This window comes from Erythrolamprus reginae, chromosome 4, assembly GCF_031021105.1.
Source record: "Erythrolamprus reginae isolate rEryReg1 chromosome 4, rEryReg1.hap1, whole genome shotgun sequence".
NCBI lineage: Eukaryota > Metazoa > Chordata > Lepidosauria > Squamata > Dipsadidae > Erythrolamprus > Erythrolamprus reginae.
In genome coordinates this window covers 61,806,381-61,932,282 of record NC_091953.1, presented here as the reverse complement: position 1 = coordinate 61,932,282, position 125,902 = coordinate 61,806,381, and the positions used below count along the sequence as shown (strand labels likewise).

Here is a 125,902-nt window from a genome sequence, read left to right as displayed (position 1 = left end):
TCAACCTTTGTACATTCAACTCTGTACATTAATTTTTATATAATTAATTGTATGTATTTTTTGGCATGATTATTTGTTCAAAGCAAAAACAATTCAGGTACTTCCAAGCCTTGACTAGTCACTTGACTGAAACATTGACTCTTTGCACTTAACCAAGCCTAATAGTTAAAATGTAATAAAATCTATCTTAAATTTTGCTATGCAAAAAAGTGCAGAACTTACAATGTGCAGAGCCATCAATAAAGTAGATTTACCCCTACTCAGCCCAATGTATTTGGTTCCCTGCAAGAGAGCAAACTGTCTACATATCTATCTGGCAGCAAGTTTCTTCATCTTGCTAGATGGCAGGGTCAGGTCTGAGCTGAATTTAATCTAGAGCTGAGCCATCAGTCAGTTGTTGAGCGAAAAAAGAGACAGTAAAAAAAAAAATTACAATGAAATGATATTTAAAAAATGCACCCGTCAGGAAGTAGAGGAAATTGATATTCTCTTTGTAGTCAGGTGTTTCCTGTACGAAGAGGTACTCTCAGGTTATTGGATAGGATGGAATGTGAATTAAATCCAAGTATTCTGGATCACAGGTTAGGCTGTCTATATTATTAGGCTTGCCAGAAGTTGAAACTGGATAGTATTAGATACAATAAAAAACTCCTATAAAATTCGAACAAATACCTAATTCAAATGTAGGAGTTCTAAAATTACATCATACATATTAAAGTCATTTCAAATTTTCACTCCTACATTGAATGCATGCCCTAAATGTATTAATTGGCTTCATATTCTTCAATCCAGATAATGAGCTATTAATATCTGAACTTTGATCTTTTCAGTTTTTCATTCTGGGAACTTTGTTCCTTCAATTTCATATCTCTATTTTTTAAGACACTCTTTTAAGCCATTCTTTCTCTCTGCAGTTGGGTGATTACAAACATGATCTTTAAAATTGTATTTTTCTTTTAGAATAAAAGTGTTACTGTTACAAAATGTTTGGTGTAACTACTTCCTTGGTGTAAGATCCAAAATATAATTAAATGGTGAGTAGATATAGAACAATCAATTTTGGCTTTTTATCACACTTCTTGTATTCTTAGCATGCATTTAAGAAAGGAGATTTTTTTGGTCATTTCTTGTTGTAACACAGTGTTGCTGGCAATGAAATGATAGAACCGAGCCAGGGAAAGTACATTATATACTTATCACTAACATTGATTTTGTAGTTATTATTAAATCAACTTACATACAATTCCGATTCAACTGCAAAAAACTGTAAACTTACTATAGCATGGATGCCAAGTTTCATTTCCAGGACCCCTTACCCCTGATTTTATTGTTCCTCTGTTTCAGGATTTTTTTGTATTATTCCTGACTTCTTAAAATAAATGGAGAGCTTGTTCCTGTTGGCATATTGTGCTATTCAGGCAGCTAATTGTCCACTGTTCCATGGAAATTTAATGTTTTAGTACGGATCTGCACTGTATCAAAATGGTGATCATTTTCAGAAACCAAGTTCCTGGTTATTGATGTTCGTAATCTTTTTTTACATTTCAAAATTTGAAACTGAAATTTCATTTATCATCCCCGAAGTAATTTCAGGTTTGTTGGGGTTTTCTTTTTAAGATATATACAGAGGGACATTTTGTTAGCTTAATTTTAATGCATGCAAATCAGTTCAAAAGGATAGTTTTCTCTTTTGGGGGAGGGGGATATTAAGGACCACACTACTTGTCACATTTTCCCCTGCTAAAATAATATTTTAAAAGTCTTCAGTAAAATTTATGTTTGCATTCCCCAAGCCTTCAATATACAAGCAGGAATAACTTTATTTATTAGCTATTTACTTATTTATTAAACATATGTAGATGCAAAAATATCTCCGAGGTTGCACAAAATCATGAGTTGCAATTCATTTCATATGAAATTCACCCTTGTTGCATTTCTGTGCTTGAAAATTGTAATCTTGTAAAAATTCCTGCTGCTGTCTAGCACACGCCCACCACAGACTTCTTACTGGAGAAATATTATGGCAAGCAGTCATTTTCTATTTTGAATTTGGTTTTGAAGGGTTCTGCATAATTGGCTTTAGCTTGGCAAACTCTCTTCAAATAATTCCATAATACTTTCACATACTCCTATTGTACATATAAGCCATTGTAGACAATGCTAAGTAAGACAACAAACTAACAAAAAAGAATGTTCTTTTTGCACCAACTCAGAAACCTCAAACTGCCCAAGGAGCTGCTGATACAGTTCTACAAAGTAATTATTGAGCCTGTCATCTGGAACTCTATAACTTATCTGCAACAAGACCGACACAGACTTCAGCACATAATTAGAACTGCAGGAAAAACAATTGCTACCAGCCTGCCTTCCATTGAGGACCTGTATACAGCACAAGTAAAAAAGAGGGCCGTAAAACTATTTACAGACCCCTCACATCCTGGACATAAACTGTTTCAACTCCTGTCCTCAAAACAACACTAAAGAACACTGCACACCAGAACAACTAGACACAAGAACAGTTTCTCCCCAAACGTCATCACTCTGCTAAACAAATAATTCCCTCAACGCTGTCAAACTGTGCAAGACATTATTCTCTAGTGTTGGCTCCTGACAAGACTGAATCTAACCCTGGCTGCTGCTACGGATGAAGCCAGGGCAGCTAAATCTTCAACAGAAGCCACAGATTCACTGCACACGGGGTTCATGAGGCCTGCTGAAGCCTTTAATCCAGCCTGCACAGAAGCACAGGGCTGCCTCACTGACATTGTCCCTCCCACCCTTTGACTTACCTTCACAAGCTCTGGGGGCTAGAACTGAAAGGTAAGGCCAACAATTGTGGCCTGCAGAGACCTTCTGAAGGTGAGGGAGGTGAAAAACAGGGCACACAGATGTCCCAGGAGGTCAAAAATTGGAGAAAATGGCCTGTTTTTCACCTCCCTTGCCTCCAGAAAATAGATGGATGGATGGATGGTGTTGTGGTTAGCTCTGGCCCAGTTCCTGCCCCAAGGACTGTGAATGCGGGGGAGACATCCACATGCTGCAGGCCGGTTTTGCCCCCGGTGGAATCTGCTGATGAAGGCTCCTCTGACCAAGAAGAGATGAGTGACAGGGAGGAGGAGATTGTGGCAGACAGCTCAGAAGGAGATCAATTATCTAGCTCCTCCTTAGATTCAGAACAAGAGTTAATGATACAGCCACGCATGCGGAGAGTGATGCATAGGCAACAACAACTGAGAGATTATTATCAAAGAAAATGAGGCCACCTGTGGTTGGGTGGGGCTGTGGTGATGAGTGAGGCTGCTATAAATAGCAGCCTGTGGGTTTGGCCATTGTGGAGGATTATCTGATCGTTGTTTCGTGACTGCTTTACTGACTTTGACCTTTTGTGTGCTGCTTTTTCCCCACTTTGAAACTAAACCAGAGCAAAGTGTGTTTCATTTTGTGCAAGAAGAAGGACTGTGAATTGCCTCACAGCTGCAAGCTAAATATCACAGAACTGATAAGGGACTTGTACAAATTACCAGTTTGTTTGGAGATGAGTGCTCTTTGCTATACCAAAAGAGGCTTAGGTTAAGTGCATTTTCCTTATAAAGAACATTGTTTTGAATTGTCAAATGTGTGTGTGTCTGCAATTTGTACCTGTGAATTTTTGGGAGGAGTCTACCAGAGAGCCCGACAGAACAGATGGATGGATGGATGGATGGATGGATGGATGGATGGATGGATGGATGGATGGTTAGATGGATGGATGGATGGATGGATGTTTGGATGGAGTGAGTGAGTGAGAGGGACAGAAAGAGAAGAAGACTGAAAGAGGGAGAGAAAAGAGAGAGACAGAGAGATTTTTAACTGTTTTGCTTTTTTAATCATTGGATTTGTATTTTGTATTTCTGTTGTGAGTCCAGCCCTCCAATAAACTGAGGGACCGTGAATTGGCCCCATGTTTAAAAACTTGAGGACCCCTGGTATAGGGTTTCCTGATTGAGCAGGAGGTTGGACTAGAAGATCTCCAAGGTCTCTTCCAAATCTGCTAGTCAGTGATTTTGACTTGCTGCAAGTAACAGAAATATGCTGCTTCCCCCCCACCCATAGTGAAAATACCCTTTCAATCTTTGAGAAAATACTGCTTTCATCTTTTGAATAGTGGTTGGATTTTATCTAGTATACAGACAGGCTTCTCCTTCTAGAGATTCTTTCATATATGAAGGTTGACTGAAGAGCTATTTCCCCACAAATGTGTGATTTTAGGAAGAGGTGCAACATGGCCTCCATCACATCAGGAGGTCTCTGTATTTGTTGCCATGCACAATGGAATTGCTTGGTGCTATCAGTGTTCTGCTGACTCAAGAGTATGTAAATGCACTTTAATTGACAAGGGGAGAGATGCTTCGCAAAAGATACAGTACAGATATATTATTTTTGCCAATAGATGGCGATAGAATTCATTGGGAAAAAGGTTGATTTTATTATACAAAAATGTTTGGTAAGAAATAATTCATTCAAGACCTCAAGCTCCTGCAAGTAAGATAGCCAAATTGCTCTCTTCAGTTCGATTTATTTACTTAAATCATAGCTAACTGAAAATGTTCTTCACCCTTTAAAATATTACTGTAGTTGAATATTTTAAGAATGTCTAAAAGCGAAATTCTCATAAGAGCTAGCAGAAACAGGATACGGCATATGTGACATGAATAAAGTATATTGTGAAAAGAATTATTTCTAGTAGTGTATGTTAAAAGTAGATAAATATTTTAAGGCCAATGCCATATTTGGAACTTTTTTCATTATCTAACATGGGTTTTAATATGACACGGCTGCCGTGGGAATATTGCAGACTGGGAAAACTGTTCTCTAAGCACTCTTAGCTCACTTCCCTTCATCTCTTTGTCAGCAGATGAGAATACTAAGCTAAGCCCATTTTTATTTGCTAAGAATAACTCTGGACACCTATGATGCCAGCGGGCATGGCTAGAAATTGCTGTGAGCTGCCCCGAGTCTATGGAGGGGGTGGCATACAAATCTAAATAATAATAATAATAATAATAATAATAATAATGATAATGATGATAATGATAATGATAATGATAATAATAATAATAATAATATAAATAAATAATAATATAAATAAATAAATAAATAAATAAATAAATATATATATATCCTGCTCGGAGACACTGCCTTATTTTGCAGCATTCTGGCAACCCAGATTACTTAAACTGAAAAATTTCAACCGAGCAAAATGTGATAAACAAAAAGGAAAGGGGTAAGGATAAGGGGAGTAAAGAATACAGAGATATAACTCACACAACCCCAGGGCCTTAAAAGTTTTCATGACATAAAACCTTATATGTTTTTCCTCTTCAATCATGGACTTTTTCATTAAAGTATATAAGATGTGCTGGAAAAGCTGGTTGAATATTTAAATAGTGATGAGCAAAGGCAGTGGCATATTGTTATCAATCAGAAAAACATCATTTATTTTATTTATTTATTTTATTCGACTTCTACCTCGCCCAATCCTGAAGGATTCAGTGCCCTTTGTGAGAAAAAAAAGAAAAATATAATTCTTGGATCAGTAGCTTCTGAATTGTTACCGGTCATGATAATATCATTCAACAATTCAAACAGATGACCTGAAACTTTCAACTATCGTAGCTTATTATCCCCCATTAGTCTAATGAGATGTTTTTAAAATGTTCTTACTTTTTTCTTAGACCTCCTGGACAGATTAGACTTTGTTTCAGCTTCAAATTGTGCATCTACTGTGGACATCGGACTTAGCACTACTTTACTTTGTTGAACAGTAACATTAAGTTTTATTAAGTAGGATTTTGAATGAACAGAATAGAAAGAACTGGAAAAAAACCATAAAATATAAAGACCAGCAAATAGAAATAAAATGACTATGGCAAAAAAAAGAGGCAAATACCGTATCAATAGTACCACCTTGGGTGCAATCACAAAACATCTGGAGCACCACTTGAATACAATTGCATTGGCAAAATTGCCATCAGTCAAATGTTTCAAAATGCAGATTGTGAATAGAAACAGAAGAAACAATAGATCATATACTCAGCTCATGCAAAAAGATCACAAAAACTGATTATAATCTATGACATCACCGTTGCCAAAATGATTCACGGTTACTGAGAAAAATGTTCATGTGCCAGTAATGGAGTACAGATCCTGTCTTGATAAGCAAAGCCTGCGTTTGAGACCTGAGTGCTGCCACGGAGCACAATTTATTCATTTTATTTTATTTATTTATTTTGTCAAACAAGTATAGTGTTATAGTATGTATTAACATAAGATAAGTAGAAAGTAGTGATAGAAAGGATAAAAAGACAGTAGGACAGGGACAGTAGGCACAAAAGTGCACTTATACACGCCCTTTACAGACCTCTTAGAATAGAAGGAAACAATATATAGAAATTATAGAATATATTATAGAAGGCACAATGATGAGCTCCTGTCATTCACGGTGGCGCACTGGTTAGAGTACCATAGTGCAGGCTACTTCTGCTGATCATCAGTTGCCAGCAGTTTGGCAGCTCAAATCTTATCAGGCTCAAGGTTGACTCAGCCTTCCATCCTTCTGAGATGGGTAAGATGAGGACCCAGATTGTTGGGGACAACATATGCTAACTCTGTAAACTGCTTAGAGAGGGCTGTAAAGCACTGTGAAGCAGTACAGTGATACCTCATCTTACGAACTTAATTGGTTCTGGGACGAGGTTTGTAAGGGGAAATGTTTGTAAGACGAAACAATGTTTCCCATAGGAATCAATGGAAAAGCAATTAATGCGTGCAAGCCCAAAACTCACCCCTTTCGCCAGCCGAAGCGCCTGTTTTAGCACTGCGAGGATTCCCCTGAGGCTCCCCTCCATGGGAAACCCCACCTCTGGACTTCCATGTTTTTGTGATGCTGACATTTTGCCACCCCTCGCTGGGAAACCCCAACTCCGGACTTCCGTTGCCCCTGCAGCATTGCAAAAACACAGAAGTCCGGAGGTGGTGTTTCCCATGGAGGGGAGCCTTAGTGGAATCCCAACAGCGCAAAAACAAGCACTTCGCTGGCAACAGAAGTCTGGAGGCGGGACATCCCAGTGGCGGCGGCTTGGGTTTGTAAGATGAAAATAGTTTGGAAGAAGAGGCAAAAAAAATCTTAAACCTCGGGTTTGCATCTCAAAAAGTTTGTATGATGAGGGGTATGTAAGATGAGGTATCACTGTATATAAATGCTAGTTCTATTGCTACTTCAGCTTTTGTTGGGGTCATGAAAGGAGCCTGCAGTGGGCATCTCCTGAACAATGGTGATATCAGCCACGGTAAAGACCAGGCCAAGTAATTTTTTTCAAAATCGGATTTAGAGTAGATCCTGGACCATGACAGTATTGATGAAGTGCTAATCCAGACAATGTGTTTCTTTCTAGTCTAGGTTTAATTCCAGGTTTGATATTTGAATTATTGTAGTTATTATCTGAAACTGCTAAGAAGGGGGAGGGTGTTCCTTTTGTTTTTCTGATATTTAATTAAATGGAATGATTTTAATGAGTCGAAACTTTGAGTAGTAGTTGTTTTTTGTATCCCTATCTTCACTGTCATCTGTAATAGTCTCAAAAGTCAATCATTAGTTTAAAGAAAAAATATTAAGCATTGTTGAATACTTGCCAACATTTCTTCTGCTTTATGAAGCTGACTCTCAATTTGAGTCTTCCCTCCTCTATGTAACAAATATTTCAGGAAAATATAACATCTAATAGCACTGGCTATTTTTCTTCTTCAGGGGAAGATGATTGGTCTTTATTAATAAAGCTCATGACAAAAAAGTGTCAGATCACAGAGACCTTTTGGTAGTTACTGAAAGTTCTTTTATCCATTCAGAATACTTTTGTAGTTGCGCTAGATGTTAAGTGAAGGAACTGCACAAACATAACCAAAGAAGTAAGTTTATGAAAGTTGTCTTTTTTGAGACATATTTATTATTTAATCCAAGCCTTTTTCCTATTAAATCAGGAATGTATCCATTTGGAAATGCTGATTCTTCAACCTTTTGCAAGTTGGGGCCTACATCATTGGTAGGAGATTAAAAATATGACTCCTCCCCTCATAATTTCTCATCAAATTAATAATAATTTAATTTAATAATTTATTGAATTTGTATGCTGCCCCTCTCTGTAGACTCGGGGCGGCTAACAACAATAATAAAAACAACATGTACAATCCAATAATAAGAAACAACTAAAACCCCTATTATAAAACCAAACATACACACAAACATACCATGCATAACTTGTAATGGCCTAGGGGGAAGGGCTATCTCAACTCCCCCATGCCTGGCGGTATAAATGAGTCTTGAGTAGTTTACAAAAGACAGGGAGGGTGGGGGCAGTTCTAATCTCTGGGCGGAGTTGGTTCAAGAGGGCCGTGGCCACCACAGAGAAGGCTCTTCACCTGGGGGCCGCCAAATGACATTGTTTAGTCGACGGGACCTGGAGAAGGCCAACTCTGTGGGACCTTATTGGTCGCTGGGATTCATGCGGTAGCAGGCGGTTCCGGAGGTAATCTGGTCCAATGCCAAGTAGGGCTTTAAAGGTCATGACCAACTCTTTGAATTGTGACCGGAACCTGATCGGCAGCCAATGCAAGCCACGGAGTGTTGAAGAAACGTGGGCGAATCTTGGAAGCCCCACGATGGCTCTCGCGGCTGCAATCTGCATGATCTGAAGCTTCCGAACACTTTTCAGAGGTAGCCCCATGTAGAGAGCGTTGCAGTAATTGAACCTCGGGGCGATGAGGGCATGAGTGACTGTGAGCAATGACTCCCTGTCCAAATAGGGCCGCAACTGGTGCACCAGGCGAACCTGGGCAAACGCCCTCCTCGCCACAGCCGAAAGATGATGTTCCAATGTCAGCTGTGGATCGAGGAGGATGCCCAAGTTGCAAACCCTCTCTGAAGGGGTCAGTAGTTCCCCCTCCAGGGTAATGGACGAACAGATGGAATTGTCCTTGGAAGGCAAGACCCACAGCCGCTCCATCTTGTCTGGGTTGAGTTTGAGTTTGTTGACACCCATCCAGTTCCCAACAGCCTCCAAGCACCGGCACATCACTTCCACTGCTTTGTTGACTGGACATGGGGTGGAGATGTATAACTGGGTATCATCAGCGTATTAATGATACCTCACCCCATGTCCTTGGATGATCTCACCCAGCGGTTTCATGTAGATATTAAATAGCAGGGGGGAGAGGACCGACCCCTGAGACACCCCATAAGGGAGGGACCTAGAGGTCGACCTCTGACCCCCCACTAACACCGACTGCAACCGACCAGAGAGGTAGGAGGAGAACCACTGGAGAACAGTGCCTCCCACTCCCAACCCCTCCAGCCGGCGCAGAAGGATACTAGCATAATATTATGAATAAACCAGTGGGGGGGGGGGAGGGGATTCTAATTCACAATCAGCTACAGAGATACAAATAAATTGGCTGGGGATCAGAATGGCTTTTTCTTCCAGAGCAATGTAAATGACTGTTCAGGTGTATGTGTGACTATAACAACTTAATGAATACATCCTATAAAATGCTAGTCAGCCCTGAGTGCTAATGGTTTGAATGGACAGGATTTGTTCTCTGATTGTAGATTATAACATCTGACCTTTGCTTCTGAGAGTTCAAAAGAAAGGATAGATAGGGAATTTAAACAAACAGAGGAAAGTTACCTGAAACACCTAGCTGATAACACCACAGTAGAAATGTATATGATTTGTCTGCCCAGATATCAAAGGCTTACAAAGATCAAAGAAAAGTGTACTTGCTAAGACAGCCGTTGTGAAAACTGAGGTCAATATATTAGTCAAATGGCTTCTTTAGCCCTGACAGCATCAGATGTTAACAATGTGTAACACACAGCCTGTTTCTGTACAATGGGCTATCATAGTTCCATTCACGAATGCATTTGTATTCCTTTATAGAACCTCAGTGTTCCTGCCCAAAAAGCATCCCTTATGCCTTGTATTTAGTCAAAAAGAATGATTGCTTCCAAAGACCAATATACAAAGAGAAACAGTCCTGTGATTCAAGAATAAAATAAAGAATACAATACAAAGGAAGAAATTTCCTCTGTTCAAATAAAGAATTCCTTTCTGTAATGTGGGCCAACATTTTGAAATTATACATATATCATCATAAAATAAAATTTTTCATTGACATTGATCATTTCCTCTCAATTAAATATTCCTGGAATATTTAAATATATTTAAATATATATAACCCTGGTACAGAGCTGAAGGGATTGGATACTGTAGCCTAGAGGATAATTCTCTGCCTTACAAGGCAAAGGTTGCAGGTTCAAGTCCCAGTGGGTATGGCTAGCTGATGAGGCCAAAATAAGGCCGAAATAGATCTATCCTAGTCTCCCTTAATTTTCAAATTCAGCTTAAACATGTGACATATATATATATATATATATATATATATATATATATATATATATATATATATATATATATACAGTGATCCCCCGATCATTGCGAGGGTTCCGTTCCAGGACACCTCGCAATGATCGGGTTTTCGCGAAGTAGCGCTGCGGAAGTAAAAACACCATCTGCGTATGCGCAGATGGTGTTTTTACTTCCGCCGCAGCAGCGAGGAGCCGAAGATTGGGGTTTTAAAACACCCGCGCGGCTTACAAACTGAGCCCTAAAGCCAAGCGCCAAAGGCGAACTTCTGCGCTTGGCTTCAGGACTCAGTTTGGAAGCCGCGCGAGTGTTTTAAAAGGTCTCCGCCAACAATGGGATCTTCCTAGCACCCCCCAAACCCGGGTTGGGGGCTCGGGGGGGTGCTAGGAAGCTCCCCATGTTGGCGGAGACCTGTTAAAACACTCGCGCGGCTTCCAAACTGAGTCCTGAAGCCAAGCGCAGAAGTTCGCCTTTGGCGCTTGGCTTCAGGACTCAGTTTGGAAGCCGCGCGAGTGTTTTAAAAGGTCTCCGCCAACAATGGGATCTTCCTAGCACCCCCCAAACCCGGGTTGGGGGCTCAGGGGGGGGTGCTAGGAAGCTCCCCATGTTGGCGGAGACCTTTTAAAACACTCGCGCGGCTTCCAAACTGAGTCCTGAAGCCAAGCGCCAAAGGCGAACTTCTGCGCTTGGCTTCAGGACTCAGTTTGGAAGCCGCGCGAGTGTTTTAACAGGTCTCCGCCAACATGGGGAGCTTCCTAGCACCCCCCCCCCGAGCCCCCAACCCGGGTTTGGGGGGTGCTAGGAAGCTCCCATTGTTGGCGGAGACCTTTTAAAACACTCGCGCGGCTTCCAAACTGAGTCCTGAAGCCAAGCGCCAAAGGCGAACTTCTGCGCTTGGCTTCAGGACTCAGTTTGGAAGCCGCGCGAGTGTTTTAACAGGTCTCCGCCAACATGGGGAGCTTCCTAGCACCCACCCCCGAGCCCCCAACCCGGGTTTGGGGGGTGCTAGGAAGATCCCATTGTTGGCGGAGACCTTTTAAAACACTCGCGCGGCTTCCAAACTGAGTCCTGAAGCCAAGCGCCAAAGGCGAACTTCTGCGCTTGGCTTCAGGACTCAGTTTGGAAGCCGCGCGAGTGTTTTAACAGGTCTCCGCCAACATGGGGAGCTTCCTAGCACCCCCCCCGAGCCCCCAACCCGGGTTTGGGGGGTGCTAGGAAGCCCCCCATGCCGGCGGGAAGACCCAGAGAACGTTCCTTCGGCCGCCCAGCAGCTGATCTGCCGGAACGCAAACTCCACCATCTACGCATGCGTGCAGATGGTGTTACTTCCGGGTTGAAAACTCGCGATATAGCCGTTTCGCAATGATCGGGGTCGCGATACCCGGGGGATCACTGTGTATATATATATATATATATATATATATATATATATATATATATATATATATATATGTTTTCATAAATTTTCACGGGTATATGTATGTAGATTGTTCTGAGTTCGGGTTTTGCCCTGTGTAATATTTTGCATGTCTATGCGACGTTTCGGTGAAATCACATTCACCATCATCAGGCTGAAGTTCCAAGCTTCGTGCTGTTGTAAAATGGAATGTTTGCAACTGTCATTTCTTCCTAGTATATAGTGTGGGGGTGGAGATTTGGTTTGAATGTAGCAAATAGATTGGGTGATTATGTTTTAGTGATCTGATTGGTTGGTGTAATCATAATTTTTAGAAGGATTGACATGGTGATTTTTATGAAGTGTTTTTTTTGGTTTAAGGCTGGTTTCCAAATTTCAAAATTCCAAAATCATAATTATTAGAAGGATTGACATGGTGATTTTTATGAAGTGTTTTTTTTGTTTAAGGCTGGTTTCCAAATTTCTGGTAGGCGGGACGTGTCATCTCTTTTATTTATGCAAAGGGGGCTCCTCTCAATTTCTATGGCTTCCAGAGCAATTCTTCTATATAAATTCTCTGTTTTGTGAAGTAATTTAGTTTTTTCAAAGTCAATTTCATGCCCTGTTTTTTTAATGTGCTGGACAAGGGAGGAAGTCTTTTCTTCTTTTTTAACTGCATTCACATGTTCTGCAATGCGTTGGCTCACTCTTCGGTTGGTTTGTCCAATGTATGTGGCTGCACATGTTTTGCAAGGGATTTCATAGATTCCTTGGTATTCCAATTGGATTTTATCTTTGGGGCTCCTTAGGATATTAGATATTTTTTGGTTAGTGCAAAATGAAGTTTTGATGTTATGTTTGTGCAGAATTTTACTAATTTTGTCTGTGGTGCCCTTGATGTAAGGGAGGATGGTGGTACCATTGTCCTGTTCTTGATCTTGTTTTTTGGGGAGTGTCTCTTTTTTTATTAGGTTTGTGATTGTTTTCCCTTTGAATCCATTAGAAATTAATACATCTTTGAGTTTGTTCAATTCAGTTTTTAAGTGCTCATGGTCAGCTAAGCGTTTGGTTCTGGTGATGAGAGTTTTGGCCACTGAGGTGATTTGTGCAGGGTGGTGGTGTGAGTGTGCATTTAGATAATTGTTGGTATGGGTTTTCTTTTGGTAGATAGTGTGTCCTAGGCTGCCATTGGGTTTTTTATAGACCAGTACATCTAGAAAGGGAAGTTGATCATTGATTTCTGTTTCCATAGTAAACTGTATTTTGGGGTGTAGGCTGTTGAGATGTGTGAGGAAATTGTCTAGTTTTTCCTTACCATGTGGCCAAATTACAAAGGTATCATCAACATATCTCAGCCAAAGTTTAGGTTTGTATTTGGATTGCTCTAATGCATTATTTTCGAAATATTCCATATAGAGGTTGGCGATGACAGGTGAGAGGGGTGATCCCATGGGGGCTCCCTCTATCTGTTTATATCTTTGTTCGTTATAGATGAAGTATGTATTGGTCAGGCAGTGGTTGGTAAGGTCTAGGATATATTTGGGGGGTTTGTGTTTGTCCTGGATAGCTGTCAAGGCTTCTTTCATAGGTATTTGTGTGAAAAGGGACACAACATCAAAACTCACAAGTAGGTCATCGGGTTGTAAAACAAAAACAAAACCTCATCACCTCGAGATTCAACTACTGTAACTCTCTCTACATGGGGCTACCTTTGAAAAGTGTTTGGAAACTTCAGATCGTGCAGAATGCAGCTGCGAGAGCAATCATGGGATTCCCCAGGTATTCCCATGTCACACCAACACTCCACAGTCTGCATTGGTTGCCGATCAATTTCCGGTCACAATTCAAAGTGTTGGTTATGACCTATAAAGCCCTTCATGGCATTGGACCAGAATATCTCTTGGTCGCACGAATCCCAGCGTCCAATTAGGTCCCACAGAGTTGGCTCTTCTCCGGGTCCCGTCGACTAAACAATGTCATTTGGCGGGTCCCAGGGGAAGAGCCTTCTCTGGAACCAGCTCCCCCCGGAGATTAGAACTGTCCCCACTCTCCTTGCCTTCCGTAAAATCCTTAAAACCCACCTTTGCCACCAGGCATGGGGGAATTGAGATATCTCCCCCGGGCCTATACAATTTATGTATGGTATGTTTGTATGTATGTTTGATTAATAATTGGGTTTTTAAAATGTTTCTTAAATTATTAGATTTGTTATGAATTGTTGTATTGTTGTTGTGAGCTGCCCTGAGTCTACGGAGAGAGGCAGCATACAAATCTAATAAATAAATAAAATAAATAAATATTGTTAAATCCACAACCGTGCTGGCTGCTAGTCAAGCCTGACTGGATATAATGCAAGCATCTGGTGAGCGGGAAACTGGAGCTCTGTTATTGGTTGAGAGTTTGACAGCTCCAACATAAAAGGAGCTGTCAAGCCACTTGTTATCTGTTCCATTACTATGGTGCTGAAATAAAGGTTTGCTGTTCATCTATGAATCGGCCTCTCTCAGACCTGAACATCGATCTAATATATATAATTTTTGTTTCATTTTGTTTACAGTATCCCTAAAAGTCAGGTATACTATGGAAGGATGAAGACAACATTTGAAATTGTAAATCCTGTGGCAACTGATTATGTAGCTTCTGGATTGTTTGATACTGTTTCTGCTGTGGTTGGCTCTGGCCCAGCTCCTGCCCCAAGGAATGTGGAGGTGGATGCAGGGAAAACATCAACATGTCATATTACTCTGTCGGTTTTATTGCCGACAGAGTCAGGTAGTGAAGTTTCCTCGGAAAAAGAAGGTGGGGGTGACATGGAAGAGGGGGGCTTGGCAGACAACTCAGGAAGTCAATCTCCATTATCTTTGGTAGATTTGGATGAGGAATTTTTGGACCCACGCATGCGTAGAGTTATGCATAGAAGAGAACAATTGAAGAAATATTACAGGTGATAGAGAATCTACCTGTGGCTGAGTAGGGCTCACGTAATTATAGCAGCTGTTAAATTGGCAACGTGGAGGCTAAGCAGCGTGGAGATTATCTGATCGTAGTTGTTGGGAGTCACGGAGTTTGAGAAAAGAAATCCTTGTAAGTTTTTGCCATGACTGGAACAAAGGGTATTTGTGCCGAACTTCACAGTACTGGCTTATTGGACTGTAATCCATTACTGCCTTGTTTATACAAGAAATCCCTTTGAATTCTAAAGGGGAGTTGTGCTTCTCTTTTGTTGAGATAAAAAACATTTACTGGACTTCTACTGCGTTTGTGTGTCCGTTTTAAACCAATTTCTTTTTCATTGGAAGCTTGTACTACAAGCCGGCAGAACATGTTTCCATCCATGAAAGTGCTTCCATAGCTTTCTCAATATTCAGCAGTTCATACAAAATGATTATGCCATATTGACAAGTTTAACAAATGTTGAAAAGTTCAACAAATTTTTCTTTTGCATGCCATGTTGACAAGTTCAATAAAATCTCTCTTTTGTCACTGATGAACAAGAAGTTCTAAGGACAAAATATGAGGTGGGGTGTTGTTGTTGTTTTCTATTGACACTTGAAGTTTTATTTTCCAATAGACAATTTTTAAAAATTAAATGTTATTTAAGAAACTATGGTATGTTATTAATATATCACCATTTTTATGTTGTATTTCTTTCCATTGTTTATACATGTAGATTAAGATCGTGCGGAATGCATCTGCAAGAGCAATCATGGGCTTCCCTAGGTATGCCCATATTTCACTAACACTCCGCAGTCTGCATTGGTTGCCGATCAGTTTCCGGTCACAATTCAAAGTGTTGGTTATGACCTATAAAGCCCTTCATGGCATCGGACCAGAATATCTCTGGGACCACCTTCTGCTGCACAAATCCCAGCGACCAGTTAAGTCCCACAGAGTTGGCCTTCTTCAGGTCCTGTCGACTAAACAATGTCATTTGGCGGGACCCAGGGGAAGAGCCTTCTCTATGGCGGCCCTGACCCTCTGGAACCAGCTCCCCCCAGAGATTAGGATTCCCACCGGAGATTAGGATTGTAAACTTCTTAAAACCCACCTCCGCTGTCAGGCATGGGGGAACTGAGATAGCTTCCCCAGGCCTATATTGTTTATGTATGGTATGTTGTGTGCATGTTTTTTAAATTATGGGTTTTTAGTTTTTAATATTAGATTTGTATTGTATATTGTTTTCTATTACTGCTGTGAGCCGCCCCGAGTCTACGGAGAGGGGTGGCATACAAATTTAATTAATTAATTAATTAATTAATTAATTAATTAATTAATTAATAATAATAATAATAATAATAATAATAATAATAATAAAGGTTTAAGTACTTTGCTGGATGTGAACACAATTAGAATAATACATACAATGAAAATAACATATTTTTGTTGCAAATAAAGTAATTTATTTAAATCTGCAAAACAAATAATTACAGGAAAGCAATGCAATAAAATAATTATTAATGTTTTCAATGAGTAATCTGCAACTCTGAATAAAAAGCATTAATCATTAATCAGTGGAAGTTGAAAATTTCCTTGGGGGTTCAAAGATTAGATAACAACTCATAAGGGAGAAATAACTTTGTTAGCTACAACATAAAATTACAATAAAATAATTATTCTGATAAGTGAAAAAATAAGCAGTAAATAACTAAATTATTCTTAGAGAGGCAGGATGGTGCAGTGGTTAGAGTGCAGCACTGTAGGCTACTTCAGTTAACTGCTAGCTGTAGTTCAGCAATTCAAATCTCACCAGTGGCTCAAGGTTGACTCAACCTTCCATCCTTCCGAGGTGGGTAAAATAAGGACCCAAATTGTTGGGGGCAATATGCTGATTCTTGTAAACCCCTTAGAGAGGGCTGTAAGGGCACTATGAAGTGGTATATAAGTCTAAATGCTATTGCTAAATTAAAATTAACAGATATTGAATGCACAGATGTAGGATGGGAAATACTATACAGTACCTAGTTGGATGCTTCTGCCTATGAAAAAAGATCTTAGAATGGTAACTTTTTACAAATTGAATATCAATCTATAATATAAGGTATCCATAAACTTTAAAGAAGATTTCTTTAAGAAAAAAGGCAAGAGTAATTATAGCCATTACTAGGCTGGATTTTTTTTTATCCTGAGAAGTAGTAGTTTCAGTTTACCCTGTGTTAGAAAGACTCCATCACCAGTTCTGACACAAGTATTTAGAAAGAATTCTAAGGTCTCAGAATAGGAAAATCTAGATTTTCATCTTTCCTTAGGTCTAAAACTATCTGGACAGCTTAAATCATGTTTTAACTCAAGGAAGGATCTCTCTTTTAGCCCTTAGCTCTTAGCTCTCTCTTAGAGTATGTCAAACCACCTCCAAAATGGTGTTGTGGTTAGCTCTTGCCCAGCTCCTGCCCCAAGGACTGTGGATGTGGGGGAGACATCCACATGCTGCAGGCCTGTTTTGCCCCTGGTAGAATCTGCTGATGAAGGCTCCTCTGACCAAGAAGACATGAGTGACAGGGAGGAGGAGAGTGTGGCAGACAGCTCAGAAGGAGATCAATTATCTAGCTCCTCCATGGAATCAGAACAAGAGTTAATGATACAGGCACGCATGCGGAGAGCGATGCATAGGCAGCAACAACTGAGAGATTATTATCAAAGAAAATGAGGCCACCTGTGGTTGGGTGGGGCTGTGGTAATTAGTGAGGCTGCTATAAATAGCAGCCTGTGGGTTTGGCCATTGTGGAGGATTATCTGATCATTGTGTTTCGTGACTGCTTTACTGACTTTGACCTTTTGTGTGCTGATTTTTTCCTGCTTTGAAACTAAACCAGAGCAAAGTGTGTTTCACTTTGTGATAGAAGAAGGACTGTGAATTGCCTCACAGCTGCAATCTAAGTATCACAGAACTGATAAGGGACTTGTACAAATTACCAGTTTGTTTGGAGACGAGTGCTCTTTGCTATACAAGAAGAGGGCTTAGTTTAAGTGAATTTTCATTATAAAGAACATTGTTTTGAATTTTCAAACGTGTGTGTGTGTGAAATTTGTACCTGTGAATTTTTGGGAGGAGTCTACCAGAGAGCCCGACTGAACAAATGGTAGCCAAAAAGACTTTATTGATCAGTCCATATCATCATTGAAAGACAGAGTTGTTTGATTCAAAAGACCAAAATGAAAACACAACAGGACAGAGGAGGGTAATAGGGGCAATCAAAGGACTAAAGTTTTGTGAGGACAAATGGAAGAGTTTAAAATTGTTTTTCCTCAAGAAAGGAAGACTAAAAATGGATATTATAGAATAGAATAGAATAGAATAGAATAGAATAGAATTTTATTGGCCAAGTGTGATTGGACACACAAGGAATTTGTCTTGGTGCGTATGCTCTCAGCGTACGTAAAAGAAAAAGATATATTTGTCAAGAATCATGTGGTACAACACTTAATGATTGTCTTAGGGGTCAAATAAGCAATGAAGAAACAATCAATATTAATAAACATCTTAGGATATTATAGCACTCTTATACTACTTAAACGTGTATCACAAAAAAAAAAGGACAAGATCTGATATATATCATTCCAGAATGCAGGGTAGAAAGACTTATTTCTATTTTCACACGAAAGCAGGGATAATGGATTTAATATGTAAAAAGAGAAATCTGTGTCCAAAAAAATGTTCTTAAAAGTTAGAACAGTTGAATAGTAAAATTATTGAAGGCAATGGCGAGTTCCCATTGAATGTGTTAAGGGAGAAGTTGGATAACCATATCTTGAAGGTAATTTTAATTTGTACGGGTCTGATTTTATGATACACGCACATCTTCTTTTCTTCTATCAGATAAAGAAGAAAAATATTTGATAGAGTGAACAAAAGACATATTTGTACAGGAAGGAGAGAACAGAAAAAGAAGTGAAACAAAAGCAGGATGCAAATTTGGCAAGCAGAAGGTGATTTGACAGATAAGGAAAGGAAGACAAAGTCTTTTCATTCCTTACCCTTATATAGAAAGGATGAGTATCTCCAATGAAGCAGAAGCTATTTTCATTTTTGTGGCCTCATCAATGTCTCCTCCACAGTGCTACAAGTTTCACTGTCCAGATGAATAAACAGTTTTTTGACAGTCACCCTCATCATTGTCTATCTCGAAGCATTGGGAGCAAGAGACAAAGAAGGTCATTGACCCACTCCTTATCTCCAATCCACAGAAGAGGAAAATAACATAAATTGTCAATCCCATCAACAAATTAGTTGAGCCTGTGGGTTATTGTCAGTTCAGGATAGTTGGGTTTTCACTACTTGCTCTTCTTATTTGCTTTTTTGTTTGTTATGTTTACATTTCTCACTTTTATATTTCTCACTTTTTATTATACTGGTATATTAACTGTCCAAAACCCCTTCACATGTATAGCCATGTAAATTGAATGAAGCAATCGAAACCCATTCATATCATATCCCTTCTTGTGTACATTGGGTTCAAGAAAAAAGAAAGCTGAGCAATTTGAGTTGCAAAGCTGGCATCCTTTCCTATGAAGAGCCTTCATAAGATAGCCAAAGTCCAGGAACCGGTAGGTGGAGTAAGACCAGTGTGCTATAGTATTATCAGCTACTGTTTAATAGATAAATCAGGTAGATGAAATCAACTCCACAGAAAGCCTAAAAATGCTTTTATTGACATTGTCTATAATAACAATCAGTTGTTAGAAAGATTCAAATCAGAGAAGAATTATTTTGATTTTACAAATGAGATGCTTTGCATGGCAATGATTTACAATGGTTTTTGTATATGTATTTAATACCAGTTCTGGCGAACCGCTCTAAACCGGGAGGAAATATGGAAATTTCATATTTGCCTTGTCTTGCAAAGCTGGGGTTTTGGGGTCTTTCCCATTTTTTAAAAAAAATAATCTTTATTAATTTTTCCATTAGAAAACAATATATATACAGTGGTACCTCAGTTCTCGACCACAATTTGTTCCAGAAGTGTGGTCAAGAACTGATTTGGTCGAGTACCGAATTAATTTATCCCATAGGAAATAATGGAAATGGATTTAATTGGTTCCCAACCCCTGTTGATTCGCTGGGAACCAATTAAATCTATTTTCTTTATTTCCTATGGGATAAAAAATCTGAGGAGCTCTATAGTGTAAGCGCTCCAAGCTGCAGGAAGGGTGGGGGCAACTGCAATCCCGGCAGCTTCAGGGGGCTCCTTTCCCCAGTGCTTCTTCTTGTTACCTATAGGCAGCTGCACCAACTTTCTCCTTCCCTTCGAGTAGCAACAGCGCCAGGAACGTCACGTAATGAAGGGAAGCTTCTGGAGCGGCAGCAACTGCTGAGATGGCTCCGGCAGCTTCCCTTCATCACGTGATGTTCCCGGCGCTGTTGCTCCTTGAAGGGAAGCCACCGCCATTGCCGCCGCCGGGAAGGAGAAAGTTGGTGCAGCTGCCTACAGGTAACAAGATGAAGCATTGAGGAAAGGAGCCCCCCGAAGCTGCTGGAATTGCAGCTGCCCCTGACGGTAACATTTCGGATAATTAACAAAATTTTCTGGCTGTTCGGTATCCGAATTTTTGTTTGGATACCGAAGGAAATTTTTGCTGAAAATTTTGTTCGGTATCTTGCTATATTCTGGTTTCTTCCCGTATAAGTTTCAGAAATTTCTGCCAACATTTTGATGAGGTTCTACTCATCATCTTCAGGCTGGTGCTTTTGTCCTTGTGCTAGGACAAACACAGTGAGACCTGAGCTGCCTTCCCTCTATAAATACTGGTGGGTGGGTGTGGAGTGCTTCCTCAGCAGCTGTAAGCTGTGTTGAAACTTCCTGGTGAGTCAGTTTCAACACAGCTTGCAGCTGCTGAGTCAACACTCCACACCCACCCGCCAGTATTTATAGAGAGAAGGCAGCTCAGGTCTCACTGTGTTCACCTTAGCACAAGGACAAAAGCACCAGCCTAAAGATGACGAGTGGAGTATTGTTGTTAAGTGGATCACTTAAATTAGTAACATGGCCATTAAGGGACTCTGGCTTCCTCATTGACTTTGCTTGTCAGAAGATCGTAAAATATTATCACATGACCCCAAGGTACTGGAAACATCATAAATACATGCCAATTGCCAAGTATCTGAATTTTAATAATGGGACCATGAGGATGGCGCACTAGTCATAAGTGTAAAAAATGTTTATAAGTCACTTTTAATTAGTGCCACTGTAGCTTTGAATGGTCACTAAATGAATGGCTGTAAGTTGCAGACTACCTATAATGATATCGGAAACACCAGTCAAACACCAGTCAAAGCCATAAAAAGAATTCATTGAGGACAAAATGTAATATTCAATAATGCAGTCTCCTCCAACTATTTGCTTTCCAGATGTGCAAGGGTTATGGCTCCTATAAAATCTTAGCAGATCATTTTTTTTCTGAATAAGTAGCTGCTTTTTCTTAAATATTAGAAGTAAATTATCCCACTAGATTTTTAGTTTTCTGTTGTTGGGCTTTCTTCTTCAATAAATGTTAGGATTCTTCCTATCTTGTTGACATCTCCGTTTTGTGTGGAAATGGTACCATTTTGGCAAGATTAAGGTCCTACCCTGGAATATTTGTATTTCCATAAAAGCATTCACTAACAAATAGCAAAAGAAAAAAAATTAAAAGGAGAAGTATAGCCAAATCAAAAATAGACAAAATCCTGATCAATATCTAATAAATCAGTTAGAATTTTCCAAATTTTAATAGTGTTACACTGTTACTTCTCTCATCTGATGTATAGCTTTATTGCATGATACACACCCAGTGAACATGAACATTACTCAATACAAATGTCTCTATTTTCCATATTTTGATCTTCTTTCCTTCAAGTTTATTTAAACTAGGCTTTAGTGGTACAGTGTACACATCCTGTATTCATTATAAGCCATTCTATGAGTGATGTTCTATGGAATTTTTGGAGGAGTGAATAAAGGCTTTTAAAATGTTTCAGACTTTCAGACACTCCTACAGACCGCAGGCTATTTGTGTAGCAAATAGGAATACAATATTTAAAGGACATTAAAGAGGAAGGGTGGAGAAATACCTTCCTTCTTCTAGGAAGTTATTAAGCAACTAAGGGCTAGGGAGCCAACTGGCTCTGTTTCCCTGACCTTTGTTTTTCCAACACAGCACTTTGAGTGCAACATGGACTACAAAGAGCAACCCTGCAAAGGGTTGACAGAAATAAATGTAGGTGCAGAAGCCAGCAGCAAAATGTAAGAATTTCAATTTCAAAAAGCGTTTTGTGATACAGACATTTTGTCAAACATGAAAAGAGCTGTAAAACATTTGCAGGCACCTAGTTCAGCCTGGACATACAAATTAGATTTCTGAACCCTCTATATTCAGTCGGGCTCTTATTAAAGCTATAATTTCTTTTCGCCATTTCCATCTTTCTTTCCAAATTCAACTTGTACATCTACATTTTGTGTCATAATAGCTAGGAGGAAGGGATTTACCCATGGGGACATTCGTTATACAGGTAGTCCTCAACTTACAACAGTTCATTTACTTACGGTTTGAAGTTACAATGTCATTGAAAAAAATAAGACATGATCAGTTGTTTTCCTCAAGTTTTAGCTTTGAGTCCATTTTGCTAGCATATTTACCTGGAAACAATCTTCCTCTTTTCCTTACATATATTCATTCCTGTTGTGCTATGGAATTCTCAGAAACACAGAATGGAACATACATTTGATGTGCCGGTGCCTGGAGGCTGTTGGAGCCTGGATGGGTGTCAACAAACTCAAACTCAACCCAGACAAGACGGAGTGGCTGTGGGTTTTGCCTCCCAAGGACAACTCCATCTGTCCATCCATCACCCTGGGGGGGGGAGTCACTAACCCCCTCAGAGAGGGTACACAACTTGGGCGTCCTCCTCGATCCACAGCTCACATTAGAGAAACATCTTTCAGCTGTGGCGAGGGGGGCGTTTGCCCAGGTTCGCCTGGTGCACCAGTTGCGGCCCTATTTGGACCGGGAGTCACTGCTCATAGTCACTCATGCCCTCATCACCTCGAGGCTCGACTACTGTAATGCTCTCTACATGGGGCTACCTTTGAAAAAGTGTTCGGAAACTTCAGATCATGCAGAATGCAGCTGCGAGAGCTATCATGGGCTTTCCTAAATATGCCCATGTTACACCAACACTCCCAGTCTGCATTGGTTGCCGATCGGTTTCTGGCCACAATTCAAAGTGTTGATTATGACCTATTAAGCCCTTCATGGCATCGGACCAGAATCTCCGGGACCGCCTTCTGCCACACGAATCCAGCGACCAGTTAGGTCTCACAGAGTTGGTCTTCTCCGGATCCTGTCGACTAAACAACGTCGTTTGGCGGGACCCAGGGGAAGAGCCTTCTCTGTGGCGGCCCCGACCCTCTGGAACCAACTCCCCGCAGATATCAGAGTTGCCCCCACCCTCCTTGCCTTTCGTAAGCTCCTTAAAACCCACCTCTGTCGTCAGGTATGGGGGAATTGAGATTTTCCCTTCCCCCTAGGCTTATAAAATTTATGCATGGTATGTCTGTATGTGTGATTGGTTTCTTAAATTAGGATTTTTAAATTAACTTAAATATTAGATTTGTTTATATTGTCTTATTATTGTTGTTAGCCTCCCCGAGTCTACGGAGAGGAGCGGCATACAAATCTAATAAATAAATAAACAAACAAACAAACAAACAAACAAACAAATAAATAAATAAAAAAAATAAAGCTATAATTTCTTTTTGCCATCTTTCTTTCCAAATTCAACTTGTACATCTACATTTTGTGTCATAATAGCGAGGAAGAAGGGATTTACCCACGGGGACATTCATTATACAGGTAGTCCTCAGCTTACAACAGTTCATTGTAACTGTTTGAAGTTACAATGGCATTGAAAAATATAAGACATGATCAGTGAAGGGCTTCCAAAATTTTTACTACCACACTGTGGGCGTGGTTTATGCAGGACGTCCTGCATTTTCTTTCAACATCTTTCAGTGCAAATTAGGTGCTTTGGGGTGGCACTCCATTTTCGCTACCCCACTGCGTTCCCCCCTATCCGGGCAGCAACCAACCCCTGGGCATGATCATTTTTCACATGTATGATCATTGCAGATTCACCATGGTCACATTATTAAAAATTCAGATGCTTGGCAACTGACTCATAATTAAGACGATTGCACTATCCCAGGGTCATGTCGTCTCCTTTTGCAACCTTCTGACAAGCAAAGTCAATGGGGAAGCCTGACTCCTTTAAAACAGCTGTGTTACTCTGATTTGGGGGCAGAATAGCATTTGGGGAATGCTTACCTGAAGTAACTCTTACAACATAAACTCAAATCTTTTCACATAATCTATAAATATTAATTCACTTCACAATGAGAACTTATCGCAATAAATGTGATCCTTTAACTTGACCTTGATAGTCTGTTTTTAGCTATCCTATTTTATCCATCTATTTAATCTTTTATTATGCCAATGGCTCAAGAAAAGCACATGGAGAATATGCAGCTGCCCTGGGCCATTCTCAATTTTTTCCCGCACAAAGGGAGGATACCATGTCTCTGCTTTTTGTGGCCAAGTTGCTAGCTCAGCTCCTTTGCTTGGACGGCCAGCTTCTGCTTCACACTTTACATCACTAGAAATAGTTCAATCCAAATTTATTAGATCAATTCTCCAGGTGCCACATTGCGTTTCAAAAGCACTTCTGCACTTGGAGACAGGATTGATAAAAGTCGAAGCAAGAATCTGTATAGCATTTCTAAATATCTGGTTACAGCTTAACTTTTTTCCACAAGGTCTTGCTCTGTTAATCCTTCAAGACAAATTTTCTTCCTCGTGGATCAAGGCTGTCGAGTCCAATCTTGACAAATTAGGTTTCTCCCCAGCTTCAATACTCAAGATGGACTATGATCAAGCAAGACAAAGCTTGCGACAAAGGGTGGACGACATAGAGAGGCAGGCGGACTTAGCGAAATCTCCACTGTTTCTGGCTCCAGATGCCACTAGATGTGTTGTGGCTCCTTAGTGTTCTGTCTGGGTCACTCCAGAAGCCAATACCAACCCAAAAAGAGAAGCCAGACACACTGGTAAAAGGCAAAGGCAGTTTTATAAAATTCAAGAAAAACACAGGTAACAGAAAATGTCCTTACAAACAGGAAAATGCTGTATCTTCAGATATATTCACAAAGGCCAAAAGTCCATGCAGCAATACAGAATTCTTGCTGCCAAGCCAAGGCTGTAGATAGCAGACCTATACCTCCCGCGGATCTTCCAAAGCTGCTGGGCCACAAGCCAGGAACAGAGATGCCGAGAAACAAGACAGGATAACGCCACGCCAAGCTGATAACACTCCACATGGCTTAAAGGGATTGCCTGCCTTTTAACCCCTGCTGATGAGTACCACAACCAAACCCAGCTGTTTCTACTTCAATGGTGAAAATATCTCTTTAACTGCTCCTTTCGTTGCTCTGAACATCGCTGTCTCATGTCAATGACAGCTTGTGCGTCATCACCTAATGACTCCAAGCTACTGGCTGGGGAGAGCGCCCCCCCCCCCCCCCGGGGCTCTCATGCTGTTCTCCATCCCATTCCTGATTTTCCTCTCCCCCGTCCGACTGTTCAGCCCCCTCCTCTGCGCTGTCATCCTCTTCCGGGCATGGAGCCAGCAGAGACACAGCTGGTCCCTGAGCAGCCTCAGGCTGAATCACAACACTTACAAAGCTGGAATCAGCAAACCACTGAAAAGCATTTGCTCTTACACGGTGCCATGCACTTCCACCGGCCGTTTTGTATGGCAAGTATAAAAGAATACCATTTACTGAAAGACTTTTCCCCTGCAGTTCAGGAGAGATGGGGACTATGGGACACATGCTCCTGAGATGTTCCTTTTATACGGAGATTAGGAAAAAACATATTCTGCCATTAATTGCAAGGTATCCTGGCCACTCAGACACTACCTATTTCCAGTGGCTGCTTAAGGATGAACAGGCCATAATTACAGCACAGGTGGCCAGATTCTGCACAGCAGTAGTGGGGATTCATCACAAATATGTGTCTTCTTCACCATAGCGATTTATATACCAGCTGTGGCTAACCTTTAATGTCTAATCCACCATAGTTAATTTATACGACAAATGTGGCAAGCCTGTTTATTCCTTTCCCTATTAGTATTAAATTGTCTATAGACCTCACAGCTTATGGGTTGTAATTTTAGTAGCATTGACCATGTATAATTGATAGACCAGATATTATAATGGATTTTATCTGTTATTTATCATTTTATCTCAGAGCTTTTTGATGTGTATTTATTTGTTTTGGTATATGACTGTAATAAATTTGAACTGAATTGAATCTTTTATTGAATAAACTGCAGCTTTTTTTCAATTAAAGAACAATTACTTAAGCATGTGATGAGATCAATGAGAAATGAAGAATAATTCATTAATAATAATTAGTGTTTAAATTTTCTCATTTATATTGCCTTAATGAAATTCATCTCTTTATAAGCTTAAGACATTCAATTCACATCTCAAACTAAACATGGGCTGGGCTAATTTTCTATAATGGTACATGGAAATGATCTTAGCTAACAGAAGGGAGAAACCAGAGCATATAAAATATAGCTCACAGAATGAGGGAACGCATTAAAAATAATGTTTATTCCTTTCATGGGTCAAGGTACTTTTTACATACAGTTTTCCAGTCTATGATTCTACCTACTGTCTCCCAAGTTCATTCTCAAATACCATTACATCTTCTCTGAAATTTCGTTTACATGCAACACATATTCTAATTATTTTTCCATAAATTTGCATTGTCTCAATCAAGGGCTAATCAATAGGAACTACTTGGGTCAAATCAGCTCTTTTAAAAAGTTATTTTTGTAATATAACCCCCACACGTCTTACTCAAATAATAATCAGGATAGGCAGGATTTCAGCACCTTCACCATTACCATTGGATGTGCCACAACTATAAGTAAGCTACTGAGACACTATTACTAAATTATTTTTGAGCAACAAAGGTTCTCAGTTGTTGTAAGTAATCATTTAACTTTAGGAATCATAGTGGTTGAACATGTCCATGTTAAAATTCTAAACAATGAATTATTGTTCATTGTTTCCTCTCCTAATTATTTAACTGAAAGGATTAAAGAAGGGCAAGATACATTTTATTATATTTTCACACAAAACCTGTACATTTAATGCAAGGATATTATCTAGTATGGTTATGGCTAGTAATGTCAAATAATTAAAAAGGAAATATTTTAATCTAACTTAAACCTTATATATTATGATACAATAAATAAATAATCTAAACATGTTTGTGGTCTGCCTGACAGGCCATTTGAGCAGCAAGGAAAGATGAAAACATACATAGACTGGAGGTTTTCGAAACACAAAATATATTGCTTTACCAATTGGCTGAGAGCTGCAATGATGGCAGAAGAATGTCTGTTTATGACCAAAAGGTTGAGATTATCTGCCAAGCCAATAACGAATGTCTCACCACCCCCACCCCCCAAAGTTTATAAAGAATGCTTCCAAACTGGGCTGCAGCAAAAATACTCATTTTATTGTTCAAGAGCTACAGTCTTTCGAAACACAAGTGCCCCAAAACTGGGTTGTTTTCCAAGGATGCAAGATGTTGGTTGAGAGACGGAACTCCAGATCTGTTTTTTTGTCTCTGTTAAACCACAAACGATAACTTCTGCAAAGAATTCTCTCACAAAATCTCCCCTTTTAAGCCTGCTGCAGGATTCCCTAATTACTCCCAGCTGTGATTAAGATCGTCTTCTGCATCTGCGCAGCTGATCCTGTCATCCCATAATCATGTGAACCCAGATAGTAAGAATGGGGTACTTTGAATCCAGATATTAAGAATGGGGTCATTAATCACCCCATCCTCATCCAATCCAGACGAGGCTCTAACTGGAGGTTCCACAGGCACTGCAGGGGCCTCCACTTCTATCTCTCCAACACCTTCAGCTTCCATCTCTCCTTCCCCCTCACTGTCTGAACCCTCTGAGAGCCACACAGGTCTCTAATGGTCCGATGGACCCGGCTCGTCCGGTTCAAAATCTGTTACCAGAGGAGCTGGCTGTGAGCCAATCACAACAGTTTACAAAATATTCAGAAGGGGGAAATAAACCTCTGCAGCAATTTTTATGTTAGAAATCAAAGACTCTCTGCAAATTCTTTATGACTTTACTAGGTCTAGTAAATAATTATTCCATATTTTTTTCTTTTATCTATAAAAATGAATATTTGTATCTTCTGCTATATACCAGGGGTGGGCTAGGGGGGTAGCGAAAATAGAGCTCCACCACAGAGCACCCAATTTGTACTGAAAAATGTTGAAAGAAAATGCATAAGCCATGCCCACAGTGTGGTAGTAAATATTTTGGTAGCGCTTCACTGCTATATACCCACACTACATATCAGATATTAATACAACAGAGCATGTCCAGAGATACTTTATAAGAAGAGTTCTCCACTCTGCTCTCAACAGAATACCATACACCACCAGACTTAAAATCCTGGGCTTAGAAAACTTAGAACTACATTGCCTTTGGCATGACCTAAACGTAGCTCATAAAATTATCTGCTATAACGTCCTTCCTGCTGTTATGCCGGGCTTCACGTTATGAGCCCCCAATTAAGTCCAAAGTAGAAATTCAAACACACACAGTTGTAAAGTAAACAAAGTTGGTTTATCAAAAGGAAAATAGTGTCCAAACACACTTTAAATCAGCCAAAGTGCTCCCCCACAAACCCACAAGCCATGAATGCTGTGAAAAACATAAAACAAAAGCAAAGCAGATAAAAGGCAGCTGTGAAGACGTCACAGCCACCCTCCTTTAAGAATCCTCACCCTGTGCTTAACTGGAATTGTTCCACAAAGTCCTTCGAAACCTCTGATAATGTTAGGATTCTCCTACATCAACCTCCACAGTCCTTGGACCAGGAGCTGGCCCAGAGCCAACCACAACACCTGCCAACCACTACTTCAGCTTCAACCACAACAATACACAAGCACACAACAGATACAAACTCAAAGTGAACCGCTCCAAATTCAATTGCAGAAAATACGATTTCAGCAACAGAATGATTAATGCCTGGAACTCATTATCTTACTCTGTAGTTTCCTCCCCAAATTCCCAAAATTTTACTCTTAGACTGTCTACTGTTGACCTCACCACATTCCTACGGTAAGAGGTTACTAAGGGGCATGCATAAACACGCCAGCATGCCTACCATCCCTGTCCAAATGTTCCCTTGTATTTGTACTTATCTTATGTATTCAAATAATGTATATTATCAAATATGTGCTTGACAAAATAAAATAAATAAAAATGAATATATAAGACTGATGCTGAATTCTGAATCCATAGAATAAACTAACCACAAGAAAATACACTTCATTATAAATTCTGTCAGAAACTTTTTTTTTCTTTTCAGAAAAGTAGTAATCAAAGAGCAAAGACAGTCAATGTCATTTTAATGTTTAAAGTTAAAAGAAAAACTGGTTATAAAATAAGCCCAAGGGCAGATCTGAATGTCAGAAGGACGGCAGATCTAGGAACAATGACCTTGGGATGATTTGCCACAATGTGGTATTACCAGGAGCAGGACAATACGCAACTGGGGAAATGGTTTTTCTTATACTTTGAAAATGCAAGCAGACAGTAACTAAAGATATGTGACACAGTTGTCTACAAAAACTAATTGCTGACAGTACCATTTATACATGTCCTATTAATAGCACAGCAGGCATTTACAGACAACATGTTCAAACAAATATTGCCAGTAACTATTTTGGAATCCTTTATTTAAGATCATTAAATAGTTTTCTAAAGCAAAGCTAAACAGCTTTTAAAAAGTGATTATTTCATAAAAGCAAAATATTGTTACTAGCATGGCCCCTATATGATTGTTGTTTTCAATACCATCCTTATATGTTTTTAAATCTGTCCTTCAAAGTATGGGAGGGAGGAGGGCAGGAGGGAGGGAGGAGAGGGGGGGAGAGAATTGAAAATTGAGTAAATTGAAAATTGGGTAAAGATTGTCTGGGCAAAAAAGAGTTTGCACTCAAGAAAAAGGTTGTGGAGCCATTTATTTTGTTCTTTCTTGCTCATCTAAAATGACCACAAAAAGGATGTGTTCAGGCACTTTCCTTAAACCATTGTTTACATAAGAACCAGTTTGGTCTAGTCTAGTGGTTAAGGCACAGGGCTAGAAAGCGGGAAGACTGTGAATTCAAGTCATCCCTTAGTTATGAAAGCCAGTTGGGTGACTTTGGGCCAGTCATTCTCTCTCAGCCCAACCCACCTCACAAGCTGGTTATTCTGGAGACAATAGGAGAAGGCAGGTTTATTGGATAGGGTTGTACCTTGATCTACTTATAAAAATAATAAGGGTGGGGTACAAATAAAAATGTGAGAGGCTATTAAGCTTCTGATCAGTAATGTGCTGATGAGAGAACTCAGAGCAAAGCTGGGTCTCCCTCTATATTTCCATTCTGATTTTGATCTTATGCATTATCAATAATATACAAATTTAAACTGGACAAGGAGAAAAAAAAATCAGTTTAGAAAAAATAGCAATTAAGATCCACACAAAAGACATTTGGCGGAATCTGACAAACTGTCTTTATCATATCATGGTGTCACTGTACAAGGTACCAGTGTTCATAATACTTCCTTTGAATAAACTTTTAAAATTGCTATCTATATCTAACACAAACGCCTATGTCGATTTTTATTTCTGGAGAAATATGTTCAAAAAAATCAAATTTTTGTATCTGGAAAAATATGTTCAACAAATCAAACTTCAGACACAACAATTAAAAATCAGTTGTCATATATCAAACACTAAGCAACAGGAAGATGATATAGCTCTGGAGATCAACATGCTAACCACATCCTGTCTCTAATAGCAAGAAGGAAGGGAGGAGTTAAAAAGTAGAGCCATTGACTCTACTGACTTTCTACTCTGTGTTATAGTGGACAAAATGCCATAGCTCATCACCAGTGATGCAGATCACAAAGTCATTGGCAGCATAATGTCAATGTGCTAACCATTCTACTTCATTTCAGCACTGGAGAAAGATGCCAGTAGATGTCATGGATCCAGTTCCAGATACTGCTAGTGAAATTTCCTATCTGGAACACCAGGCGTGCCACTGCTAGTCATAATCATAATTTTGTTCATATTAAGGCAGGTTTCTATACTCCCCAAGTATACTTCCATTTTACATTGTTGTGGCATGCAAAATGGCACTTCCATTTTACATTGTTGTGGTATACAAAAATTGAAAACAATTAATAATGCGTTCTGATAAAATCATAGTGTTTGAATAAACAACTTTCAGATAGAAATGTTATATACAGTATAATTGGTTATAGATAAGCCATCAAACATTACTTTGTTGTAACAACATGGTTCTGCGTTCTCTCTCCCTCTGATCTTCCTTTCTATATTGCTCTTCCAATTTTTGCTTTTCAGGGTCCGTGCTGTATAATGTACAGTCGACGCTTCTTCTGATCAGCTCAAATTGACTAAAATCTGCAACATATTTTCCATTCTGTGAAAGAGAAATCACAGGCAGAAATTCAAAACCCCAGAAGATCTCCTCTGGAATATATGAAGTTCGGCTCTGGCATACGGCACTCGTGGATTCTACTGTGGCATTCAAAAGGATAATGAGCTCAAAATCCTTTTCCTTTAGATTTTGGGGTGTCAGGTCGTTTAAAGGGCTGCTCTCATCCAAAATGTGGTAAAAAGTCAGAGGTAGAATCAAGAAAGGGCTTTCTGATGATGAATCCACATGGAATTTGACACTAGCTTGGTTTAGCAGAATCCTTTCTCCTTCTTTGGTTTCATAGGTCTGAAGAAGCTTTCCAGTTAGCTGGCACTGAATCAGGAGGCTCTTTCTCATATTTGCTACACGGATTACAAGGCAGAGCTGTCCATTGTGTTTGGTTATGACAGCACAATGACTAAACTTAATTGTCTCAGCCCTTTTTTTAGGTCTAGCAATTTTGGCCAGGAAAGTTCCAGTAATGAAAATCTCAATCAGGGTAGTGAGAACTAACTGAGCCACCAAGAGAAAAATGGCATGAGGACATTCCTCAGTGATAACCCGAAAGCCATAACCGATGGTTGTCTGGGATTCCAAAGAAAAGAGAAATGCCCCTGTTAGTGAATCTACATTCATGACACAAGGGATATGTTTCCGAGGGTGTCTGGTGTCTTCCAGATCTCCATGTAGAAATGCAATGACAAAGTAAATGACTCCAAACAGAAACCAAGTCATGATGAAAGTAGCAGCAAACAATGTAAGTTTGTATCTCCATTTCATGTCAATAACTGTGGTCCACAGGTCTTGAAGATAAAGGAGGTAAATACCATCGACCTTGTCAATTCTGATATTGCTGTGACCACTTTTAGACATCACACGGGGCTTGTTTCTCTTCATTTTAGCACTGATGCTGCCATTGACTAGTGAGGCTTGGGACATACTGATCTGCGTTGCTTCCATTACCTGCTCTTCAGACCTAAAGGGGCAGAGGGGAAGGGGGGGGCGAGAGGGGATAAACGTTACTGTCTAAAAAGCACTCCAAGACATTCTGATAATAGATACCAAAACTAAACAATGGAAATCGCATACCATTCACATAGATAAAAATGATTATATAATAAAAATATTATACATGAAATTCATCACTGGCAACATGCAACGAAGTGAACAGAAAGACATGGCATTATTTCCTTCTTCTGTATCAATATAAGTGATAAGACTTTGCTTTAACAAATCAGTTCCATTTATTATTTAGAATTTTCTCATATTTATTAAGCAAGACAAGAAAGTAATTTATTAATGAACCTAACTTGATCCAAACACTCAGGAGATCTATTTCTCATTACTGTATTTTCATTTCCCAACCACACTTTCCCCTAATATGTTCTGCATTTTTCTGAAAAATTTAAATAAGCATTTTGATCATGATTTTCATAAATTGTACTTTGCACATAGTAGGGTGAAAAGGAAAAGAAAAGCTAGCAGTTTTGTACGGGCATAGAAAGAAATCTTTGCACCTGAAAATTCTTCAAGGCTGTTTATATCATGAGGCTCTCCAATTTCAAAGACTCAGCGGAAAACAGGAGGTCATTCACAAATTCAGCTTTCTGAATAGCACTTGGGCCCATCCCTTAGCAAATAGAGAAGACATTAAATGGGACCAAAAAAGGACACAATATCCAGAACCAGACAGTGGTTACGTAGTACAAAGCAACAGCAAGTTAAGAGGAGTTTCCAATAACAAAACTTCCTGAACTTTTTTTTTTTTTTTTTAAACCCACCCATTCTCTAAACTCGCATCCTTTGTACTCTGGCAGTTGTTGCTGATAGTATTATTTTGTTCCATTGTTTTGCTTCAGGAGAGAGCTTTTAATAAGTAGTTCATTTTTATGAAGCACAAAGAGGGTGGGGGAAACATGCTTGTCCCTGGTGTAACTACTTAAAAGAACATTTCTGGAAACCAAAAATGAGTTTGTAGTAGATATTTCTGCCAGTCCAGGATAACAGTGCAATTATTCATTAGTGCAACTTTCCTGTTTTGTCAGTAAAATATTTATGTCCGTACCCATAACTGAATAACTGCTGGCAGGCTGAAAATAAATTAGCATTTATTTTTATTTCCTTGAACAGCTTACATACAACTCCCGTACCTCAAAACAACTAAAGGAATTGAGGTTCTCTGTAAGCTTGACTGCAGAATCAATATGCCCACCCAAACATGCATACTGTGCGAGATATCCAGATAATAACAGGAAAAGGAGATTCAAAGCGTCAATGCTGCAGGCAAGAACAATAAAGAAAGGGAGAAGGCAACTCATTAGAAATACCTTTTGGAGAAACTAATATTGCAGAGATAAAAAGGGAAATGCATTTGAGAGAATGACGTGAAAATCCTCACAAACCAAATATTTTAAAAAGGAATGCATGGCACAGAAAACCAAGAGGATTAACTGTGTTTGTCAGATTTTGGGCAGGCAAAAATATCCTGGGAAAGTTTCAAGGATGAACTCCTCTCTCTTCTACCTACCGTATGTCTTGTTCTCCTCAGCTGATCATGGATAATTCTCTATTAATAAGATCAGAAATAACAGTTGGGGATGGTGGTAGGGGCTGTTGTTTCTTATATGACTATAATTCATAAATGTCTTCATCGGTGGAAGGCCAAAACATGAAAATGATACAATATGAACCTGAAGAAAACTTAGAACATTTTGGTCTGAACAATTGTGTAACTTTCTCAAAGCTACATAATACTGTATATACTAGGAATAGCTACAGCTATAGAATTTCACCCATGTAAATTGATTAAGAATTCAATTAATATATTTCAAGAGGAAAGAATATTTACAAAAACTGCATTTTTGGTAAAAGGGGGTGTTGATTATTATGGAGAAATTGATAATTTTTCCCTTAATGGACAAAGGCTATAGATATCCCTGCTTTACATGCAAAATATGATGGGTTCAAATTCCTGGCTTTTCAAAATAGGCCTGGAACTGATTGGAGTGCAATGCCTAGAGATCTTCTGCCAGTCTGTAGATAATCTAGAACTAGATGAATAAAAGTAAATGTCAATGTTCATTATGTCCTTGGTACATGACAATTGAGGTGTTAATAGAAACACCTGTATTTCAATTTCTCAACGGCTTGTTGGCACAACAATATCACGAAACAAGAAAATACACATTAAAAAAAAAGCTCCTCTCCTTTCAATGTTATTATTAAACATGCCTAATTTTATAAATCTTACATTGCCTTAGGAAGTGATGTCTGTCAAGCAGAAAAAAGTTGCCCTCATTTCTTGAACTCTGATTCCAGATGTTGTCAGGCTGAGCTTCAAAGAAGATTTGTTGAGTCTGGGGCCCTTGAGGGCTACAAATCAGACCACGTTAATATTTTGAGGTATGTGACAGGTTGGCTGAAGATTTGTGAATTTCCAAGACAAGGCAAAGCAGTTTCCCTGGATAGCACTTTGAGTGCTATAGCTCCAAGCTCTCTTAAAAATTAAAAAAACCCTCCCAAGCACCACCACTAGCCTGTCCCTGCAAGACCTACAAAGATAACTGCCTTATTCTCTCTGTCAATCTTTCTCACTTGCAGGTCCAGAGGCTTTTTTTTCTCACCGTATTTCAAAGCAGCCTCTTTTCTATTACCAGTGTTCTCAACCTATGCCGTTCTGGATTTTGACCTATAAACATTTAAGTATTAGAATAGCATCTCACCAGTCCTTGGTGTCTTCCTCTCTCCATTTGTGTTTCTTTATTAGGTAACATTCATGTATCAGTTTAGTCACTTCCTTTCAATGTCCTGGAATGGATCCCATCCGATCCTGGCCTCTTGTATTCCCCTGACTTCCTGCATTCTGTTTCTTTCATCATCTCTCTTCTCACATGATCCTGAATTCCTGTTGTTTATAGCTTAAAACCCAAAGAAATGCATATAACGAATTCCCCCTCTTCTCTCTGTCACGTTTATCAGATTAAAGAAAGGTTGCAGGGAATGCCGTCCTGTCATGATTATTGGATGTTCACTTCCAGTGCAATGACGGTTGCCTATACTAGCTGTACAAGAGGAAAAGACCCTGAAGCACGCAGTAAGTGTCTCCTCAGAAACAATCTCTCTCCCCCCCACCTCCTTCCTCCCAATTTTGACTGACTTAACGCCTGGAAGCATGAACGATCGCATTCTTTCCAAACATCTGCTTTGTTTATTCCAATTTCTCTGTCGTAACACTGGGTATTCCAGCTACTTCTATAAATGTGAGTCCATTTCAGAATCTTTTCAATGCCACTGACACATGAAGGGTCTATATATTCTCCCATCTAATTCTGAGGTAAGATTAAAAAAAATACTTTTAAAAATAAAATTCTCCTGTCATGAATCGTCAGATGCTCCCCCTTTCTGGGATTGTGAGGTACAGAAAAAAGAGGGGATGGGTCTGGCTTTCTGCCTCTAGCCATGTCCTATGGTTCATGTGATATAAATAATGCATGTCTACGTGGGAAATATTTCCTGAAACTCACAAAGCTGAGGAATGAGAATGTTTGGAATGAAGTTGACATAGTTCCTATATAACTTCTAAAGGGAGGACTGGGGCATTGGTAAAAATGAAAAGTTTTAGATGAGTAAATGTTATATGAGGCTACACCTCCACGTGCATTCGTGTATTTGCAGGAAGGGGACATGAAAATGTTATTCATTGTGGGGTTTTCTATGACAGTTTTCTTTCCTATTGAACTAGTATGACCCATAAATTATAAGTTGTAACAGCTCAATGACTTGTTAGAAGCCCCAACATTCTTCCCATTCATTCCCTGCTCTCACACAAAAAAGAAAAACAATTCCCAGAGAAGACAAATAATCAAGATAGATTGTTACACATCAGGAAATGAATTCCACGTTCTTGTGTTACTTAGTGGTAGGCTTAACAACTTGTGTTTCAGATACTTGCAATTAACTTTTGGCAGGTTTATGCTTCAAGAATATTCTTATTATATTGGTTTCAATGTTTTATATCTTCCTCATTTAAAAATAATCTAGGCTTCATACAGCTCTAGGAATATGTCCTAACCTTTCCTTATTGAAGGTAAAGGTTCCCTTCATACATATATGCTAGTCATTCCCAACTCTAGGGGGCAGTACTCATCTCCATTTCAATGCTGAAGAGCCAGCACTGTCTGAAGACGTCTCCATGGTCATGTGGCTGGCATGAATAAATGCCAAAGGAGCACAGAATGCTGTTACCTTCCCACCAAAGGTAATCCCTATTTTTCTACTTGCATTTTTTACATGCTTTCAAACTGCTAGGTTGACAGAAGCTGAGACAAGTAACGGAAGCTCACCCCATTACCTGGCACTAGGGATTCAAACCACTGAACTGCCAACCTTTCGATCAATAAACTCTTAGCCACTACTGACCTACTGTGTCCTAAGATGGACTTTGAATACTGTAGGTACGTTTTTCTGTCAAGTCATCTGGTATACCCAAATATGGGAGGGAGCACATTGCTTCCCTTTACCTTTCAGCCCCATTCCAAAGGCCATCCAGGCTACAAACTATATTTTCAAACTATACATGTATATATGTATGCATGTATGTATGTATTTTATATACATACTTGTTCTGTCTGGGTTCCCCCAGACGTCAATACCAACTAAAAAGGGTAGCCAGACACGCTGGTAAAAAGCAAAGTCATTTAATATCTTTGAAAACAAACACAGATAACAAAAACTGTTCTTACAAACTGGAATGCTATGAAGCTTCACAGAATAGTCACGACGGCCAGACAATACAACAAGCTTCTTGCTGGCACACACACCACTGTAGATAATAAAACCCATGCCTCCCCCAAGTTTTCAGCCTTCGAGGCCCCAAGCCAGATTCAGAAACACCAAGGATCGAAGCAAGGTCACAGGACTCCCAAAAGATAACTCTCCACAATACAGGAAGGGCGGGCCTGCTTTTTCAACCTTTCTGAGGAGAACCACGCCCAAACCCAGCTGTTGCCTATTAGGGATGGAAATACCTGGCTAATTGTCCCCTTCGTTGTGCTGCCCTTCTCTGCCTCATATCTATGATGGCTTGTGCGTTCTCATCTAATGACTCCAGGCTGCTTGCTGGGGAGAGCTCCCCCCCGGGGGTCTCAGACTGTTCCCCCTCCTCCTCGTCCTGACATTCCTGTTCCCCGTCTGCCTGGTTCTCCCCCTCCTCCTGTTCCTCGTCCTCCCCCTCTGAGCATGGAGCCGGCAGAGTTCCAGCCGTTCCCTGAGGAGCCTCAGACTGAATCACAACACATACTATGGAATTAAATGGGATTCTACTAAATGGGATTCTAGGCACAAAGTATTTAGTTAGCAAATCATTTAATGTTTATATTGCACAGTCTGTCATCATCATTTTTTTTTTTAATGAATAGTCTTGAGTTAGATATACAATTGGGTTAAACTTTTGGAAATATAGTTACAGCCAGACTCAGGCCAAAAAAAGCTTACATATAGGTACAATTGTTTGTCGACCATAAAAGGAAACCTCACCTACAAAAAGATATTGACAAAATCGATCAGGTCCAAAGACGGGCTACAAGAATGGTGGAAGGTCTTAAGCATAAAACCTATCAGGAAAGACTTAATGAACTCAATCTGTATAGTCTGGAGGACAGAAGGAAAAGGGGGGAAATGATCGAAACATTTAAATATGTTAAAGGGTTAAATAAGGTTCAGGAGGGAAGTGTTTTTAATAGGAAAGTGAACACAAGAACAAGGGGACACAATCTGAAGTTAGTTGGGGGAAAGATCAAAAGCAACATGAGAAAATATTATTTTACTGAAAGAGTAGTAGATCCTTGGAACAAACTTCCAGCAGATGTGGTTGGTAAATCCATAGTAATTGAATTTAAACATGCCTGGGATAAACATATATCCATTGTAAGATAAAATACAGGAAATAGTATAAGGGCAGACTAGATGGACCATGAGGTCTTTTTCTGCCGTCAGTCTTCTATGTTTCTAAAAGTTTGGTATGTTTTTCTATTTTTGTTTGTCTGAAATTTTTTTGCTCTCTTTATTGGTTTGGGATCCACAATCATTTTTAAATAAAAATTGCATCAAATCTTACAGCAGTTATTTTATTTAACAATAATTTTAACAAAGAGAATGGAATAAAAAATATTTTATGCAAAGAATCCCCATGACCTATTGTATTTTTTTTTTAAATGACAGACATTTCCTGAGGTACAAAATGCTAAGAAGTTTTGCATCTCTCCTGCCAGGAACTGATTCCTAACTTCCTTGAATTCAAACATCATCACAGTGGATCTTCATTAACACAACTAGCTTCCAAAAGAAAAATTGGTATTTTCCATCTCTTTCTCTCTCACCTTTGATCCTATTCGTGCTGCGTAACTATTATCTGCCTTCTTAAGACAGCAATTTTTGGCAGGGTTTAGTTTGCCAAGGAGCTAAACTTTCCACTCCATTAAATCAGAACTATGTGCCAGGTTAAAAGCAGGTTACAGAGATCTTATCACCCACATGTACTTTAAAAGTACAATATTGAGCATTAAATGCTACCTAGACACTAATCTGAACCCCATAGTTTCATGGAAAAGCAAGTATCCCTGTCTCACTTGACTTACACAGAAAGAAAGAAACCTACTATGATTACCGCCATGTATGAATGAGTAATACTGCCAAGAACAGAATCATGAAAAAACAACAGGATTTATTCACTTTCTTTATTAACTTTAATAAACAGAATTTATTCACAAGCTTTATTTTCTCCTTACTTTTAATGAATCTCAGCATTTGTAATCTCTCTTTTCTGTTTACCAGATGGACGTGTTAAACATGGTTATCTATTTCTTAAACCTTAAGTGCTTTGTCTTCTAAAGTAGAAAACTATTCCATTAATCTTTTATTTTTATTATATTGCTAATCCATTCACTTCAATCTTCAATTAAAGAGAATAAATTGTTGATCAGGATTAGAGTACAATAGAAGCAGTCTTTTAAATTTTTAATTGTTTCTATACTGTTGCATATTCATCAGTTAATTCCTTTTTCCCCAATCTTTACAATGCATACACACATAAGCAATTAAAGATATTTTTCCCCCAAACCCCAAATGATCTTATCCTAAGTCAGTGCTTCTCAACTATTTTCTGTAACGCCCCTGCCCCCCAGGAAGATGTAAACATTTTGCGCCTCCCCAACTCTCTGATCTGGGCCCCACTGGAATTTTAGTGTTTTGACATGGGGCCAGGCCAGATTAATCAAGCTGATGTTTTGGGGTCACCGGCCTGGCCCATAAGCGCCACCTCTGCCGGGCACCCACAGCAAATGGTGTAGACGGAAGCTTTAGGGTGCCATTTGAAGTTCTCACCCAGCTACAAATGATGGTCCTCCTTATCCAGCAGCAGGTTTGCCACACCGTTCATGGTTACTACAGCACCCACCAAGAGCACAAGAACCCAAACACCTGCCCCACTCCTCCTGGCCCCCTTCTCTGCACACTCGGACAGTGTGCAACTGGGAAAACAACCCCCATTTGTGGGAATCAATCGAGAGGGACCATGTATGTTCCCTGAGTCACACACGCCCCCTGGCATTGCTCCATGCTCCCAAAGGGGGCATGCCCCATGATTTGAGACGCATTGTCCTAAGTATAGAGTTGAACACTGTTTTGAAAATTTGAAGAATTGCAAAATCAAAATCATAAGCATGTGAGATATAGACTGAGTCAGTTTGCTTCAAAATGCAGGCTAAACAAAATCCTTGAGCATATCTGCTACTTTTATGTTTATTCACTGATGAACTGACCGAATATCATGAAGCTCTTAAAAAACAGGAAGACAAAATCGGCAATTTACTTTAATTCATTCCTATTTAAAAGGACAGTTGGGGAAATTTAGGAAAGCTGGTGAACTAAGAATTGATGCCTTTGAATTGTAATGCTGGAGAAGCCTCTTGAGAATCCTTTAGACTGCAAGGAGATCAAATCAGTCAATCCTAAAGGAATTTTTTTCCTGACTGGCCTTTGGAAGAACAGGTACTTAAACTGAAGCTCAAATACTTTGCCTATCAAATGAGGGGAGGGGATGCATTGAAAAAGTTCTTATGTTGGGGAGGATTGAAGGCAAAAGGAGAAGGGACAGCAGAGGATGAGATGATTGGATAGTGTCATCAACACTGTTGGCATGCGTTTGAGCAGACTCGGGGAGCTGGTGGAGGAGGAGAAGTGGGATCTGGCATGCTATGGTCCATGGGGTCATAAAAAGTTAAACATGACAGTGATTTAATAACAACAAATAGTAAAAGCCATTTTTTCCCACTAAGAAGCATATAAAAATGTTTGGCATGGATAATAACAAAAAATCCTTTTTTGAAAGACTGGAAACTGCACATGGACTTTTTGTTGAAGGAAGAAAATAATGAATTGATGATCAATCGATTTAGGGATTTTAAAAAGTTAGAAACAAGAGTGGGAGTGAACGTATTGTATTTTTCTTTGCCTTTCATCCTCTTTTTTGTTCTATATTTTGTTTTTTATTTCCCTTTATTGTTTTATAATTTTATTGTATTTAAATTCTTAAATAAAATGATATAAACATATTTTAAAAGATAGCCCCTTTTATCAATATGAAAAGATTAAATTATCCAAGTGCTAGATTTCTGTCTCTAACTTTCTTTTAGTATATAGCTGATAGTTTTATGAGTAACACTCCACAGACAGGAGATGATTATCCCCACCATTTTCTGATTGGTCATACATCTTTGATGTGTATCTATAAAATGTCAGAGCATTCAGATCAATCTACTATGGTTTTATTATTGTCTTGCTAGCTTCACATTTCATCCCATTCCACATCATCTTTTGGTTACTTCATTTATCTTACATCCTTTACATTATGAAACAGCTTTTTCATCTACCATTCTGCAATTCAAAAAAGCTCACACATTCCCTAAAGTAATTACTAGCGCTTTCACTAGTAAGTTATTACTGATGTGATGGTAATGCTCTTGTTTTCCACCTCTCAATAAAATGAAGCTGGCTGTGGAGACATTCACCCCCAAAACAGAAAAGCAATAGCGAGTAGATAATGAAGACAAAACAGAAAATAAACTCCATTTCTATCATTTTGAGAAAGAACTGGAGAAAATCACAAAATACAAAGACCTGAAAATAGAATGACTGGCAAAAGAAAGCAAAGCTAGTATCAATAGATTAACAGATTAACAGAGTTGAATATGGCCTTGTAGATCATCTAGTCCAACCCGCAGGTTGACCCTACGCCATTTCTGACAAATGGCTGTCCAATCTCTTCTTGAAAGTCTCAAGTGATGAGGTTTCCATGACTTCCAAAGGCAGGCTGTTCCGTTGATTGATTCTTCTCACTGTCAGAAAGTTCCTCCTTGTTTCTAGGTTGAATTTCTCCTTGATCAATTTCCATCCAGTATTCCTTGTCTGTCCTTCAGGTGCTTTGGAGAATAGCTTGACTTTAATGTCATCTGCAAATTTAGTAAGTTCCCCTTCTATTCCCTCATCTAAGTCATCAATTGCTGCCAACCTGCCTTCCATTGAGGACCTGTATACTGCACGAGTCAAAAAAAGGGCGGGGAAAATATTTACTGACCCCTCACATCCTGGACACAAATTGTTTCAACTCCTACCCTCAAAACGTCGCACACCAAGACAACTAGACACAAGAACAGTTTTTTTCCGAACGCCATCACTCTGCTAAACAAATAATTCCCTCAACACTGTCAGACTTTCTACTAAATCTGCACTTCTATTCTACTAGTTTTTCTCATCATTCCTTTCACCCATTTCCTCCCATATTGACTGTATGACTGTAACTTGTTGCTTATATCCTAAGATTTTTATTAATATTGCTTCTTCATTGCTTATTTGACCCCTATGACAATCATTAAGTGTTGTACCACATGATTCTTGACAAATGTATATTTTATTTTATGTACGCTGAGAGCATATGCACCAAGACAAATTCCTTGTGTGTCCAATCACACTTGGCAAATAAAAATTCTATTCTATTCTATTCTATAAAAATATTGATGAGTACTGGTCCTAAGACAGAACTTTGCGGTACCCCACTGCTTACTTCTCTCCATGTGGACCTGAACTCATTAAGGACTAAAAGAAAATAGTAATATACACCTTGAAAGCAATTCCAAATCAATGGAGCATCACTGGAAAACCTTTTATCATTTATGGTAGACATGTGGTAAAGCAAATAAATTTTGGAGTAAGATTTATATTGTGTTACAGAAAATTCTTAAAATGAGGATAAAGATGGAACCCGAAGCCTTTCTTTTGGATTTAATGGGAAAAGATTTGGAAACTTTTTTTGGAACTCTGATCTTATATATGTTGACAGCAGCAAAATGATAGTATGTACAAAAATGGAAGGACATTTCTATTACCACCATGGACAAATGGCTACAGAAGTTGATAGAGTTGGCAGACAGGATTAAATTAACTGTTTTGATAAAAGAAAAGAACATAAGCACTTTTATTGCTACGTGAAGACCACTTCCGGACTTTGTGCTTGAGGTAGGAAAAATGAAATTTTGGGTTTTACTGATTAGATTGATTCATTGTTATAGAAATGGCTAGCTTATATTATGGAAAAACACAAAGTTGAGGCTTGATGTTAATGCTTTATTCTACTGCAACAGAGACAGTTGAAGTCAACAATTGTTTTTTTCTTTTCTCCCTCCTCTCCCCATTTTCCCTTCCTCTTCTCCTCCCCACTGTGTCCTCCTTTTTGCTTTTATATTTTTGCTTTTTGTTCTATAATCTAATAAAATGTTTTAAAAATATAATTTTTTTAAAAAAAATAATGCTTAGTATTGGCATTGCCTGAGGACTTTCTGTCATATCACGTATATTATGTTACTAAATTTTAAGTTTGGCAGGAATTGCAGATGAAAAGCACACATTAATCTAAAACTCAGTCTGAGGTGAGAACAGAGTTCTCATTGAGTAGTTCATTCTCTGGTACATCCATTTTGAACCTGTTGTAGGGACTGCTATAATTCTTATAAAGATTAAAGGCTAAAGATTATGGGGGGGAAACTCCACTATATTTTAGTAGGATTAGTAAATTGCTAACCCTTCCTTTCTTTCTTCCTTCCTTCCCATTGTCATTTTGTTCCACTTACAATCAAACTAGAGACATACAGTATGTCATTTTTCATCATCTTTATAATTTTATTAATTTACATCACCTGTCATTTCCCAATAATTTTAAGCAGGTTGCTTTCACCAGACTTCAGGGAAGGCTGGTTATCTTTAGCTAACCACCCAAGCAGGATACTGTTTCACAGTAAGTAGCTGTGTCCATAGAAAATTCCATCCATCTGCAAAGTTAAGATCTAAATCAGATGATCAGTGATCAAATGCCAGAGTATGTTCCCAGTGCCAAATCCCTGCTCTGGGACACAGAAAGAAGTAGTAGTAAAATCTACATGCGAAGAATGTTGATGATAATTGAGTCCATTTGATAAAGATTGCATTGAATCATTTGTTTGCAGCTACAGGTTTTAACAAAAGTTTGATGAGAATTTAGCTGAAGCTGAGGTTGATAACTAAATTGTACTTTAGGCAATTAATATCGTTTACTTAAAACAAGTAACATAATGTGCAGCTTCAGCACACTTTCCAAATGTGTGTGTGTGTGTTCTTTTCATTTATTGTATATTCAAAACACTATACAATGAGCCATGATGGTGCAATGGCTAGAGTGCAGTACTGCAGTTGCCTGCAATTTGGCAGCTTCTCTCACTGACAACTACAGACCAATATCACTATGCTGCGTCTCATGTAACGTCATGGAATCCATTATAAATCAATAAATTACCCTTTACTTAGAATCTAATAACCTACTCTCTAACAAACAATTTGGATTCAGAAATAAATTATCCTGCAACCTACAACTACTTCACTGCAAAAACATATGGACTAGATCAAGGAAAATCCATTGATACAATTTATATTGGCTTTTGCAAAGTTTTCGATGCAATGATCCATGACAAACTACTCCTAAAACTCAAATCCTATGGCATCTCTGGATTCCCCCACAGCTGTATTACTGCATTCCTGTCAAACAGACAACAAGTTGTCAAAATTGGAAGCACCATTTCCACCCCCGTCCCTGTTAAAAATGGCATTCCCCAAGGCAGCGTACTGGGACCTACTCTTTTCATTCTCTACATCAATGACCTCTGCGATCATATCAGAAGCGACTGTGTTCTTTTCGCCAATGATGTAAAACTCTTCAACACCATGGACAACACATCTACTCTCCATAAAGACCTCGACTTTGTCTCAGATTGGTCTAATACATGGCAACTTTAAATATCAACCAACAAATGCTCTACCCTCCACATCGGCAAAAAGAATCTGAACCTCATATATAAACTGAATAAACAAAATCTCACAGCCAATCCCCACTCAGTAAAAGAGCTTGGAATACTAATATCAAATGACCTAAGTGCCAAAGCCCACTGCAACAATATCACCAAAAAGGCTTCTAGAGTTGTTAACCTGCTCCTACGTAGCTTCTGCTCCGGCAATCTCACGCTACTCACCAGAGCCTACAAAACTTTTGCCAGACCCAGCCTTGAATACAGCTTATCTGTCTGGAACCCATACCACATCTCAGACATCAACACCCTCGAAAATGTCCAAAGATACTTCACCAGAAGAGCCCTTCATTCCTCCACTCGAAACAGAATACCCTACAAAAGTAGACTAACAATCCTGGGTCTAGAAAGCTTAGAACTACGATGCCTAAAACACAATCTAAATATTGCCCACAAGATCATATGCTGCAACAGCCTGCCTGTCAATGACTACTTCAGCTTCAACTGCAACAACACAAGAGCACGCAAAGATTCAAACTTAATATTAACCGCTCCAAACTTGACTGTAAAAAATATGACTTTAGCAATCAAGTTGTTGAAGCGTGGAACTCATTAATGGACTCAGTAGTGTCAACCCCTAACCCCCAACATTTTTCCCTTAGACTATCCATGACTGACCGCTCCAGGTTCCTAAGAGGTCAGTAAGGGGAATACATAAGTGCACTAGTGTGCCTTCCGTCCCCTGTCCAATTGTCTCTCCTTTATCTCATATATCTTTTCTTCCTTTCATATATCTTCTCCCCTATTTTTATATCTTTTCTTCTATCCTTTTCTTTATATATTTTACTACTTGTCTATTCTCTTCAATGTGTATTGGACAAAATAAAGAAATAGATAACATAACCTTTAGGATTATTTTAAATGGTGTGCTAAAAACAGAGACTAAAACAGAAGCAAATCCTTTCTTATGAGACCTCTTGTATCTAAATGTAAGATACACACGTGCCATGGAAATAATGTCTGCTATGTTTAGACCACAGTTCTTCCTCAAAAATAGATTATACTACAGTAAAGATATATATTTAAGAATGAAAGTGGCTAAAGATACAAATATATGCACTCTGTATATGAGGCAGTGCCTATATAGACTGTAGTTTAATGTTTTCATCCAGATGTAAATAATGGCTTGAAAAGAGATTCTGATTCTGAATCATATTTTCTATTTATCTATCTATCTATCTATCTATCTATCTATCTATCTATCTATCTATCTATCTATCCTACATTTTTTTCCGTGAAAATACATGTCCTGCACCAAATTTCTGGGACCATTACCTTCATTTTTGAACCATATCCTACATCCTCAAATTTTTGGTTTGCTTTTCCAGTGCTTTATTCTTAACTTTAAAAATAGGCATGTTAATACTGTATATGCCCATGTTACACCAACACTCGGCAGTCTGCATTGGTTGCCAATCAGTTTCTAGTCACAATTCAAAGTGTTGGTTATGACCTATGAAGCCCTTCATGGCACCGGACCAGATTACCTCAGGGACCGCCTTCTGCTGCACGAATCCCAGCGACCAGTTAGGTCCCACAGAGTGGATCTTCTCCGGGTCCCGTCAACTAAGCAATGTCGCCTGGCAGGACCCAGGGGAAGAGCCTTCTCTGTGACGGCCCCGGCCTTCTGAAACCAATTCCCCCCAGAGATTAGAACTGCCCCCACCCTCCTTGCCTTTCGTAAACAACTTAAAATCCACCTCTGCCACCAGGCATGGGGGAACTGAGATACTCATTCCCCCTAGGCCTTTACAATTCTATGCATGGTATGTATGTATGTATGTTTGGTTTTTATATTAATGGATTTTTAATCATTTCTAATACCAAATTACTATTGTACACTGTTTTATTGTTGCTGTTAGCCGCCCCGAGTCTCCGGAGAGCGGCGGCATACAAATCAAATAAATAAATAAATAAATAGATAGATAGATAGATAGATAGATAGATAGATAGATAGATAGATAGATAGATAAATAAATAAATAAACAAACAAACAAACAAACAAATAAATAAATAATTGAACAAAATTGTAGTTAGGAATGTATCTTTGAATGTTTAACATGTTCAACTCTGCATTTTCATCTGTATTTATTAATTTTTTTCTAACATTAGTTATGAACCCAGCTCTTAATTTGGCCTACAACCTCACCATCTTTATAACCATCAAACTTTTCTTTTGCGGGGGGGGGGGGAGGGGGAGGATTGTATCTGTGAATGCGAGGGAAACTATCCAGCTAGTAAAATGTTAGTGTTGTTTTCCTGAAGTGAAGCTTCTTGTCGCTTCCAGTCCTGTGTGCCAGCAATATTTCACAATTTGACTTTGGGTTACTATCATTATTTTTTTCCCAGTTCAATGCATGTGGCTAATTTATAGTTTGAAATACTTTTTTCACACGCAACCCATATATATTTTCCACTAAAGTCTGTGCTTTTTCCGAGACCCACCCAATTCCAAGACAAGGTTGGTGAAAATGCCAAGTGTTCTTGCTTTCCATGCAGTGAATGGAAAAAGCCTTCCCCCCTTATTTTCCATTGCTGCACATTCTTGGAGAAAGGAGAGAAAATCATCTAGGGGGATTTGGTTATACCTGTTGTCTGAAACTGGATGCATGAAAGAGCCAGTTTAGCTGCTATTTATGGTAAGGTTTGTTGCAGGAAAGTCAAATATTATTGGAAACTCAGTAGGAATTCTAAAATAAAAAGAAGAGAGTGACTCTGCCTTTGAAATAACTTTAAAATAGGTGGAGAATGAATTGCCGTGGATCTTTATTTCATTTCAGTGGTATGTCAACAATATCCTTGCTTTTGTTGATGTTTTAAAAGGGAGATGGAAAACACCAAAGTTCAAAAGGGGAAACCACAGAGTACTTTGTAATGAAATTAGAGCTTTCTTGTGCAGCTGCACAAACTTTCATTAATGGAAAAGAAAAAGAAAAAGCAAGTAAATTATTTCAGATTATAAGGAAAAAAAATACAGAACTCCACTATCCTTTCCTTATGCATCCTTATGAAGAATGAGTTAAAAGAAGGTGTTATACAGTCTTAGCTGAAATACTGTAGCTCATACAGTAAAGACTATATATTTGCCCACTGTAAACCTTTTGAATAGTATCTCAAGGAATTGCCAGTTGCCACTGACACTGAGAAACTAAATTATGGGTGAATAGTTGAGCTTAAATTGCTGTTGATATCTTTCAGACCTACATTAATTCGTGATGGATTGGTGCTTATTTTATATATATATATATTCTTCATCGGTTATTGGCCACCCATAAAAAATTGAGGCAATGTCACACAAGGATAATTAAATAAAATAAAAATCTAGTGTGAATATACAAGACCTGGAGAAAATCATTTCCATTTTTTTTTACTTTATATGTATACATTGCATACAGTTGGATGCAAACTTGAATTATGTGCATGCAGCCTGTCCTTTAACTTTTTCTAATTTTGGGAAAGTGACACCAAACACGCACGCACGCACACACACACACACACACACATTTATATACATACATACATACATACATACATACATACATACATACGAAAAGGCAAAAGGGAGCAGTGAGCATCCTCCCATATTTGGGTATGCTGGGTGACTCCCGCTGGCTCAGCTGATAAAAGGGAGTAGAACCTGTGACTTAGAGGAAAAATCACTGCCTGGCAAGGCATAAGCAGCCCAGGTTCGAATCTTAGAAGATACCCTAGCCTAACCTTTTCAAATATAACATATAAAATACAGATGGATAATCTGCTCCTTGGAGTTAACATGTAACACTTTACTACCCTATGTGTGAGCAGCATATGAGCTGGCCATCAAGATACTGATAAAAACTCTCCTTATTCCCTCATCTAATTAACAGTGGTTTCATATTGATAACAGGAAGCCCTTCATGGCATCGGACCAGAATATCACCAGGACCGCCTTCTGCCGCACGAATCCCAGCGACCAGTTAGGTCCCACAGAGTTGGCCTTCTCCGGGTTCCGTCGACTAAACAATGTCGTTTGGTGGGACCCAGGGGAAGAGCCTTCTCTTTGGTGGCCCCGACCCTCTGGAATCAACTCCCCCCAGAGATCAGAGTTGTCCCCCACCCTCCTCGCCTTTCGTAAGCTCCTTAAAACCCACCTTTGTCGTCAGGCATGGGGGAACTGAGATATTCCCTTCCCCCTAGGCCTATACAATTTATGCATGGTATGCTTGTGTGTATGTTTGGTTTTTTTAAATAAGGTTTTTTAAAAATTATTTTAAATATTAGATTTGTTACATGTTGTTTCATTATTGTTGTTAGCCGCCCTGAGTCTACGGAGAGGGGCAGCATTCAAATCAAATCAAATCAAATCAAATCAAATCAAATCAAATCAAATCAAATCAAATCACAAATAAATAATCTTCACTACATTGTTTGGAGAGATGGAGATGGAGAGGTGCCGGAGTGGTTTCTGTGCATGAATGTGTGCCTCCAGTCAGAGCAATCTCTATGGCTTTCAAGGTTAAAAAGTTAGTGTACCCGTGACTTCAATAACTTTATAAATACTTCATTTCTCAAACAACTCTATAAAGTCCATTATATCATCCAAAGGATAACAATTTGAGGCTGGACTTGAGGATGCAGTAAGTTAGTGCCTTTTTGAGGTCAACTGAATTGGGATATCCACTTTCTTAGGCTGTCCCTTAGGTACAGAACATCACAATTCATGTGACAAGTTTCCAGGTTAGCTGGTTGTAAGAAGCATGTCCAATTCCTGCATCCTTCCTCACTCTATTACGCTGTCTCTGTTCGACTAGAAGCTTCAAATCAGAATGTTTCCCTCTTTTTATTGTATTATAGACATTTTCACTAACAAACAGGCCGTTAGTTTTATAAGTAAATAAATAGACCATTCAGCTGAGATTAAGACATTTGGAAATATACAAAATATGAGATGACCATTTGATATAGAGCAATAAGATCTTATAGATCAGACCTCTGTGCTTGCTTCTATGGATTATGTCAAAAGATGTGAAGATCTAAATCAAGAAAAATTGCAGAGAAGCAGGGCGGTATCATAATACTCTATTCCTAATAGCTCTGCTCAAGTAGGTTATTGCTGGAGGACAAACAAATAATTTGAAAGTTAAAGAAAAATATTGCATGACTCAGGCACATGTACTGGAAAGAAATATAATGTATATAATATTTATGTAAGTGGGGCAAATAGACATGAGCTTCTATTGCCTTGGTACATAAATCTGGTAATCCTGGGGAGAGAAATTATCCTGCTTTCCCCTCCTATCAATTCCCATTCAATCTGAGAGAGAGTTTGTTTCAGAAACTTTTTTTAAAAAGATAATTTTGGAGAAATTAGAATGAATGGACAATTTTATTTATATATATTAAATTAATTTTCTGCCTATCTTGGTGCAAGGTGACTCTAGATGCCTTACACTATACTGCAAGTGTTCTTACATCTATTTACGTAGAAGTTCTCCAAAGTATGAGAATAAACATTCTGACTTTTGTTGTAAATAACCTCTTTAGCTGTATGTAGCTTTCTGGCTTTTCACAATTCCCTCAATGCCATGTAAAACCACTATGAGAACATTGACTGTTTTTAATAGTACTGTTATTGTCATTGTTAAGAAAAAGTCCTGCTGTTATCAGAATGGAACTTTCAGGGTCCCAACCTTGGCCGCATCTCCTTAGCCTCCAGCCTCCCACCTCAGTCCATTTACAGCCAGCTTTCCTCCTCCACTGATCCTCTCCTGGCCATTCTCCCATGACCAAGGATGGGAGCCTGAAGAACCTAGATCCACTGTTATCAAGTTGGGAATTTCTCTTTCTTCTGGAAAAAATCAGGAAAATGGCCCACACAATTTTTGGCCCACAAATATTGGTGAAGAATTTCAACAATCTTTGTACATACAATGATGATCAATCACTTCAAACTCAGGTTGTACATCTTTTTCCAGAATAATATGTGCTATCACATGAACAATCTGGAGCAAAGGATAAGTAAACTTGATTTCTGAGTTTATTCATCCAGAATGTTGGCTGAATAACCAACAGCTTATAATCTTCACTGAATAACTGAAATATATATAAGGCAGGAGTGAACTATATACATTCTCAGGAATTCATTAAATCATTTAGAGCCAAATTGAGTCTTAAGCCTTAAAATAGCAATTGCATTTCTTATATTCTGGGCTAATTGCTTCTTAATGATGGTGATAGTATTTAGGGTCAATTTTAAGGTTATCAAAAAGACAAAAAAGGTTTTAAGATGTCACACACCCCTGTGCTGCCAAATTATCATTAGACATGTTCCATAAAAATCCCCTGGCAAGGTAGAAAGACATACTGCAGCCCATCCTTGATCTGATAGTTAATTGCAAATTATTCAAAACAAAGCCAGATAAAAATTTAGCTTTTAATTATGCCTAGCAGATACTAGAAAAAAATGTCTGGATATTTCATCACCACCTAAACTTTGATAAAATTCTAGCTGGCTTAAACAGCCATTGCAAAACACTGAATTTAATCCTTTCCATAAAATCCATTGGAAAGAATTATTAGAGTGCAGCAGCAAACTTTAATTATAAAACAGGTTTTAACCAATTCTCCTTTATAAAGGAAAGATTTGCAATGCTACATTTCAAAGGAACTCAAAATAAAAACAACTGTATTATAATCAGCAAAATGATGTTGGCAAGAGGTTTGTTTATTTACATTCTATACTATCTTATCTTTATTACTTTTCTTTTATATCTGTCTCTGCTCAAAAGTTCAACAGTCTTCAGAACTTCAGACTAAGTCTTGAAATATTTGCAGTCAATAACATAGTCCAGCCCACTGCCGACAAAAGGGTTTCCCCTTTTTGTAAAACAAGGTGATTGCAATTAACCATATGAATAGCTAATCTCCTTGTTTTATTCATTTTACATCAAAGAAAGTGGGGAAAGTACTGTGGCATTTTATAAACCACCTACTGCAACAAAATAACAAATGGTAACCTATGACTACATTTGTAGCATATAACTGGCTGGTGATGAATACCAAGTGAAGCATTTGCATAATCCACACCTGGACACTAATAGGGCAATGCTTTTATCCTGACTGGCAAATCAGCATAGTAAGAAAGGACATTTATAATTTACAGATGATTGCTAAATCTAGATGTAAGGCACTTGTACTATGAATTGGGTAATCACAATTGTAGGAAACGGGATGGCAGAACCTGGGGGAGGAATGAAAGGGAGATCAGCCTAGAATCCCTACAGCAGGGGTCAACTCCTGGGTGACAACATGCCAGAAAACTAGGCCATGCAAATAAGTGATACTCCATCCTTGGGATATGGGCAGCACATGCCTCCTCCAGTCCACGGAATAACCTCTCTTCACAGAACCAGTCCCAAATGCCCAAAAAGCTGGGGGATGCTGTCCTACAGAGCTACAAGACAACTGAGTTCACCTCCCCCACCTTGTGTGTCAATCACCCTTATCTAACTGTAAGTAGGTGCCAACCATTAGTTAATATTCCTGTGCATAGGCTTTTAGCAATATATCTGTTTTCATTGAACCTTCATACATGAGCTTCTCTTTCATTCCTAACACAATACAATTTTTATTCAGATATCACAAATGGTCCTTCAATAGTAAGTGATCAGGAATCAATTTACCGTATTTTTCGGACTATAAGACACACCAGAATATAAGATGCACCTTAGGTTTTGGGGGAGGAAATTAGTCCATGGAGAGGGGCGGCATATAAGTCAATGAATGAATGAATGAATGAACGAATGAACAAACAAACAAACAAATAAATAAGGAAAAGAAACTGCTTACCAGATATTCATCTGGCTAGCATCCCTAGTCTGGTCAGCTTCAGCACATTATTTTATCCCCTGGTTAAGGGCTTAATTTTTTTTTTATTCTGAGAGAGTAACAATGAAAGAGCTTGCAAGCTAGTAAAAGGTGGGAACATCATTAGCACCTGGAAAGAAACAGTCTGAGCAAATAGAACAATGGAAAAAACCCTGCAAAGATTTAGGGCTTGGAAAACATTATTCTTTGTAGAGAGTAATAGTGAAAGAGCTTGCAAGTGGGTAAGAGCTGGGAACATTGTTAACACCTGGTTAGGGCAGGAAAGAAACATTCAGAGTAAGTAAAACAATGAAAAAAAACCCCCTACAAAGACAGGGTTTGGAATATATTCTTTGCAGAGAGTAACAATGAAAGAGCCTGCAAGGTAAGAGCTGGGAAGATCGTTAGTAGCTAATTAGGGATGGGAAAAAAGCTACATTCAGAATATAAGATGCACCCTAATTATCAGCCTATTTTGGGAAGGAAAAGGGTGCGTCTTATACACCAAAAATACGGTATTTGCTTTTCCCCTTGGATATCTTTCCAGCTTAGTTGTAAACCTGGACTGAGACTTTAGCTAGAGTTCACCAACAATCTTAATCTTCTTTTGTGTGTATCAAACATTTCAATGATATGAAAAATGTTACTCTCCATTTGGACAAGTGCATTTCCCCCCTTTCCTATAAGACATCACTTATGGCAATTATAGGCAAACTAGCTAATTACAAACAATTACACATCTGAAAAATCCTCCTTCCTTTTCACATGATATCTATATGCTAGGTCAAATCCAGACAATAAACTGTAGAAAATAATATGCTGCATAGTGGGAATGCAAAATGACTTGAGCAAGCAAGCAAAAAGCAAAAATAAACCAAAACCAGAACTAATCCTGGAACATCATGATCACCATCCTCCAAGTCATTAGCTAGTTTGACGTGGTGGAAAATTCCTCCCTGACCCCAAATACAGTATTGCAATCAATAATGTTCTAAGCAAAACTCATTCATCAACTTTTTCCAATGAAAGATTTACTCATGTATAATTTTAAGCCACTTAATTGCCTCTTACTATGGGAACAATTGATGCCTAAATAAAAGGCTTACTTTATTTCAGATTTGTCACTAAATTAACAGTTAAGCATTTTCCACTAAAATGCTTCCACTGGGCATTTAAGTTTAGACAATTTATACTACCCAAACATCATCTCAATATACAGGCCATTAAACTTGCCCCAGATTTGATAAATATATTAGAATCAATTTCATTATTTTTATGACACACAAAAATGGAAATGTGTGTAGTAGGAAAATCTAGGTTAACTATTGAAGCTATTGTATCAAGGTAAATGTATTAATGCCCACTTTATTCTATCCCGAAGTCACCCTATTTTCAATGTTCCAATCATATGCAGAGAACCTAAACACAAACAGTGGTACCTCTACTTACGAACTTAATTCGTTCCGTGACCAGGTTCTTAAGTAGAAAAGTTTGTAAGAAGAAGCCATTTTTCCCATAGGAATCAATGTAAAAGCAAATAATGTGTGCGATTGGGGAAACCACAGGAGGGTGGAGGCCCTGTTTCGTCCCAGGAGATTCCTAGAGAGTCCCCATGGAGGCTTCTCCCCGCCTTTTCCGACCCTGTTTCCTCCTAGGAGATTCCTAGAGAGGTCCCACGGAGGCTTCTCCCTGCCTTTTCTGGTTACAGTTGCGGAGGCTCGGGTTTGTAAGTGGAAAATGGTTCTTGAGAAGAGGCAAAAAAATCTTGAACACCTAGTTCTTATCTTGAAAAGTTATTCAGTAGAGGCGTTTGTAGGAAGAGGTACCATTGTATTTACTATATATCAGCAAGGTGATGTGATATGAAAAATGTTATTATTTTTCGCTCATTTATAGATTTTAAATTTAATTGCATTGACTCATATCATGTTTCTGCACAGATTCTTAAGGGGGAAGGAAGGAAGGAAGGAAGGAAGGAAGGAAGGAAGGAAGGAAGGAAGGAAGGAAGTCTTAATTACAGTATGTAGGACCATATAGAGATCACGAAAGACTCTAGAGTAGGGAGCTGTTTCAAGGACGTGTTACCAACCCATTTTTCTTAGAAATTGTTTCCTCTTGTAGTAGAGTAAAGCAGGTCATGTTGTTATAAATTACAATGATGTGTTGAAAGGAAGAGAACAATATGAAGCCCTCAGACTTGTTTCGTGTTGCCCATTGCTTAGCTTCCCAAGCCACTGCAATAAGCTTTATTATAGAATTGGCTTGCTTTTCTCCAGTGTTTTCTGGAGATGGAAAAATAAATGCAAGAAAAAGAAGAACAGAGAGAGAAGTAGCAAAAGCAAAAAAGAAGGCTCAATGTTTCCATTCACTTTTGCTTCTACCCCTTCAACAGCTGCTGAGACATGACTGCAAACCAAATGTTTAACATTAAAAAAAAGACGTACCTGGTTTAAGAAATAATTATCCAAATCCAAACATATGTATTGTTTGAGTTGGGTGGTTTTATAAATCTTAAATATAGATAAATAGATAAAATATGTTGTAGCACCACTGTGCTCTTTGGGTGAGCTGGAAAATATCTATTATTTATTCCCCTTCCCCATAATCACTTGCAGTTCCCACAGAAATGGAAAGGGTCTGCTTCAGAACCTGATACTTCACTCTTGAATATATTTTCTTTCCAGGAGATTAAGAACAGAATAGTGGAATAAGAGTTGTCCTGTTTTTAACATACTGTGTAATGGATTCCATGAGATTGGAGATTTCATATTAATTCTTTCATCATGCAAAAATGTATTTAATTTAATATGCATTTTTTGTCATTGTATGTGTGTAAAATAAACACACACACACACAAACAAACACACCTATTCATATATATACTTGCACACATTCATTATCCTGTGTCTCAGAAATAAAGAACATATTGGAATGATCCCAACACGTTCTTAATTGTGAATTTTTAAAAGAACAAATGTGCTTTTAAAAAAGTTTCAGAATCTATAAAATAGTTACATTTCTGTTATTGATCTCTCAGTATCTTGGCATGGCTTAATTTTCTGCCAATAACCTGAGGGTACTGACTGTCTGCATTAGCTAAACATCACTCAGGCTATAAAATGGAAGAAACTGTATTATCTGTAAAATCAAGCAAAGAAAAAATAAGTTTGATGCCGCTCATGGTTGATGATTGCTACATTGCCTTGTTTCTTTGCTTGAACAACTTTAAAAGGTCTGTTTGAACCTGTTTGAACTGAGCCTGACTGTACAGCATGAACCTTGGACATTTCTGGGTACATCTGGGCCAAAATTTAAAATCTGTGCAGGCTTCAAGCATGATTTTATGATCTGTTTCTAGATTATTCCATGACAAATACTGATGCATTGTTTTAGATTGATCTTGTTTGGTCTGCATTCTGGTCACCAATAAACTTTTAACCAATACTGTAATTGATTTGAATTACAAACCATATTATTCTTTTTTATCATTGGTCCTCTAAATCCACTGGAGTGCATGAGACTTCAACAACATTTGGAAATTCTGTGTTTGGAACAACTAAAGTACATGAGCGGTTTGGTAGATACCTATTCATACATACTCGGGGAGTGAGAGGGAGGGAGGAAAAGGGAGAGATTGTTTGTTCAATTATACTAGGGGATGCCTTGCCTGAAAGGTAGAGAATAAAATAAGTATGCAAAATTATAATTTAAAATTTAAGTTGTAGAACTCTGGGTTTTTAGAACTTCAAAATGCAAAGTTACTGTTATGATTAGCTTGAATGTTTCCCAAAAAGAAATTCCATTTGCACATAGAATACAGCACATCAGGGAGACATGGACTATATTTTTTTCATAATATACTATCCTATTAAATGGACAGATATTTTCAAAATGTGGCATATAAACAAAAAGGCATTGCTTATCATTTGCCTCATGAGTGGAGAACCTAGGATTTTTGAGACCAAACTATTTTGTATTATCCTCTATAATATGTTAATGGTTCTTAAATTTTCCAAGGCACATCAATACATGGTGAATGGACAGAATCAACTCACAATGTACAGGATGGGGATGTCATGACATCATCTATGCTTCCAGAAGTGATGTGACCACAGCAGCCATGCTGATTGGAAATTCTTGCAAGTTGTAGTTCTGCGATAACCTGAAGTTACTTGCTTTGGAAAAGTTTAGAGTATTATGAAATGTTATTTCCAAGTTTACAATAGATTGCTTGAATCACCAACTCATTTGAAATTAAGTCAAAAGACAAAACTAATCCCAATGGAACTGAAAAAAGATAATTAACAATAGTTAAATATTATTAAATATATTTAATTAAGGGGTGTAAATTCATGTTTTGTATTAAATATTTTACATTCTTAATCTAGAACGAAATAGAAACTACTAATTTGCCTCTAAATTGATTTAAACATAAATTTTACACAATAACTCAAAGTTTTTAAAAAGTTGAAATGCATTAATGCCTTTAAAGCTTAGATTTCATCTTTCATAAGCATCAAATTAAGATACCCACATTTTCCAGATAAAATTTTGCCTTTCTTACTATTAGCACAGAAATCTTGCAGAAAAATTCTTATTCGTCTAAGGAATAAAGTTTCTGGTCAAGTTAAGAAACGCAGCTTCTTTGAGAAAATAAAATAAATGCACATGATAAAATGAGACATTTCTTCACAAATCAATGTCACATTACAGTTTTTTGTTTGATACCACTTTCTAGAGACAGCAACATGTCATCTTCAAGAAATATTGTATTCTTTAAAAAAAAAACCCACCCTGCATATCTTTACTATTCTTTAACAAACTGAACCTCATCAGAACTCAGCAGGCTTTCTTTTCCAGATTTGTTTACATAAACTTCAAAATATTTTTAAAAATCCTTTGTAAAAGCAAGTTTTAATATAATGATAAAACTATACAAATTGTTTTCACTGTCACTAAAGAATTTTGAATTCCTCTTCAAAGTGATCTCTTACCTGTAAAGGAGCAAGGTTCAAGTTCCTTTCATGAATTTACTTTCCTGACATGCCTACAGTCCTTCCCTGAAAGTGGTAAAGTATGTATGGAGACTTTCAAAAGCCCTCCTTTTTCTCCTTTACCCACCCTAACTCTCTTTGCATTCACTGTCAGTCAAAAACAAGTTGGTAAGAATCGGACTTAGAATTACCTGAATGAGGAAATCAGTGGGAGGGGAGGAATTTGAGAGGAGACTTTGTGATGTCAGCAGTATGTCTTAAGGAAACTTACCGAAAAAACCAGGAAACAATATAAATCCTTTAGAATTCAAAACCCTTCCATGAGTTTAGCAAATGCGTACTTCAGAATAAAATTATGTACTTTTAGAGGGTATCTGTTAATCTTTGAAGAAATTTGATCAAAGTCCTTTCAAGGATCTTATTGCCCAAATAAACAGGGGGAAATGCTTAAAACAATTCTTAATATCCCTCTTGAGAAAGACAATAATAATGAATAGTGAATACCTTTTTCCTTAAAAGAAGGGTAAGTTGATTCATATTGAAAATTTTGGAGTAATGGTATCTTATTATAATCCCGTAGAGCAGCTAAGATGCCAGTAAACTCAGCTGATTACTGGAACTATTGTTTAGCTCATTTCTCATGTTTGGTATTTCCTTTGTTATTTATAAGACATCAAAATTAAAAAATACAGAGGGGAAAAAAAACATCATATCTTGTCTCATCTAATGGTTCCAGTAAATGATACATACTTTGATTTTGAGAGGTTTCCCAGGAGTGTATCAGTGTAAAGCAAAAAGGGAAGTACATATTGCTCAAAATAATCTAATTGGGAAACTGGTCAGTAATTTCCTTTACCATATTAATTCTATATTAAATTGTTTTCTGTTTACTGGGCTGACTTTCACCCTTAAGGTTTAACAATGGGAAAAATGAATTGAGAAAGGAAATCTTACAAGCATGATCCATAAGGGCAAAATGTGGAAGCTAATCCAAATAAATAGAACTTAACAGCCTTCCTCAAACAGGTGCCCTTCTTTATGGATAAGACAACTGATATATAAGACAACAACTTCTACAACACAAGGTAGTCCTTATCTTATGACCAGAATTGGCACCAGAATTTCCATTGCTAAGTGAAGCATTTGTTAAGCATTTTATTGTCTTTTTGACAAAATTGAATAGGTCCAAAGACGGGCTACAAGAATGGTGGAAGGTCTTAAGCATAAAACCTATCAGGAAAGACTTAATGAACTCAATCTGTATAGTCTGGAGGACAGAAGGAAAAGGGGGGACATGATCGAAACATTTAAATATGTTAAAGGGTTGAATAAGGTCCAGGAGGGAAGTATTTTTAATAGGAAAGTGAACACAAGAACAAGGGGACACAATCTGAAGTTAGTTGGGGGAAAGATCAAAAGTAACGTGAGAAAATATTATTTCACTGAAAGAGTAATAGATCCTTGGAACAAACTTTTAGCAGACGTGGTTGGTAAATCCACAGTAACTGAATTTAAACATGCCTGGGATAAACATATATCCATTGTAAGATAAAATACAGGAAATAGTATAAGGGCAGACTAGATGGACCATGAGGTCTTTTTCTGCCGTCAGTCTTCTACGTTTCTATGTTTCTATCTTATTTGCTGCAAGTCATCTTTCATAAGCCTGAAATTAGAAATTCCAAGTTCCCCGTTTACTTGTGCACTTGTCAGAAGCCAGCTGGGACGATCACCGGTGGCAGTCAGAAGATCCTAGGATACTGCAAAGGTTGTAAATACATGCCACTTACCTAGCACCTAAATTTTGATTACAGGACCACGGGGACGCTGGGACAGTCCTAAGTGTGAGGACTGGTTATAAGTCCCTGTTTTAGCACTGTTGTAATTTCAAACAGTCACTAGTGACCATAGGTGAGGACTACTTGCATGCTGGTTTCCCAATTGCATACTACTTAGATTGGTGAAACTTTCCTATTTATTTTGATTGACCAAGCTCACTTATATAGTACCAGATTCAGAGAAAGATAAACTTTTTTTGTAAGAAAAAGATGAACATCACTTCTTTCCAGGACTGTATCAGCAAGGAGACATGGATGATATCGTTAATGTGCATCCATAGGAACCTGGCGGTCTGGAGTACTGCTGTTTTTATGGTGAAACATACTGATTATGCCAAAATAAGCAGCTGCCTTAAATTTATAAAGATATAAGCATATTGTGACTCCCTCCCTCACTGCACCACTTGGTTTGTCAGACTCAAAAATATTGATACCATTCACACATGTTCCTCATCCAGCCTCTGAACAGACTGGATTTGGGCCTTTGTAAGAGCAAGTGGTAGACAATGTAAACCATTCTTTAAATTGGTACAACAAACACAAGCCAGGATTTTTCCACACTACTGTTTCAAGATCCTACAGTGTATCTGTGACAAATCAATTTTAATGTACTGTATAATAATGAAAAAAATAAACGAATGTTCTGAATATTTCAAATTGATTATTTAAATGAAGGAAGAAATTATTTTGGAAACAAAGCACACAGATGGAATAAGTTATTTGGCCAGAAAGAAGGGATTCATATTGGTTATAGACATTGTAAAACCCCTCAAAGACTGATGGGTTTTATCTGGTATATGATTGAAACCTGGATAATGGTTTCTGGAGCCAATTTGGAAAGCAGAACATTCATAATCAGTTTCAAGGTAAAAAAACCCTCTATAAGAGTATAAAAAAAAGTTGATGCCTTAAAAGAAACTCTTAAATATATGCCTATCCCTGAAATAAAGAATTGGTGAATGAGGTTGAGGTAGCACAGTTATAAGTTTTATTATTGTATTTCTTACAATCAGAATTATGTGGAATTTTGATTCCAGATTAAAGTCCTCTACACTGTGATGCCATGACCTTATGTACTTATTATCTGAGTCTGCGGAGAGGGGCGGCATACAAATCTAATAAATTATTTATTATTATTATTATTATTATTATTATTATTATTATTATTATTATTATTATTATTCCTATCAAATAGCAAGCTAACTAATGACCGCTATCAATGGTAGTGTGGTGAAGACATCAGTTCATGGCAAACAAAAGTAAAAAAAAACACCCTATCATGTCAAAGGCTGCCACCATAAGATAATTTGAAGCTGAAATTGGGACTGTGTAGCTATCCACTTGTTTATCATCATTACTGGTTCAACAAAAACAACAAAAACCTCCTGTTTTTGTTGTAACTGCTTTCCGGTTACAATGTCTATTTCTAATTTCAGATCCTGGTAATACTGCATAAAGCTTTTTATTTCTTGGGCCCTTGATATCTTCAGGAGCATCTTCTTCAATACAATCAGCCCAGCCAACATAGCAAAGGTGGAAGTCAATGCTAGAGAGATCAGGCGGAATGGACAAAAAGTCTTTCTCAGGGGTCTTCCACTCAATTTGGAATTCCTAAAATTGTCTTTTAGCCTTCTTTCTTAGGTCATTCAGGGATTAATAGCTTAATTTAAAACAGCAACATTTATTGCTGATTGCAATATATGCATACTGCATGCTGCCTAGAGTAGATACCCTATAATAATGTCATGTATATGTTCATAAAATAAACTACATTTATTTAAACTAAATGTACATTTAGTTGATTTTTCAAAGCTAGATTTTTTTTTAGTTCAGGTTTTTATAGATCTAGAAAACAGGAATGCTATAGTCTGAAATAAAATAACACTTGAAATAACAGAGAAATGTAACTCTAGTGTGCAAATGAATAAGACAGACTACTATAGAAGTCTGTCAAGAAAATTCACTGTTTATAGCAGGGGTCCCCAACCTTTTGGACCTCAGGGACCACCAAGGTCATAATTTTAAGTCCCACTGACCACTAATATGAATTTTTTTAAAAGATAAATACATTTGTAAAATAATGACCAGAGAACTTCCATTTTATTCATATGAAATGCACCTATTTGACATAACAAAATTACAAATGCTTATTTAATCATAACACAATCTTTAATGGTTGTTTAATTGTAAAAAAAATATTAAAGGTAGTGTAATTATTACAAAACGATTGAACTTATTTGACGGTGGCTTGCTGATGTTGTTGGGAAAGTCAATCCCATATTCCAGAGCTATAGCATATTCCCTTCCCTCCCTTCCCCACTTTCCATTTCTTTCCTCTTCTTCCTTTCCTTTCTTTTCCTTTCTTTTCCTTTCTTTTTCTTCCTGGAATGGTTTAATTGCTCTCAGCCATAACTGGCCTAAGATTTCTCCACGGACCACCAAAATTTTCTCACAGACCACCAGTCGTCCACAGACTACAGGTTGTTGACCTGTGGTTTATAGCAAACACCTTTGTTTAACAATCTAGAAAAAATTACTTGTAGATGTGTTGTATTCTTGTAAATAGTTGGTTCCGTGTGGAAATGCTGTCTGAGCGGGAAACAGGAAGTCGCGTCTGATTGGCTCAGATGCGGGCTGCTCTCTTTTGGCGGGAGCCGCAAATGTATAAAAAGAGCGGTTTCTCCCAGATTGAGCAGACGGTATTCCGCTGATTGTCACTTACCTATAAGAGCTGAAATAAAGGAACCGTCTTTACCTAGCCCTGTCTCTGGACTTTTCAGATGTTTATAGATGAACAGAATTTAAATCGAAGTTGGTATAATCTCAGAAACTAACCTCTTGCAAAAATTACAAATAAAATAATGAGACCAAAATACCATTAAAAAAACCCCTAGCTATATATCATATGATTAGACAGTGAAAATAAATGATAGATTAAATGGAATTAATTCCATAAATCGAATATTCAGAGAGGCCTGGAGTAAACGTTGGACATCATTAAAGAAAATGCAAACAAAAACATTTCCAGATGCAAAAAACAAAGGCAAAATGGCTATGTTCTGTCGGGCTCTTTGGTAGAATCCTCCCAAAAATTCACAGGTACAAATTTCAGACACACACACACGTTTGAAAATTCAAAACAATGTTCTTTATAATGAAAATTCACTTAAACTAAGCCCTCTTTTGGTATAGCAAAGAGCACTGGTCTCCAAACAAACTGGTAATTTGTACAAGTCCTTTATCAGTTCTGTGATACTTAGCTCGCAGCTGTGAGGCAATTCACAGTCCTTCTTCTGTCACAAAGTGAAACACACTGGTTTAGTTTCAAAGCGGGGGAAAAGCAGCACACAAAAGGTCAAAGTAAAGCAGTCACGAAACACAATGATCAGATAATCCTTCACAATGGCCAAATCCACAGGCTGCTATTTATAGCAGCCTCACTAATCACCACAGACCCACCCAATCACAGGTGGCCTCATTTTCTTTGATAATAATCTCTCAGTTGTTGTTGCCTATGCATCACTCTCCGCATGTATGGCTGTATCATTAACTCTTGTTCTGAATCCAAGGAGGAGCTAGATAATTGATCTCCTTCTGAGCTGTCTGCCACACTCTCCTCCACCCTGTCATTCATGTCTTCTTGGTCAGAGGAGCCTTCATCAGCAGATTCCACCGGGGGGGGGGGGCAAAACAGGCCTGCAGCATGTGGATGTCTCCCCCACATCCACAGTCCTTGGGGCAGGAGCTGGACCAGAGCTAACCACAATAATTCAAATGTTGGTAATAGGTGAACTTATTTATTTATTATTTATTTATTCAGATACGTATGCCACCCAACTCCTGAGGGACTCTGGGTGGCTGAAGAAGGGCAGAAATAATACAATAACACAGAGAGTGAAATGTGCCCAATTAAACACTAAATTTTAGAGCCAAACATTTAAATAAGTGATTCAAAGAAGTTAAGGAAGACACTAAATGGGAAAGATCTGAGATTTATTTAAGAAAATTACAGACACATGTAAAAAAAATACATAATAAAAACAAAAAATAAGGTAAATGTATACTGAGCAAAAATGTATCAAGAGACAGCATGAAAGGAGGACTGTATAAAAATGACCCTAAATTGAAGATACATACAACAGTTGAACACTGGATTAGAATTAGAATTCTAAAAAGTGGCATTAAATGATTCTAGAAAATTTTACTAACAACAAAGCTGCAAAACTTAATGAAATACTGACAGAACAGTTTAAATTCACAGAAGATTTTGCTGGTAAAATGCTTAATGTTTTTTATGAGCAGTGACCAAGGGACTGCAAATCATCAGTTTATATTCCAATATCCCCAGGGGGGAAAAGACTGCAAAGAATGTTCAGATTACCTAATAGATGGTGCAGTTCAGACTTCAATAATACATGGAATTAAACTTCCAGTTGTACAAGTCATACATTCTAATAATCGATGAGTAAATGAACAAAGTTCTATACTGATGTCTATTTTTTGTCTATTGATTATATAACCCCCTTTTTAAAAATAAACATTATTAGCTGGACAACACTGAAATCAGATTTGATCCCCTCTGAAAACAAGAATTGAGATAATAACAACATATTTTAATGTATACTTGTATACATTTACTTTCCTATAATACTGTAATCTGAGTACACCCCTCAGCAGACTTAGAGTATCATTCTATTCTCATATAGTAGATTCTTAAATTCTTCCCCTTTATTTAACTATGGTAAACAATATTGTAGTCTGAGTGTAGCCCTCAGCAAAGATGGAGTATCATTCTATTATCATATACTAGATTCCTAAATTCTTTAGTTTATTACAATAAACAATGCTTTCTTATCAGCAAAGTTTTTGTAGACTAATTAAAATGGCCTTTGTCTCTACTTCTGTCTTTATCATTATCACCTAGAGAAAGAGAAAGATTATCAATCCTTCTAAAAATGAACTTAGATGGTTAAGAACTTACTGTATCTCAAACTGGGGATTAAAATTAAATTAATGATTTTTGGGTCCTGGGGTTCTCACTATATGTGTTAATTGTATATTAAAAGAAAGCATTCCCTTAAAAAAACCACAAATGCACAAGGGGCTCTAAATTCTGTGATGCTTGAACCTGAAGACAATATAGTTATGAAAAAGCCCTTCCACAGTAGATTTTGTGGAGCCTAATTTTTGTAGATGAAATTCTACTTCAGTACTCACTAAATTCTGCATGTTGATCCAGCTCATTACAACCCCCCCCCCCCAGATTTTATTGGTTGAATCCAAATCAAGCACAGAGCTAACCAGAGACAACACCAATCCTCAACCAACCCATTCAAGCCCCTCAACCAGCAGTTCACCTTCCAATAACTATCACCTGATATAACTTCCCATCATAATACCCATCACAAGACTCCCACTGAGGACTCCCACCTGATCCATCACAAGACTCATTGCAAGACCTTCACTTGACACACCCATACCTGACCCATCACAAGGCCTATTGAGCACACAAAGCCCTTTTAAACACTGACATTGACACCCCCTAAACTCCACTGATGATGTTACCTAGCCTGGTAAAGAAATATTCAAAAACCAACCTACAAATTTGGAGAATGAACTTTCACCCTCATCCTTGCCTTTTATTAATGATGTTTATAAACTTCTCTGTATCTGAATTCCCTCCTGGTTATTTGTTTTATAGATTACTACTATCCACAGAGTAGCGCTCTAGTGTCATCTACCTGCTATTTTTTTAGGGTTAATTCAAATGTTTCTACCCATATTGAAAATCAGTAGTGTCTATAAATGCATTATTTATCTTTCAACAAAAGTTGAAACTATGGCATGTTGTATGACTAAAGATTCACTTCCAACCTCAGGATCCAACATCAGTAATATTAATCAATAAATATGATTCTTTCTGTAAATTTCAAATGAGCAAAAATTATATATATATTTATATATTCGAAGGAGATACTTATGACCTTTGGACAAGATTGGGAACTGGTAATGGCTGAAACAAACAATCCTTGATATACTGTAGCTTAACAGTCAAAATTTAGTAAGCCCTTACATTTTCATGATGGACTTTTATTTTTAATTTTTACTGGCAGGCAACAATCCCCAAGGTAATTCCTGTCATTGCAAAGTTAGTTTTTGCATCTTGTAAAACTCATACACTGTTGACAGCAAAATAGTGCAAGCACAATTGTATCTTTTTTTTAAACCTTGTATGACTTATTTTATTTTATAACTAGAGTGTCTAGGTTTTATTTAGTAACTCTTATTTAGTCTGAGTTGCTGACCTGTAATAAAAGTTTTGATTTGATCTGATCTTTTTTGAACTGTATTGCATCAGTATAAGTTCACTATTATTAATGTTGTCCAGCAGCATGGACAAAATGAGCGAGAAACTGGAAATGAGCAAACAATTGCAGGAATTAACTGCTAAACTAAATTGAAAACAAAGTAAACTGGAACACAAGGCAAAAGAAAACAAAAGGAACATCTACTACTAGTTATTGCTGCCAATATCTTAAATTTTAGCAGTATCTAATCATTATTTAATCACTGAGAAGATTTATGCTAGCATGAAATTAGCATACAGAAAGTTGAATATACTATAATATGAAGAGGAAAGCTGGATGTACATGATGTAAACTATATTTTATTTTATATTTATTTGTTCATTTCTCAAAATCTGTACAAGATATCAGGTATTTAATAAACATAAACATAAATAAAGTAGATAGAGGTAAATAGTATAATAGGGCAGTAAGAGTAGGCACAAAGGTGCACTTACGCATGCCCCTTAAAGACCTCTTAGGAATGGGGTGAGGTTGACTATCCCAACTTAATGTCCCAACTTCTTTAGCCTAATTTACCATGAATGAAAACATCCTCACATTATTTAAAAACTCTAACCTCCAAGAAGTCCTAGTCATTCTAGTTCTAAGCCATGGCAAATGTACGTTTCCTTGGTATCACTAGAGATGGCAGAGGTAGCAAGAGAAGAATTTCTTGCATTTGTGTTTTTATATTTATTTACTTGCTTGCTTGCTTGCTTGCTTGCTTGCTTGCTTGCTTGCTTTCTTGCTTGCTTGCTTGCTTGCTTGCTTTCTTGCTTGCTTGCTTTCTTGCTTGCTTGCTTGCTTGCTTGCTTGCTTGCCTGCTTGCATACTTACTTGCTTGCTTGCTTACATATTTATTTATTTATTTATTTATTTATTTATTTATTTATTCGACTTCTTTTTTTTAAATATAAAATTTATTTATTAAGTTAATAAAAAAGAGGGGAATATGAACAATCCCGCCCAATCAACGCCCAATCCTGAAGGATTCAGAGCCATGGTGGCAGAATGGTTAGAATGCAATACTGCAGGCTAACTCAGTGCTCATTCCTGAAGTTCCTGAGCGGCTCAAGGTTGACTCAGCCTTCCATCCTTCCAAGGACGGTAAAATGAGGACCCAGATTGTTGGGGATAGAGAGAGGGCTTAGAGAGGGCTATAAAGCAATGCGGAGTGGTATATAAGTCTAAGTGCTGTTGCTATTTTATTTCAGACCTACTGATACTTATTTATTAGATCTGTATGCCGCCTCTCTCCGTAGACTCGATACTGATATGCTGATACTCCTCCATCTTCAATCGCCTTTCATTGAGCCTTCTATTCTCCTTCAAATTATCCCAAATGGTGATATCTCAATTTATCTACATTATTTGTCTCTTTTCATAAGCCCACATATTTGTATTAAAACAATGGAAATGAGATGCCTGAATGATCTTATGCAGATTTTTCAGATCCAAAGAAATCAATTACTCATTATAAAAGGTTTTTCATTTTTAACTTCCTAAAGACAGTCTACATGTGCAAAGACTTATATATAGATGTACCATCTTGGTATGTATACCTCTCTCTCTCTCTCTCTGTCTAACAGACAGAGAGAGAGAGAGGGAAGGAGGGAGAGAGAGAGAGAGAAAAGAGCTGAATTCAGAAGTAATATTAGAGATCAAACAAATCCAAAAATATCTGCCTGCCAATTGTTTCTATTATAAACTCTATTTCTAAGACACTGGAAAAAGTTGACCTTAAGGGCATACAATATTTGATCAAAACATTTCACGAAGCCAAGTTTCTGGTTCTGATTATTGCCAGACATTCTCTTTTCTGAGGGGGGGGGATTTGCCCATTTCTTATTAATCCTTGGAACGAAAGTGCTGAATATAAGGAGAGGAAAGTTGTGTAGAAATGAACAAATTTCAGAACAAATTAAAACTTGAAGTTAAAGTTTAGAAGTAAAGAAAAGTTGGCCAGTAAAGGAATGCCTTTTTCCTCCATTACTTTTCAATCTCTAATTAAATGTCACTATTATGGTAAGCAATATATGTTTACTATCACACTGTGGGCATGGCTTATGCATGAAGCCCTGCATTTTCTTTCAACATCTTTCAGTGCAAATTGGGTGCTCTGGGGTGCAGCTCCATTTTCACTACCCCACTGCATTTCCCCCACCCAAAAAAAATCCGGGCAGTAGCTCACCTCTGGTTTTGAGGGTCCCAAAATGTTTTGATTAGATCAGCAAAACTTCATCAAAGCACTTTTGGATTGTTCCAAAATTAAGGTATTTGTGATACAAAGATAGCTTTCCTGCATTATGTTTCTAGTTTCAGTCTCATTCATGAATCCAAAATTGATTCTTGTTCATATTTCATCAACATCCACACTTAACACCGGTATTTCAGTAACTGAATTTAAACATGCCTGAGATAAACATATATCCATCCTAAAATAAAATACAGGAAATAGTATAAGGGCAGACCATGAGGTCTTTTTCTGCCGTCAATCTTCTATGTTTCTATGTTTCTATTTTGAAAAAAATTATCAACAAAGACTTGTTCACATTTATTCATATTTGTCATTTGTGTAGGATGAAGCATATTATATTTATTTATTATTTATTATTTATTTATTAATCAGATTTGTATGCTGCCCCTCTCCGCAGACTTGGGGCGGCTAACAGCAATAATAATACAATGTAAACAAATCTAATATTTAAATTAATTTAAAACCCCAATTTAGAAACCAATCATACATACTGACATACCATGCATAAATTTTATAAGCCTAGGGGGAGGGAAAGTCTCATTTCCCCCATGCCTGACAACAGAGGTGGGTTTTAAGGAGCTTACGAAAGGCAAGGAGGGTGGGGGCAATTCTGATATCTGGGGGGAGTTGGTTCCAAAGGGGCGGGGTCACCACAGAGAAGGCTCTTCCCCTGGGTCCCGCCAAACGACATTGTTTAGTTGACAGGACCCGGAGAAGGCCAACTCTGTGGGACCTAACTGGTCGCTGGGATTCGTGCGGCAGAAGGCGGTCCCAGAGATATTCTGGTCTGGTGCCATGAAGGGCTTTATAGGTCATAACCAACACTTTGAATTGTGACCGGAAACTGATTGGCAACCAATGCAGACTGTGGAGTGTTGGTGTGACATGGGCGTATTTAGGAAAACCCATGATTGCTCTCGCAGCTGCATTCTGTATGATCTAAAGTTTCCAAACACTTTTCAAAGGTAGCCCCATGTAGAGAGCATTACAGTAGTCGAACCTCAAGGTGATGAGGGCATGAGTGACTGTGAGCAGTGACTCACGGTCCAAATACAAACTGTATTCATGGTAGAAATAAAGATCAAGTTGTTCTCCAGTTGTTCAAACACAGATATCTCAGAATGAAGGAAAACATGGTACAGGGAAAGCCAATTAATTTTTTCAGCTATATAATTTGTCTTCAGAAAGCAGACTTGCATTTGACAATGTTAAATTTAGTGTACCAAGTTTGACAGAAGTCAGGTCCCACTGATTATTTATCTAAATAATTCTATCCACTTTTTAAAATAGCACTTTAAACATAAATAACAATTGAATAATTAAGTAATAAAGGAATTGCTGCTTTTCACATAGCAACAGGACAAGAGCAGTGTGATTTAATTTCTTGTTAAATGAAGCAATCTGCATGGTACAAAAGGTTGCTAACTTTGTATCAGAATAACTGATAACGTTCTCAGGGACCAGTACTAGCTTTGCCTCTGTGTTTTTCCTCTCCAGGTAAGGCTTGTAGATCCTTGCACAGGTAGGTAAAAGGAGACGCAAGAGCAAAGAGTGCAGACATTCAAACAGGCCGGCCGCTCCCATTGTAGACTATCATTTTTGAATGTTTGCAATATTTGAAAAGGTTTGTTATCTCTATAAACCACTCCCTAATCTCAGAAGATATGACCTTACCTACAGCAATGGGTCAGCCAATAGTTTCTGATGAAAAGAATGGTTGCAGTTGATTTACTAATGTATGTGTGGAGGAGGCAAATGCCTCAAAGCATTTTTTTCATTTTGTATAAGTAAAATTTTCCTCTGAGTTATAGTTCAGTTATACCATTAAATATACATAATCCTAATCTTTCAACTTCAGCAATACCATTCTCTCTTTATGATTCTTTATCACTTTTTTCATAAATTAGTTTAAACATCAATAACATTTCTTTATAGAATATGTTTGTTATCCTCTGCTAACTCACTAATATTTTAATAATTACTCAATATCGCCCCATAATTCCAATATCCCAAATATCTGAAAACACTAATAAGGCCTATTATTAAACAACATTTATTCAGTCCCAGTATCATATCACAAAATCCACCAAATTTCTAATCCCTAAAAATTATAGTTTTCAGTATATTTTTTACATGCTGTTAATAATAATAATAATAATACAGTTAGGTTACCTAATCCTAGACTCCAGGATTCCAATGTCCCAATCTCTAAAAACTCCAATAAAGCCAATTAATGTTAAACTTTAATAAATCCTATAATTGTACCTCCAAATCTGCTAAATTTATAGTCCTTGAAACTCTAGTCATTTACAGGCTTTATAATTGTCCAGATTTTAAAGTCTTATTTAGATTTTCTTCTTTTCTCTTTTCTTCTATCACCTTTATTCTTTACCGTCATGGGATGTTCAAATAATCTTAATAATCAAAGTCCAAATTATTCCCCCAAATTTCCTCAAGTCTTTCAAATCTACCATCCAATAAACAGTTTCAATAGAATTTTGATTCTTTCCTTTGTCCTAAAAATCTTCAAAAAGCTTTCTACATATTTCCAAACATCCAAATCACCTTCTGAAGTGGAATAAAGTCAAGCTGCTTTCCAGGTGTTATTTATTGTCTCTCCTTCCTTTATGTGTATTAAAGAATTCTCACTTTCACTGTTTTCCATGTTGTAGTGCTCTTCTTCCAGTAGATGGCTACCTTACTCCAAAGTCCAACATTAAACAGTGTGCACAGGGGGGTTAAAAATGAAAATAAGAAAGGCAGTTTCTCCCAAAAATCACTTTTTAAATTGTTTTTACTTCTTTTCTAGGTTTTCTATATTTTAAAGCTTCCATTGGGCATTTCTTTCATCTCTTAATCTTTAGTCTTTCTCCATTTATATAATCACCACTTTTTTAACACTTGGAGATTATTTTTAAATTTTTTTTACTTGAATTAAGTTGCTAGAGTAAAAGCTTGAAGTTATCTCACCCAGTTTCAATGGTCTGTCCATGAACCAGCACAAATCTTATAGTCCAGTTGTCATACCTTGTGGCTTTCCAAAAATGCCCATTGTCCCTGCTGCCATTTGGGAGAGCTTTCTTTGGACCTAATGAGGAAATTATGAATTTCTCATGGTCGCCGAAGCAACTCGCCTTCCTTCGTCAGCAATTATTCCTCGTCAGCAATTATTGGCTGATTTTTGAAGAGTTCGACAGGTGGAGCTCTGCTATTTTCATCTGTTCTCATCACCAACGGATCAATCTAAATGCTTGCTTTCTCATCGGTTTTCATTTGCCCTAATCAGTGAACATCTATGGTACTGGTGGATAGCTAATATCAAGAACCTGGATAGGAAGCAGAAACAGAACATCTAAAGTTTCATTATGCATTTTGTTCTGCTCAGTTTGTGGCTTCTAGCCAAATGATCTTTTGTCAGAAATAGGTGTACAGGAAGTTATTATTATTATTATTTATTAGATTTGTATGCCGCCCCTTTCCGTAGACTCGGGGCAGCTCACAACACAATAAAAACAGTTTATAACAAATCTAATAATTTACAATTTAAAATATTTTAAAAAACCATTATTAAACAGACATACACACAAACATACCATACATAAATTGTATAGGCCCGGGGGAGATATCTCAGTTCCCCCATGCCTGACGACAAAGGTGGGTTTTAAGGAGTTTGCGAAAGGCGAGGAGGGTAGGAGCAGTTCTAATCTCTGGGAAGAGCTGGTTCCAGAGACTCAGGGCTGCCACAGAGAAGGCTCTTCCCCTGGGGCCCACCAACCAACATTGTTTAGTTGACGGGACCCCAAGAAAGCCCACTCTGTGGGACCTAATCGGTCACTGGGATTCGTGCGGCACCCCAAGAAAGCCCACTCTGTGGGACCTAATCGGTCACTGGGATTCGTGCGGCAGAAGGCGGTCTCGGAGATATTCTGGTTCGATGCCATGAAGGGCTTTAAAGGTCATAACCAACAATTTGAATTGTGACCGGAAATTGATTGGCAAACAAAGCAGACTGCGGAGTGTTGGTGTAACATGGGCATACCTAGGGAAGCCCATGACTGCTCTCGCAGCTGCATTCTGCACGATCTGAAGTTTCTGAACACTTTTCAAAGGTAGCCCCATGTAGAGAGTATTACAGTAGTCGAACCTCGAGGTGATGAGGGCATGAGTGACTGTGAGTAGTGAGTCCCGGTCCAAATAGGGCCCCAACTGGTGCACCAGGCGAACCTGGGCAAACGCCCCCAGGTACATAAACAAAAGAATGATATAGGCAAAGGTGGTATTGGACACCGAAATCTGAAAGCATTGACTCTTAGTCTAGAAAGCTCTATACCAATGTTTTTCAAACTTGAAACTTTAAGATGTGTCTGGAAGCTGACTCGAAACATTTTTAACCAATTGCCATGACTCAGTTTCCAAACAATTCTACCTGAGTGACTGATAATCAACAACACAACTTTCTTTAAAAGGTACATATTTCAACTCCCAGAATTCCCCAGGATTGCTTGGGAATTCTATCAGATAAAATACACACATCTTAGTTGCCAAGTTTGAGAATAACTGGTCTTTACTGAATCAATCCATTGCTGTATCAACGCTAATTTGATCAACAGCTTCAGACATTCCAGCTGAAGATCAAATGGAATCCAAAAGTATCTTCATAAAATGCTTGTAGTTTAAATTCCCTCAGGCTACCAGAAAAGAACAACTATCAGATTGTGGATTAGTATTATCTGGACATAACTGCATTAGTTGTTCTTGTCTAAAAGTAAGTTTCTCAAAAATTAAGAAAGAATAAGCAACAATATTTTATTTCTATGGCATCTGCATGCTCAAGATCTAATTCTTCATAATTGGTTCATGTCACAGTTTTGACCTAGTGAAGGCAGACTATAAAATTGTCCAAAAGAAATTTGCAAGTGTATTTGAAATACGACTTTGTGTGACAAAAGGTAGTGTTTATCTTGCAAACCACGCTCCTTTTAAAACAATTCATAGTAGATAATGTATTTTCAGCACCTATGCCGAATAAAATGAAGTTTGCTAATGAGGTCTACATTGTGGTATATTGTAGGGTATTTTGTTGAGGGAGGGGGGCTTTTTCAAATGTATGTCTCAGCACTGATACAAAGTCTTTAAAAAAAATAAAATTACTATAAATATTTTTCCTTGGACCAGTTATTTTCATTGAACAGCCACAAAGGACAATTGCAAAGTGTTGCATTTTAACACAAAAAGTCATTTTCCTCCAACATGACAGATATATATATATATAAAAACCCAGATATTGTAGATATTCCTGCTTTCCCGGTCTTCTTTTGTCCTGAATTGTGTCATATATATATAATCATATGGATAGAATTTAGTGCATTAGAGATAAAAATATTCATATATTCTGATCTTTATCAAAGCATGAGACATAAACCTAATCCATAATTTTCCATATTAAAGAAATTAGGAAGTCTGTTGAAATATTCTCTTCTTAAAAACCTTATCTATAAGAATTGAGGGAATCTCCCATTTAGGCATCTCTAATTATTTAGTCAAGATTTTAATGAATGCTAGTTAGTTATTATGTAAAATAATTTGCCACTAGAAAAGCTAAACCTGCAAGATCCCAGGGGTAATGTGCTGGAAAGCACACGCAATGAAGCCAACTAATAAATCTTAGCAGATGAAATCTGATCCCAAACCACTAAGCCAATTTCTTTGCCTTGATAAACAACTGAATATAATAAAGTAGACTTACTTTATTATATTCAGTTGTTTATCAATGTTTTTTCTGAGGTTTGTAATTTCCCATACAGAAAGCCATGGCAAGGTGAACCATATTTAGATGGTTTTCATGTTTTATTTGTCCAGAGTCATTCTGTGAGTGAGATAGATGGGTATTCTCCAGACAGACAGACAGACAGACAGACAGACAGACAGACAGACAGACAGACAGACAGACAGACAATAGAATCCTGCTTAAGACAGCCATTGTATGGCAAAGAAAGGAAATCCTAGGGGAAAGGATCCTAGGGAAACTAGGCATATAAAGCAGGCCAAGAGATCTTGTTCTGTTTATCATATTCACTTAATTTCCCCTCCATGTGCTTCTTAGTTACTATACATTTAGTACATTCACTCATTCAGCATTCAAAAAGATACAACTCTTCCCAGTGCTGATGCCTCTGGTGTCAAATAACAGATTAGGCAGTGAGAAATGTCATGCTAAGTAATTCTACCAAAAGCAGTGATAAGGAATTCTATGTACACAGAATAGCCTCAAGGCAATTCAAGGACGCAGAAACAAGTGAAAAGGAATACAAGCACTGAAGTTCTAAGTTGAAGATTTAGTATTTGAGTGTCTAGCCCAAAGATTGTCCATTGGAATGGAATGACTGAGAGTTAGAGGAGCTAGAGGGGGTATGACAAGAGTTTTGTAAAAACACACAAAAAGAAAATATTTTAATTTCTCATATTTCAGGTAACACCTCTTGTGACTACGTCTTCCAAGAGGCTGTATACTTACCTGTTTTGGCCTTACTATTCCCCAGAATTGAGTTTCTGGTTTTGTTAATGATGTCTGAAGTTGGTTAACTGGTGCACTGGGCACTCTTCATCTTTCTCAAAACCTGCCTTTCTAACAATTGAGATGGAAGACCCAGCAAAATCCATCCTCCCAATTCTTTAAAAAAAAAAAAAATTTTCTTTATTGAGTTTTCACATATAATTCAAATCACACATTATTCTGTTTTACAGATTATAAACCATATCTATTAACATGCTTATAGTAGATTTTTACCTGTTACATTCCATTATATACATTATATTTCATACTTTTATACAGTGATCCCTCGATTATCGCGAGGGTTCCGATCCAAGACCCCTCGCGATAATCAATTTTTCGCAATGTAGGGTTGCAGAAGTAAAAACACCATCTGCGCATGCGTGCCCTTTTTTTCATGGCTGCGCATGCGCAGATGGTGGAGTTTGCGTGGGCGGCGGGGAAGACCCAGGGAAGGTTCCTTCGGCCGCCCAGCAGCTGATCTGCTCGGTAGCGCAGCAGCAGCAAGCAGACAAAGATCGGGGTTTCCCCTTTGCGTGGGCGGCGGGGAAACCCCGATCTTCGTCTGCTCGCTGCTGCTGCGGCCGCCCAGCAGCTGATCTGCTCGGTAGCACAGCAGCAGCGAGCAGACGAAGATCGGGGTTTCCCCGCCGCCCACGCAAAGGGGAAACCCCGATTCGGCTCCTCGCTGCTACCGCGCTGCCGAGCAGATCAGCTGCTGGGCGGCCGCAGCAGCAGCGAGCAGACAAAGATCGGGGTTTCCCCACCGCCCACGCAAAGGGGAAACCCCGATTCGGCTCCTCGCTGCTACCGCGCTGCCGAGCAGATCATCTGCTGGGCGGCCGAAGGAACCTTCCCTGGGTCTTCCTCGCTGATGCCCCCACTCGCCCGCCCGCCGCCCGCCGCCCGCCAGCAAGAGGGGGAGAGATAGGGAAAGAGAGAGAAGGAAAGAAAGAGATGAGAGAGGGAGGAAGAGAGTGTGAGAGAGGAAGAAGCAAGAGAGAGAAAGAGAGAGAGAAAGAAAGATGAGAAAGGAAGGAAGAGAGTGACGTCATCGGGTGGGAAAAATTGCGATATAGCGTTTCGCGAAGAACGAGATCGCGAAAATCGAGGGATCACTGTATTCTGATATTTATTATGTTCACTAACTGGTAAATAAAACTTTTTACAAGGTAGCTGTAGATTGTTTCAATTGTACTGTTGCTTCTTATTATATTGTTTCTATATTCTCTTTTGAACCCATTCATGCCATTTTTGCCATGTTCATTTTGATTTCATGATTTTGTTTCCCTTGATTGAGTTAGTGAGTTCATCCATCTCCACGCATGTATATATCTTATCTATAATTAAGTCTTCCGTTGGGGTCTGGTCATTTTTCCAGAGTTGTGCTATCGCAATACTTGTTGCTGTGTTTATATGTGATGTAAGAAGCATTGTTTGTTTTGAGTAGTGTTTTCTCCAAATTCCTAATAGCATAGCTTCTATTTCCTCTTTCATAATCTCTGAAAGCCAGGTATGAGTTGTTTTCCAGATTTTTTGTATCATAGGACATGACCACCACATATGGAAAAAAGTACCTCTTTCGTTTTTACACTTCCAACATGTGTCTGATAATGTTGGGTAAATCTTTGCTAACCTAGCGGGGGGAATATACCATCTGTAAAAAAGTTTATAATAATTTTCCTTATATGCTGCCTCCTCCCAATTCTTAGTCTCTCAACTGATCCTCACTGTATCTTTGTCCAAAGTTTTGCAGACTTTGGACAAAGTCTGTGTTTATCAGTGTTCTGGGTACACACTTTCTTTTTGTTCAGTACAAGCTAATACAATAACATGAGCAAACCTTCAGAAAAGTCCAGCAGACAAGGGCTTTATTTACTCAGGAATTAAATTACACTGAGGTCAATGGGGTTCTAGGACCCCTAGTATTACTCTTCATTTCAGTCAAAGAATATGGAAAGCCTAAGACTGCGAGCTTTCCAATCAATAAACTCGGGAGGGAGAAACTCTGAAAAGTAACCTGGATAACTAATAGCATTGCCTGTCATTCCAAATCTTTGCCTTTCCCCTTTAGGATTCATAATAGTGGGCAGTTGGATATTAACCCGTTTTGACTCTCTTCTGATGATAGTTATCTGCCTGACTGGGGAAGGAACTGAGAGAAGAGTCCAGCTTCACCATCCTGTGCTGAAGGGATTGCCTTTTTTTTTCTCTGCTAGACATTTTTTTTAACACACAGGTCTAGTTTTTAAACAAAAAACCCATTAAATCTATGTACCATATATAAGGTTCTAGCATGAAATCGGATGTATATTTTGGGAAATGCTACTCAGGAATTCTAAAAAAGTTTGGCCGTCCAACTGCCTCTACTGCAATCCAATTCAAAATGGCCATTTTGATGTCCAACAACTAGCTATGATAGGGAAAAGGCAGATTCCAAACCTATCAAATACTGTCGCTAAAGCATCTTAAATCATATAGATGGCAAAAAATCTGGTTTGAGATAAGGAAAAATACCAGTTTAAACTGGAAGAGCAAAAAATGACAATAAACTGCCTTTGCCATGGCTGCTACTGATACTGTTTATTATATTATGTTATGTTATGTTATGTTATATTATTTATGTACAATTACTTTATTATCACTGCTGTGACTGATGAAATGTGGATTGCAGTTCAGAAAAGGCAAATCAAATTTTACCAAAACAACAGTTGTTGGGTTCCTGCTTACATAGTGACAAAACACCATGGAAAAATAAAACCTTTTTTTACAAAAAATTGAACTACAGAGTAGGAAATTCTAGAAGTTTGATTTGCTGTTGGGATTTTCAGACCATAAAAAGAAAATAGTTTTCTTGGATAATGCTACTTTATTGCAAAGAAAAACCTTAGCAGCAACACTAAACATTGCCACTGAACTCTTATAAGGAACAATGGAATGCTGATGGAATTAGGGGCATCTTCAATTTACATAGAAAGTCTGTGGTATTAATGAGTTGCATTGTTGACTTTTTCCTTATTAGTATTGTCTCATACAATACATACATTACTTGGGCCTATACCTGTGCTATCAGGAATCAGTTTCATTCCACCTTTGTTAAGATAGGTAGTATTTCTTTCTCTCTTTTTGTATGGGAGGAATTAAGAGGCTTTGTCTTATGAAATTTTTATCTTTAGGTCTGGTTTAGGATTATGTTAACTGCAACTGGATCAATGTCTGTCATGTCTTCAAAGACCATAATTGACCTTTGTATTCAAAGGAAATAAAACAGAACTTGCTGGCATTCATCAATGACCTCCAATGCTGGTATTTAGCTTATGCCTCCAACTGTCATAGGTAAGGTAAAAAAAGGGTAGCGAGTCACTTGGGAACAGGTAGTTTGCTTTCTCTTACAGCCATCAATTACTAAGATTGAAGAGCCAGGGTTGCCCAGTGGTTAGAGTGCAGCACTGCAGACTATTTCAGCTAACTGCTAGCTGTAGTTTAGCAGTTCAAATCTCACCACCAGCTCAAGGTTGACTTCCACCCTTCCAAGGTAGGTAAAATGAGGACCCAGATTATGCTGATTCTGTAAACTGCTTAGAGAGGGCTGTAAAAGCACTATGAAGTGATATATAAGTTTAAATGCTATTGCTATTACAAGTTTATATACACATACAACAACAAAATCGATCTTGTTCTGAGGTCAATTTGCTTTTATATCATCCATCAATAATACTAAAAAAATGCTTGGTAATATACATTTCTGCACACGTCTTAGTTGACTGCTTAGAAAGCCTACTTGCTTTGAACAATCCTTCCCATTGACCTTTTAAAAGTTCAAATGGGTTCCAGACTTACAAAATTGTTTTTGTTATTGTTTTGGTCCAATCTGAGATGGGACGGTAAAATCAGATAAGAGCTCAGAAAGTCAGCTTTGTAGCTCAATAAACCATGTTATTACTTCTTGCCAGAGTCATATCTTATGCAAGACAATCAAGTGGAATACTAGTAAAAGGAAGATTAGAAAAGAGATAGTCACAATTTATATCCTGTCTTTCTGCTCACAGGGTATATTGGAAATGCTCACCTGTGCACTTGTTCTGTGGAGGTGAACAATGATCTTGATGTCAAATATGCTCACCATGGCTTATTGCTCTTTAACCCTGCTGTTCTGTTCGAAAAAAGTTCCTAATGTTATGTTCCCGGGTTATGTTCAATTTAGTATATCAAACCTTTTGGGGGAAAATTCCTTAGGGATTTGTAGCCTTAAAAAATATAAATTGACACGAAATTCAAAAAGGATGGGGGGAGGGGCTTTTTGATCAAAATAAAAATATAAGTCTCAATTTTTCCAGTTCAATTTTCATATCATTATGTTCATAAATGTTCAAACTAGTTTTCCAGTGGAAAAAGTTTTCAAAAAGACCAAATTCAAGTACCTAAAAAAAATCATTTTGATCCGGGTCTATATGACCCGAACAGAGTAAATGTGACTTTTTTTTTGCCAAGAAAAAAATTTTTCCCCCACCCCCACAAATATTTTTTTGATGATCAGCATTGTTAAATTGAGTAAATGAATGCGTAAGATTTTAAAGAATATTTCGGATTTGGAGCATAAAAAAATAAAAAGTGAAAATTGTTGCAAGCAGCCAGGGGGGGGGGGAGGCCTTATTTCTGATGTTAAAAAAACAGTAAGAATCATTTTTTTCAGTTCCTTTATATTTTTCTTATATTCAGAAATGTTCAAGGTACCATTCCCACACCAACTCCAGTAAAATAGACTGCATTTTGCAAGCAAAACTATCCATAAATTGAAAAAACTTTCACAAAAACGGGGGGGAGGCACATTTATGGGCAAAATAAACCAATAAGGATTAATTTTTTCAGTTCAATTTTCATTCCATTGTGTGAAGAAATGTTCAGACTACTTTCCAAGTGAAAAAAGCTTTCAAAAAGACCAAACATAAGCACTGCAAATGAAGAGTTTTCGGTCCGGGTCAGGGTGACCCGGGAACATAACATTAGGGAGGGTTTTTTTTTCAGCAAGAAAGAAACCTCCCACCCCCCAAAAAAAATTCTCATAGAGAGAACCCCTGAAATGATGAAAAGTCATGAAATTTCAAGTTTCAGATATGCAGGGAAATTTTTTTACAGGGTCTCAAACCTTGATTTCGGGTCTCACAGACCCGAACAGAACAGCAGGGTTAATGCCTGAAGAGTATCTCATCAAAAGGTGGTTCTCAGTAGCTCTTCTTATTTAAAAGATTTTTAAATTAGAGGAGTTAGAGGAAACTATATGCTTACCTTTTGTATTTCTCCCCTTTTCCTAATATCCCTATCTTGGCTTCACCCGTATAAAGTCCCCAGTGTGTTTTACAGTCCCACGAAGGGCTCAGCAATTCCAACAGTTGCACAATATGCATAAATATACACTGCTCAAAATAAATAAATACAAAAATAAACACCTTTGAAAAGTGTTTGGAAACTACTAATTGTGCAAAATGCAGCCGCGCGAGCTATCGTGGGCCTACCAAGATATGCCCATGTTTCTTCAGCATTCCGCAGACTGCATTGGCTGCCAATTGGATTCCGGACCCAATTCAAAGTGTTGGTTATGACCTATAAAGCCCTACAGGGCATAGGACCAGATTATCGTGCAGAATGCAGCTGCGAGAGCAATCATGGGCTTCCCAAGGTATGCCCATGTTACACCAACACTCCGCAGTCTGCATTGGTTGCCGATCAATTTCCGGTCACAATTCAAAGTGTTTGTTATGACCTATAAAGCCCTTCATGACATCGGACCAGAATATCTCTGGGACTGCCTTCTGCCGCACGAATCCCAGCGACCGGTTAGGTCCCACAGAGTTGGCCTTCTCCGGGTCCCGTTGACTAAGCAATGTCGTTTGGCGGGACCCAGGAGAAGAGCCTTCTCTGTGGCAGCCCTGACCCTCTGGAACCAGCTCCCCCCAGATATCAGAGTTGCCCCCACCCTCCTTGACTTTTGCAAGCTCCTTAAAACCCACCTCTGTAGTCAGGCATGGGGGAATTGAAATTTCCCTTCCCCCTAGGCTTATAGAATTTATACATGGTATGCTTGTATGTATGAGTGGTTATTTAAATTGGGGGTTTTTAGATTGTTTTTTAATATTAGATTTGTTACATTGTCTTTTTATATTGTTGTTAGCCGCCCCTAGTCTTCGGAGAGGGGCGGCATACAAATCTAATAAATAATAATAATAATAATACCTGCGGGACTGCACAAAACCCAAAGTCAGCCTTATCCATGTCCCGTCAACTAAACAATGTCGTTTGGCGGGTCTTCTGGAATCAACTCCCCCAAGAGATTCATACTGTCCCCACCCTCCTTGCCTTCCGTAAGAACTTGAAAACGCACCTATGTCAGCAGGCCTGGGGACACTAGACCCCAGCCTCTGCCCAGTAAATGTATTGAATGTGACAGTATGGATGTGATTGTTTTTAAATGACTAGTTTTTAAGACACATTTTAAAAAAGTAATTATTCTATTAATTGGCTTAGGAATGTTTTATATTGTATCTTTTATCGGAATGTTGTGAGCCGCCCCGAGTCCACAGAGAGGGGCGGCATATAAGTCCAATTAATTAATAAATAAAATAATAAACACTCAAATAACACATCCTATATCTGAATGAGTGAAATATTCTCATTGAACATTTTGTTCTGTACAAAGTTGAAAGTGCTGACAACAAAATGAAATTGATTGTCAATCAGTATTGCTTCCTAAGTGAACAGTTTGATTTCATAGAAGTTTGATTTACTTGGAGTTATATTCTGTTGTTTAAGTGTTCCCTTTATTTTTTTGAGCAGTATAGCTTTCTCCAGCCCAATACCCCCAAGTGCAGGACACAAGGCAAACAATTTTGCAATTCATTCTTGATGTAAATTCCAGTTTATTCAATGACGGGGATACAATTATTAAACAAAACTGTAATGACTCAACAATAGTAAGAGAACAAACACACTCTTCACATGCTTAAATACAAGTCTAATATAATTTCACCTTATAGCTTAGGGGGGGAAATTGCAAATCCATATACCTGGTTAAAATGTCATAACAAAATAAATAAATAAGTGCCTTGTATTGCATTTTAACTTTGCAGTAGCTAAAAAAGTATCTTCTCTACTGATGAAAAAAGACCCTTGAGTCAGGAGTAGGATAGTTAAGTGCTTACTGTACTGAAACATAAGAAGATACTGTACATTTGCAAAGAGTCTGCAAGAAATATTATCTCAGGCATGCTTAATCAATCTTCTTCTTCTTGTGCCATATCCCCTCATAGGACGTTGGTGATCCTATTTTTTTCAACAACTGGACGAAAAGTGTTGCTGAGTTCCTTAGATTTTAAAGCAATGATGATCTTCATTTGCCTTCAATCTTTCAATAATAAAAATAATCTGACATACTGCACAAGATCAGAGGCAAGAAAACCAACAGGATCATCTCCCAAGCTACACTTGCAATTTGGGGATACAAAATAAAACATAAGGATAAACAAAAGAATGCCTACCAGGAAATAAATATTTTATTGGAGTGATATTTACTGTCTTTTGTATGCTTTGTTACATTATAAAAGGCAATAGGAACTTTCATCTTTTTTATTTAATTGTTTCTATGGAAACATCTGCCAAAACTGCTTAGATAAAAACAAGATAAGGAAACGTTTGAAAAGGAATGATATAGCTCCTCTGACCCCAAAAGAGTTTTTTTCAGAACTTGTAAGGATATCAAGCTATCTACTCATTCCAACCTGACAATGAAGCTGGATATGGGGGGGAGTCTTTTTTTTTAATCCAACATCAAGTTCATGTTACACAGGGGTGGGCTACTGCCCGGATTGGGGGGGACACACCGTGGGGTAGCGAAAATGGCGCTCCACCCCAGAGCACCCAATTTGCACTGAACGATATTGAAAGAAAATGCAGAGTGTCCTGCATAAGCCACGCCCACAGTGTGGTAGTAAAATTTTTGGTAGCCCTTCACTGATGTTACATGAGAAGCAAAAGTTGACAGAAGTATATTGACAAATGCAACATTCCCCCTAAAATAATTTCTACCAGGTTATGATATGCTGTTGACAAATGTTTTCCTCCAAGTAATCATGGGGGAAGTCTCAGAGAATATCTCTGGAAATATTGATGGGATTTATCCCATGGAACCATGATAACTTCACTCTGGACCTTCCTCTTGAGAACACTTTGTAATATTTCAGGCTGTTGAAAAAGGAAACACTGAAGCCTGGATGTAGCAATATTTTCCCTTCATTTAAAAACATTTTTCCTTCATTTTTCCTTCAACATAATGGATGCTTTTTTAAAAAAGAAAATGATTTTAAAAACTAAAAAAAATATTATATATAATATGATATAACAAATTAAATTATTATGAAGTATAATATTTTAATACATAAGAAATGCCTATACTGGAATTTTAAAAGTGCAGTGCCCAAACCAATGTTTACTATTCTCACCAACAAGTTAATTATTGGCCAATCTGGATTTATTAACAAAGGCAAAAATGTTTCTGCATGAAAAAATTTATCTTGCTGTAAAAGTTGATTGCCTAACATCCAACCTTCATATGACATTTAAAATTTAATTGCATAGCTTTAACTAGAAGGTAGGAGCTTCCACCTTTCTATCAGTTTTTTATTAGACTGTATTTCTATATAGATTTAAAAGATGTGTATGTATACCTTCTAATAAAAAACACCCGTATACAGTGTTCCCCCTAATTTTTTGGGGGGGTGGGCGGAAAAGTATAGTGTCTGAGCGGCAGTCCCTTCGGGACTGGGCGGCACAAAAATAATAAATAAACAAACAAATAAATAAAAAACCCACCCTGTTTTGCCTCAGAGAATTTCAAAATAAAATACTGTACTGTGTGTCTATAACAGTGAGCTCATAATAGGGCAACTCTATCAATATCAAAATGCCACTTAAATAGTTGAGCTAGTTTCAAACTAGATTTTGATTTTCTTTCTCTCTTCCTTACTCCCATTCTTTTTCTTTCTCTTTTCCTTCCTCTCTTTTTTCTATCTGTTTCTCTCTCTTCCTCTCTTCCTCTCTTCCTCTCTCTCTCTCCTTCCCTCTCACTCTTTCCCTCTCGGCTTCTGGGCAGGTTTGGAAAACTCTGAGTTGATTATGATTTTTAAGTGAGTGATTGCTCACTGCTCAGCTTAGAGGGAACTATGCCCGTATAATATACATGTAGTCCTCAACCACAACTAAGCCCAAAATTCTGTTGCATAGTGAGACATTTGTGAGACATGAGCTTTGCTCCATTTTACAATTTCTCTTGCCACTGTTGTTAATTAAATCATTGACTGTTGATACCAGGCTAAGATGTGTCTTGCAGTGATGCCTGCTGCTCAAAATATATGAACTGCCAAGAAGAAGTTGGGGAAAGATATATTTACATTTAGTGATGATGGACTTATGGGACTAATGGGACTTTGTTGGCCAGAAGTCAACAAAGCAAACGTGAAGGGCAAAGGTACATAAGATGGGAACAGTTGAGGAAGATGGATCCACATACTGGTGCAGAGTCCTGTCTTGTAAGCCAACCGCTCCTCTGGCAAATATTCATTTATACCATGAAAATTAGAGCCCTGGCATGTATTTCACAGATACTGTATATCCTGATTGCTTATTTGTACCATATAACAATTATTAAGTATTGTAACTTGTGATTCTTGACAAATGTATATTTTTCTTAATGTACACTGAGAGCATATGAGCCAAAGACCAATTCCTTATGTGTCCAATCATACTTGGCCAATAAAGAAATTCTATTCTATTCTATTCTATTGGAACACATTTACCTTGAGGTATGCTTCGCTCTAACCCTCCTTGTATTTTGTAAAGCTGTCTTTATCAATTTGCCTTGGCTGGCTGGAGAATTCTGGGAGTTGAAATCAAGTTTCCATGGTTGACAAACACTGAAAAACCATTCGTTTTTTGATAATATTGGGGCCTACTGTGGGATAACTGACCTTATTATTTTTATTTTTGGGGTATTGTGCTTTAATTGTTGGCTTTAAAATTTTTGGTTTTATGCATTTGTGGTACATATTCCAGATAGCCAGGATAGATTACAAAAAAGTGTTAAATTAAATAAGTATTACTATATAATATGAAATCTGGTGGATCTAAATTCACTCTTGATGCCTGAAAAACTTCCTTGCTCACCCTATCTCCTATTGGTATACTTTTCAAATTAGTATATTTTCTCTTAGGCAGTTCCTTGCTGTCATAAAAAGTTTGTTTCTTATTCCTTATTATATTTTACAAGAAATGCTGTGGTGCAAGGGAGCCAAAGAGATGTGAAATCACTGAGCCTTCAGCTTCTCAAAGCCTTATTTCAACTCTTGGCAGCCTCCCCCCAAAATATTAGAAGCATTTAAAATTCAGCATAAATATTTTTGTCTGGCCATTCCAGACTCAGTGCAAGAGTCATGAATTTTTGAACTTTTTGTGCTTCAAAATTCCGAGCACAGCACATTATTTTAAACAACAATCTTAATTGATAATGGTCATACTAATGAAAATGAAACTAACAGAAAATTAAACATTTAGTAATAGTACAGTGAACAAAATTTACCCTTTGCATTCTAAACAAAGGAAAATTAATAGTGAAACTAACACTCCCATACACTGAATTTTGCTTACAAATTTCTAGACCATGGGTACAATTTATCCTCAACTTCCACAGGATATGTTTCCACAGGATATGCTCGTTTTGCACAGAATGGTACATTGACGTCTTTAAAATGCTTTTTTAAAACATCAGAGTAATTATACTATGCCAGCTACTATACACTGGAACTATAGTTTCTTTTTCAATCCATTTGAATGTTTCCCTAGATAAATAGTCTTTAAAATAAGCTGATGGGTTTTTATAGCCACTTGTTAAACACTGTGATGTGGCAAAGCTACATTTCTTGATATATAAACTGATTCCAGCAACATTTTACAGAGATTTCAATGGTGGTTACATTTTAATTTAGTTTTATTATGATATCTTTTACTCATAAAACATATCACAGATTCAAAATTGCACTGGTTGAGTAGAACAATAGAACACTGAACAAGTCATGGCTTATCTCTTATCAACTATTCAGTGTAGACATGGACAGAAGTGAATTTTCCTCACACTCAATAATAAATGAATATTAAGTTACTCAAAATAAAGGCTGAGTTCTAAGAGGATTGGTGTTGAAGTCACCCTACTACATTCACTTATTCTAGGAAATGTTTTTCTTTGTGCAAAAAAGTGAAAATTCAAGTGGGGAAAAAACTAATTATAGAATAAAAAGAAGCAAAACTGGCAATTTGTTTTAATAGATGTTAAAAGTTTCACCTGACTATTTATCTTACTCTTACCATGTGACACTGAAAAAAATTGTATTAATAAAAAAGGGTTCCATTATTAGTGGTAAAATAGAAAAACAGTTAAGAGAATAACAGATTTAGAAGGGACTTTGGAGATTTTCTAATCCAATCCGCTCCTCAAGCAGAAGATATTATACCATTCCAGACAAGTTACTGTCCAATTTTTTCTTAAAGGCCTCCAGTAATGGAGCACCAGGTGTGGGCTACTGCCCAGACGGAGGGGGGAACGCAGTGGAGCTCCACCCCAGAGCACCCAATTTGCACTGAAAGATGTTGAAAGAAAATATAGGGCATCCTGCATAAGCCACACCCACAGTATGGTAGTAATAATTTTGGTAGCCCTTCGTTGTGGAGCACCCACAACTTCTGAAAGCAAACCATTCCATTGCTTAGTTGCTAAATTTCTCCTTAGTTCTCTTAGGTCAGTTCTCTCCTTTATTAATTTCCATCCATTGTATCTTGTTCTGCCTTCTGGTACTTTAGAGAATAGGTTGAACCCCTCTTCTTTGCTGCAGACACTTAAATATTGGAACGCTGCTTCCAAGTCACCCCCTAGTTCTTCTTTTCACAAACCCAATTCCTGCAACCATTAGGCACATATTTTAGCCTCCAGCCCTCTAATCAGTTGGAAGAACTCATGAATCTATGGGGGGAAAACTAAAGCATGGATAAAACTGTCAGTTCAACATTTTTTCCCAACTATAACGTTCTTTCCCAGCTATGAAGAAATGTACATGTTTAGATGGTCTATTTACTTAATGAACTAAAAGAAATTCCCAACCATCCCAATAAAAATATTGGTTTGTGATTGTGAATATATTTATTTAAATAGATATCTAATGTATGATTCAGTGACTTGAAAGAATTGGTTGGATAAAAACCACATCATGGAGAAAAACTATGTGGTTCCTAGGAATAAAAAAAACCAAAAACTTATGGCACATAATCAAACAAACAATCTGTAAAATACAATATTCCATTTGTCTTTCCACGGCTATATTGTTCCAGCATGTCAGAGATGAGTTAAAACTGAACTGGCAGTTAAAAGAAAAAGCAAGCAAACCTAAGATTGGGGATTTTGTTGTTTTGTATTTTTTAAAGGTTTTTGGCTACACCGTGGTTCAGAACTCAGTCTATTCTGCTATTGGGTTTTTCTTTGTAGTTTGACATCTCCTCTGTTTTTGAAGACGTTTGTGAATGTTGGGAAGGAAGAGAGGCATGATAAGCTCATGCTGTTCAAGTCAGAATTCATTCAACTTGGAAAAGTAGGCCATATATTCAATTTTTTTTAAAAAAATAATTAAGTTTTAATTAATTGGATTTTTATGCCACCCCTCTCCAAGGACTTGGGATCGCCAACACAAGGAATAGAAATAACAAGTGTTTAATGCAATCTATTTATTTATTTATTGGATTTATATGCCGCCCCTCTCCAAGGACTCGCTGATACCTAAAGTAGCAAGAAGAATTTACATGGGCCCAAGCACTTGTGTGCATCAAAAACATAAATCTAAATCACACTTTATAATTTAACAAGGTTTAGTGAGCCACAATCCACTTCTATCGGAAACTGGTAAAGTATTCTACCATTGTGCATTTATTCTTTTTTTGTTTACTTTTCACCATTATCTTGAACTATCGTGGTATATTATATACCCTCAGGTGCTTTGGAGATTAGCTTGAATCCTTCTTTGTGGCAATATCGGAACATCCCAAGTCCTTCTTTTCATCAGATTAGACATACCCAATTCCAGCAACCATTCTTTATATGTGTCTCAGATACACCAACAACAGTCCAGCCTCCTACAACTGATCCCATACCATTGGGTTCACAACCCCTGGTGATTACTTAAAAGGAAGTGCAAGACCTATTTCACAGACAAAAGCCAGAAAAAGCTCCAGGCCCAGACAAAATAACTCCTTCTTGCTTAAAAGTCTGTGTTGACCAACTGGCCCCCACTTTCACCTGAATCTTCAATAAATTACTAGAGATGTGCTACGTTCCTTCTTGCTTCAAACGCTCTACTATCATACCAGTGCCAAAGAAGCCCTCCGTCAAGGAACTGAATGACTACAAACCAGTTTCTCTAACATCTGTAGTTATAAAAACCTTTGAAAGGTTAGTCCTCTTCCTTTTGAAAACCATCATGGACTCCCTGTAATTTGCATATTGAGTAAATAGATCAACAGATGATGCTGATATGGCTCTGCACTACAACCTACAATATCTTGAATCTCCAAAGACCTACACAAGGGTCCTCTTTGTAGACTTTAGCTCAGCATTCAATACCATTGTTCCAGACACCAGCTAGCTGTATTTAAACATACAGTGGTACCTCATGATACGAACCCCTCATCTTAAGAACAACCCGAGATATGAACCCGGGGTTCAGAAAATTTTTGCCTCTTCTTGCGAACTTTTTTCTTCTTACGAACCTGCCGCCGCCACCGCAGAGAAGCCCCGCCGCCCGGCTGTCGCTTTTTGAAACAGACGGGGGGCTTCCCAGCGTCCTCCTGAACCCGAACGCCAAACCCGAACTTCCAGGTTCAGCGTTCGGGAGGCCGCCGAGAAGCCCCCCCGGCTGTTTTAAAAGGTGACAGCCGGGCGGCGGGGCTTCCCCGCGGCCTCCTGAATGCCGAACCCAGAAGATCTAAAATGGACATCTAACATCAGAAATGTCATCAAAAAAGCACAACAAAGTATGTCCTGTCTGTGTCAACTCAGAAAGCTCAAACTGCTCAAGAAGCTGATGATACAGTTCTATAGAAGAATTATTGAATTTGTCATCTCCACCTCTATAACTGTCTGATTTGGTTCTAGGTTGTTTGGTCAATTGGTTCTAAGACTGCATTGGCTTTTATGGCAGCTGCAGCTATTATAATTGCTAAAATGCAAACTATAAAGGGCAGGTCAGAGATGCCATCAAATGAAAATTTTATCACATTAACAAAGGGTTTTCACTAAAGGAAAGGAAAGGAAATATTTTAAAGTCAGATATAGTTTCCCTCAAGCATAGATTGGTAATCAGCTTTGCTTCTGAGCAAGTATTTTTTTAAATGTTCCAATTTTGCTTTGTTCATGGAACAGTTAGCCTAGTATATTTCATTATCATCTAAGTTCCACCTTTTCCTACCCCTATTATCACAGTAACATTTACATAAATACAGATTAGCATTCCGATGCCCTTGAGACTTGGTATATAAACTAAGAGACGGTAGACTTTTGTGAGTTTCTTCCAATTAGTTTAGCAATAGGTGACTCACAGGACACAATTTAAAAGATTGTCAAGATTGTGACTGTGTCCAAATGATCAAAGCCCCACCAATTTCACATGTGGCTCTAGCTGCAGTGCCGGTCTTTTGACACCTGCTTCATGGACATCCTGCTGTGATAGTAATAGTGAGAAAAGTGTACTTTGAAAAAATATTATTTTGCCTTAAGTAGGTTAACAAATCACAAAAGGATTAGATGCAATTATACAAATTTATCCAAAAGAATTTTAAAAGTGGTGGGAGGAGGTTGAGTTGGTTGTACAAACATGAAAGAATATGTATGAACAGTTTTAACATAGCATGTCTTTCGTCATTCAGATTTCTACTGGGGTTAACATATTTCTATAATAGATCCTGAAAATAATTTCCAGTTACTGTTGATAAATACTTCTCTATACTTATTTGTATTCTCCAGATTTCTTAAATTTGTCTCAACTGCTCAGCTGAATGATACACAATTGCCCTGTTTAATAGGACTAACCATTGTTGGAAAACTGACTTCATGTGTATAATTTTTGTGCTGTTGAAAGTGTGTATTGTTTAAAACCCAGTTAATAGGATGACTTTTAAAATTCACATTAAAAGCAGGAAATGGTTGGCTAACAAAAATAATTGGAGTTTTCTAAATGCTTCAACAAGCTGACTATTGAATAAAGATAAAGAGAAGCAAATTAAGATATTACAGTATTAAGCATCATATAGATGGAAATGAATTAGATCTTCCAGTTGTGCGGTTTTGGGTTACTGTGGCAGAGAAAAAAGTAATGGTTGATATTCCATTTTTTCATAATTATTAAACATACAGCTACCTAGATTTTTATTCAATATTAAGATGCCTTCTTCTAAAAAGTAAGAAATTTTTAAAAAATTAAAAAGAGAAATGTGACATTTATTTTACCAAAGTTTTTTAGGGGTAGTGATTTCTGACAGTCTCAAAATGGATGAGCAGTGTGGTCGGGCAGTAGGAAAAGCAAGTAGGATGCTTGGCTGCATAGCTAGAGATATAACAAGCAGGAAGAGGGAGATTGTGATCCCCTTATATAGAGCGCTGGTGAGACCACATTTGGAATATTGTGTTCAGTTCTGGAGACCTCACCTACAAAAAGATATTGACAAAATTGAACGGGTCCAAAGATGGACTACAAGAATGGTGGAAGGTCTTAAGCATAAAACATATCAGGAAAGACTTAATGAACTCAATCTGTATAGTCTGGAGCAGTGTTTCCCAACCTTTTTTGAGCCGCAGCACATTATTCATATTTTCAAAATCCTGGGGAACACTGAACGGGAGGGTGGGGGGGGGTGGCTAAAGAAAAGTTTTGACAAAAAAAAAAATCTTCCTCCATTTCGCTCTATTTCTCCCTCACTCTTTCTCTCTCTTCCTTCCTTCCCTTCTTTCTCTCTCTCCATCCCTCTTTCTTTCTTCCTCTCTTTTTTGCTCTCTTTCTCTCTCCCTCCTTCCCTCCCTATATGTCTTTCTCTCTCCCTTGCTCTCTCTGCCTCTCTTGCTATCTTTCTTTCATTCTCTCTCTTTCTTTCTTTCTTTCTTTCTTTCTCTCTTTCTCTCTCTCTCTGTCTCTCCTTCTCTGTCTGTCTCTCTTTCTCTCTCTCTTGCTATCTCTCTTTCTCTCTCTCTTTCTCTTTCTCTCTCTCTCTGCCTCTCTTGCTATGTCTCTCTTGCTCTGTCTCTCTTTCTCTCTCTTCCTTTCTTCTCTGCGGAGGCCGGCGAAGGTTTTTTCTTATTTTAAATGTTCCGGGTGGCAGGGGGATGCGTAGCCCGCACGCACACACACCCGACATTCCAAATTCTGCCTCAGCTGTGAGAAGAACGCCTGCCCCGCCTGTCCTGCAGCCCTTTCGCTGACAGCCTGGGACAAAAGCGCTCCGTGAAGGGACTGCAAGAGGGGCCGGGTGGGTGTTAGCAGCCGGATGAGGAGGACGAGAAGCCGCTGCAGCCACCCCCAATCCCCCCCCCTTCCCTGGGTGCCTTCCAAAGGCCCCTGGAAAAAGGCAGGAGGTAGCAACAAGGCGCGAGGACAAGCAGGCAGCTTGGCGGGGGGGAAGCGCTGAGGGGCTCTCCTCCTTCCCCACCCCCGTGCTTCTCTCCCGCCCTGGCTTTTGCTTTGCCCGCAGATTTCCCCGCAGTTCAAAAGGAGGCAAGAGGTGGCCTGGATGAAATTGCGGGGAAATCATGGGGCGAAGCGAAAGCCAGGGCGGGAGAGAAGCGCGGGGGGTGGGGAAGGAGGAGAGCCCCTCAGCGCTTCCCCTCCGCCAAGCAGCCTGCTTGTCCTCACGCCTCGTTGCTACCTCATGCTGCTCCCACCATGGCTGCGCGCGGTTCCGGTGCCCCTGGCTGAAGGTCGTCCTGTGGCTGGTCTTGGGCTTTACGGTGGCTTCCTGGTTCCCTCTCCTCCCTCCGCCTGTGTCTACCGCCAGCGCCTCATTCCTCGGAGCTGCCGCTTCCTTCCAGGCAGCCCAGCCACGCTGCCGTAGAAAGTGCAGAGGTTATTGCCGCCACCTCTGCCTCCACTCAGGGAGCCACCGTGGTTGAGCTGAGGGAGAGGAAAAGGCGCGGTGACCACGGTGGCTCCCTGAGTGGAGGCAGAAGCGGTGGCAATAACCTCTGTGCTTTCTATGGCAGTGTGGCTGAGCTGGACGGAGGGAAGCGGCAGCTCCCAATCGAGGAACCCATGGCAACGGGCGACGGCTTGGTGGGAGGCGACGGCGGGAGACACAGGCGGTGGGAGGAGAGGGAACCAGAAAGCGACTGTGAAGCCCAAGACCATCCACAGGATGACACTCAGGCAGGGGCGCCGGCAGCGCCCCGCCCAGCTTCAGCTTCTCGCGGCACACCTGGCCATGTCTCGCGGCACACTACTGTGCCACGGCACACCGGTTGGGAAACGCTGGTCTGGAGGACAGAAGGAAAAGCGGGGACATGATCGAAACATTTAAATATGTTAAAGGGTTAAATAAGGTTCAGGAGGGAAGTGTTTTTAATAGAAAAGTGAACACAAGAACAAGGGGACACAATCTGAAGTTAGTTGGGGGAAAGATCAAAAGCAACATGAGAAAACATGATTTCACTGAAAGAGTGGTAGATCCTTGGAACAAACTTCCAGCAGACGTGGTTGGTAAATCCACAGTAACTGAATTTAAACATGCCTGGGATAAACATATATCCATTGTAAGATAAAATACAGGAAATAGTATAAGGGCAGACTAGATGGACCATGAGGTCTTTTTCTGCCGTCAGTCTTCTATGTTTCTATGTTTCTATGTTTTAATGCAAATTGAAGTTGTACGCTGTTAACTTTTTTATAAAAAATAAAAAGTCAAAATCAACTGCAATTGGTACTATTTCCCAAAGTAGTACAAAACATAACTATCAAAAACTCATGTTAATTCTCTAGAAAATATTCCTTTCCCTTTTCCTAAATAGGCTTTGAAGAGATTTCTATTTGAATGCAGGTTCAGTATTCTTGAAAAATTCCACTAGATGGCACCTCAGTTCTTCAAACTACAGTACATCTTAATGTCTTCTGTAATTTTATAGCTCTATTTGCATAATCTGAAAGCTGTACACTTTCATTTCTCAATAAGAGGCTGTCAAATGCCTTCATTACTCTGTTTCTGTGCTCGAATACTGCACCACGCTTGATAAATGACTTTGTGATTTTTTTTTTATGAAGTGAAACCCACACACTGCTCAAACTATCCTCTCATATTTACCCAGAAGTAATGTCTGTAATTGGCAGTTCATAATAAAATCATTTGAACCGTAGGTGCTTACAAGATGGCATCCTTGAAAGATATTTTATTACTTCTTTTTACATCAAATGAGTTGTACATTCAAATGTCTCATTTCAAACCATTAATTCCCCCCCATTCTATTATGAAGGAGAAGGATGTTGTTATAAATTTCAGTTTAATATGGTTTTCTTCAGAAGACTGAAAAGGAACATATAATATTTTCTGCGTATCATAAAAACAGCAAATACATTTCTATATTCATGATGGATTCCTGGGTGTAACACCCTAACTACAGGGGTAGATTCCTACCGATGCGTTCCAGAGAGCCTGACCAGTAGGAAACCACTGATGACACAATTTTGGGTGATTTTTTCCCAGCATCTCCTGAGAATGAGCTACCAGCTATGCTTTGGATGAAGAATAAAAGTCAGCATTAACACAAAGGTGGGTGAGATTGCCAAAAATTGCATCATCTCAGGCACTCTGAGAAAAGGAAAAAGGAAGTAGTTTGCCTATACAACATTTCCCAACAAAATGGATACCCATGCAAATTTATCAAAATGTGCCTGATGGCCCAACCCAGAGAATGGAAAAAAGAAACCTCAGCGCCTAGACCAGTGGTTCTCAACCTGGGGGTCGGGACCCTTTGTGGGTAGAACAACTGTTTTACAGGGGTCACCTAAGACAAAATTTCCCATGGTGTTAGGAACTAAAGCTTCTATTCTGACGCCTTGAAACATAGTTTTACAATCTGGCCAATCAGGCGTTTACAGTGGTGGTGTCCCACTGAGCTTCCTGCCAATCAGCTTAAAGCTCTGTTGGGAGAATTGGCACTAGACTTATGCTGGGGGGTCACCACAACATGAGGATCTGCACTAAGGGGTCACAGCATTAGAAAGGTTGAGAACCACTGCTCTACTGTCTCATAATTAGATACAAGAAAGAATAGAGGGTAGACCAGCCTGAGAATGTCACTCTTTCAGTCTGCTTTCCCAGACCAAGTGAAAGCTAACCATTTTCCCGATTGGAAATCAGCACAAATGTCCCCAGTACAACTGCACTGCCCTTTATGAGTAATCCTTTGACATAGTCAGAAGATATTTGACTCTCCTCCTCCCCTTTCTTTCTTTGAACTTATTTTCTTTTAATGTGAAGTTAATAAACTGTAATAAATCTGTTCAGTGAACTATGAGAAAATCATTCCTATATAAAATTTAAGAACCAGCCAGGTGGGTGGGATATCATTTTAGCCCATCCGCACCCATTTCTTTTCGTTGTGAATTCTTCATTGTCTTTCATATATATCATATTGATATGTTTTTCATATTATTATTATTATTATTATTATTATTATTATTATTATTATTATTATTATTATTATTATTATTATTATTATCATTATCAGTACAACACAGCAAACGAGATCACTATGCTGGATTTCATATTTCATCACCAGTCAGGCGCTTCCCAAGCACCTAGGACTGCATGATGTAGTGGCGAATTATGTTTGCCGATCCCAGTAAAGCGTCCTTTTGCAATTGACAGATGGAGATTTTGTCAATTCCGATGGTTTTCAAATGTCTGCTGAGATCCTTTGGCACTGCGCCCAGTGTGCCAAGTACCACTGGGATCACTTTCACTGGCTTATGCCAGAGTCGTTGCAGCTCGATTTTTAGATCTTCGTATTTCACTAATTTCTCTAGCTGCTTCTCCTCAATTCTGCTGTCTCTTGGGATTGCGATGTCGATGATCCATACTTTCTTTTTCTCCACGATCACAATGTCTGGTGTGTTATGCTTCAGAATTCGGTCAGTCTGAAGTCGGAAGTCCCACAGTAGTTTTGCTTGCTCATTTTTGACCACTTTTTCAGGCTTATGATCCCACCAGTTCTTTGCCACTGGTAAATGGTAGTTCCGGCACAAGTTCAGTGGATCATCTGTGCCACAGCATCATGTCTATGCTTGTAGTCAGTCTGTGAGATCTTTTTGCAGCAGATGATGATGATGATGATGATGATGATGATGATTAGAAACATAGAAACATAGAAGTCTGACGGCAGAAAAAGACCTCCTCGTCCATCTAGTCTGCCCTTATACTATTTTCTGTATTTTATCTTAGGATGGATATATTATTATTATTATTATTATTATTATTATTATTATTATTATTATTATTATATGCCACCCTTCTCATTAGACTCAGGGCGGCTTAAAACATGTTAGCAATAGCACTTTTTAACAGAGCCAGCATATTGCACTACAATCCACGTCCTCATTTTACCCACCTTGGAAGGATGGAAGGCTGAGTCAACCTTGAGCCGGTGATGAGATTTGAACCACTGTCCTGCAGATCTAGCAGTCAGCTTTAGTGGCCTGCAGTACTGCACTCTACCCACTGCGCCACCTCGGCTCATATCAATGGCTCAAAATCAAAAGTGTGTGGGAAAGCCAAAAATATTAAAATAATTTGTAGAATTGCATCTGAAGTTATTACTTGTACATACTGAATGAAAACATCAGTTTATGTTAGCACTTTGGATATTAAATCATACCTTGAATGGAGTGCCTGAACCAAGAACTGTAAGAAATTTGTCACTATTGAATGCATGTCAGAAGGACTAGTGTGATGAATACAGAAGGCATCCTTTATTGTCTACTAGCATATATTTTGCATTTGGAATTCACTTTGCTAAAAAAGATTTTACTCTCCATTTAGTTAGAAGTTCCTCTTAATTTCTACTTCAAACTCTCCTAATTCATTGTTATGACAAGCTTTATTTCTAGGAAATAGAAGAGTACAAATACTCTCTTATATTCTTCAAAGAACAACATATACGTTAAGCACTGATGAGATCTCTGAATTTTTCAACTATTTGTATGAAACATTATATAACTACAATTCTGCCTAAACATTTTCTCTCTCTATCTATCTTTTTGTAAAGCATTTTTTTCTCATATCTGCCAAGTATTTGGAATAATTGAAGAGCCCAAGTAAAATTAGAGACTGGTACTTGAATTAAATCCCAAAGTTTTTCATGATAACTAACCAATCCACACAATCCAGTGGCAGATAAAGCTATTTTTCCCCAGTGTGTTTACAATTGTATAATATGCTATTTGGAATTAATGATAATTTTAAGGAGCTGTGATTTTAATGTTTTCTTTCATTTGGTGTAGGAAAAGAATAGTTGAGAGTAGTAAATACTGCTTTATCCCCAGTTATTAATGTCTCCTTGGGCAAAATTCTTCCATTTAAGACCTGATAGACAGAATGGCTGATGAAAAAAAGGAGAGAAGCTAAAACAAATAAATATTTTTTGTACCTATCTGTGTAACGCAAGTGGAAACAGAACAACAAAACCCAAAATTGTAGCATCAGAATAAAACCCCTGTCACTTTTGTGAATGTCATGTACAAAACCTTGATGGCAATGAATTTGTTTCTCATCCTAAAAGTTTGGCAAATATGTCCTCCCCACAAAACATTATAAGGCTTTGATGCAATAATATAACCTGAAACATTTTTCATAAGCATATGGAGTAAAGATCCATTTTGAAATCAAAGGTTATGCTCTTTTGTGAATCAAGATCTGTGTTTCAGAGCCTCTGAAATTAGTTTGACTTTTCAAATGAAATCCTGAAAAATATTAAAAATATAATGAAGGAAAATGTCACCATCTGCTTTCAAATTGGCTTGGTAAGTGAAACTGTTATTGGAATTTCATTCCTAAGTGTTATTTAGTATATTGAGTTAAAGCTAAAGCATAACTGAATAAATACAAATGAATTTTATTCAATACATTTTATCAGAGCATAGTATAGTCTAGAGATTGCTGAATAGTTAGAAAATAAATACAGTACATGTAAGAAGCAAAATCATTTTATGAACTTTTAAAAAATTAATTATACAGTCTTCAAGTATACTTTAGTTGACTTAATTTTATCATTTTATGTTTCATTGTTACACGCACTTTATGTTTCAGTATTTTATCCTATCTAGAATCTGATTGAAAGACCAAGGAGAGATATCATTCAAAATTGCCCTTTTGTCCTATCAGCAAACTAAGCATTCTTAACACTCTTTGCATTATAACCTTGAGCCAGGAAGGAGCAATAATTCCAATATATGGTAGAATTTCTCAGCATGGAAAGAAACTCCAATTTCTCTTCTTAAAACTGAAGAGAAAACTACAGGCACTGAATTTAAATTCCTGCATCTACATTTGTTTTTATCTTTATAAAACAAGTCGCTAAATGTGAAAACAAAGGAATGGCAGGTATATGCAAGAACAGATGGCTTGAAAAATGTATGACTTAGTTGTGACATATGTAGATATTTACCTAAACACATCTAAATCTGTGGTCTTTTGGCAGCTACATAACATTTCTACTGAATATCAGAATTGTGTACCTTCAGAAATATTTGCACTCTATTTAGTGCTTTTTAATACTTTTCAGGTTTTTCAAAAATTTCTAAACATTATAAAGCCCATTGTAGATATGAGTCAGCTTATGCATGTGTCTAATACATTCGATGCATTTATGTGGGGAGCATAACATCTGATTATGTTCCTAAATACAAATGTCTTTTCTTGGTAGCATTACTCCAACACAGTGACATGTTTGTTTTGTATCACCAAATGTCTAATCTCAGGAACTCCAGAAATCTATTCCCCAAAATGCTATTTTTGTCACTCTGTGTTCCAATGATAGGCATGGATGGGTAGCTGCCGTGCCCACCAACAGAGGTGGGACAACAAAAGGGTGAGCAGATACGTGTTATTCCCAAGAACTTGTGGACAATAAAAATTGGTTGTGCAAACTTTGAGATAATAAATATCCAGAGTTGTTTCAATACAAAATGGGTGACAAATAAATTTGATAAATAAATAAATAAAATAAAATTCTTTTTTTTTTCATATTTGTAAACTAATAGAAGATGCTTTACATGAGATCAAAATGAAGAAGAAAATATAACCAAAAATTCTAGTTTGAATGCATGGACACCTAAATGAATGTTTAATGGTGTTTAACAATAACATAAGAGAGGGTTGCCATATCTTTTACTGAAATAACAAATTAACTTTAGGCCAATTGTTGCAAGTTCATGATGTATGTATTCTGCTTGCCTCTATTCATATTTTTAGGATGTTTTAGAGCAGTGTTTCCCAAACTTGGCCACTTGAAGATATCTGGACTTCAACTCCCAGGATTCCCCAGGCAGCATTCGCTAGCTGGGGAATTCTGGGAGTTGAAGTCCAAATATCTTCAAGTGGCCAAGGTTGGGAAACACTGTTTTAGAGTGTATCAATTCTTCAAAAATTGTGTACCCACAATAGTCAAAAGAGTAATTGTAAAATGGTGCAAGGATACATTTACATCTTATTTGTAGAAATGAACTATTGATATGAACTATCTGTCAAGCTTTGCATTAGTGATTGATAGGCAAAGTAGGAAAGAAGAGGATTGTCAGGCAATTGGTCAAATTTCAAGGATTTATTAAACAATTTTCAAATTATATTTTTCTTTAAATTTTGAAGTTATTTCTTTAAGGAGAAGAACTGACTGGTTAATTAGTTTGGTATAATTAAATAGTGATTTTCAAAAATTGCCTTGAGGCAGTTTGGGATTGAGAGTACAAGGAAGGGAATAATGCCACTGGGGCTTGACTTGTTCCAGCCTTTTGCAGCTACAAACACTGCTAATATGAACAATATACGTTTGATTCACAGTTCGCCTTTTCCATAACTAAGCATGCCTCATATTGCTCCAGATAATATATGACCATAGGATGTGTCCTCATACACAAAAGTAATGTTATACCAACTTGTTCCATTACATTTATTACTACATTTCTCTAAACAATGAACTATGTTTGCCACAATAATATAAACAAAAATATTTTTCTTTTCTTTGCTATATTCTCAGTATTTCCTAGGATGTTCTTTCCTCCAGCAATGACTTTCTTACTGTGTTGATGGATTGTATTTTGTTGATATATTATTTCTGTAGATAAGTAAAAAAAAAATGGAGGCACCTAAGAAAGCAGACACAGAACATTGAACAAAAATGCATATATTATTAAGTTCAAACAATAATAGCAATGAGTTATCACCTGGATCAAGAAGGACTATGTTAGATGTTGGATTTGCTGGACATTTGGTGACAACTCAGGACTGTTGACTGAGCAACCAGAGTCAGCTACAAGACTCCTGGAAGAAAAGTTGCTTATCATCACAAATATATAAAGGCATAGAAAAATAGAAATGACAATAGTAATGCATTCATTTATTGATTTAGTTGGATTTCTATGCCGCAGACTAAGGGCGGCTTACAAAAATGATTGAATAACCGCAAGGAATACAATTTGCTTGCAAGCCTGAATTGGTGAGAACACAAAACAGAAAAAGTAATAGAAAAGGAAGAAGCTAAAGTGCTCTGCAGTTTTAGAATTCAGTCAGACAAGCACATGCCACACAGTCAATACAGACTTAACAATTGTTCATAAGAAAGTAAAAAAAAAACGTTTGACACTGCAGTACTTGGGGACTGCAGAATAGAGACAAAGAACTGGAGAAAATCACTAAAGATGCACAAGAATAAAATAGAATAGAATTCTTTATTGGCCAAGTACATACGAGTAGAAGTAAAAAAACTTTGGGAAAAGAAAGCAAAAATAATATCAATAGGCACCTTGCGTACAATCCCAAAACATCTGGAGCACCAGCTGAACACCACTGACATTGACAAAATAACTATCAGTCAATTGTAAAAGGTGGCTTTATTTGTAATAGCTTATATCCTACATTAATACTTTTAATATTATTAAACAATATATGTATATTCCAGGTACTTGGGAAGGACTTGATGGGTGCAAAAATGCCAAATCCAATCTAAACATCTGACTATGTGACCAATCAAAATAATATTTTTGTAATGTTTCCATTTATTTATTTATTTATTCATTCATCCATCCATCCATCCATCCATTCATTCATTCATTCATTCATTCATTCATTCATTCATTCATTTATTTATTTATTTATTCATTTATTTATTTATTGGATTTGTCTGCCGCCCCTCTCCGTAGACTCAGGGCGGCTAACAACAATGATAAAAACAGCATGTAACAATCCAATCCAATACTAAAATAACTTTAAAAAAACCTTATTATAAAAACCAAACATACATACAGACATACCATGCGTAAATTGTAAAGGCCTAGGGGGAAAGAATATCTCAGTTCCCCCATGCCTGACGGCAGAGGTGGGTTTTAAGAAGTTTACGAAAGGCGAGGAGGGTGGGGGCAATTCTAATCTCTGGGGGGAGTTGGTTCCAAAGGGCTGGGGCTGCCACAGAGTAGGCTCTTCCCCGGGTCCCGCCAAACGACATTGTTTAGTTGACGGGACCCGGAGAAGGTCCACTCTGTGGGACCTAACTGGTCGCTGGGATTCGTGCAGCAGAAGGCGGTCCCTTTTGTCTAAAAGATAAATCAAGTGAAAGAGCTGAGACATTTTAATGGAGGACTTGGTTTAGCCAGTGATAGAAATTATTCAATTAAGAACTGGAAGACTTACCAGCTTTCTAAATTAATCTTTTCCCCATGCTCATACATTTCTTGATCATACAGATTTTGAATGTATTAACAAAAGAGATATCTTTTAATAACACGGAGCAGAAAAAACTGATTATATTAATTCAAATGAAAGATTCATGAACAGCTTTTATTTTCATACTCACATTTTCATACTCACATTCCATTCTTGCAAAGGATTTAAATTTCTACTCCATTTCAGAGAGAAAAGATGTTCGTTCTCTAGTGTACAGTGGACCAAAGACAATATCAGATGAAACAACAGATGTGCAAAGCTAATTACAATTTCAGTACTTGTTTCCCCTTTGTCCAAAATGGTCTCTAGTAAAGACATTATAAATCAGACTCTTAAGGTTGGCAATGGATGAAATAATCACTTGCATAATCTTGTTTTCTGGTGTACATTGCCTGTGGTTATATTAACTGCTGGGTAGGAGAATCCAAAGCTCTTGGATGACTCTGAACAGCAAGCCTCCAAGAAATGGAAAGCTTTCAAGCAATAGATGGATGGAGTAGACTGACAAAGAAGTGGTTCTTACATTTATCTGGTTTGTCCTAGAATCTTTTAAAAAAATACTCTCCACATCAGATTTAAGATTTTTCTACAAATTGAAGATTACAGAAGAGAAAATTCTACGAAATCCCTTGTAGGATTCTAAAAATATATTTCCCCTGCATTCATTGTTAGAATTTCTCCCACTGGGAAAATTGAATTCCATGGTTGCAAGGGGTGAAAGGTTTAGTGGATGTTGGATTTCTTTCTATAAAATTGGAAAATTTTCTGTTCCATTTGACAAGTGGACATCTGATTAATCCTCTATGTCATAAGTCTATTTCCATTGTTCTTACTCCCCAACCTTGTCCCGTTAAGTAATAACATGAGGTTGCCTTCAATTTCATCAGTTTTATGGATGGTGTTCATGTTTCCTCTGTTCCCAAATCTGTGCCACTCCATTTGCTCGGAATTAAAACTGCCCAGGAGATCTTCATCCTTACGTTGTTCTCACTTCATTTTGTTCCTTCATTCCTTCCTCAGTAATAAGCTCTTTTGTTTTGCCAGTGCCTTTCCAAAACTTTCACTCTTTCTCCCATGTTACAGATCAATATCTATATCAAAATCACCAGGACAGAGCCATCTGATTTGATACATTAAAAGGAATTGTATGATTATATTAACATTTGGGCATGGAATAAATTCAAAGGACATTGGAAAGCTCTGCTAACCAGGCAAACCTCCAATGGATTGGGAAAACATATTTGTTAAAAACAGAAGGAAACATAATTTATTTATTTATTTATTTATTTATTAGATTTGTATGCCGCCCTTCTCCCTAGACTCGGGGTGGCTAACAACAATAATAAAAACAGCATATAACAAATCTAATATTTAAAATAACTAAAAACCCTTATTAAAAACCAAACATACACACAAACAAACATACCATGCATAAATTGTATAGACCTAGGGGGAAGGAATATTTCAATTCCCCCATGCCTGATGACAGAGGTGGGTTTTAAGGAGCTTACGAAAGGCGAGGAGGGTGGGGGCAATTCTGATCTCTGGGGGGAGCTGATTCCAGAGGGCCAGGGCTGCCACAGAGAAGGCTCTTGCCCTGGGTCCCGCCAAATGACATTGTTTAGTTGACGGGACCCGGAGAAGGCCCACTCTGTGAGACCTAACTGGTCGCTGGGATTCGTGCGGCAGAAGGCGGTCCCGGAGATATTCTGGTCCGATGCCATGAAGGGCTTTATAGGTCATAACTAATGTGAAATGTGAAAATGTCTTCTATTCCTAATCTTTTTAAAAAGGAGTGAGACTTTTCAATTTATTGAAACCTGATTGAGCTAGCAATTATTCAATTAAATTTCATGCATAACTTGAAAATTTTAACAACCTTCTAAATTAATATTTTTCTTCCGCTCATACAGATATTGATCGTACAGATTTTGAATATATTAACAAAAGACGTTTCTTTTAAATACATGAAGCTGGAAAAAAGCTCTTAGAAGAGATGATCTTCTGCATGCTAAATGATCTTCATTTACAGTCCTTAGGCTTCATTCTATGATATTTCCATTACAATTAGGGGAAAAAATTGTTTAAAAATATAAAACCCTTCAGCACATTTTCTTTTAGAAAAGTATTGCCACTTTTTCTTACATTTTTATTTATGTAATAATGTTTAATTTAACCATGATATGAATGTGTCAAAAGAGAAAACAAATGAACATGGATAGAGTAATTTAACATCATTATAAAAAGGAAATGAAGAAGTCAATATGTTATACTGAAAAGATTATGAGTAGGAGAGTATCTCCAAATTGAGTCATAATTTTGATATTTCTTCAAAAACTCCAACTGAGTTTGACAACCATTAGATAAAATTGATTCATTATGAACTGCTCAACAATTCACAGTTCCATATTCTGCTATATTATTTCACAGTCCTTGGGATAATTTACATTTTTTTCATACTGCTTGCTTATGGCTCTCCGAGAAAACATTAAAAGAAAAGTTAATGTTTTTATACAAAGGGGGTTCCAATCACGGATATATTGAAGTGAGTCAATTTGAATGACTTCCAACTTTCATTGCAACAAGTATAGATACATTTAGTAACTCTTCACTCCTATAAGGTTACAAATAGATATCTCCTCATCCCATGTCCCAGTCTTTCTTTGGCATTGGTGACAGCTCTCCTATTAATGAACTTCCCTGCACTCTCACCCTGCCCATCACAAAGGCAATGTGATGGACTTTCAAAAGCTTGTAGGTTTTTCCAGAAGGCTTTTGGAGCTAACTATATATGTATGTATAGGTGTATATGCTTTTCTTGTTATTTGATATTACTTATCTTTTTGTTACTAAAGTTTATTTTTTTTATTCTAGTTGCTAGTCTATTACTATTACTATTAATCTTCTCATTGTTCGTATCACCCATCTCCTTCCACTTATGACTGCATGATTGTAACTTTGTTGCTTGTATCCTTACAATTTATATTGATTGTTTCCCAGTATGACTTGATTGATTATTTGTGCTCTATGATTATTATTAAGTGTTGTACGTTATGATTCTTGAGGAAGGTATCTTTTCTTTGATGTACAGTGAGAGCATGTGCACCAAAGATAAATTCCCTGTGTGTCCAATCACACTTGGCCAATAAAATTCTATTCTATTCTATTCTATTCTATTCTACTCTACTCTACTCTACTCTACTCTACTCTACTCTACTCTACTCTACTCTATTCTATTCTGATATCTTACAATATCTAGAATCCACAAGGTTTGGTAGATGAACTTTATAAATAAAGAAATGTTATTTATTGAATAAGACAGATCACCTCCATACAGGTTTTTGAGACATCTTTCTTTCCTGAAACTCTTTGATGTGGGACCATATTTAAAACTTTACAGTGAGGTAACTTTTAAGAGTACTATGTACTTTTAAATATGCTGCTGCTTTTTAATTGCTGCTTTTTGTTTTCACAACTGATTTTTGTCCAGTACTTAGATTTATTGTGACTAATGCTTATTCATTCAATTAAACATTTTTATCCTAATCCAAGTACAGTATTCTCTTAATCCAATTTGGATTACTTCGTGTTCTTATCCCATTCTTTGGTTTCATAATTTACCTATTCCATTTTTAATTGTATTTAAAAATAGTATTTTCACTTGAGATAATTTTCACTTAGTCATTCTTCTCTTTTTATCATACATTAACCAGCTTCTGCTTTATTCAGGGTTCTTTATTGTGAATTGGTATAAAATATATCTTTGTCTCTTTTCTTTTGGCCTTGCAAAAAGTGTTCCCCACAATCTGCTCTGTCAATCAAATTTAATCAGTCAAACTAATGGTCAAAGAAAATCAAATGCTAAAGAATTTATCAAATGTGAAAAGATTCGCCACTTGGGTGAACTTTGAAGCAAAGGAAGGGGTGGATTCATTTTGTCTTTCTTGGCTAGCTCAAATCAGACAAACAGCCTCCCAGCCCAGAAGGTGAGTTAGACATCTAGGAAAAATATAATAAATATCTTTATAACATTATGGAGAGGCGGAGCTAGATGCAAATTAGAAGTTGGAGATGAATTTTATAAAATGAATTTTATAAAAAATTATTTGAGCAGTGAGACTTAGTTGCATCTTCCTATTTAAGCAGTGAGTCTGTATCTATGATTGTGTGTATTCTTGGCTCTAGTTATTTTTTTCTCTTCTCCTTTTGCTTTTCTAGGAACTCTTTCTAGAGCATGATCCTATAGTCTTTCGAGACTGAAGGTTGCCAATGTATGTATATGTGCACACACACATACACGCTAGTGTAATATGCTAACTTGCTCAGTTCTTGAGGACTCAAGTAATGAAGACTTTATTTTTTTTACTGAAATCAGCACTCTTGCTCCGAAAAAATGTTAACTGTGGCAACTTACAATTTTATCAAGTGAAAGGTAAAGAAGGAAATTATATGGTCAGCTACACCAGACTTAATTCTTACTAACAGGGATGAAATGGCTGATGGAGTGGAATTATTTTGGGGAACAGTGACCATGTCACATTAGAATTCACCACAATTCAGGCACAGATAAGTGAATGATGTCAGACTGGCCCCAGTTGGAGACAATATACTCATCTGTAAATTGCTTAGAGAATGCTATATAAAGCACAATGAATTGGTATATAAGTCTAAGTGCTAATACTAAGATCAATTCTTCTTCTTCTTCTTCTTCTTCTTCTTCTTCTTCTTCTTCCTCCTCCTCCTCCTCTTCCTCCTCTTCTTCTTCTTCTTCCATATCTGCCATATCGGTTCTTCTGCCATATCGGTTCGGGAACTTCAGATCGTGCAAAATGCAGCTGCGAGAGCAATCATGGGCTTCCTTAGGTATGTCCATGTTACACCAACACTCTGAAGTCTGCATTGGTTGCCGATCAGTTTCCAGTCACAATTCAAAGTGTTGATCATGACCTATAAACCCTTCATGGCAGAATATCTCCGAGACCGCCTTCTGCCGCACGAATCCCACAGGTCCCATAGAGTTGGCCTTCTCCAGGTCCCATCAACTAAACAATGTCATCTGGCGGGACCCAGGGGAAGAGTCTTCTCTGTGGCGGCCCTGACCCTCTGGAACCAGCTCCCCCCAGAGATTAGAATTGCCCCCACCCTCCTTGTCTTTTGTAAACTTCTTAAAACCCACCTCTGCCACGGATTTTTTGAAAAATCCTGGAAAAGATAATCAAGCACTGGATTTCTGAGTACCTAGAAATGAACAAGGTGTACAAGGTAAAGTAACTAAATTAGTGAAATACTGGGACATAGTATACTTGGACTTCAGTGAAGTATTTGACAAAGTAGATAACAGCCTTGGTAAGACAGAACAATGTGGGATAAAGAGTACCATCATCAGATGGATTTGGAGTTGGCTGATCAACCATACTCAGCATGTAGTCGCCAATGGAACTACATGGAGAAAAGCATGTAGTAGGCTACCTGTAAGACCAGGGGTTGGGAATGTTGCTCTTCTATGACTAGTAGTCTTCAACTCCCAGAAATTCTGATCTAGCATGATTGGCTCAGGAATTCTGGGAGCTGAAGTCTGCAAGTCATAAAGGAGCCATCATTCTCCCCCCCTGTCTTAGACCCAATGTTCCTCAACGCCTTCATAAACTACCTAGGTGAAGGGATTGAAGTGATACTCAGAAAATTTGCAGATGACACAAAGATATCATTCAGGGGTGGATTCTATCTACTATATAAAATATATGTACACACACGCATGCACAGCTCTTTCAAAATTAAACACATTCAACCTCATTTACTGTGATAGGAAAATCTTACTCAGAGCCCAGAAAGGAAAAAAAGAGAAAAAAATGAAAATTTTGCTACCAGTACTGCATACCTGACCATAACCCGTAGGAGCCCATCACTGATTCTTACTTACCTTGTTGCCGGTTCGCTTCCTCCAGTGCTGCATGGTCACGCGTGGGTGTCCTGTATGGATGAGCTGCGTGGGCATACCACGTGGGCCAAAAATTGCCAAAACCATTGAATTTTTTTAAAGCCAAAAACATGGCAAGACAAAACAAGTGCCAGAAACTTGGTTTAGAGGGGAATTTTTTTAAAAAAATTAAAAATTGATTAAAAAGGCTGAACCGGTTCCATAACATCATTGTGATGTCACCAGTGGGTTGCTACCAGTTCAGGCAAACCAGTCCAAATTGGGAGGAACCCACCTGTAATATCACTAGACAGGTTGTGGTCTCTAGACAAGGTTTGAGAAAACCTTGATTGCTTATAGTAAGTAAAGAAAATTTTAATTAAGAAAGAACATTTTTATGCACTTATATGTATGTATGTATGTATATATATATACACACACACACCTGTGAATGCAAGTAGCTTGGGAAATAATCAGCAATATGAATAACTCTACCTCAGATGTTCTAGTTTTCTGTTAACGCAAACTGCTCTTATCAAATAGCATATGTACGAAATTTTGATCCTGGTGGAATAATACAAATGAATAAAATGTAATACGATACAAACATTTTATTACAGTCAAGGCCAGCTTACAAAAATTAAAACACTCACCTGCAATTCTAGAACCCAATTACATCTTATAAATTATGCAAAATATTTATTTGGTTATTGGATTTGACAATATGACTATTATGACTTAGGCACAGAATTTAGCAATTTAGTAATTGCATGGGGAATTTCAAGGTTCTTATCTTTTTTTTTAAAAAAATCCAAATACCCTTTGCCTGCAAGAGCTATCTCTAAAGGGTTTAATTAATTGGGAGTGCAATGCCTTGTAAAATCTGTACTACAGAAAGTCTTCTTCTAAAGTTCAGTCTGGGTAGAGTCACAAGAGCATCTTCTTTGTGAAAGGGGTATCTGGTACTGTTGTATCCTTGTAAATAGTTGGTTCCGTGTGGAAACGCTGTCTAAGCGGGAAACAGGAAGTCGTGTCTGATTGGCTCAGACGCGGGCTGCTCTCTTTTGGCGGGAGCCGCAAATGTATAAAAAGAGCGGTTTCTCCCCAGGTTGAGCAGACGGTATTCCGCTGATTGCCACTTACCTATAAGAGCTGAAATAAAGGAACCGTCTTTACCTAGCCTTGTCTCTGGACTTTTCAGGTACCATCCCTGGTTGCGGAGAAGGGGCACTGCAGCTCTTGTTCTAGAGATGCAGTTGAAATTGGACAACTTGGATAATATGACAGTTCCTTGTTTCATTGCAAGGTTAGTAGAGTCTTGAAGCAACTGCAAATTTATTCTGGAATTCCATAGTTTCTATTTAATGACCTCTTTCAATTGATCAAATCTCATGGTTAAAGGAAATCAAGAGACAGACCCAAATGATGCAGCTTGCTGGTGACTATTTTGTGCTATTTGGAGAGTTTGTCTACTGTTTTGGGAGCATGTAAACCACTGATGTGGATTTGTGGAAGCACAATACAGTGATCCCTCGAGTTTCACGATCTCGATCTTCGCGAAACGCTATATCGCGATTTTTTAAAAAAATATTAATTTAAAAAAAAACCACTTCCGGGTTTGGCTTCGGGAGTCAGCTGGGAAGTGGCGCGGCTGTTTTAAAAGGTCGTAGCTGGCCTGGGGGTCTTCCCAGCACCCCCCCGAACCCCCAACCCGGGTTCGGGGGGGGTGCTGGGAAGCCCCCCAGGCCGGCTGCGACCTTTTAAAACAGCCACGCCGCTTCCCAGCTGAGTCCTGAAGCCAAACGCCAAAGGCGAACTTCCGCGTTTGGCTTCAGGACTCAGCTGGGAAGCGGCGCAGCTGTTTTAAAAGGTCGCAGCCAGCCTGGGGGGCTTCCCAGCACCCCCCCCGAACCCCCAACCTGGGTCTTCCCGGCCGCCCACGCAAAGGGGAAACCCCGGCTCCTCGCTGATGCCTGCCGCTCGCCCGCCCGCCAGCAAGAGGGGGAAGACCCAGGGAAGGTTCCTTCGGCCGTCCAGCAGCTGACCTGCTCGGTAGCGCAGCAGCAGCGAGGAGCCGAATCGGGGTTTCCCCTTTGCGTGGGCGGCGGGGAACGCAAACTCCACCATCTACGCATGCACGGCCATAGAAAAAAGGGCGCGCATGCGCAGATGGTGTTTTTACTTCCGCAACCCTACATCGCGAAAAATCGATTATCGCGAGGGGTCTTGGAATGGAACCCTCGCGATAATAGAGGGATCACTGTACAGCCTTGTTGCATACTTTTTCACTGATGTTGAATTGGTTAGATACCCATTGGTTCTCTGTAAGACGTGTTTGTTTGTGCAATTTAAAGATAAATAGCAATGTGAGCCTATCGATGGTGTATTGCTGGATTTAATCTTATCAAAGGCCATTTTCAAGTTTACAAAGGTTACACACAATTGTGTGTGAGAGTTACATGTGTATTAATCAGCTGAATGTTGAAAGAGAAGACAATGATTAAAGTTCATCTTCTTTCCCTAAAACTTGTTTGCTCATCTTCAGGGTGATGTGTTTCTCAAGCGAATTGCACTACTTTTTGCATAGATTTGTTTACAATGTGTTGATTATATTTAGAAAACTTATAAGCTTATAATTATCAGGGAGTGCCTCATCACCTTTTTAAAGATGGGCACAATGATAGCTTTGCCCCCATCTTTCGGAATGTATGCAGAGGCATCTGGAATAATGCTCATTTGACATAAGTAGGAGTTACTTAATAATAGCTTTATGAAAGGCAGGCATGCCAAATATGCATATTTTAATACCACCAAAATGTGCTATCTGAGAAAGCATTAACCTGCTAATTTTATGCTTGTCAGCCAGTTTTTAAAGGCACAGAATCTCTTGTACCTAAGGATGGTAATAGTTCCAGCCTTCTAGCTTCTTGAAAATCCATCAAGTAAATTTATCATATATTTTGTGACTTTATCAAGGGAGCATCTTCATTTATGGGTTTGGTTTTTTAAGAAAGCCAAGTCAATGGGAAATAGTTGAAGAATGAGAAAGCACTACTGAACTGAGCCTTAGTCTTAGTCCTTGGGGCATAATAGAGAAGGAAAAATAACAATATTTGTAATTACACAAACACATGATGGACACACAAACTACCTGAAAAAGAATCAGCAAATGGATGGCTACCTTTTCCTTTGAACAATGTGAGGCCCTTTTGCTCACTCAATCCTTTGGCATGAATAACAGGACACACTAATTGCCGATTAGGGTGCAGTATCAATCCTGCTGCTGAAAATGGCTTAGGAAGGGAGAGATGACATTATTTGGCCCATGTATTATTGAAATGGATATAAATACCAAGAAGAGGCACCATTCTAGAACTGTGTTCAGTTCTGGAGACCTCACCTACAAAAAGATATTGACAAAATTGAACGGGTCCAAAGACGGGCTACAAGAATGGTGGAAGGTCTTAAGCATAAAACGTATCAGGAAAGACTTAATGAACTCAATCTATATAGTCTGGAGGACAGAAGAGAAAGGGGAGACATGATCGAAACATTTAAATATGTCAAAGGGTTAAATAAGGTTCAGAAGGGAAGTGTTTTTAATAGGAAAGTGAACACAAGAACAATGAAGTTAGTTGGGGGAAAGATCAAAAGCAACATGAGAAAATATTATTTTATTGAAAGAGTAGTAGACCCTTGGAATAAACTTCCAGCAGACATGGTTGGTAAATCCACAGTAACCAAGTTTAAACATGCCTGGGATAAACATATATCCATCCTAAGATAAAATACAGGAAATAGTATAAGGGCAGACTAGATGGACCATGAGGTCTTTTTCTGCCACCAGTCTTCTATGTTTCTATTAGAAGAAACAAGTACCCGTATTTTCCGGCGTATAAGACGACTTTTTAACCCCTGAAAATCTTTTCCAAAGTGGGGGGTCGTCTTATAGGCCAGATACTGCGCCCATTCCACAGCCGCGGGCGGGAGGAGGCCGGGAGCGGGATTGGGGGGGGGGGAGCGGACCCGCGCTCACTTTCGGCTCCGGGGACTGCGGGTGGCTATGGCGCCGAAAGGAAAAAGCGCTGCTGTTGCTGCTGTCGTTGCCGCCTGAGGCGGCGGCACTCGAATCTGGCGTGGTGGAAAATCTGGAGGCAGGCAAAGATTTTCCACCACGCCAGATTCGAGTGCCGCCGCCTCAGGCGGCAGCGACAGCAGCAACAGCAGCAACAGCAGCGCGTTGATGAAGCCGGCGAGGGAGCTCCGGAATCGGTTGGTGCTCGCCCGACGCCTTGTTTTTTTATTTCCCCCTTTGGTTTCTCTTCACAGGCGGGAGTTCGGGAGGCAAGGGAGCGCTCGAGGAGACAGCGTCTTGCGGCATCACGCAGCAACTTCTTTTTCCTTTCGGCGCCATAGCCATCCGCAGTCCCCGGAGCCGAAAGTGAGCGGTTTGCAAGCGGCGGAGATCCCGGAGCGAGGCTTCCATTCAGGACGGGGGCAGGAGGGAGGGAGGGAAGGGAAACGCAGCCCTTTGCCTCAACCCACCGGCTCCGGGGACTGCGGGTGGCTATGGCGCCGAAAGGAAAAAGAAGTTGCTGAGCGTCCCTTCGTCGTAAACCCGATGGGAGGCGATGCCACAAGACGCTGTCTCCTCGAGCGCTCCCTTGCCAAAGGGGGAAATAAAAAAACAAGGCGTCGGGCGAGCACCAACCAATTCCGGAGCTCCCTCGCCGGCTTTGCTGGGGTGGAGCGCCACTCCCGGCGGCAGGAACTGCGGGGGGTAGCCGGCATAACGAGCCCTTGCTGCAGTTATCCGCGGCTTCTTTCTTCTCCGCCTTGCCTCCGCTACCTTTGCCTCTTGCCCGGCGGGGAGAGCAAAGGCGGCGGCGGGAGTAGCGGAGGCGAGGCGTTCCTGCCGCCGGGAAGCAGCCCCTTTACATTAGCGGTGGCTGCAACGGCACTGGCGATGCGGCCGCTAGCCGCTCCGAGCGGTGTGGGGGCTGCTTCCCATCCTCCTGCCAGCTTGCTCAGAAGGAAACCTTCTGAGAAGGAGGATGGGAAGCTCGGGACCGGACTGCGAGAGAGGTGGGCGTTCCCACAGCGCTCGGAGCGGCTAGCGGCCGGATCGCCAGCGCCGCTGTAGCCACCGTTGTGGGAGGAGCCTCAGAAAGAAAATAAGAGAGAACAAGAGAGAGGGAGAGAGGTGATTCTTGAAGCATATGGTAAAAAGCACCCAAATAATAAGAAACACCCCCCCCAGCCCACACCTGTGTTTGAAAAGAATAAAAGAGAAAAAAAACCCAGCCCTCAACTGGTTTTGGAAATGGTTCGAGTGTGTATACACACACACACACGTAAGGGGGGGGGGGAGAGACAGGGATGGAAAAAGAGGAGAAGTGAGAGGGAGAAGGAATGAGGGAAAAAGGGAGGAAGAGAGAGAAATGAGAAACATAAGAGAGAAAAGGGGGAAAGACAGGAGAAGAACCCAGAAATGAGACAGTGGTATAAATTTGAGGAGGGATGATTGATGATTGACTGTATTTATAAGGGGATGTTACATGGGATTGTATATATGAGGGGGTTATTTATGTGTGTGTGTGTGTGTGTGTGTGTGTGTGTGTGTGTGTGTATGTATGTATGTATGTATTTATTTATTAGATTTGTGTAATTTTGGTTGGTGATGTGCCCCAGGATTTTGTAAATGTAAAAAATGTGCTGCACCTCAAAAAAGGTTGAAAATCACTGCTCTAGCAGGTGGTAAATCAGCACTCCTTTTAACTGACAAGGGACCCATTTCTCAGACTTTGATAATTTCCCCAGGTATTTTTGTACCTACTTGACCAACATTATTAGTGGTTGCAAAATTGAATGTTAAACTGGATGCATTTATTTCTGCCTGTTTGTATTTGTTCTTATGTTTAACCATTGAAAATGTACTTTTCCTCCAAAAAGAATCATCTTTCCATATTTCTTAGGCAACATTTTAAAATAACTTTAAAAGCTGAGGTCATATTATTCACCCTGCTCTGTATCATAGCACACTGCACAGTACTGAAAATTGGCAGGGTCACTAATTAAACCCGACAAGTTAAAATCTGTTTAAGTGACATTGCAAGAGGATAAAGACAGAAAGTGCGGAAAGAGGAAAAAATGGATGGGCTGTTTGGATTGCCATATCATGATATCACATACAGATTCTCATTCCATAATAGATTCTCACATAGGTGTCAGCATGCTGCATGTTAGACTGAAAGATACCTGCAGAATAGATGGTAGGAGAAAGAAAAATAGCCAGGTTCACCTTTTTGTGTTGACAAATTATGATGAGTTATAATAATAAACTTAATTGTGGTGAGGAGAAATATGAGAGGCAGACAAGACAGATAGACAGAGACATATGGAGAGATAGACAGAAGAGTGTTCCCACTTGGCTCTCTCTCTCTAAATAATTCATTCATAATTTTAACAATAAGATCTTCATCATTAGTAATTAAAATATTGTGTTATCATGTTCAGAAATGATTTTTTTCTCAATGCAAGTACATCATAGACCTAGACTCAGTCAGGTCTATGATGTACAGAAGAGGGGTAGTCTTATACGGCGAGTATATCTCAAATTCTATATTTTAACTGGAAAAGTTAGGGGGTCGTCTTATACGCCCAGTCGTCTTATACGCCGGAAAATACGGTATATTATTTTAAATTTCTGTAAACCTTGCATGTTATACTTTGAGAGCCCTTTTATTCGTACTCATTTCGTGTGTTCATGTACATGTTTATATTTATACCTGTTATCTCGTATATCTGACAAACAAAATAAATATATAAAATAAACAAACAAACAAACACACACACACACAAATGTTTAGCGAATTATCATCTGTACCTGGTATTCTGTGGGGTGAACGCTAACATTTATTTGTTGTTAATACCTTGTAGGAGACTGTTTCTCTTACTTGATGGAAAAATTGCAAAATTATTGTGTAGAGTACAGTGATCTCTCGATTAGCGCGGGGGTTACGTTCCAAGACCTCCCGCGCTAATCGATTTCTGTGTTATAGTGGTGTGGAAGTAAAAAACACCATCTGCGCATGCGCACCATTTTTTTTTCATGGCCGCACATGCGCAGATGGTGGAGTTTGCGTGTGGGCGGCGGGGAAGACCAAGGGAAGGTTCCTTCAGCCGCCCAACAGCTGATCTGCTCCGCAGCGCGGAAGCAGCGAGGAGCCGAAGATGGGGTTTCCCCGTTGCCCAGGCAAAGGGGAAACCCCATCTTCGGCTCCTCGCTGCTGCCGCGCTGCGGAGCGGATCAGGTGTTGGGCGGCTGAAGGAACCTTCCCTTGGTCTTCCCGCCGCCCAGGCAAAGGGGAAACCTCAAGATCGCTTGCCGCTTGCCGTATTGCAGCTTGGAGCCTTGCTTCGCCTCCTTCGCTGCAATACGGCAAGCGGCAAGCGATCTTGGGGTTTCCCCTTTGCCTGGGCGACGCTGGGGCCATGCGGAGCCGCTCATCTAGGGGGGCGTGGACCGGCAAGGTGCCCTCCGCTCTCTCTCTTTCTCTCCCTGTTACCGGTGTGGTATAAGAGAGAGAAAGAAAGAGAAAGGAGGGCGACTTGCCAGTCCACGCCCCCCTGGATGAGCGGCCCCGCATGGCCCCAGCGCCGGACTCCGCCGTTGCCTCCGCCCTTGTTCAGCTCTGCAGCTGAGAGGCCACGTCCACCCCCTCCTCGGTGTCCCCGGCACCCAGCGTCCCCACGCTGCCTCCACCTCCCGGTAATGCGCCCGACCTCTGCCTCTCTCTTTCTCTCTCATATACCACGCCGGCAACAGGGAGAGAAAGAGAGAGAGAACTAGCGCGGACTTATTTTTTAATTAATATTTTTTGAAAAACCGCGTTGCAGCGTTTCGCGCTAATCGAGACCGTGCTAATCGAGGGATCACTGTATTGTGAATAGTAATAATTTTCACAACTCCATCTTAAATTCACTTATTCTGAATTTGAAAACAGTATGCATGATGACCAACAAGATAGAATATAATAGACTAAAGTAGAGTAGAGTAAAGTAGAATAGAATATAATAGAATAGAATAAAATAGAATTATTTCTTTATTGGCCAAGTGTGATTGGACAAACAAGGAATTTATCTTTGGGGCATATGCTCAGAGTCTACATAAAAGAAAATATACATTTTTTGGAATATCATGAGGTATACTGTATTTGGTATATTTGGTATATTATGAGGTACAACACAATGATTGTCATTAGCATGTTAATGTTCATTTCCCACCTCTATCCTTTTCATTCCTTATGTGCCAATATGGGAGAAAATGAAGACTAAAAGAGCAGTTAAAGCTACAAAAGAGATAGAAGCAAATATCTTTGTCTATGTCGTGCATAGTTGGAAGTTAAGGGAACACGATGCATGCTTTGCAAAGTGCTGCAGTGTACTGCAGCAAATTGCGAAGACAGAAACAGTTTTCCTCCAGAGCAGGAGATATCAATTTCTGAATGGTGAGGAGATGTGGTACATGAATATAATATAAGGATAATCTTACTAACTTCACTAGAGGTATGGGGAAAATGTATATTATATCCTTTTTAAAAAAAATCCCTCACAAGTGCTTACAAATCCCTCATACAGGATTAATGATAATAAATCTCACATTTAAGCCATTTCTAGGTGTTGTGGTTACCTCTGGCCCAGCTCCTGCCCCAAGGACTGTGGATGTGGGGGAGACATCCACATGCTGCAGGCCTGTTTTGTCCCCGGTGGAATCTGATGATGAAGACTCCTCTGACCAAGAAGACATGAGTGACAGGGAGGAGGAGAATGTGGCAGACAGCTCAGAAGGAGATCAATGATCTAGCTCCTCCTTGGATTCAGAACAAGAGTTAATGATGCAGCCACGCATACGGAGAGCGATGCATAGGCAACAGCAACTGAGAGATTATTATAAAAAAAATGAGGCCACCTGTGGTTGGGTGGGGCTGTGGTAATTAGTGAGACTGCTATAAATAGCAGCCTGTGGGTTTGGCCATTGTGGAGGATTATCTGATCATTGTGTTTCATGACTGCTTTGCTGACTTTGATCTTTGTGTGCTGATTTTCCCCCGCTTTGAAACTAACCCAGTGCAAAGTGTGTTTCACTTTGTGAAAGAAGAAGGACTGTGAATTGCTTCACAGCTGCAAGCTAAGTATCACAGAAATTATAAGGGACTTGTACAAATTACCAGTTTGTTTGGAGACGAGTGCTCTTTGCTATCCCAAAAGAGGGCTTAGGTTAAGTGAATTTTCATTATAAAGAACATTGTTTTGAATTTTCAAACGTGTGTGTGTCTGAAATTGTATCTGTGTATTTTTGGGAGGATTCTACCAGAGAGCTCGACAGAACACTAGGAAATTTATGTATCAAGAAATTACCCTGCTGATCCTTGGACCATGCATTTTTGCATTCCCGCAATTAAGCTACCTGCCTATTGTTAAGCTTCTATTTATGTAACCTTTAATAAATCGAGGAAGGCAACTTTAAATGGTTTAAAACTCCATTTTCATCCTACTCCATGGGAAGTATACTGTAAAATCTCCATTCCTTCCTCACTCCAGAATAAGGTTACTGCAAAATCCCCATTTCCTCCCAATCAGCCGGGACTCAGGAGGCAGAGAATAGATGGGGGCGGGGCCAGTCATTTCTGGCATTTATTGGTTCTCCAAACTATTCAAAATTTCTGCTACCATTTCTCCAGAATTGGTCAGAACCTGCTGAATCCCACATTTTGTTATAATCCTGATCCTTGTATGACTCAGGTATATTTTGCCATATACCAACTGCATTCATTGTGACTTCATTCCTCCATAGATCTATCTAGCAGGATAGTACCAGGAGGAATTTTAGTACCATTTAGTATTTCTAGTTTTATAGAATACCTAGCAATGGTTATAATAATAGCATACACATGTAACAGATGTTTCACTAAAAGTATTTTATATACTAGCTAAATACCTGTGCTTCGTGACGAAACTATGTGATGTGACTTGATAAATTGACACTTAAGGCTTGAAAATTAATGAGTAGTTAAACGGGGGACTGTATTATTTCACTAAAGATGGTAAGCTAAGTTTCTGTTACAGATGAAGACATTATTTGCATAGCATAGACTTTCAATTCATCCCTCAGATGAATTATTCAGGACCTCCCTGTAAACAACATTCCTGGTTTTGCTCTCTGGTTGGAGGATGACCAGGCTGTCAGGTGAACTGACTCTGGAGCATGCCACATAGAACTGGCCATGGAAGAAATAGGCATCTCCCCTTACTTGTAAATCTTTTCCCACATTTTTGCCTCTTTTCCCTTTAACTGGTGTTACAGTAGAAGGAACATATTTGTCTGAATTGAGGAGGAAAAACAAAGGGAGAAAAATCTGTCTCTGCCTACCAGCATCCATTGGTATTCATCTGCCTAGCCTCCTATTAGTGTGTGAGATAGTTAAGGGATGTTTGAAAACTCAAACAGTATTTGCTGTGTGAGTAAGAAGGAGGCAGGAAGGAGTCTGTGTGTGGCTTAGCTCAATTGTTCTGTTTTATAGCTGCTTGCTCCTATGAAAGCATAAGCGAAACTGAAAATCCTATGCTTGTGTTTTGCATTTGGATCTGTTAGATATTTGCCTGGGTGACCTACCCAGACAGGGTAAAAGTCAAAAGTTCAGATTTCTTTATTGCATGTTGATTGGTTGCCTTCTTTTGGCACTTAAAATGTATCTTTGTAAAACTGCCTGTTGCTGGGCTAGATTGTATAAATAGGAGAACTGTCATTGTATAGAGCTCTCAATACTCCATTGCTTCTTGTCTGAATTGACTTCCTTGTCCTGTTAGCGAAATAAACCTTGCTTGATTCAACCTTGCTTTGAGAGTTATTACATTGACGACAAGGAAACCGACCCTCCGTGTGCTATCATGGCTACTCCATCGGTAGTCCAGCCACCTGAATTCTTCGACACAGAAAGAATGACCTGGACAGCCTACATGGCGAAGTTTGAAGCTCTCAATACTCCATTGCTTCTTGACTGAATTGACTTCCTTGTCCTGTTAGCGAAATAAACCTGCTTGATTCAACCTTTGAGAGTTATTACAGGATCAGATTTCTTTTCAGGTTAATAATAATATAAGAAATACTAATGCTCTGATGGTCATTTTGAAAACTCCTTTCTTAGTGAGCACCTAAAGGCAAGAGCAGCAAATACCTGGCAAATTTCAAATTTGTAGGTTTTACCGTTCTGGAGATTTCATGATTAGTGTGTGAGTGATTTTTGTTTTTATATATATAGATCATGCAGCAAGGGAAATATAAACATTTAGAGTATGGTTTCTAAAGTTTAGGCTAATAAATACAATAACCTGGCTAGAGCACAAGAAGAAGCAGTAAGTAAACGATTGAATACTTATATATTATTTTAGTAATTTCTTTTCTTTTAATTATAAATAATAATACAGTGGAGATATGACATTAAGATGAAATACATATATACAAAAATACATACATATGCAAACTAGGTGCACTGCTTTGGTTATAACTATATTGAGAGTTAATTTTATAACTTCCAGCATTTTTGATCACTTATTGATATTATCTTCTCTAAAACTATATATTTGTTTTAATTAAATAAATGGGGGTGAGACTGGAATAAAAATGACTGTGCCCTCAAAAATGCTATAGGATTACTATTTGAAATTGTTTAATTCTCCATATGCATCAAGCAGTTGGTTACAAAAAAAAATGATTTAGAACTGAATTTTCCTTTTGCCGCTATTCATTTCAATCTTGGGTGGGAAATACTAGAAAATGACAGGAGGAATAATTGCAAGGGAGAAGAAACAAACAAATGAATTGTCCAATTTCCTCTGTTATTTTGCAAATATTTTCTGCATTCTGCATTAAATATTATGTGTGTGCATGTATGACACATGCACACACAATATTGAGAGGTTGCCACAAAGAAGAGGGTACCAACTTGTTTTCTAAAGCACCAGAGGGCAGGACAAGAAACAATGGTTGGAAACTAATCAAGCACAAGGCAACCTGGAATTAAGGAGAAACTTCCTAACAGTGAGGACAATTAACCAATGGAACAGCTTGCATTCAGAAGTCACCACTAGAGTTTTTAAGAAGAAACTGGAGAGTCACTTGTCTGAAATGGAATTGGTCTAAACCAGTGATGGCAAACCTTTTTTCTTCTCGGGTGCCAAAAGAGCATGGATGTGTGCTATTGCGCATGCGTGAGTGCCCACACCCATAATTCAATGCCTGGGGAGGGCAAAAACAGCTTCCCCCACCTCCCGGAAGCCCTCTGGAGACAGGAAACAGCTTGTTTACCAACTTCTGGTGGGCCTAGTAGGCTTGTGTTTCGCCCTCCCCAGGCTCCAAAGACATCCCTGGAGCTGGGGGTGGGTAAAAAAAAAACCTTGGAAGCTCTCTGGAAGTCAACAACTCCCTCCTAGAGCCTCTGCGCAAGCCAAAAATCAGCTGACCAGCACACAAATGCATATTGGAGCTGAGCTAGAGCAACAGCTTGTGTGCCAGCAGATATGGCTCTGCATGCTACCTGTGGCACCCATGCCATAGGTTCTCCATCACTGCTCTAGACTCTTAAATACCTTGAAGGTCCCTTCCAGTGCTATTCTGATTGATTGATTGATTGATTGATCGATTGATTGATGTTCATTTATGCAAACAGATATGCAAACAGCCTCCGTTTCTTCTCTGCAAACAGTATCTTCACTATCCCTTTCATTTATTAGAGAAAAGGTGTTGTGTCTGGGTCACTCCAGAAGCTATGATCAACCCAAAAAGATAAGCCAGACACACCGGTAAAATGCAAATGCAGTTTATAAAGTTCAAGAGAAACAAAGCTAACAGAAAATGTCCTTACAAAGCAGGAAAACACTGGAACTCCAAATATATACACGAAGGCAATTGTCCATGCAGCAATACAGGATTCTTGCTGCCAAGACAAGGCTGTAGATAGCAGACATACACCTCCCACGGGTCTTCCAGACTGCTGGGCCACAAGCCAGGAACAGAGACGCCGAGAAACATTACAGGTTACCGCAACTCCAAACTGATAACACTCCACATGGCTTCAAGAGCTTGCCTGCCTTATAAACCCTTCCCTGCTAATGAGGACCACACCCAAGCCCTGCTTTTCCTAATTCAATGCTGATAATATTTCTTCAATTGTTCCTTCCTTTGCTCTAAACGTCTCTGTCACATGTCAATGACAGCTTGTGCTTCATCACCTAATGACTCCAAGCTACTGGCTGGGGAGAGGCCCCCCCCCCCTGGGCTCTCATGCTGTTCGTCCTCGTCACATTCCTGACTGCACTCTCCCCCGTCCGACTGCTCAGCCCTCTCCTCTTCGCTGTCATCCTCCTCCGGGCATGGAGCCAGCAGAGACGCAGCTGGTCCCTGATCAGCCTCAGGCTGAACCACAACAAAAGGTAGCTGAAGTTTTCAGAGCAATGTCTCAGAATATATTTCAGCTACTTTTCAGAATCAGAAATTGCATTGATGCTCTTCACATGAGAAACAAACTGTCATAGTTCTAATAAGCAAATTAAAATAGAAGAATGCCCCATTTTCAAGCTCCTGTAAAATGTTTATTATAGTTTTATTTCTTTGGATAATTGTCTTTTTTTTAATGCTGGAGCCATGTTTTGTTGTTTGTACCTGCATTGCTTCCTACTTCTATTCAGCATTGCCTAGCTGACAGCTAAAATACTTTTGTGTGGGAATACTTCTTAAACACTGCACATGAAATATATAATAACCTTGTCGACTAGGAGATACAATTAGCTTGTTCAAAATAGAGTGCAAATGTGTTTTCAAAAGGTATACTTTAAAGTCTGGGCACTGAGATGAAGTTCATCTTTATAGCTGTAGATTGTTTTTATTGCTTCAATAAAATAACTATTACTTCCAGCTGCAAGTTGGATTTCATGGGTAGAAGACCTAGAGTAGGGAAAGCCCCCTATACAGCATTGGGAGCCTGCATAGGTCCTTTCCATTAAAAGGCAATTTTAAATTAGCTGCTTAGAACAGTGATTTTCAACCTTTTTTGAGTCGTGGCACATTTGTTACATTTACGAAACCCTGAGGCATATTGAGGGGGGGGGGCAGCTAAAAAAAGTTTGGACAAAAAAATTATCTCTCTCTCTTCCTCCCCTTCGCTCTATTTCTTTCTCCCTCCCTCTTTTTCTCCCTTCCTTCCTCTTTCTCTCTCTCTCTCTATCACTCTTTCTTTCTCTTCCTTTCTTCCTCTCTTTTTTGCTCTCTTTCTCTCCCTACTTACGTCCCTCTATGTCTTTCTCTCTCTCTCCTTCCCTCCCTCTCTTTCTCTCTCTTTCTCTCTCTTTCTCTTGTTCTCTTTCTCTCTCTCTTGCTTTCTTTCTCTCTTGTTCTCTTTCTCTCTCTTGCTTTCTTTCTCTCTTTCTCTCTGAGCTTCGTGACACACCTGACCATGTCTCGCGGCACACTGGTTGAAAAACACTGGCTTAGACAGTAGACAGTAAGGTTGATGCTAGTCAGATTATTTGTAAAAGAAACTGCTGAAATGTATATTGTGGCAGTAGAGAAATTGCTAAAAAAAAATCTTATTAGGCAATAGCTTAATTCTTCTACAAATAGTTCTAAAGAACAAAGTAAGGTTCAAAATAAAGCTGACATTTAAAATGAACTCAATTAAATGAGGTGAGGTGAGGTGAATTAGCTGGTTCAACTAATAGTATTTGGTGGATTACATTAGTGTACAAAGTATGTTCCACTTTTCGTACTACAAAGCTAGTTATTGATGGAGCTGATTTGTTGCTTCCAGCTGACACAAAGCAAATTGATTAATGGACTCCAACTCTGCTGCTTACCCTCACAGACCAATGAACTCATTTGTCAGCTTCACATTCTTTCACATTATTGCTTTTTAAATCTCAAGCTTTTTTATTGTTTATTATCAAAAACAAAACAGGATTTTCCCATAAGATCTTATCAAGAAAAGGCATATTAAAATTCTCATTAGTCAAATGCTAAAATCTCTTTAAAATGGCTTTTCACCTGATTGGCACCATATAAACTGGATAATTTTATATATAGAAAATCCTTAATACTATGCATTTGTGGTTGATAGATACAGATGACAAGGAACAAAAAAATCATAATAAGGTAGTCTTTCACAACTTGGCATCCTCCAGCTAGAAAGGGACTGCACTGCAGCACTCAAAATTCCCGGCATTAAACAGCTTTTACATTGAGAGCAATTGCACTCTTCAATCCCCCGGCCATATACTCCAAAGCAGGAGTGGGGATTAATTTTCCCAAAGGGGATATGAAAAATTGGGACTGTTGTGAAGGGCTGACTCCCCTCCATCTTCCTGTTCCCCACAGCACTATGGGTCACACAGAGGCAACCAAAGGGCTGGATGAGGCCTGTAGGCTGTAAAATGATCTGATCTGCTCTACAGGGGTATATAGAATAAGTAATGGTTTCATTAGGAAGGACAAAGATATCACTACCCAACTTATTTATTTATTTGTTTGTTTGTTTGTTTGTTTGTTTGTTTATTGATTAATTGATTGATTGATTGATTGATTGATTTGATTTGTATGCCGCTCCTCTCCGTGGACTCGGGGCAGCTAACAACAGTGATAACAACAGAATGTCAAAATCCAATACTAAAACAGCTAAAAACCCTTGTTATAAAACCAATCATACATACAAACATACCATACATAAATTGTAGAAGCCTGGGGGGGGGAGATTATCTTAGTTCCCCCATGCCTGACGGCAGAGGTGGGTTTTGAGGAGCTTACAAAAGGCAAGGAGGGTGGAGGCTATTCTAATCTAATTTAATTTAAATTTTATTTTATATTGACAAACATACAAACAACATTTAACATTTATACTTATCTATATACATAATAATTAATTTTACAATTCTGTTTTTTTACACTAATTAATAATAATACACTTATTAATACTAATTCCTTTTCTTGGTTTTTTTTTCTATCCAATTATACAGTTTCTCCCACACTACCCAACTTCTAAGCACCCTATAATGAAACTTTTCCTAGGAAATTGGGTTATTTAACATAAAGTTAAATAATTCTGTGTGTTGCATATATTTTTCAACAATTTTTTTTTTAAAAAAACCTCGCTTGTATTCTGATAGATTAGTATGTAACAGTTCTCTGCTGTCATTACAGCCCCCAACTTTTTAATTTAAAGTAATATTTAAAAGTAGTACATCTGCCAAGTATTTCTAAATATTTTTTAAATTAAATACTAGAATACTTATCAAGCAATGCCTCATCCTTATTACAAAAATTAAAATCATTAAAATTGTAAACAAGTATGTTAAAACTGAGAGGAAATATTGCTTCGCCATTCATATGTTTTTTTTAATATGGTATTACATGATTAATTTTCTAAACTAAAGCTTTGATAAAAGAACCTGCATTAAAAATGTAGTATTTACTTTTTGGGAATCAACTTTCTGAGTTAACAATTCTAAAAACAAAAGAGCTCATTGGTCTGCTGAAGGCCAGATATCAAAGAATCCATTTCATTTGAGAGAAATTTTGCTTCATTCAAAATGTAATGTGTCAGTAAAATGTGAGTTCTGCCAGATAATGCAAATCAACCAACCTGAAGAAGTGTTTATTTATTTATCTGCTTATATTTTGTGTTTCTAGAACACTTATATCTCTCAAGGAAGGATTCTGGGTCGTATAAGGAATTGTATGAAGCTTTTAATTAGTGTCCATTACTTCATTAAGTATGGCTTACATAATTTATTCTCAACATGATCGATTCCTCTGCATTAAGTTGTATCTTTTGCTTTCAGAATAGGGATGTCAATTATGTCATGAACCTATTATTAGCTATCATCAAGCATCGGAAATGATATATAGGAAACTGTGATAAAAGTGGTAAAAAGAAGTACTGAATTTACAATGCAGTGATTATAAGAATCCTGATATTGACATGGGAAATCAGCTATTGAAAGTGCTGTAGCACTTGTAGTATTTTTTATTTATTTATTTTGTCCAATACACAATGAGGGTTTTAGTGGGTATATATCTATATACACATAGTAAAATACATGATGAAGGTTATAGAGGAGATACTCATAGTAAAATATATCTAAGAAAGAATAGAAAAGAAGATATAGTAATAGAACATATCAATGAAAGAATAGAAGAGATATAGGAATAGAAGAAAGGTATAGGAGATATAGGAGAGCAATAGGACAGGGGACGGAAGGCACTCTAATGCACTTGTACTCGCCCCTTACTGACCTCTTAGGAATCTGGATAGGTCAACCGTAGATAATCTAAGGGTAAAGTGTTGGGGGTGTGGGGATGACACTATGTGAAGTAGACCCAGAGGCAGGGTTCAAGCAATCGGTACTTTTATTCAGCTCAGAGAACAAGTGACAGCTCAGCAAGGCAAAGTGACAATTCAGCGAGTACCGACTGACTCTGCCTGGAGAAACCGCTCCTTTTATACATTTGCGGTTCCCGCCAAAGCTAGAGCCGGCCGCGTCTGAGCCAATCAGGAGCGACTTCCTGCTTCGGCTCAGACAGCGCTAGAAAGAGGAACAAACTATTTACAGAGTTACAAGGTAGCCATTTCAGGATACAACACCCCTCCCCTCATAGTTGGACACATCCATCAAGAAAGCCATGTGACAAAGTCGTCCAATCGGTGGGGCCTCCGAGGAGCTCGCGCTGACCTGCGCAGTTCAATTTCTCCTTCGACACTGACTGTGGAGGATGGCTCGCCGCTGTTCTCCCGGCGCGGCGGACTTGGCCTGGCGGGCCCAACGAAGGCTTCGGAGGACGAGGATGGCTCGGCGTCGCTGGATGGTTCCCCCTGGCCCGATAAGTCCCTTTGCGTGTTTCTTACTTCGGGCAATGTACTAAAGTCTGTTGAAGGGGGAGAGTCCATGTCAGCGGTTTGTGGCAATTGATTTTCTGTTCGCTTCCGAATGTGGTCTATGTGTCGTTTCCACAAACGACCATCCTCTAGTTTTACAATATAAGTCTTTGGTGCATTTTGCTTAACAACAATTCCTTTCATCCAGTTTACATTTCCATCAAAACTTTTTACATATACATTTTGTCCCAAATACATTTCTCTTTCAGGTTTTACACACATTTGGTTATTATTAACACAGAACCTTGGGTTTAACCTGTCTAGTGGTGACCTCAACTTCCTTCCCATCAATAACTCTGCAGGGCTTACATGTGTGTGTGAGTTAGGGGTAATGTGCTGGGTGAGTAAGAATTGGTCCAAGTTTTGTTGCACATCCCCAGGGCCTGACCTGCGCAATGCCTCCTTTGCCACCCGAACGTAGCGTTCTGCCAATCCGTTAGCCCAGGGCGAATAAGGCGAGATGAGGGCATGCCTGACCCCTAGGCCATCTAAGAACAATTCGAATTGCCTGGCTGTTAGCTGTGGCCCATTGTCAGACACTAAGATATCTGGGCAACCATGGGATGCAAACAGTCTACTCAATACCTTGATGGTGGCACTTGTGGTTATGTTGTTCATTGCTATTATTTCCACCCATTTGGAGAAGGCATCAACCACTATTAAAAAATACTGGGAACCCACTGGGCCAGCAAAATCAATGTGGATTCTAGACCAAGGGCCAGCAGGCTGTTCCCACTCAGCCGGAGTTGTTTTAGGGGGACTAGGCCGTGACTCTTGGCACGGGTCACACTTTGAAACCCAATTTTCAATATCAGCATCCAGCCCTGGCCACCATAGATGTCCCCTTGCCAGGCTCTTCATCCTGACAATCCCAGGATGACCCACATGTAACATTTTGAGTACCTTTTCCCTTAGGCTTTTGGGGATGATCACTCTATCTCCCCACAACAGACAACCCTTTACATAAGATAACTCAAGTCTTTTGTTTTTAAAATCACACAATTCAGGTTTCACAACATCATTTTGCCATCCCTTTAGAACACAGTTCACCACTTGTTTAAGGATTTGATCTTGCTGCGTGTGTGCAGCTACCTCTTTGGCCGTGGTTAGTGGGTTATCCTCGAGTTCTATCATTAACACATCTGTGGAAGGAACAGGGTCTTCCACTAAGTCTGTTATGGGGCACCTGCTGAGGCCATCTGCATGATTGATTTCCTTCCCCCCCTTGTGGGTGAGCTCATACTGGTACCCTGAGAG

The 125,902-nt window shown here is 38.6% G+C and overlaps 1 protein-coding gene across 11 annotated transcripts; it reads right to left on the bottom strand.

The window, feature by feature from the left end:
* Positions 1-21,126: 21,126 nt before the first annotated feature.
* Positions 21,127-58,009, bottom strand: KCNJ15 (potassium inwardly rectifying channel subfamily J member 15). 11 transcript variants are annotated; one of them, XM_070750429.1, is made up of 5 exons: positions 57,707-57,877; positions 56,768-56,999; positions 33,953-33,991; positions 32,943-33,055; positions 21,127-32,401 (listed from the first exon to the last, which is right to left on the bottom strand). In XM_070750429.1, the coding sequence occupies exon 5, from the start codon at positions 32,383-32,385 to the stop codon at positions 31,258-31,260; it is 1,128 nt and encodes a 375-aa protein (XP_070606530.1). In that variant the 5' UTR covers positions 32,386-32,401; positions 32,943-33,055; positions 33,953-33,991; positions 56,768-56,999; positions 57,707-57,877; the 3' UTR covers positions 21,127-31,257. The 11 variants fall into 11 exon arrangements, with proteins under 11 accessions (XP_070606530.1, XP_070606529.1, XP_070606531.1 ...); XM_070750428.1 differs by lacking the exon at positions 33,953-33,991 and adding an exon at positions 33,576-33,702; XM_070750430.1 differs by lacking the exon at positions 33,953-33,991 and adding an exon at positions 33,576-33,702 and having other exon boundaries at positions 56,768-56,883.
* Positions 58,010-125,902: the final 67,893 nt, after the last annotated feature.

What these genes read in the sequence shown, in the direction of transcription:
- KCNJ15 (XM_070750422.1), bottom strand. Translation starts at nt 56,790, where the DNA reads ATGACATCCCCATCCTGTACATT. An exon ending in ACATCCCCATCCTGTACATT is followed by an intron (nt 32,402 to 56,767) that starts GTGAGTTGATTC and finishes CTGCCCCTTTAG; the next exon opens with GTCTGAAGAGCAGGTAATGG.